This window comes from Cololabis saira, chromosome 17, assembly GCF_033807715.1.
Source record: "Cololabis saira isolate AMF1-May2022 chromosome 17, fColSai1.1, whole genome shotgun sequence".
Classification (NCBI taxonomy): Eukaryota; Metazoa; Chordata; class Actinopteri; order Beloniformes; family Belonidae; genus Cololabis; species Cololabis saira.
Window position 1 is genome coordinate 26,644,947 of NC_084603.1, and position 101,732 is coordinate 26,746,678.

The 101,732-nt window shown below is 38.7% G+C and overlaps 2 protein-coding genes across 2 annotated transcripts; one reads left to right on the forward strand and one right to left on the reverse strand.

Moving 5' to 3' along the window:
• Positions 1-11,413: 11,413 nt before the first annotated feature.
• arid5b (AT-rich interaction domain 5B) lies at positions 11,414-87,791 on the forward strand. Its single transcript, XM_061745920.1, has 10 exons — positions 11,414-11,434; positions 11,755-12,009; positions 21,520-21,754; positions 46,202-46,432; positions 68,712-68,875; positions 70,001-70,277; positions 74,463-74,515; positions 75,561-75,658; positions 83,167-83,383; positions 83,532-87,791. The coding sequence occupies exons 1-10, from the start codon at positions 11,414-11,416 to the stop codon at positions 85,539-85,541; spliced, it is 3,561 nt and encodes a 1,186-aa protein (XP_061601904.1). The 3' UTR covers positions 85,542-87,791.
• A 396-nt stretch (positions 87,792-88,187) lies between these two features.
• rtkn2 (rhotekin 2) lies at positions 88,188-98,183 on the reverse strand. The gene is made up of 12 exons (XM_061745921.1): positions 98,033-98,183; positions 95,682-95,881; positions 95,376-95,434; positions 95,172-95,225; positions 94,952-95,069; positions 94,512-94,712; positions 93,940-94,034; positions 92,945-93,051; positions 92,715-92,846; positions 92,195-92,363; positions 91,892-91,999; positions 88,188-91,548 (listed from the first exon to the last, which is right to left on the reverse strand). Exons 1-12 carry the CDS (start codon positions 98,165-98,167, stop codon positions 90,848-90,850), a joined length of 2,079 nt encoding a protein of 692 aa, XP_061601905.1. The 5' UTR covers positions 98,168-98,183; the 3' UTR covers positions 88,188-90,847.
• Between the last annotated feature and the right edge of the window lie 3,549 nt (positions 98,184-101,732).

The following is a 101,732-nucleotide window of genomic DNA, read 5'->3' on the forward strand; positions in this document are numbered from 1 at the left end:
TTCAAGCCTTTATCTCCAGTAGATTAGATTGTTGCAATGCACTTTTTGCAGGACTGACAAAGCAAGTGTTACATAAACTCCAGCTTATTCGAAATGCTGCAGCCAGAATTCTAACAAAAACCAAGAGGTATGAACACATCACTCCTGTTTTATCCTCTCTTCACTGGCTCCCTGTTAAACAAAGAGTAGATTTTGAAGTACTTCTTATTGTTTTTAAATCTATGAATGGCTTAGCTCCCTCCTACATTGCTGACATGCTCACTTAATACATACCGGACAGATCCCTTAGATCATCAAATAAGAGTCTTCTCATCATACCTAGAATCCACACTAGATCTGCTCATGGTGCTTTCAGTCACTACTACACTCTCTGGAATTCCTCTCTGCAGGAACTAAGGTCTGCTCCAACAGTGCCCTCTTTCAAAAGCAGACTAAAAACGTACCTTTTTGCACAGGCGTTTGACTAAACTCTAAATGATTGGCTGAGTGATAGCACTTTTGTTTTAATGGAATTATTGTTATTGTTGTTTTTTATTTTTCACTTGACATCCTTTTGTCTCTTTCTGTTATTGTAACCTTCTTGCTGTGAGGCAACAGTGCTAACCACTAAGCCACCGTGCTGCCCCAATATTAGGTTAATTGGTGATTCTAAATTGCCCGTAGGTGTGAGCTTGAGTGTGGTTGTGAGCATGGTTTGTGTGTTTATATGTGGCCCTGTGATGGACTGGCGACCTGCCCAGGGTGTAACCCCTGCCTCTCACCTGAAATGAGCTGGGATAGACTCCAGCAGACCCCCGTGACCCCACAAGGGATAAAGCGGGTATAGATAATGGATGGATGGATGGATGTTATTGTAACCCTGTAATTTGAGCACATTGAGTCCATGCTCGTCATGTGAAATGTGCTATATAAATAAATTTGCCTTTGCCTTTCCCTTTTTTACACACGTTTTGAGAAGCGTGCCTCTTTGAGATCTGTCATACAGCCCTCCAGTAAAATCCAGTAGCAGAAAGACATAAAGCTGAGTGGAGGAAAAGATGGGATAGACGGATAATACTTCTTTGATCAGGGCCTGTGATATCACAACACCCTGCAAATCTGTAGAGTGCATTTTACATTTGAGTTGTTATGTCTGAGTTTTTGCTTTAGCTCTCATTTTAGACACAACGATTCATCCTCATAAGCAGACAAAATGAATATTTTATTACATCCATTTTGAATGTGTTAATGTTCTTCTATACATACACTTGAAGCATGTAAAAGCATTGCAAACATTAATATTTATATATATAAAAAAGGATTTGTGTTCCTCATGCATACAAAAAAGGGAGGGTTAGTCGAAATTACTTGGAACTTTTTATCACTTAATGTAGTAAAGAGGGAAAAAAGTTGTTTTCCTTGGAATTGAAGCTGTCTTAAAAGGTTGAGATCAGAGCTCTCCCTGGGTCACAACATCTGTTTCAGGATTCATTCTCACAGTTTGTCCGGAAAACAGCGACATCAGGAAATTGTCATTTTATTTATTATCAGTCATGAATATGTCTCCATTCATATTTTGTCTGATCAAATTTTTTATGTCAAGCTGCACCGACTGTCTAAAACTATAGTACACACACACACACACACACACACACACACACACACACACACACACACACACACACACACACACACACACACACACACACACACACACACACACACACACACACACACACACATACACACACACACACACACACACACACCACCAAACAAAATCGTAGCTACACGTATCACTTTGCCCTACTTTGCTTTCAAGCTGAGTTGATTTGTGTTGAAATCAATCCGGCCAGTCAGAGCAGCGGAGAGGAAAGAGCAGAAAGGCTTGTGACCTTGGAAAGGAGACAGACTTTTCCTGTCTTTGTTCCAAATTCTCTGTCAGAATACTTTGACTTTCCTCACGTGCCTGAAATCACAATGAGAATTTCAAACAGCAGAAACATCAGAAAAGAGAAAATCCAATTCAACGTGGAAGAAGAGAGGGTGAAAAAAATACCACTAAGGTTTGGGTTTTCATGGAGTTTTATGGTGATTCACACAGAATAAAACAGAAATTTAATGTGATACTGAAACAGACATCAAACAAACTTAAAACAAGAGTGTTCTTTATTGACGACTGCAGCTCATTCTTTTTGGGAGCGAGAGAAAGTCTGTGAGTGCCGACAAGCGCTACTCTGTTCTTAAGACAGACAGTGCGGCCTAAATCATACCACTGGTTTGTGTGACGCTGCTGTTCAAGATTCAGCTCTTGGCTGTGTGGAGACAATAATGGCAGGGAAGGCCGAAGGGCTCTGGTCAGCGATCCCAGCACAGTGAGTCCCTCTATGCAGCCGCCTCAGTCACTACAGCTACCAGGCTCATGTAGAGCGCCACTGTTGTCTCTGTATAAAGCAAAGTCAGTTGGTGATTTATTGATGTAAATATCAGTAGCTGTATTCACCTTCAAATGACATGATGATGAAATTAATTGTTTTTTTTGTTTTTTTTAAAGAACTGACAACGAACATCAAATATAGACATTCAACATAGCTTGAAATAGTGAAAATGATCACCATATGGACCAATAATACTCTGGCTTCTGTTCGACCAACAGTATCATCTATATCACCTTCATGAAGGAGGTGTCTCATTCCTGACGTATTTTAAATTCCAGGAACAGCTTCTCTTTGATGTTTGAAGCAAAGTACAGTTGTTATAATTTTAAATCACTGAATTATTAATGCACAAGTGCTTTATATGCCCCGATATTCCCCTAAAAAGCAGTGATTTGGTCATATTTGCCTGTCATGGGAACGCCGCATTATCAAAGCAGTTCTCCATTATTATTTCATGATGTAACCCCGTCTTGTAGAGGAATAGGTGTCAAAAATCTTGATATAAACCCAGATGAACACAGAGCTCACCTGTTCAGAATTCTAAACTAAATATTAGAAACGGTAACACAGAGGGGGATTTGGATCATTTTTATAGCACAGGTGGACTCCTCAGAGGGAGCTTGGATGTGACAGGATGGAAACACACACAGATGGGAGTATGCTAAATCAGTGTAAAGGTTTGGTGAATCAGGATTTTTTTATTTTTCTGATATTGTAGAGTTGTCTGCTTTCTTTCCATGACTTAAGTGTTATTTTAATTTCAATTATATTATTGCTTACAAGCATCTTTTCTCAGTATAAAAGGCTTAAATAGCCTTGAACCTCCCATGTTGTTCAGCATATGTGTTAATTCATCTGGCCTTTTTATCTGTTTAGGTTTCAGGCTGACTTAACACCAGCTGTGTGGCGTGTGTGTTGTGTGTGCAGAACATCTTGATTTTTATTTCAGCTCCCTTGTCAACAGATTAGAGCGTGCACACAGAGTGCACGGCTGCAGCCCGGTGCCAGCTAGAGTTTCAACTTAAAGGCTTATTTCATGCCCCAGGAGCTCATTTGGGAATGTTCTCAGCAAAAGTCGTACCTAAAAGATTAATGGCCATCACATAGACCTCATATCAGCAACAATACACCTTTTAATGTATATTGTATATATTGCAATATACCTGTAGTTACATTGCGTAAGCAATATGTCCAAACGTTAAAACTATGTTATTGTCTGTTATGATGAGGATTTTTATTACATTTCCATAGCTGCCTTGGGTTGTTTTCAGTTGCCTTTGACTTTTCTCAAGTTTACTTTTCAAGTCATTGCAACCACAGCTTATAAAAAGAATAAACTCTGGATTTTCTGGTCATTACCAAAGGCTTTGGTGCAACCGGTGCTGCAGGAAGGCTAGTTGTGTGAATAGACTCACAACAGTTTAGTTCAGAAATACACATGCCACACTGCTAATGTGGGGCTGGTTTTGTTAGATCAGCTGTTGGCACGATGCCATGATGAGGAGACGTTTCAAGTGACACCTCTAAAGGTGTGCTTATTGTTGTTAACTAAACAGTCAGGACAAAGTACATACAAAGAATCAATAGAATACGTGAGAAATCAGACACCTTCTTTATCCTTCTTTTCAAATATATTACACTGTGTTGTAAGAAAGGCCTGTGATCTAAACTTGAGAATATGTATTTTTTGGTGCAGAAAGCCACAGCCACAGTGTAGCCTCACCCAGTCATATGCATCAAACAACTACATTTATCCTTGCTAAATTATATCTGGGCTACAATGTTATAGTGTAAATCATCCTCATGTTTAATATTGATCAACAGCTTCGTGTTATTGCTATTGTCACCCAGCAGGTGGCACTCAAACCCACCTCTTTCATAGCAACTTTGCTTTGGCAGTGGTGGGTTTACATTAGTTTAAAAGGGGCTGAAGGGCTGTGATTAAAGCCAGCAGACTTTGCTCCTGATTTGATAATTACATTTAATAAATATCTTGTTTCCGCATTTTAACACATTAAGTACACTTCAGGGGATGGAGTGCATATTTTGCAAAAGATAACTCCTTTTAAGGAGAAAATCCTCATTGCAATCCTCTTTTGTTTATTCATGTAATTTCATGGCTTCTGCACTTGGTTCATAACCATGTCAGAAATGACATAAGCGAATTGTTTCCCACATATAAGCTTTCTTTAAAGAGTGCAGATCATGGGGGAAGCAGGTGCTTAGATAGTCATACTGCTCAAGCCCTAATGCCTTGCCCCCCCTCCCCTTCATCTCAAAATTACTGTTTCAGCTCAAGGCTCTGCACAGTCACATATGTCAGGAATTTGCATGGGAGAAATTGGACTTAAATGGGTAACACATGACTCATTCTGTCTCAGCCCCGACAGCTGCAACAGGCCTAGCAGTTATTGGACAAATATGATTCGCCTCAGAACAGAGTGACTCTTCAAAGCTTTTCCAGTGTGGAATCTTTGACGTAAGCTGAAAAGTAAAGAGATATTGAAGTGGATTTAGTGTGAAACATATTGAGTTCCACTCAAACCATATTCATTTTCCTTTCCCTCCCTGGATTATTATATATTTTTTTTTATTTCTGACCTTAACCTGACAACTGTTATATACTCCTGCATTAGCAATCAAAACAAAAGACTATTATGCAGCGCTATGCTGGCCTCCGGTTGTTACTTGGATCATATTCCCTGTACAGTAAACAACCCACAGATGTTTTACATTGATATTAACAACCTTAATTTGTCCTGTGCAGAAAAAGGCCATGCATAGCGCGGGGGATTAAGTTCTCAGCCATGTATCACACACGGTACAGACAGCAGTCTCATTTAGCTTGAGTGAAGTTTACAGTGAGTGGGTTTTACATAGGTCATTAGTTTTCTCAAAATACCCCCTTGTCACCATAGCAACTTCTAGTGACTGCTAAATTGCTTTATAAAATGAGATAAATTAATAATGTTGAGAAGTGTTCTCAGGCTCTGGGCTCTTAATACGGCATTATTGTTGGTTTTTTTACAGGGTTATAAAGGGACCATTTAGCCATATTTTAAAACCTATTCTTTCTTTCTAATCTTGAATTGCCTCATTGTCCAGGTTTAAGGGATTTTCCAGATACACCGATTACCCAGAATACAACAGCATTGCACACATAAAAACCAAAGCTGTCAATATCTTGGAGACAGTCAGTATAAAATGCTGGTTACTGACTTTACTCATAGTCATATAACATATACATAACGCTTGGCTCTCAGCTCAGATTTGACGGCAACACACACAAATGATCTGATAGAAGATGTCTGCTGACATTTGTGCACATTTTATAACAATTCAGTGTTTGACAGAAGAGGCAGTGGCGATGCATAACTTAGATGGAAAATGCTGAGGTCACTCTCCTCGGTGATATCATCATCAGCAATGGTTTGACTTCTGGGTGTAATAATCTTTGTATATTGATATACAAACCACATCTTTAACGCTTAGATTGGATTCTGCATTAATGCATCCTTTAGATGAGAAGGTGACACTTTGACCTCTTTTCTTCAAAAATACAGCTTTTTTTTTCTCTCTTTCTTCAGCCACAGTGGTATTCGACCCGCTCCCTGTACTGAAAGCATCCATAACTCAGGGGCAACCGTAACTCAATCTCACAAAATGCCCTTTCAATCACTCTCATCTTTTATAGTTATACCCATCAGACATTTACATAAATACATTATTCATGGATCTAATCCTGCTTTCAGATGGGGGAGATATAAAATGTGTGTGCATGCATGTGTCTTAATGTGTATGCAGATGGCTGGGAGAATGAAGCTGCATATTTTGTTTGTAGTTTGCACATTTCTGATTCAACGGAGCACTCTCAATCGATGGGGTAAATATAAATTTGCGTGGCAATAACAACCCAAAACCCATGCTGATGTTAACACGTGTATGCACTCAAATTCACGTTGTCCTGCCACATGATTACATTTGTGTGGTGCTTAATAAAATGGCTCACTTGACATTATCAAACAATTTAGCTATGATACATGTCAGTGAATGTGAAATTGTGTTTTTCAGGCAATTAGTTCATTATCATGGCAGTCATTCAGGCTGGGCCAAACAATATTTTCCTTATGAATCATCATTGTGCAAGCATAAATATAGGATATGCAGTAGATCAGTGTCACAGCTATGAATGGATGTAGTAATTAGTTTTTAGGCTTTTTTGAAAATGTGTAACCTCAGTGCCAAAGAAATTGAAGAGATTGATGGCAGAAGCTATGACTTATTTAAAACACAATTAGGTATGGCACCCCAGATAAACAAATGTGATAGAAGACAGGAAAAAACAGAGTCGTGTAATATTTATTCAAGAGGCTACCTTCTCTGCTGAGAGCAGTAACAATCCTCACAGTTCACTGCATCGGCTGCTGCTTTGATGTTCTTAAGATATTACTGCATCACAGATATTTATGAGCTCAGTCAGTTAATATTCAGCCAAAAGTACACCGGCAGACAGCAGATAATATACACAGAAGTCATCTCAAATAGCTTCCCCACTTGCTTGTGATTGAATACAGAGAAATGTAACATGTGTAACTAATAAGATACATACATGTATCTTATTTCCTGAAGTCATCCAGCAGAAAAGGTCCATTGTTACGTGATTACAACGGCAGAAGGACACAGGTGTAAAGTTTCTATTGAAACGTGCTCTCTCTGGGACAAAGTACTTGATGGATTTTTAATGTCCCTGGGCTTTTTCACCGGTGATAGATGGAAATCTATTCTGTAATGCAATTGTGATGGTGGAACGAGAGGGAGATAGAGTTTGTTGCCCTAATTTCTCCGAAGCTCTCTTGTTTTAGTCATCTGTAGACTTTCATAATCCCCTGGCAGCATAATTAGAAATGTGAGTTCTCACATCACACGGAGAGACTTTCACTGTTGGTTAAAGGGATAACTGGCCGTGTATGTTTGTGTGTAATGTATCCCCTTACAGCCTAATGCTGCTGAACAAGCTTTCAAGATACTTCCAACTTTATTAGAGTACTATTCTATTAAAAAAGAGCTGTGAAATCTTCTTGGGAAAAAATAATACTAGTGGGAAGTTTTATTAGACTCAGGTTTGGTGTATTATATATGTTATTATATACTCAAATACTTCTGAATTCACATTTATTAGACCAGTGTTAAACTCTCAAATTCGTATAGATTCATCTAAATGTACAGTCTTGTGCAAAAGTCTTGGACACTCCTACATTTAAATGTTAAACTGATTGTATTTTTTTGCTTTTCTAGACTTGTTGACCCCTCAGAGCCCTTTACAGTGCAAGTCACATTCACCTATGCACATACTGTATATGTTCATACAGTACTCTCTAAGTGTAAATAGAACTAGATAAACTTCTTCTCTATTGTGTGGAGGCACTGGTTTTTCTATCATACACAATCACACATTATTGTGGTTCAGTGTCTTGCTCAAGGACACTTCAACATATGGAGGCCAGAAATCCGACCACCAGTTTTCAGGTTTATGGATGACGTTGCTGCCCCCTTTTTTATTTCGGAGTCACTTATTGGGATTCAGTCAATGCGTTGATGAGTTATTAGCCATTTTTGATTAATTTGTAATCTACACAAATCTACACGATTAGATGTATCTTAAAACTAGACTTGGGGTGCTTAGGACTTTTACACATTAGTCACTTTTCGTTGTTATTTTGCATCACTGATAACGTGAATCATTAGCATTCATTCTTGTTTACCACTCTAATGTTTCTTGTTTTTAGTTTTTCTTTAGAGTTAAACTCCTGAGGGGGAAATATCTGTCTCTTTTACTGTGAAATAGTTAAGTATTCATCAGCTTACTTTAATAACTCTTTATAGTTTACCAGTCTGCTCCCTGATGCTGGAGTACAGCGAGTTTATCAGCCGTCTTGTGCAGCCAGAGAACAAAAGAAAGCAGCAGTGAGTGAGGCAAACTGTACGACTGTGAGCAAAATAAACCCCCAAACAATTAGCTTAAAGAAGCCGAAGCACTCAGTAGAGATAAGAGCAACTGCCTTTCAGAGCAGCAACAAAAGCGTATTGATAGAATAGCTCCCATTGTCCATATTGACCTCTTTAATCTTATTGCTTGTTGTGTATAACCTCTGCTCAACGGATGTCCAAACAGAACTACAGAGGAAATTAATCTAAAGACTGCACTACATGGTGACTTTCTGTTGGTTATGTATAACCATTAGCTGTTTTCTTTCTTATACTACTGAAATGTCTGGAACTTTACTGCTTTTGCCCATAAAAACAATGCTGATTCTCATAATCTGCTAAAACACATACTGACACACATACACACAGTTTTGGGTGATTATATTGCTCAAATAACTAAGAAATATATATATGTATTCCTGTTTTCCTCAGGATATCATTGTCATTTGGAATGAATCTCTCTGTGGCAAATTATTGTGTCTGAATTGTTCTGACAAAAAATTCATTTGCACCATTAGGACTTGTCAACACATGGCTTGAATGGTTTTCTGTCATTTAATAGTTTTTATATTGCACTGCTGTGGTTGAAGCTGTAACCCCAGTGCTCCATTTTGAAGCTTTTCAACCACATCTGTGGCTCCCTGCTGAGGCTGCCTCATTATGTTGGATGTGGAACACTTTTATTGAGAAAAAATGTGAGCTTTTCACCACTTTACAAAGTATTGCGTAGAGGCCATTTTTCTTTCCACATTGAACATGTATTTTCTTGAAACATATTTGCCCAGCGTTTCCTCTCATTTGGTTCATTTGTGATTTCAATATCTTACAGGTGTTTTTCAAGATAGAAAGAAACCCCTCTTTTTAAAAAATATTGATTCCCTTTGTTAAGTCTTATTGGAACTAACGGTTGATGTGAAAATATGCTGCAGTCTAAGTGATTTTCAGCATTATGCGTTACACTCCATTGATTGGACTGAAGCTTTAAGATGACCAAAATACTGACATTTTTCAATTTGCTGCCTCTCTTTCAATGCCCCCTCTCATTAGTTTTCAATAAAGATTCCCCAACATGAGATCCTCATTCACATCAATATCTGCACCATAATGTTGCATTCCCACAAGGCTCTGCCTGTTGACAAGCAAACACTTGCAACTGCCAGATAAGAGCTCGAGTGGTGCCATTGATTAACCAGCGACTTCATTATGGTGACTGCCATTAACAATGCAACCCCATTGATTCAGCCAGTGAAATGGCTGTGAGAGAAATCAGGAAAGATAACACAATGAGCTGAGGTTTATATTAGATTCACTGCATGAACTCCAACTCTGCTGCAGCCACATGCCAGACAATGAGCCCCTGTATAATCCACCTTTTGCACTGTCCTCATGCTCTGAATTGGCTCTTTAAATGTCTGAATGTCACTGGACATCATTTAAGCTATTTTTTTGCATTATTTTATAGTGTCCTGCTGCTTCTTTGAATGAATGAATGAATGAATGAATGAATGAATGAATGAATGAATGAATGAATGAATGAATGAATGAATGAATGAATGAATGAATGAATGAGCGGTAAGCTATAATAAAATGGAAATTGCAATATTTTGCCCCCAGTTCCTCCGAGTGTCTGTAAATATCAGAGAGCTATTTATTTATCTGGAACAAAGACTTAAACACACATGCAAACAAAAACATGGCATTGGTGGACAGGAATACTTTAGTGGATGTTGATCAATGCCAACAAGGCTTGGCCCACTCGTTTCATTTTCACTTCAGGAAAATAAAAAAACAAAAAGCGCATTGCGTAATACTGTACTTGAAATAGCTTGTGTCAGAAGTGGGCCTGAGTCGTTGTTGCATGCTCTGGGATCCGAGTGGTAGATAAATGCAGGGCAAAGGGTGCAGGAGTGTGGGCAAACAGCGCCCCCCTGTGGACCCAGCGGGTACTTGTAACAACATGAATAATCCCACTGAGTCGATAACATGTAACCAGCTGAGATTCAAAGAGACAATAGATGTTAATATAAACCATGAAGTTTATGTAACTTGGTAGACATGACCTATAAATAACATCGCTGGAATTCCTGATTCATAGATTGATACTGTTCCCTAGATCAAATGTAATACTTCACAATTTAGAAATAATAAATAATCATTATTAGCCATTATTAGACGCTTTGATGACGTAAATCTGTTAAACATCTACCTCGCTGTCTGCACAAGGTCAGATCAGCGTTGTAACATGATGATTTACGTCTACATAATGGACTTCGCCGTCTCGTGAACTGTATCTCGTGACGCCCCGCTTTTTTGTTTTGTCCACCAAATTTTGTCTTCCGTCGCTCCAAATATTTAAAAATGCACCGTTTTAAACATTGAGAGGAAACGCGCTCGCCGCCGCGGCCACGCCGCTCCGGGCTGCAGCTCCGCGGCCCCGCGGCTCCGCGGGCTCGCCAAGAGCAATCATTTGATAGCCCTATTAACTTTCATGTAACATTGTTTCTTGAAGGTATCCACGGCAGCGCCTCAGTGTCATTACTGGGAGAAATGTGCTTTCATACTGAACGTCTTTTACACAAGTCCTGGAAGAGGCGTAGTCTCAGAGCAGCCCCTGAACGCTGAAAAATACAGAAAATTTGCTTTTAGTGGTCCAATAATTGTGCCAAAGGATGAATATTTTTTTCATATTTTATCACATTTGACTTATGATTAAAAATTCCGTATCTATTTATTGATGTGTCATAATATTTAGTGTAAACACAGTGCAGTTTTAATTAAAAACACAAATAAAACGTCAGAATTATGGAAATACAAAATCTAAATAGGCCATAGGCTGTACATTGTTTCATTTATTGTATTTCCATAAAACGATATTTTCTGCGCGTCAATTAATAACTAAAATACCATGTTTTAAACTACACTGAGATATGTCCCTTCCAGGACCTTCGGCAATCCATTCAAGCCAGCAAGTTTGGAGAGCGTGTTGAGTTTAATCAATTCATAACGTCGAGATGGAGCCGAACTCACTGAAGGTAACGTTTCTGATCATCCGTCCATTTGTTTTATTTTGTTCGGATTGCTGTCTTCTGTAAACATGTCGCTGATGCGCAAAACTTTGATACACGCTGAATTCAGAATGAACACATCTCCTTCATAGCCTGTGTTTGAATGTGAAAACAGTGAGATCATAATTATTATGTGTACATATCTGAGAAGTAACCTAATGTGGGATTTGCCAGCCGTGCGTAAATTAAACGAGAGCGGATGAGTGTGTTTATATCTGTGTTGTTTACCAATGGAGTTGATAAAGAATTCATTCGTGTGTTTATTTCTCTTTGTCTCTCATTTACAGTGGGTGGGCTCGTCATGCGGTTTACATGGACCATATATTTTCTATAAAGCCTTTAAATTTAACCAGGACGCCAAACCGAGAATTTTAGCTCTGGGAGACTTTTTCTTCGTCAGATGTAAACCCGAGGATCCTATTTGCATAGCGGAGCTTCAGCTTCTATGGGAAGAAAGGACAAGCAAGCAACTTTTATCAAGCTCCAAACTTTATTTTCTACCCGAGGATACTCCCCAGAGACGGACAGTCGCTCATGGAGAGGTAAGGAATATCAACCTCCTGATAAATAACTCTGAGTCGCTGGTGTGTGTGTGTGTGCGTGTGTTTTGTTTCAGGGTTTATTCAGTCCTGTGCATAAGGACTTTATTTAACTGCATCTTTACTGCATTAGTAGTCTCTAGTGGACGTCTTTGGTGACAGAGGCATTTATAAACGCAAGCATTAATATTGGAGAGCGTTGCACCGAGCAGTGCAAGAACTGACCTACAGCTGTATTTGCTTTTTTTTTTGCTTTTTTTTGCTTTTTTTTTTTTTTTTAACTTGAGCCTGTTTGTCTATTGTGGTGTCAACTGTGCTGAATGTGCACTTGTCCAGCTGCGCTCAATAAGGCTGCCGCTGCGCTCTATGGGGTTAATTGTGTTATAAAGGGGAAAATCCGCAAGAATCCTGCGCCTGGGCTCCGTCAAGTCATTTCTTGGTAAAAGCGTGTCAAATACTGACATATGGGGCGGAAATTGCGAAACTCTTAATGAATGCATGGGATCAAACTGCCTCAGATCATTCGGTATGATAGTTATTAGATATGTTGTAATGCAATGATGTTGAAAGAGGCAAAGCGAGTCATAAAGCGTGGCGGAGCAAAGCCAGCGCTGACACGTCTTAACAACTCTCTATACGCTTTGCATAATTTTTCCCTGTGAACATTTCCACCTAGAACAATGTGATATATTGTCAGCTCACATTTGAGGCAGTACTTAAAACGTCACCGTGTTGCACTACACAGAAAAAGGCAATAGTTATGATTGACTGTGGCCATATGTGGCGCTTGTGATCCGGTTACATCGCTGCATTGAACGGCATTTACTCTGATTATGGAGAGTTTGTGTAAGACAAATGATGTGTTGTTTTGTCTCTTGATGTGACAACAGCTCTTTAATTACTGCTTTTGATCACTTGCGGCTGCTTGGAGATTTTTCTTTTTTCTGTTGCTGTTGGGCTATATTGTTTATGGGGAAGGACAAAGCCGTGTTTGTACTTGACTCTTCCGCTGATGGTTTACTTACATTCTTTCCTCTTGAGTAATAGAGTGGCTATCACGTTTCCCTTTCATGAGAAAGGTGGCTATTTATGGTGGGACGCTTAGACAAGCTATCGTCCTTGGGAATTTTTTTTCTATAAACGGCTATTATCATCTGCCGAAGTCCCCCTGCAGCTTTTTATTGCAATCATTTAGTAATTACTTTTGAGTGCACGCATTGTCGAGTCTATAAGACCACACTTGCGCAACTACATGTCAGCTCCGCCCCTTTCCCAAAGACTTATTTGCATAGCAAAGTGCTTGCGCTCCAGTTCAGGGAGTATAGATGGAAAATATAATATTAACTACAACAAAGTCTACGCTGCAAATGCAAATTTCACTATGTTGTGGAGCACTAAATGAAAGAAATGCAATATGCATTTGTCAACAGTAAAGCCACAACATGAATCAAAGATGTATAAATGATGGATTTTTTTTTAGAGCACAGTTCTGCTAGATACCAATTTCTTTGAAGTTGCTCAGATCATAGAAATGGCCAAATGGTGAAATTGTATAATTCTGGGGATGGTGTTTTTAAGTGCTGTGTAGGTGCTTGCAAGCTGACCTCAATTAAAGGGCTCCTAAAACGTTCTGCTCTCAGAAATCAGTCTACTTACTGTATATTACTCAGTGGAAATTGCCCTGACAACTTCAAGCCAGTTTATGACCTTTACTGAGCTCATTCAGATTCTGGCTGACTTTGCCCCATAACACTAATCTGCACTGCATGAGTCAGCTAGTAGCGCTTACAGATGCAATCCATAATCCAAAAAGCAAACAAACAGCATGGGTAAACCAGTCTCGTAAAAAAAAAAAAAAAATACAGAGAGACAGGAAGAAAGAACAAAAACAACTACAGCGTTACAACTCATCTGGTGTTAAATTCTGCACCCGAGTGATACATGTGTGAAAAGGTAAACATGACACAGGAACTCATTTTTAGCTGCGCAGGGCAAGTGGGATTTATAAACTTCACATTAGCTGCTTTTCTTCTTGGACTTCAGGGTGTGAAGACAGATAAATGACTGTGAGGTAACACTGAGTTGTAAATAAGTAATTGAGTCCTGAAAGGGAGTTGAGACTGACCCTGTGACTCATGTAGCCTATGTTTATGAACTTGATAACTTACAGCTCTCAGGAAGTGTGCTGTTTTCATTAGGGTTTACTGCTTAATGAGCACTCACAGCTTCATAACACAAAGCCACAACTTGGTGTGGCGGTAGTAGTGTATGACATGTATACACGGATCAGATTGTTGTAATATTTTCACACGACACAAAAATGAGAAGCATTGTCTGAGTGGTGACATATAAACAGCTTGTGGTTAGTTGCTCCCTTTCTCTTTGCCTCGTATCTAGTAGATGGTTATTATCTTAAGCCTGAAGCCATTGTCCTCCAAATACCTAAAGACATGACTTTTTCCAGACATCAGAACAGCTTTATATTGAACTGGCTTACCAGAATTGGATTACTGATTCACTTGTGTTTTCAGTGCTGAGTTATGATGTAATTTCCAGGTTATTTCTCTGGTATTTGTTTGCTCTTAGCTTCTCCTGTGGTGTGTTGTCATTTTCTTCTTTTCTTTTTGCTGTGCTGTGCAGTGACAAGAGGAACCAACCCGTGACCTACTGTGCTTGTTTTTCTTCTGTCACAGGGTTGGAGGTCAATTCCTTTTAAATGCAGCCAGCTTTAGAGGCAGCCAGCTTTGGCTGGAAATAAAAAATAATGATCCGCTGAATAAATGCAACTCTCAGCGGCTGTGTTTGCTGATTAGATGATAAACAGACCCAGCGTAAATTTATGAATCTATTTATACTGGGGTTAATTATTAAGTCCAAATGTGGAGGAAGCTCAATTTTTCATTGTATCTCCGTCTAACAAGCAGTGTTTACCACCACCAGTTGAGCTCAGCTTGCTCTTTAAACAGGCTTTGTGTAGAGTTGCTCACCCATTATGACAAACCCTCTATTGGGGCCTCTGCTCTATTTGTCTGCCTGCAAACTGCCACTGACTAAACAGTCACATGTGTTTTAAAGCTCATTGAGTGACACATTATTTCTTCTCACTCCAAATGGCCCGCCTCTCCTGCTGGTACTTCTCGCTGCCTGTAATACTTTCTGTTTTTGGGCTCCCCATTTCAGGAGAGAGCTGTTGTAGATAACAGCTCACCACACACGACACCCACTTATTGTATACTCTGCTCCAGGCGCTTAATTGCTTATTCTTATCTCACACTGTACATCCCACTTGACTGCAAATACAGTAAGGTGTTCTTAATGGAAATTCCCAGTCATTGAGAACATTTCTTGATCATGTTATATTAATGCTCTATTATCATCACCTCTGATTTCATCTGACCTCTCCTCTCCTCTATTCTGTCCCCATAGCTGACAAGGCTCTGGCACATACACACAGACACACTGACAAGCAGGGGACTGCAGCAGTAGGCCGGTATTGATTGCTGTGGAAAACACTTTGGCATGCATCCAGAGCCATTTCTTCAGTACATGGCAGTAGTCCATGCATGTGTTTCAGTGCTTGGAAAGCCAGCTTGTAGGGAAATTAGATTGTATTCATTTGCTGCTTCTTTGATTTTTCCTAAGGGAAAAACTCTGAATGGGTAATTTAGGCATCTGGGATCCTGGTTGAGTTAAGTGTAAGTGGTTTAGATATGTGACCAACATTTTGATGGATAAGGTCGTTTTTGTAGAACGGGCTCGAGTGTAAATGTGATACGGCAGATTCCTACGGTTATCTTTTTAGTACATCCGTACTGTTCTCTTGTCTTGGCCGGCCTGTGCATTTCACCAAATCTCCTCATTCACACAACAATGGCAGGAATTTGAAGGTGGTGAGAGTGGGGGGCATTTATTGTGCATATGTGGTGTGTGAGTATGTATGCCTCCTCCTGCCGCAGAACAAGTCATTAACTCTGAACACTGCCCTCCAGTGAATTCCTCACCATCGCTGAAAAAAGCATGTAAATTATTACCAGCTTTTTAGGATAGTGTAATTTAAAACCTTTAAAATGTAATACTCAGGACTTCAAAGGCAATAAAAAAAAAAACAGACACACACAAACATTTCTGATTTTTTTTTTCACCAACTGTTTTGTCTTTGCAGCCCAAGTAATGGTATGTTTCAGTGCCTGTTTGTCAACACGCTGGAGACTTTTAGCTCAGTTTCTTCCACTTTGTCATTGACTAACCACTTGAACAGGCAAACATTTGCCTTGATGCATGACTCCAGTGCCTCTGGCTACAGTGGATCATTATTATAACCTTTGAGGGGAGAATGCAGCCACAGATGGGAAGCTCTTACTTAATACTCCAGCCAGCCTTTTAATTCCTAACTGCAGAATCTTGGATGGTGCAGCATGCATTTAGTTACTTTTTTTTTTCTTTTCCATTTTTGTTTGCATCTGCTAAAACACAAGGATACAAAGCAGCAGTGATTCAAGGGGGCTGACACAGCTTTTTCTGCGGTGTCACCTTACATGATGGATGCCTCACCCACATTCAGAAAAGCCTTTGAAAAACTCTTCTTATCTCACTATTTCTCTTTGTCATTATAACTGCAAAAAATGCTAAGTTCATATATCACCCCCAGCTTGTGTAACAGCAATCTCTTAATGGAATCAGTGAATAAAAGATGAGTTCAGCACCCTGCTGATATGACAGCAACTTTTATGCATACATGAATATACTGCATGAATTAAATGTACAATAATTCCCACATTTTAAATGCTGCATATTTGAGTCTTTGTAGTCTTAAGGCAGTCTCAACAAAACATATTCTAATTCAATTGTCCCTGGCTTACTCCCTGGAGCTCCTTTTTAATTCCCAGATAAGTTTGTTTTGGGACACTTAAGCCAAGGTCAGTCACAGGGAGGGGAGATAGATAATGAACTCATATTGTGTTTCATACTCTCGTTCTCGCTCCTTCCTTCCTTCTCTCTACTTCTCCTCCTCAGTCTCCTCATTGTCCATGTCACCATGTCCATTACTCAATTACTAATCTCCTTTGGCCTCAGGAATTCCAGCGCTGACCTCTCCGAGGCAGCAGGCTGAAACCTTCCCAGCATGACAGGAGCCCTGTGTGTGTGTATGTGCCCAAAGTATAGAAAGACACTCACCCACCAGTAGCGAGAAAACCCTTGACTCCCAAGCTGAAAGTCTCATCTGAGCTGAGACGCTCTGCCGCAAAAACAGTGACAGTCAGGAATGTTTCTCACAGAAATCACATAGACTATTTCCAGGGTGCATTGTTTCTAATTAAACCACCACACAGAATCTGGAAATGCTGTTTTGCCACCAGTGCACCATAGCCATTCAAACGCGAATGATAGTGAAGTTAATTGCAGTGAGATAGCTGGAATCGGGCTTTGCTGAGGGAAAAAAAAGAGTTATCTACAGTTTCACAGCAGCAGTCCTTTATTTTCGCTTTATTTTCCGTCTTTTATGTGCAGTCATAGCAATAAATTCACTCAGAAATGTTTTTGGAGATATCACGCTGCTGCAGTAATAACATGAATTATTGATGGAAGGATGGAGACAGGATGTAACATTGAGCTGTTAATGTGTTACCTTGCATTTTAACTCAACCATAAAGGCTGCAGTTAATCTGTGTTTATTGATGTACACCAGGTTAAAATTATGCTAACACGTTAACATATTTAGTGTAGGATCTGGAGTGTTTAAATGGTGTTAATGCATCTGTGTAGGAAGAGTAACAGAAATGACACCCTGGCTGTTTGGTATGTTGTTGATGTGGAGTGTCACCTCTTGGCTGTGGGGTTGCAGTCCTCTGACCTATATTATCAAGTGGCCTGCTGGCTGTGTACGCCGCGTTGCTAAGCTATTAACTGTCTAACTCAGAATGACAGCACAGTGTGGACGGGCGGCATTTACAGAGGAGCAAGACCCCTGGTTTTTTAAAGCACATCTTGAAGCCCAAAATCCAGGCAGTGAGTCGCAGCCCCCTGCAGTGTTATTGAATGCTGCAGGAGTGATTCATCTTAGTCCAGTTACAGTATTGCTATTGTTGAGACAGTTAGTCACTTCATAAATCCAGGAGAATCCACATCAGCAGTAGTTTTGGGAATGGGGGTTACGTTGGTAAAAACTAATGATACATTTCATCACCATTTGTTGAGCAATTTGTTGAACCTTAACATCCAGTCAACATCTCATCTGAATGTTATTATTATTAAATAAACTCACAATTTAAAAGCTGTAGTTCTCTGAATCCAGTTCAATATTTGGTGTTCTCACCATTTTGGTTTGATACTTTTAAGTTTTGTTTGGACTGAATAGCTTCACATTCTGGAAACGCTTTCTGTTCACACTTGTCGCAGTGTGTTTTTCTCACTGCGTTTGCAAATCTGATAGGTGCAATGATGTTATTGTGATTGTTTCTTATTAAGTAGCTGGGTTGGAGGTTCTCAGAATTTTCTTTTTTTTTTTTACACAGAAACACAACACATTTCTTACTTGTTCCTGTATGTGCACATTTCTTAACCAAATATCATGACTTATGAAAACCACAAGCCATTATTCAGCTTCCTGCTGCCGCTCACAAGCTAACTAGTGTGAAGTTCGATGGTAAAGTGAAAAAAACAAAAGTCTAAAGACATGAATTTTGTATGGTTAAAGTTAGAGATGTAGCGTGTTTTTAGAGCTGCAGCCCCCCCTCACAGACTGATTATAGTCTGGGTTGTGTTGACAGCTCCTGAATTGTGCTCACCTGTTGTGCTTTGCTCTCGAGTTAAACAAGTCCCCAAACAGGATCTGTTGACACGCTTTCAAAGGCACCGTGTCATTCAGCTGATTAATTTAAAGAGAATGGCTGTTTCGAGCTTTGATGATGCTGTTGGCGCATTGTGTGTGCTTTTAAAATCCTTGACAGATTGCTCTCAGACTCTCGGTGTATATCAGTAACTGAACATCCAGTGCATTATTTTAGGTCTGAACGGACTCAGCTGAGATATTTTGTTTCCCTTTGTGCTGTCAACAGATTGCATCAAAGTACAGTAAATAATTCCGCGTTGATACTGTGCAATGTGGTTTTTGGCTGCAGGCTAAATGCTATTTACTGTTGCTTTGCATTATTCAAATGGCCTGCTTTTCTGAGGACAGAAACAGCAGTCAGTTTTTCATTGCATGGAAAGCCAGTTACAACCACCCGCCACCACTTGACAGCTGAAGACAGCTCATTATAAGAAGACCAAAAACCCATGTTTGATGTTTCTACTTAGTGAGGGAGGCACAGCTATATCAAGCTATCCCTCGCAGGCTTTTTCTTTATAAGGAAATACTGTCTCCAACTGGTTTGGATTTGATATGCCTGCAGTTGAAGATGATGTGAGAACTGAATATGAGTAATTGTATAGACAGAGCACTCAGAGAAGAGTCTGAAAGACTGGAAAGTCATGCGTTTGTTTTGTGAATACGTTGGCGAAATAACAGAAGCACTTTGAAATAATCAAAACACGGGAAATGCAATAAAAGCAAGGCAAATCCTTGTATCTTAAGATTCAGAAAGGAAGGATTTGCAGCACAGTTTTTCTTCTGGAATTTGCAATATTGTTTATGTAGCTTTACTTTGTCCACACCCTGTGCTTACACGCGTAAATGTAACACAATGGGTGTTATTTTAACATCAATAATACTCTTGTAATAATATGTCAGTAATAGTCTGAGGGGAAATGCACACAGCCAGAGAGATGGCTGGTAAACTGGAGACAACTAAGGTAAACATCAGAGACCTAGTCAGTGTGTTTCTGCCTGTACACATCTGTCCTCCAGATTTGCCTGTTTCTGTAATAGCCATCTTGCAGCACACCACTCTGTTCTGTTGGTAACAAGCACTCCAGCCATTAGCCCTTCAAATGGAAAGACATTTAAGCGACTCTGCTCTCTCCCCACTCCGCTGGACTCCAAGTTCTCCAAGTATGAGAGTTATTAAAAGGAGCTGAATCAACTTCAGGAAAGAAAGGTTAAACCATGCAGTGAGGGAAGAAGAAGAAGAAGAAAAAAAACTGTTTAGTAAGTCTAAACATACCAAAGTACAGCGCATGGAGCCAGAGTCAACCATGCAAATCACTGCTTTTGCATTTACATTTATAGTTTCAGTTTTATCAGAAATCCACGGTTCGCAGCTCTTTGCTGTTTATTCATAAGATTCTCACTGTGACAAATTTCATTTCATCGACTGCTCTGCACTTGAAAGTGTAATCAAAGCCACTGAGTGTGACTTCAAAAGCATAAAATGTCAGCATTCACAGTGAACATCAGGAGCCTGACTTCCTAAATGCTAATCAAAAAGTCTAGGACACCTATGTCCTCACTGACATTGATTTAACTCCTGGCATTAATTCAGTTCGGCAATCATCCCCATCATCCATATTCATGGTGCTGTAATTTACTTACATAAATGTGCATCCACAGCTGTAATGCTTCTTGATGCACTTGGTAATTTAGCTGATAAATAAGGAGGGCCTATTGTTTGTCCCACTGGTTTTTATGATCATGTTTGTCCTGATTTGAATCACTTTGTACAGAAATGTTGGCCCTGATTATTCTCATCGACTTGTTTATCCCAGCACTGGAGTCAGTTTTAATATGATACGATGCAGTACTGTACTATGGCAAAATGTGTCTGTTATGACTCTGGGTATTAAAGTGAAACACTCATATATGCTATATATATGCTATCATACTGTATATACTACAGTGCATATACAGGACTGTCTCAGAAAATTAGAATATTGTGATAAAGTCCTTTATTTTCTGTAATGCAAAAATGTCATACATTCTGGATTCATTACAAATCAACTGAAATATTGCAAGCCTTTTATTATCTTAATATTGCTGATCATGGCTTACAGTTTAAGAAAACTCAAATTTCCTATCTCAAAAAATTTGAATATTCTGGGAATCCTAATCTTAAACTGTAAGCCATAATCAGCAATATTAAAATAATAAAAGGCTTGCAATATTTCAGTTGATTTGTAATGAATCCAGAATGTATGACATTTTTGTTTTTTTAAATTACATTACAGAAAATAAAGAACTTTATCACAATATTCTAATTTTCTGAGACAGTCCTGTATGCTATATATATGCTATCATATACTACAGTGCATATATGATATATGATAGCATACTGTATACCTACAATGATTGTCTTTACTTTTGGTACTTTTATTTTGAGAATATTTTAAATTCAGAACTTTTTCTTTTGCGGAAATATATTTAGACTGTGGTATTTATACTTGTACTTTAGTAAGGATCAATAATTCAGTATAGATAGCAAAAGTAAAAGCTGTGGTCTACACCTTTGAGGCCTTTTTGACATAGATTTGCTCATAAATTGCATGAAACAGCTTCAGCCTCAATGACTCTTTACCCATAAGGCATCTGCATCACGTTGACCCCTCATGTTCTTCTGGTTCTTCCCCGCCTCTTTCCAGCATGAGGTAATTGCAGTGTCTGAGAAGGTGATCGTGCGTCTGGAGGACCTTGTGAAGTGGACAGTACCAGACTTCTCAGGATGGTCCAACGGTCTGAAGGTAGAGCCTCTCAAGCCCTCCGTGCTCCGGGAGCTGGGGACCAACGGGAGGCGCGAGGCCCTCCACCGCTACAGGGAGAGCACGCTGACCAGCGGACTCAACTTCAAGGATGTCCAGAGGGAACGAGCCCAGCTAGGTGAGCGCCAACAATCTCAATTTTCATGTCATTCCACAAGGTTACTGCAGTGTTTCCATGGTTTTCTGGGCCGCACAGTTGACAGTTTGTGTATTTCTGTCTTGTGCTCAACATAAATCACTTTGTTTTTACTGTCCTCTGTTTGGTTTACAAGCTTCGTCTTGTATCACTGGAGCGATCCATCAGTTTGTTGCTGGAATTACTCCTGGTATAATGAGCTGAGAATCACTTTAATAGAGGCAGATTAGATGTATCGGCAGCTGGTTTTCCAACATATCTTACAGCCTAATAACTGTTTTCCAGGAATGGCAGCAAATACAACATTGCAAAAATCACATAACTCAGCATGCAGTGTCGCTAAATAACTGAGTCACATTAAACTACAATCTAAAGCACCTCTGATACCTTCTTATCCATCAGTTCAGGTCATAATTGTCTGTGTATCTCAGCAGCTTTTAGGATCATTGCTGTGTGCATCTAAATGGTTGTCTGGGGTATTCATCATGTACACTATGCCATTAAGTGTCAGTGAATGCTTGATTCTTGAAGCAGACTCTTGGGCTCTCTGTATAGCTTTATCCATGAATCAGGCCCAGGAATATAGCCAGATGTCTCTACGGGTGACTCATCCAATGCAAATAAGAAACTCTGGCATTTGAGCCTAATAATCAGAAAGAACATTATGTTCTCTTTGAAGCGGTTTCTCACATATTTAACTCTCCCTCACATGGCTGTGATGTAATGCCTTATGCTGATTAAAATGGTGTAATATAGCATATCAAACAAGATAAAAATACCATCATAATTACACCACCTCGTGTCAGATCACAAGTATGTACCCTGGGGATTCAAGCCGCAATTTTAACTTCATGATCTTCTGTCAATTCATTTTTAATAACTGCTTTGTTCCTGAAGCGTATCCAGACTCTGCTACAGGGATAGAAATATTTGTTTTGTTAAAGAAAAAAAGAAAGGATTTATTGATGACTATTGTAGTGTTTATTCTCTGGATCCTCCACTGTGTGTAATGCCCTTGATTACTCGAAGCTGCATGAATCTCAGCACAGAGAGGACAAGAAAATCAATAATGAATGCTTTGTTGTTACTCTAGTAATCAATATAGCGTGAATATGCTTGTGGGTATGTCTGTATGATAACTTGCTTGCATAAATAGATATGTCAGCCTGCTTTCTTGATTGGTATGATGTTCCATATAGCTGGACTTTCCATAAATGTGCAGCATTGTCTACATTTTATAGATTTAACCGTTGTCAGTGCAATAACCTGATGATAATGCTATTGTTACTGAGAGGCAGTGTGTGTGAATGCAGGGTGTGTATATGTGTGGTGTGTGTGTGTGTGTGTGCGTATGTTGCTAATGAGCAGCGCTGCCGCTAATGACTCCATCAGGCTGTTTCTAAATGCACTTGTCACTCCGATGGGACACTCCGCCAGGGAATCTGCCCACTCAGCAGAACGAGCTTAGACTCTGGCAGGGCACCAGAGAGACACACACACACACACACACACACACACACACACACACACACACACACACACACACACACACACACACACACACACACACACACACACACACACACACACACACACACACACACACACACACACACATATACATATATATACACACACACAAACAGATGCACACGTGCGACACACAGACAATCAGTGGTGTGCACTCACTTAACCATTTGTTTGTTTGTTCACGACGTCTTTGGCGTGTGTCAGTTGTTGACAGTCTGACAATGTGAGCGTGGAAGAGAGTTTTGGAGAGAGAGAGAGAGAGATCACAGATTCATCAAGGCGAATGAACGTTACGGTGTGCATGGTTTTGCATAGAAATATGAAATATGCCACTGCAATGCTGCTGACTACCCAAATGAAATATTCATACTGCAGCAGCAGCAGATCAGATAGAGAAGTAGCCTTAGAGAATCTCGTAGCCGAATGTCTGTAATTCTGTGTGATATGTTGGCTCATTCACTAAACAGATTTTTATGATACGACTGTACTCTCTCTCTGTCTCTCTCTTTCTTTCTTTGTCTTTGCTTTTGCATTGTTTTATTCTGAAGTAGCTGCCTACCGTATTATTTGAATGATGTATTTGCAGATTGTTATTCTTGGGCTGATGCGTAGCTATGTCAAAAGAATTGGATTGTTCCCCAAAACAGGATACTGCAGCAATGCCACAGGCAGCACTGGAAACCATTGTGAGCTAAAGAGCAATAAAGTGTGCCATTGTTATTGAGGGGAAACTTTTTTCTTTTTTTTTTTTATTGTGTATCCTAACTCTTCCTGGCATCCAGCCAATGTGAATGAAGTACCCCTTTTATTTGTTTGAAACATGTGGATAAATGTGTTTCAAAGCGGAATGATGATTTTTTTTTTTAGATACGTGGCACATGGGGCATATTGATTTGAACAAAAGCTCCGCTGTATTCTGTCTTCAGAACTACATGCCCGCGTAAAATAATGTCATTAATTAAAAACAAGTGACCTTTGCTGCAGTGCCGCACCATTCACAGATCTCTGAAACCTCGTAGGGCAGAGATATGATTGATGTCATAATTCAAACCGCAGCACACTCTGGGCTGTGCAACTGTTTTAGTGGCCTGCCCGGGTCTTTTCTTTGGTTTCTTTAACCAACGCAGGTGTTTATAGGATCTTAAAACATTAGGGGCTTAGCCCAATCCAACATGAACAACTGTTGCATCATTTTCAAGTGATTTAAGAGGAAAATGGGGGCGGCTGTGAAACAGTGGGCTGAGTGGTTGACTTTCAGCTGGAAAATCAGGGAATCGATGTCCAGATGGGAAAGATACTGAACCCCCCCCAATATCCCCTAATATGCTTGTCAGAGTGCGGTTATTGAGAATACTGTGTATATATTACATATAAGCAGCACAGCATGACTGTGTTTGAGTGGGTGAATAAATCATTTATTTTACAGCTTCAGAAAAAAACAAAAAGCGTTAAAAGTTACTTCATTTGCAGAGCCCATTTATCATGTTTGTTGGATTTGTTTTACAAGTAATTTGCACAGACTGGCTCGTACAACATGAAATGAAAACAAAATTAGCACGATCAGAGTTCTTATGTGGCTTTGCTGTCATTTTTATTGTTGTCGCTGTTATTGTTGGGAGTAAAACATGAGGAGAAAATTAAAGCTTTGGCTGATGATAACAAAGATTTCCATTATACGTATTTATACATAACACTGTTTTTTTATTTTCTTTAATTTATCAAGTCATGCTTCAGCAAATCCCCACGAGGGTTGTTTTGCGTGGACCTTGCATGTATCTCTGTTCTTGTGTGTATTTGCTGTGGATACTCCAGATTCTTCCCACAACCCGCAAATATGCGTGTTAGGTTGATTTTAAATTACATTTTAAATGTGAGCGTCTTTGTCTGGAGAGGCAGGTAGCACGCTGATATGAGGGCGTAGGATTAAATACGTATAGAAAACAAATGCATGGATGGATGTCTCTGAGTTATAAGTATGTTTTCTATAAATTCATCCTGGGTGATGAATTGTGTTTTGCGCTACTTATGTAATCTGTAAAGTAATTCACTTGATCAGGTAAAGCAAACTGTCCACTAAGTTTATCTTTTACTGTAGAGCTTTAGAGCCTCTTTTTACAGTTCAATCCACCAGGGATGACTTGCCAGGAAAGTTTACATTCTGCCCCTCTATCTCTCCCCAGAGGACTGGCCTGATTCTTTTCTTTCTTTTTTTTTCCTTTTTCTTTTTTTCATTGCTGCCTGCCGAAATTGGTTTCTGGTCGTATACTACAAGGCAGAGCATTTGAGAGCTGTATCTGCTGATACAGTTTGCTGGCTTGTGCCAGGAGAAAATGAAGGACAAGTTGAAGGAAAATGATAAAGACAAAAAAAGGGTTTGTGTCCAAAAATTGGCTCAATCTTTTTTTTCCTATTTATTTATTTTCTTTCTTCAGTTCATGTCTGCAGTGTCAGTGAGACGATTGTGAGCTGAGATGATGTGGGGGGATTAAATGAGGTCATAGCGTTTGGCTCCTGTATTCAAAGAACATGGATAGTGTTCATGACTCCTGCACCTCACCTTTGGTAGCGTTTATAGCTGGTTCACTCCTCAGCTCTGCAAGGATGAGGGCTTTCTGACATGATACGCAGCATCATGCACATGGAGAAAAAAGAAATCCAGTAGCATACAGAAACATTCACCCTTGCCCTTGACTTTATAAAACAAATAAAACTATAAAGTGTAAATCTGGTATTTGGTCAAATGAATTTACACTGTGTGCATCACAGAAAAAAATCAGGGTGCATAATATTATTTTTGTCAGAGAACACTTACAATAGAAATATTAATCACTTCTTATAAAAGGAAAAGTATGTTTGTCATTCAGTTCTTTCCAGTTTGCCATTTTTTTTTAGATAACATTCTTTATTTGATGCTTTCATTTGATGTCTCCAATAATGTTCAAATTCAAATTGCATTTACCGAAGTTAGAACTTCATTTGAGTGCACTCTGTTGTGAGTTTCATGCTTATAATCAAGGAATTTATTTTCTCTAACAACCTCTAATAACTGGCCTTCATTACTATGTATAGTGTATAGGATAAGTGCTTTCATTAACTTGACCCCCCCCTAATTACATCGGGAGTAATTTATGGTGCATTGTCTTGCTCAAGGGCACTTAAGCATATGAATGAATAAACTAGAAGTCCTGTGATAAATGGGTAACCTTCGCTACCAACTTATCTGTTAAATTGCATTAAAAGCAGTTTGAAAGCAGTCTCCCAGTCACATACCCCAATACTAATTGTGTACAGGATGCACTTCTCTGACGTTGCCGGTTGCACAATAAGTCCACATTATTCTCTTTAAAACTTTATCTTGGAGCTAATATAAAGCTTATGCGGTATCAGATTAGTTTTTTTCAGGGGGTTTCCTCCAGTCCTCTTAGTCTTTGTTTATAGGCGGGAACAAAAGGGCTGAATTTCATTCCTATGAAAACTCTTTTTTCCTTATCTCATACTGTCCTTTTTAAGTGCATCCTGTAAATGTGGTCGCAAAGCACCTCATTTTTAAATCGTGACATTTTTCTTCATCACACGTAAAGCCTTTTTCAAGTAACTTACTTGAGCATCTCATGTCCACTGCCTCATGAGCTATAGCTTACATCAATAGACTTTTAAGTCTAAATACTGACCTTTGTTGAGTATATTTAATTTCGTCTCATTTTGTCATTTATATTGATCGAGCTCGAGGACACAATAGACCAGCGAGGCGTGTAGCTGCATTTCAAGATTTTCCAGTCTCGTGCACTCGGGGATAAAACCATTGTATTTCCTTCTGACGCAACATCTGATCCGTGTGCCAGGCTTGGCACATAAACCCTCGTTGATATCCTGACTATATTTCAGTCGGTACATTTCAATTTGATGTGGAGGGTAGATTCTGTCCCTTCTCAAAGAGCGTTCAGAGCATCACAGAATGTTTATGCTGGTAGGAACGCGTGATAAGGGAACATACAGACACTGTCCTCTCATGGTCCATTTGTCCCAACGACAATACGGGGCAATATTTGTGACTTTGTTTTATGTTTCATCTGCAACGTGAGAAGGAGTAAGTGCCGTCTTGCAATAGATAAAGACAAAAGGGGTTTGGTGTAACAAGAGTTATGCTATGTTGTGACTGCGGTTGAATGCCATGCTTTTTGTATGGCACGCTGCTACCGGACTCCTCCGTGCGGAGAATGTGACAGATTGTATGATTTGCACTTGTTTGCTTTCCTGCCCTCAGACATATTTGCCTCCTCTTCTGCTTTTTTCTGCAGAACTAATTCCAGATACTGTCCAAAATCCCCTTTGAAGTAGTTTAATGGAGTGTTTGTATTGATTATGTGTCTTTCTCACCACTCCCGCCTTCCCTGCGATGTGCTATGCCCTTTTCTTACTATTATGGTGGATTTATGGCAGTATTGTCTTCATTATGTTCAGACCTGTTGGAGAGAGAATCACAAGCGTTTTTTTTTTTTTTGTTTTTTTTCCCCCTCTGATGCGTTCATATTATTAATTCCCCTCTGACTGTGGCCTGGCCAGAAGCCAGATAATTTTAAATCTGTAAGCATTAAAATGTGTGCCAGGGTGGAAAAATCTATTAGATGATTGAGCATGCCTCGAATTTGAATGGAAGAAAGAGAGAGAAAGACACTGTGAAAGACCACCCATGTGCTATAATGGTACACCCAGTAATCACATTTGTTTCTGTTGTTGTTGTTGGGTTTTTTTTTAAGCTATTTTCATCAATAATTTGTGTAATTTTATTTCTGGACTGTCACTTAATGTGCTTTTTGAGCTGCACGAGGGAGGGGGCTGGATGCTGCTGGATGGTTAAACAATGCGAACGGCCTCAGAGGAAATGAAGAGCTCCGTCTCTCCATTAGGGAGGTCTGAAACAACAGTTGTGTCTCTCTTCTCTCCATTAGCCAGGTCTGAAGCAACAGAGATGCTATTGATGTGACCTCTGCCAGGCATCTTAAGCAGGCAGACAGGGAGTGAGGTGCTTTCATAATACACTAGCTCATCTGCCTCTTTGACAAATTTCCTGATAGATTTATTATGGATTCACTTTTTTCTTTCTTTTTTCTTCTTTTTTTTTGTACTGATTTATTGTGTTATGAAAAGCTTCAAAACCACACGGATCACAAGGTTTTATCTGGAAACTGTGTTTTGATTGAGGAACATTTGCTTTCTTTTTCTGAACAAATTACTTGCCTGTTCCAGTAACTCTGACTCATACTTAAGCGTTACCCAACCAGGGCGCTTTTGGAGATATTTCTGTATTAGTCATTGTCAAAAACTATGCTTATTTGAAGCATTATAGCAACATTAATATTTCAGGTCGTAGTGTTTGTACTTCTCCCAGTTATGTTTCTTTCTGCATGGCAGCTTCACATTCAGCCTTCAGATAGATAGATATGGATGATTCTGTGCTGCTCACTGAGCACTCAAGACATCACAGATTGTACAGTTAATCACGCTGCATATTTCATAAGCATGCCAGTCCATCTGTTTTATGAATGCATTTAAAATTGTCCCTCTCTCTGGTCAGCCTCTTGTTTCTATTAACTCTGTGAAACAGGCTTTGGTTTTAATGCTAAATAAATAGTTTTTCTGCCCTTTTTAAGCTGTTTTTACTGTCCTATGGTTTCGATCAAGTCAATGAAAATTCATTGTACGCTCTAATTTTTTTACTTTGGAAAATTGTATAAATATATTGCAAAATTACAGCAGCAGGTCGTGGTGATTGAAAATTTCAACACTTAAAATTTAGAGGATGGAAAAATAGAAGCTTTTTCTGCGGTTGAGACCTTGTGTTTGCACGTTTCAAGTCACTACCAATCCAAAAACTCTGATATAACACAACCCTGCTGCTGGAGGGAAATCTTTCATCCAGTAAGTCATGCAGACATTCAGGGAATATTGGTATCACAAGTCCAGATCAGATATATATCCACTCTTCCCATCTTTATCTCCATCCGGCTTCACATCATAATGGTTGCTCTCCCTTGGAAGTGTGTAGCAAGGTTTGGAGGGAAATCAAGTTGTTCCATCCATCCGTCAACTTGAAGAAAGCATGTCAAATATGTTTCAATAAGACCCCAGGAAATTGCATCAACTAAAAACGAAACAAAACAAAAAGAAGCTATAATACTCCCAACAGAGCTTGATAAAGCAGACTCTAAGGAAGTATTTTAAATGTACAGGGCCTTTACAACACTTTATTATTATGTTACATAATATTTTTATTTTACAGTTAAATGTTTATCTCTAACAATTAAAAGTGAATGTAAGCCATTAAAAATTAACATTACAGTAAACAGTTGTAATGTATCAGTTCCAGACAATTTCAGATAAACAGGTCCCACCCATAACATGCTGGCACACTGAGTTCAGTGATATTGCTGGATTGATCATGATCTCTCTTATCATGTAGATCAATATAGTTACATTGGTTGTTTATTATCCAGGAAGTTTTTGAACTGGAAAGCTCAACCTGTGAGACATTCATCATCACACTGGCTTCAAGCCATAGCATAATAAAAATCTACTTTAGTACATGAGGTTTTATAATAATTATGATGATTATACTGAAACATTGATGTAAGTTTTACATAATTCTGATGGAGCATCAAAGATAAAAGATTTATATTTGATTAGATATGAACAGTCACATGTTCATAGCTACTGGAAAACCACAAGTCTTTGTTTTCCTCCTTTCATCCACACTGTGATGTAGGAATACAGGAAACTATTGCTCCACTAATGTATCGTGCAGCTCTCTTGCAAATATCTCAATGATACTAACCGTTACAAGGAAATGTATTTATTAACATAATAACTGTAATGAATCCTAATGTATATTTATGGTCGATAAAAAAAAAAGCTGGTTATTGGAAGTTTTCTGACCTTTGAAAACGGCAGTGTTGTAATATTAGACCTCTGTAACGCCTTCACAGTTAATCATTGTACATTGATTGATTGAATTGATAATTTCTCATATAAGAGCAGTCTTTGATAGCATCATCATATTTATTTCCTCATATCTGGGACAAGGACTCTTTGTTCATTTTACATTAATTAGTCGGTTGTCTTGGGAGCTGGACTGTATTATATTTAAATGTTTTCCAACCCATCAACATACACGAAAAATCAATGGATTTTCATTTATTTATGTTTTGCATTGGTCTTCCTCACAGTATTATTTAGAGCAAATGTGTTTCAGTAATCCATTTAAATGTCTGGCATGTGGGAAATGTGCTTGTTTCTCTTTATTTGGTCACAAATAGCTACTACTGGACTTGTTTAAACAGAAAATAAAGGAAAAAAGCTGCTTGAGTCTTACTAATCAGCTTAAACTGATACATTTCAGCCATAACAAGCATATTTCAGTTTTCTGCTGCTTGATACAACCTTAATACAGCTCAGTACAGAGTGTAATGTGTTTATTAGTACCAGTTATACTATTAAAATTCAAAAAATATTAATCCAAAGATATAAGTTGGCCACGTTTGTCTCCAACTGATATTTTAGGCCATGACTTTTACTTATCACAGCGCGTTTGTTACTTTTAAATGAAATTTGAACTTAATTGAATGCCTCTTCCATGACTGAAAATTATCAGCACAGACTCAGTTATTTCTGATGAAAGCACATGAACATGATTCAGATTATTGCATTATATCTTGGCCAAGTAAGTGGAAAACTGAATGTGATACCAATGTCAATAATAAAAAGATTTCCTCAGCGACTGCGCCTCTATTGTTGTTACTGTCAGTGCAATTTACTCTGATGAACGAGCCCAAACACATTTTATTAGTTTTCTCCGAATATCCAGTTAACTGTGAATGCAAATGATTCGGTTATGTATTTTAAATCCAACATAAATGCTCAGGCTTGCCCAGGCTTGTGCATGTTCAGAGTAATTGCTTGTATGTGCGTGAACATAAATACACTTAACATTCTTGCCGTTTTACGGTGTTAATAAAACATTTGTAGCGAAACCAAAGGTAAAAACTACTTTCAAAGCTTATTGGAGATCAGTTTTATCAACATCCACATCATATCTTTCATGATCTGTAAGGCAGAATATCTACTGTTGTGATCTGTATAGAGCTATACATAGCTATACACTTTCAGCCTTTTAGTAATAACAGTGTTCATTTCACAGCACAGAGGTAATGCATTTTTCCCACACTGAAAAGTGATTGCCATGGAGGCTTTGATAGATTCCAGACCTTTGGCGGGAGGTGTGTGAGTGTGTTGTGCTGCATGGTCACACATATTTCCTTGGCTACATAACTGCTCTCAATACTTTTACTCAGCCAAAGACCTACAAATGATGTCATTTGTATTTATAAAATATCTTGGTACAGATGGTGTAATATATTTTTGTATCTTTGATTTATTGACTGCCAGGGGAGTTGGACAGAGCACCCTCGCTGCAACCAGTAGATCACTGACGCTCCAGTGTACTCTCTCTCAACCTGTCAGTCTGTTTCCTTGTTATGTTGTGGCCTGAGGAGCACTTGGCAAAATGAGAGGCATTCAGCCAGTCTTGTTTTCCCCCTGATTTTCCTGTCAGCCGTAACTCAGGGAAAGCTGTTTTCTTTTTTTAATTCATCGTGTCAAAGCTTAATATGGGAAGTTAACAATAGGCTCGCTGCAGAATCAGTACATTTCGATGTAAATGCAGCTCTGAATCATCTGTGTAAAGATAATTATTCAATGTGACGAGGAACAGTTGTGTTTAATATCATGAGGAGGAGTAGTTTTGGCTTATAATACATCACAACGACCGGCGAGTTCTGTGTAAACAGCTTCCAATACATGCTTTTATGTAATTTCATATCACTGTGTCGTTAAACTGAATAGTTAAAGTCTTGTGATTTTTCAGAATCAGGGAAAAAAAAATGTCTGCAGTCATTCAAACAGTGTTGTTACTCGGTGAAATCGAAAGTATTGCAGCATGAATGACCAGTGCACATAAACTTGTTACTGCAGATAGTAGATATTCTCCATTGAGGTTCTTATCTTTCCCATGTGATGTGAGACAAGCAGCTACAAACACTATGTGCTGCATTACAGTGATTACAGCTCTGTTAGCAAAGCGGAGGATGGAGGTTTGCCACATCAGAGGTCATGTTCTGCAATCTAGAATGAATGAGTACGAAGCCAAACTGGCTGCAGTTTATCAGAAATTACCTGCTTGTTTAGTGCATCGCTTGGAAAAAGACAGCAGTCTTGTAGAAACTGTTTATGCAGGACGGAGATTGGTAACTTCAAACAAAGATCATTACTGCATATGGAGGGAAAACAATTGTCGGAGCTTGTTTTCTTTCTTTCTTTTTTGCTCTGCTGTTATAATGTGTAATCACAACTAATTGCACGGCAAAGTGTGCGAGAGGAAAATCCTGCAGACTGCATTTCTGGGGTTTGCTTTTGTGTCTTCGGCACATAAACAATGAGTCTGAACAGATGGCACTGGTTTTTAATGATATATTGCTATCTCCAAAGTGTCCCTCTAAGCCAGAGACTAAAATGTCTCCCCCTGGGGAGTGCACCGCTCTAGTTGTTATCATTCTCTGCTAATGTCACTCCTTTCTTCCCCACATTGTCAAGTCCTCCGGCTAAATAAATATAATGTAAATTGAGTATTGTGTTGGATGTAATTATTAAAAGGTTTCTAGTTGGCTTAACTTCCCAGCGTGTTTATTTAAAGCCTTCCTCCTCCATGTAGATCTGACGATAGAGGGAAAGAAGAAGTGTCTTTTATAATGACAGGAATTCACAATGCAGTCATGCAAAATCAACCCCCCCCCCTCCCTAATTTGTCCAGCATCTCCAAAATAAAAACACCCATCCCATCTTCTTTTTTATTACATGCCTGTTCCAAACACCCTGCAGAAGTGTTTTTTTTTTGTGCATCTTCTGTTTTTTCTCTTCATTCTTTTACAAAAACATATTAAATTATGTTTCCTATTACAGTACTCGCCCTGAGAAATACGTCTCAGTTGATAATGAGGAACCCTTCTTTGAGGAAACACACACAGCAACTCTGATCTAGAATGGCATGTAATTCCTTTCCTGACCCAATTTCCAATCTCTTGATAAGATGTTTTTTTTTTTTCTTCCTCTCCCTCCTTTGCTCGAACCTTCCAGCACAACTCACTCAAATGGGAACTTGTCCCATTAAAGATACATTTAAAGTCAAACATGTCATCCTTTTCACTCAGCGGGAGAGGGATATGTGAGGTTGAAAATGCTGTCTGTTACAGGCTGAGCCTAAGAAAGTCTTTACGCATTCATCTCTCACTCTGTCACTGACAACATCTGAGATCTCTGATCACAGCTGCTCAGTCGAGTTTGTGTTGGACAGAGCTGCGTGACAAATGAGAGTGGCCATCATAGCAGATAGAGTGTCATCACCTGAGTGCAACAGCTCTTATACTCATTTGAGAAGAGGGAAAGAGACACGGAGAGGCTTTTCGCTCATTTGTGTATAGTCTGAAGGCAGCTGTGCTCCGGCTACCAATGATAGTTGATTAAATTTGCTCCCTGTGGTTTTTGCACATTTTGGGTTCTTGTAGAGCAGCTTGAGTGTGTGTGTTTTTTTTTTTAAGAAACTCTTAGAATTGACTGCACTTTAAGTGGATTGACCCCCCAAAACCCAGCAGTGGTCTTTCATTAGTCAGGATGCAGCCAGGGAACAAGACAACAAACTGTGTTTAAGGATATCTCCCTCAGCACACACACAAAAAAAAACCCTGCAAAAAACTCATGTTTCTCATCTAAAGCGATAATGTGTCCTTGACTGTCGTAGTAATCACAGTTTTATGTTAAACGCCTTGTGACAGCGAGTCCGAAGAGCCGTGGCAACAAATAATTCCGTCTTAGCCACACAAAAAGCTGTTTGGAGCTTTCTGAAAGCTCATTTGTTACAAGCCCCCATTGTTTTTTGATAGTCAAAAGAACCAATTTGAGTTTTTGACTGGGAGCCCCTCTGAATAATTCCTTCATGTATTACAGGACCTATTAAATGCAAACTTTTCAATTTGGCAATCAATAAGGCAGTCAGCTTTCCCTGGCCCGCTGCCAGACACATTAGGGCTGCAAGCAATGGTTGCTAGGGAGCTGAGCCTGCTCAGGGGAAAGAATGTTTAATGTAATAGAATCACATAAATCAACGAGAGGAAAGTGCTTGTGTTGTTTTGTCTCTTCTCTTCTCTTCTCTTCTCTTCTCTTCTCTTCTCTTCTCTTCTCTTCTCTTCTCTTCTCTTCTCTTCTCTTCTCTTCTCTTCTCTTCTCTTCTCTTCTCTTCTCTTCTCTTCTCTTCTCTTCTCTTCTCTCTCTCTCCTCTTCTCTGTTTATCTTGACAACATTTAATATGGGTGTGTGTTTTTGAAAATGCAGTGTGAAAAATTGTCCCCCCCCCATCACCACCACCACCAACCCGGTCAACCACAAGAACATCTGGGCTGGAATTCAGATGAGGGAAGTTGAGTTTTCTCCATGTTTATGAATGTGTGCACAGTTCACATGAGTGCAAATACCCGTGTGTGTGTGTGTGTGTGTGTGTGTGTGCGTGTGCGTGTGTTCTTGTTTATGAATGCATAACTGTGTCCTCAATCCTTGTGCTTCACACTTGAATAAATTGAGGTGAAAATTATATAAACGTTCTCTTCGTTTTCTTTTTTTTTCTTCTTCATCACAGACCGCTGCCCCACCCTGCTGAAATGAATGAGGCACTTTAGTGCTTTACTATAATTAAGAGCAGGAGCCAGCATGCATGCATGCAGGGCTCTGTTTCTCTCTATCACTCTCCGTCTCTGTTTTTTTTCTTTTGTACAGTTTCAACACAACATTTCCTCTGGGTATTAGTGTCCTTTTGTGGGAATGTGATGCTCTTAAAAGAATTAGGCATGTGAATGTAAAAGTCATAGCGACTCCACCCATCTCATATTCTTTTTAATATCATTGCCTCCGTGCAGAGCGACAGATCTAATCAGCCTGCATTTCTGATGAAGGCGGTTGATTCACCTTCTCAGCCCCATAGCGCAGACCTGCTTTCATCAGTCATCTTTCAGCCACATTTCAAACAAAATATGGCGCCTCTTTTACCCCAGGTCCCGCCCTCTGACAAACCTGTCTCAAGCTTTTTAGCTCATATTGTAGTTTACATACTCCTTGGCTTGTCACTTAAGTACTTTTTTCCCCCTAAGCAAACAAACCTCAGACTCCTCGCTGGACAGAAATGGAAAACAGAGTTTGTTAACATCTAAGCATGCTGTTGAAATTATGAATGTTTGGAAAACACGTAGATTTATAAATTGGCAGCATAAAGGTGGAACATGCTGCTGAGAAGTTTTGGGGAAAACTTACATCGTGCAGATATCACCACTGTGAGGTTCATCAATGTGATTATTGATCTTTTTTTAGTGTTTTTTGCCCTCTATCGCCACACTTCAAGTGAATATTTTACTCTGTACTTGCTGGACGCCCCCTAAGGTTAAAAAGTTACTTGCTGACTGCCTCTGTTTGCCTTTGATGCCGAGCAGGTGGTGTGCAGTTGGTTTTCTGGAGTTTGTACTGTGCAGCGAGATGGAAATATGTGGGTCATAAAACCAAAACTGTGAGCTAAAACAAGCTCAGAGGAAGTGAGGAGTCTTTTGATGACACAATTAAACTTTTTTTGGAACATTTTTTGTTCATTTGTCACTCCAAGAGACTTAAAAAAACAACCTAATAATAATAATATTGTGAATATATTAAAATATTGTTTACTGTCACTTTAACATTTGTTTTCTTATGTTGCACTTTGGCAGCTTTTAGATGTTTATTTGATTATGGGAGATTTTACACACATTGTAAAACCCTACCTTTATGTTCTTATGGTTATTTCATTATGATAGGTTGGTTTTTAGGTGCTCACAGAAGGGCAGAGTTATTACTTGTTAGAGCACAGCTTGCAGCTGATATAATAAGCAGGGGAGAGGCGAGTAAATGTGTGACTGATTTGAAGTTGATGACGGACTGCCTCTGAGTCATTCGCAAACACAGAATGTTATTTTATGCAAATCCATTAAACAAATTTGAAATATTATTCCACTCTCACTTCCTTTAGCACAAAATAAACCGACTGTTGTGCTGTTATCGCTCCGAATTGTTTTACTCCACTACGGTGATTTATTGACGCTGCATTGACACGGTAATTAATGCAATTTTGTTTACTGCACTGACTAGGTTGTAATTAGCAAAATGTTCCAGCACATTTTGTTTTATCCGAGATAGTGTAGTCATTCACAGATTGGATAGGCAGTGAATCATGCTAATTCAGGGCGTTTATTTCATTGTTTTATGCAATTCCCTCTTTATGCCCGGCACATATTTTGGTGTCATTGGCAGATGCTGTCCCCTCTTTATATGGTCGGGTTTCAATAACATGAGACCAATAGCTGGATTGGGCGCCTGCTGCTGCTTTTATGGCTCCCTCTCAGTGTCATTGAAAAGTGAGAAAGAGAGGAGGAGGATGAATCAGAGATGTGTTATATATTATGAGAAGAGGCTAAATGGAAACAGGGTAACCTCAGAGATCAATACAGAGCGCAGAGAACGGAGCCTGCAGCGTGGAGTAAGAATACAAATCAAGAACCTCCTCCTCACTCTTGCTTTCCACCAATGTAATACCTTTTTTTTTTTTTTTTTTTTTAGCCTATCTTTAGAGCTTTCGCAGCTTTTGGACTTCTTGAAGCAGAAGCAAGGGGAGGAAAAAGTAAAATATGAAAGTGACATTATTGGCTGTGAGTTACATGGGGTACAATTTCCTGCCAACCCCGCTAAAGCAGCGGGGAGATCCAGTAAATTCCTTGGCCGAGCAGATAATGTGGAAATGTTGACAACAGCAAATTTGAGCTGAGTGAGTGATTTAAGGAGTACAGTGGGTGACAGAGAGCAAGATGATAGTGGTTTTCAGCTTTTTCCTGTTTAACTGTGACAAGAGAAATGAGCACACTTGCCTGGGAGATCTTATCACAGCCTGTGAGCATTTTGATTATTATCTCAGTTGATCATAATTGGTACAGTTTACAGTAGGCCACGTAAAGTCTGCTTTCAAATGTCAGTGGCCCCCACAATAGGACGAGTTTTAGTCACAACTTTCAAAGCCAGTGCAGAAGCCATTCAATGAAAGTGCAGGAGATCTGTGCAGTTAGCCCTTCTTTTTTTCTGGTTTGGAAATTCAATGAAATCAGCGATGTTTCATCTAATATTGCCACAGCCATTCATCCAGCAGAGCCGCTGCTTCAGCCTCAACAAATGAGTCTCATATTGCATGCAGCATTTCTTAGATTTTGATTATAATGAGTAATTTGTCATGCTGGCTATGAAAGAGAAATTCTTCCTTACACAAGATATTCTTTCTGGAGTCCTATAGTGTCAGAGCTTGTTCTCATTATTTTCACTCCTGTTTTTACACGGCACAGTTTCTTTTTTTTTACTCCATGAAATGAAGTCTCTGGAATTTCCCCCCCGGACTAATATCAGATCCACCCTGTGTTGTGAAATATAATTTAGTGCTTTCATGATCCAAAATCGGATACATGTGTTACAGCCACTAGATTGAGATCCTTATTTTTAGAGCGTCTCATGACAGTTAGTGTAGCTAATGACTTTACCAGTCTGCCGTGAACCGCCACAGTGTCACTTACAGGGTGATGCAAGAGGGCAATGTTTCCCCTTTAATGTGTCTTTAAAGCACTGCTGTTAGATTTGCACGCTCCCACACATGGATGCACGTCCCTTTTGCTTGATGCTGCAAGATACCCAACACAAACATGTTTTAGTTGTCCTCTGCTCCTTTCAGGCATTTTCATTCAGCCCTGCCAATGTGTTTGTCTTTTTTGGATTTACTTTGTTGATAATTTTTATGATTAGTCATAATAATGTGTATCTTAGTTGTGAAAGAACATCTTCATGTTTACACAGGGATTGATAAATTACTGACATTTCATTGCAAACATTGAATCAGCATGTTGTTGATGTACTTCGTGTTCTGTCATGTTTGAGTTATGGCATCACCACAAGAAATATCTTGCTGTGGATTTGGATGGGTTTATACACTTTTGAATGAATTCTTGTTGCTGCAGCACCTTTTGTGACCTTCTATCTGAGATGAACTTCAGTAGAGGAAGAAAAGTCTGAACTGCAGTAAAAGAGTTTCAGACGGTTGATGAGGAGTGTCTTCTAAATTGCTTCCTTGGGTGTGGACTTTGCACTTTGAAACTTTGGATTCCTTTTTTTTTTTTTTTTTTTTTTTTAAAGGAAAAAAATTACTTGTTGAAAGAAAGGAAACCCCAAAAGCATAACTTTGTCCTCTTTAAAAGCTGATATTTTTGACTAGCACTTGTAAGTGGTTTGTATTCCTTTAAATGCAGCGATGGGTTTGTGGAAAATTCAAAGTTTATTATATGTTTTAGACAGAACAGTCAGCTGGCAACAGCGGCTCGCTGATGAATAATTTTGAAGGATATCAAATTTTCAAAGACACACAAAAGGAGACACAGATGTTTCAAAAAAGGACAATTTAAATTTCATCATGTTTCACATTAGATCTTGCATTTGTTCATATTTATTCGCAGTTGTAGCTTGAGATGGATTTCCAGATGAATTCTTATAGGTCACGGCACCAGTAAGACACCATATTGATTCACTGCACGCTATAGTGTTCCTTAATGATCAGAAAGAGGAAAAAAAACTGCAGCATGTTTTCATAACAATGCAGGACTCAAGGAATTTAAGTCCTGAGAACATTGCTTTTCTTCGCTGTCATTCTTCTTTTTTTTTTTCGGAGGGGGGATTAACCTTAAGTGATATATATCATTATGTAGACACATATATTTTTATGCCTGGTCACGGCCTTGTTACACAAGCAATTCAATAACGGCTGGACCTGTGTTGTTGTGGTTTAAAAAAAAAAAAAGGCTAAAAATAGGAAATCTGAAGTCTGGTTTCATTTTGATTTGGAAAGTTTAAAAGTGATTCAGCTCTGATTCTTTCATCTCTGGAGCATCAGTAAGACCAACCCATTATTCTCACCTCATCGTATATGTCACATCCTGGTTACAACACTAGTGTGTGCACTTTTTGTTTCAGTATATGTGTGTTCTGAATTTTTCCACCTTGAATAAAGCTCTGCTTTGAGGCTATAGATGAATGCCAATATCACTGCCATGGCAACATCAGAGCTGATTTTAGAATAGCTTTCAGTTGTCACTTTAGTCTTTACACTTTTCATTACAAGGATCAAGTCTCTAGTATTTTTTATGACGGGTACAGTACATTCAGGTCTCTGCTGCTGATACTGACACAAAATAAAAACAATGACATAAAACTGCAGCGAACTAGGTCAAGGTCTTTTTCACTGTCTCTCTGAAATCAAAAGCAGAAAAAGCATTTCTGTGTATGGCTCCAAAACAATGCAGCAGTTCTTTATACAATATAATATCAGTGTCTTTGTTGAATCACAGTTTAAGATAAATACATTCTGTCAACTCTCAGACTAGTTTCTGGATGCAAAAGTTGTCATGTTTATCTTCCTATCTGTCTTCTACTAGCTCCCATATTTATTCTGCTTTCTAAAACAAATACAATGTACATCCAGACTCTTAAAGAACTAACTTGAGTAACAACGGGAGCACAATCTCAGTTATGATGAAGTGTGGAAATACAAAAACAGGAGATGTTGTCACAGCCAGAATCCACAAAAGTACTGTGGCAAGTTCTCCAAGATATCTGCAACAATATACCAGCCAAGTACACGGCAAAGCTCCCATATGCACTCAGGAATTAAAACGCAGCATTCTGTAAATCTTACGTGCACTGGTTTGAATAAAACTGTGGAAAAAAAGGAGCATATGCTTGTGCATCTGCTGCCTTAATGTGTATTTGGTTTAATGTTTGTCTGCAGCACCTCATTTTCCTGAGTAGATGTTGCTCCTTTCCCCCCTGTCTTTCTGACATGTTTGTGTCTAATTACACAGGAAATGTGTAATAAAAAAATAATTTTGAAGTAATTTATCAGTAATTATAGATATTTGTGAAAACATTTAAAAGTTATAGAAATTCCACTAAAGCGATTAAGGAGTGCAGAAACAGGTGCAATGAAGCAGTAACAGCTACAGAGGTGCTGTTGTGATCACGCAATTTTAATTGACATTAACTTTCTCACAAATAACTGCAATTAACAATGTAATTATCCTTTTCTATGCATTTGAAGCCACAGTTGCAGTAGGCTGAAACTGAATAGTTAATAACTCTTTAACTGTTCATATTATTTGTTTTTATTTTACTTTTGGTCAATAACATACTGCAGTAATTTGATTTTCCTTTGGGAAAGTTATAGTGTTTTTCAATTTCAGGTTCAGTTTTTCAATTTAATAACATCTGAAAAAGAGCATGGCATTAGGCTTTGGAAGTAATAAATAGACATTTATTTTGTTTTCATGTTTTTACTTGAGACTTTATAATCGCAGCATGTTGTGTTGACATCATCTAAAGATTTTACCAGTCGTCTCATTAATGCTTCTTGAAAAGCAGCTGGCAGAATATTAGAAGTTAAGCACCTCAAGATAAACAGTTTTATTAAGCGGTAATTCTCCATACAAGTCAAACTGCAGCAGAGGACTGCGTGCCACTAGATTAAGTCATTAAATAAGCAGCATGGAAACCACAAATGGTTTAAAATAAATGGGAAATAGTGGTGGATTTTTTTTTCCTTTTAAAAAAGTTTCCTCAAGCAATTTTTATACAAATAAATGGATATTATTAAAGTTATTATACAAGTTAATGGTGGCTGGCTCTAGTTATGATCTGGTGATTATATAATAGTCTTCAGAGGCCTGGTAACAGCTGGTTAATGTGGGATTGAGATGCAGTGTTGTGTCTGAGAACTGGTGAAGTCAGAGTCCACACAGAGAGAATTTTAATTAGTAAATTTACATGCAGTTGAAAAACGACAAATGATGGAAAAAATCTGCCAAAATACATGTAGAGGTGCTCTCTGTCTTTCACACTTCCTGCTCTCTTCTTTTGAACTTGAGGTTTTCTGTTATGATCAGTTCAAGTTTGTGATGAGATTATCCTGATGAGACTATCGCCCTTTCAAGACAGGAGGGTGAACCCAGTCATTTAGTGCTCATGTGGTCGATCTGCAGCCAAGACACTAAAGTGGGCACAAACTGCTGGCCTGGATGATTCATAATAATCCTCTAAAATGTTTTCAGTCTCAAATGCAGCAGTGTGTTCTGCATCAACAAGACAAAATACACCTTAATAATCACCAAAATTAATCAGGGCACACATCCAGGAATGTGACACATTTTGAAAGAGAGATGGCAGGAAACTGGAATGACAACAAAATCTAAGAGCTGTTGGCTGCTCATTCCGAGGAATTTCTCTACAGATTAGTGACGCAGATACAGTTGTCTGCTATGGAATTGTTTACTTTACAAAACCAAAACGCAAATGATTAATACACTGAAATCACTTTAGACAAAAAAAAAGTAATATATTGTTGCTGAAGTAGCAGTGAGAGTTTGATATGGGACAACGGGCAGTGGGAAGTTCCCATGTGGGAAGATCTGCCGACCCGCTGGGAGCAGGTCCCTCAGTCAACGGTGCTGACTCTTACTGACAGCTCTTCTGGTTGTCAACGGAGGAATGGGATTGTGCCTCATGCTGTCCTCATCCAGGGGCAGGATAACAGTGAGTAAGAACGCTGGACATATTTTTATCGGATTTACTTATCCAAACTGCTTCCAGTCCCTCAGCTCTGTGAACAGTTTAGTTTAATATGAAACCATGAATAAAGAGACAGGTGACAGCAGCAGCCAGTCAGCTTCAGAATGAAGAAGGCTTAATAAGCCGTTTAGCACAAATGGGTGTGGAAGTGGGTATTTATTTATCTATTTACTTTTTCTTTTTGTCTGCATATATATATTAATGGTTAATACTAAGTTTGGCAAAAACCCAAAAACCACATATATATATGCATTTTCATCTTGCGGCTGTCATGGGTTTTAAAGGTCTGTCTAAATGGCTGCATTTCCTCTTTTCTGCTGTGTTGCAAAAGTGTTTAATAAACTGGATTCTTGTCTGGAGGCGGTATATGACATCATCATTGTTATTGTGACAGTAACAGGTTACGTGACTCTTAAGGTGTTATTCATTGGAACTGAGCATTGTATAGTGCTTGATATACAGTTTAATGATGAATATTCCTCCTGGATTTACTGTAGTTGTAGAGTATTAGAATTTATTGAGCGCTTTACTGACTGAGTGGCTCTAATGTCAGCCATCCCATGAGCAGTTATGACCCTGACACTATTGTAGTTTATGAGGTCAGAAGCTTTACAGCATGTTCTGGAAATAATCTGCTATACCACAGCTGTTTGAGCAACACGCCATGCTATCGATACTACGGCACAGACAGTCAGACACATAGAAAGAGAAAACAGAAGCGAGGTTTCTTAATGTTCAGCTCCAGCCCCAACCAATTAGAAAGCTGAGATAAGGACGTCCTTTATTTTGAAAGGCAGCACAGTTAGAACTATGGACAAAGTACACTCAGTGTACATTACACGCACCAAAACACACAAGAGCAGTGACATGCATACTTTACAATGTCTTTGTACAGTTATTAATACCCCACGGCGCTCTCTGAAAATTGAATCTAATCAAGTGAAATGCTGTGAGGGTCCTCAGGAGAAAGAGCAGGTCTGACGGTGACCGCTTACAATAAAATCTGTGACATTTGGAAACAAAGCCTGCTCTATACCTCTGAGCTGTAATTGCGTATGACAAATGCCACAATCTTGCACGAATGTGTGTCTGCTGCGTAATATGCATGTGCATGTATGCACAAATATTTGAGCTTATGCATCTTGTGGGATTTGTGGCACATTTTTGCACGCGGTGCATGTGTGTTTGTGCGGTGGTTGGATGGTTTTAATCATTCTTTTGAAGTGATCTTCATATTGGAGTACAGTGGAACTAATTACACTAATTGTTTGGTATGCAGCTGCTGTAAATATGGTCTGAACGGAGTCCCTCCTGTCCTTTTCCCTCTGCACATTTCAGTGATTTTTATGAGCCTCCAGTCTCATAAAATAATGTGAAAAAAGAAATCCTAAAGAGAGAGAAAACAATGTGATTTTTAAATCTTTTAAAGCTTTTTGGTAAAGCAAAGCAAAAGGCTTCCTAGCTAGCTTGCGCTGAAATATTAACTCATCAGCACAATAAATGTCATAACCGAGCGCTTTGTAAAAGCAGACAGGATGGTGAATATTTCATATAAAACAGTATTTCAAACTGCCTGGCTGTTTCATCAACTATTGGGTTGTGTAGTCCGTTTTGTATGCAGTTATGATTTACCTATTAGTGCAGTCTCGTCGCTTGTTTTAGCCCTGCTGATGTCATGTGCAGGACCAGATTAGAAACATATTAGCATCATAGATAACCAATAGTTAGCCAGTGGATGTCTGTTAGTCTCTCTTATCTTATCTTATCTTATCTGTAATCTGGAGGGAAGGAACGAGGTTTGGTGGCAGAAGCTTCCTGGTTTCTGTTTGTAGTCTATTTGTAGTCCGGTCATGTTTGAGTGGGCTTCGCACAGGAAAACTGTCTGTATAGAGAGTAACGGAGACAGCCGGCACTGGTTGAAACACAACCACAAAACAATTCACTATAATCGGGCAGAGACTCTCAATAACAAAATGAACAGTATAGTTTCTTTTTATAAATGAATGAATAATGAAAAAAATTCTAATTTACAACACTGAACTTCATTTCATGTACTGTATCTAACTGTGTATGTGCAGTGATGTAGTACCTTAGTGTAGATTCGGGTATTTTTTTATTTTGTAATAAGCCTTAGGCCTGTTTTATAACTGTTATTTTTGTTGGCAGAAAAAAAACATTATCAGATTTAGCTGAGCAAAAAGCCCAGCCAAAGTATTTAAAGTGGAAGCACAGCTCGTTCATTTGTATTTCTTTTAAAAATACATGACTTAACTATATCCTGCTGTGTAGAAATAATTACCGAGCAGGTAATGAGTTATAGATAGCATTTCTGCTGTTGTGGGTGACAGCAGATGTGTTCAGCTAATTAAAAAGTAAAAATCGTCATTTTAATCTCCAGCAGACCTGCAGCTTTGACTTTTTGTTGGTTGTATAACACACTGCAGATAGAGATTATTGAAGTGAAGATTATATAGGATAAATGTCATGTAGACATATGATTCATAAAACTCAAATAAAGAGCTCCTTACGTTCAGATTTGGGGTAGACTTCAGTGGTTTTAGGTTCAGGCAGCAACACGTGTTATCTCTCCGACACGTTTATATGCCTTGATCCTACCTCTTTATTTTAACCCGCAATAATAAACTGTGAATTGTAAGTTTTCAACAGAGTCTCCATGGTATTTCTATATGGAGAGAATGGCAGCCGGCCAGGCGGACCACCACCTTGGCCCAGACTGAAATACCTAAACAACTATTTGACTGCCAGTAAATTTCAAACACACAATTATGCCTCCCCTGGGACGATTTGTGAAAACTGTGGTGATCCCTTCATCTTTTTGATGGGCTTCATGACCTAATACCTGAAAAACTAATAACAATCATATCAGCCTCAGATGTTTTTCACATTTAGTCCTTTCTTTTTTTTCCAGGAAGAGTCAGCTCGTGAGCATGCTAGATAAACTCTCTTATCCCCATGTTTACATTGTCATGGTGACTCTTACTTTCGGCCTTAGCTGGCGTAAGTGTAACATTAACAGTTCAGTTGTCTCTCAGGATATCCTTTTAGCTTTTATGGCAGTTTATCATGTCGGTTCAGTCTTTAATCCTTCAAATAACGGAAGGCATTTTATTCGTCAGTTAGTCGTTACACATGCAAATACTTTAGTCAAAGTGACGCACCATTGGTGGAATATTAATCACGCAAGACGTGCAGAAAGTCCAGCCTTAATGGAAACTTCACTACAACCTGATCTTTACAGCGAGGGTTGATTTTTAACCAAGATACAAAACTGATGTGTGCAGTGAAAGTCTGCACGTGTGAGTTTGGTCAGTAAGCAGGAGATACACAAACTCTCTTTCAAACACACATACAATAAAAATAACTAATAAAAACTCTGAGGAATCCCCACCTTGAAGTAGCTTGTTAAAAAAATGAAAATGTTGTCAAAAAAGCTAATGTCTTGAGGTTTTCTGGTTTTCCTTCTGCCACTGCCACAGCTATGCATGTCATGCATTTCAAACATGCAGCCTGACTGCATGTCAGTTTAATACTCATTTGTAAGGCAAACATCCGAAGGTGTCATGTCAATCGTGTGACAAGTATTTTTGAAACAAGGAAAGGATGTGAAAGCTATTTAAAGCTACAATGAAACGGCAGCGTTAGTGTGGCCCACTTCCTTAAGGAGAAGCATTTCCTCAAAATCACTGTGATGAAATATAAGTTGCGAGAAATTGAATATGTGTCGTATGTGAGAGATGTGGATCAAGATATGACCGGTTTCGGCTCAAACCAGAAAGACAAAGCACATGATGTTAATTTCAGTGTGTCTAATCTGAAGTTCTCAATCATGACAATCATGAGTGTAAGGATCACGCTCCTGACAGCACAGGAATATAATAGCAGCCAAATAATGATCCACGAGAGGGAATACTATTTAAAAAAATGGAAGAATAAATGTGTCTTTTTCTGAAACTCCTAAAGGGACACTTGAAAAAATGAATTACCCTCTTTCCCAGTTCAAAAAATAAAACTGTGTAATCCCTTTTCTGACAGTTTTTCTGTATTTTCTGTTTTTTTCAGGCCAGGAAGAGGATGGACGGAAGGTTTTAGTCCTCAGTTACCCCCAGTATTGCCGGTACCGCTCCGTTTTGGCACGGCTCCGAGAGCAACCGTCCTCTCTGCTCATAGACCACACGGTGCTGGCGCTGGGCGGCATTGCTGCGTTGGGTGGGAGCACCAGGATCCTGTACTGCCGCGACACTTTCGAACACCCCACCCTGCTGCAGAATGAGAGCATCTGTGACGAGTTTGGTGAGTGTGGCAGCTGGCGATGTGCCTGTTGATAAGTTAACACATTAACTCATTTGCAACGCCAAACAACTATTGCGGAAGACTTTTATGGCATTTTGAACTGTTATAGGTTGCCTTATTAAATTTCACCGTCGCCTACTGATCTCTGAACATAGGCAGCCTCTTAAAACTTGTTTTCATCATATGCTCCATCTCAAACTTCCAATTATGTCATTTTGGTTAGCCAGAGCGTTTGTTCAAGTCTGCTTTAAGTGGAAAATTGGCGTCATGGGGAGACTAATGTAGCTCCATTGTGTGAAAACTTAGAAAACATTCTTGAGTGCATATAAAAATTGTAAAAGGATAACGGCTTCTACGCAAATTAAAAGGCACACTGGGGTTACAAAGAAAAATACAGTCATGTAAATAAAAACAGTATCAACACAACAAAAGAACATAATGGTTGAGAAAATATTTAATTACAATTTACTGCTTCCTGACAATCACACACAATGGTGTTGAGTTGGAAATAAGTTATAGTTATTTCTCACGTCTAAGTTAAGATCCTTTACTTGTGTAAAACTAGACTGCTATAACATCTAATATCTTGTTGGACCGCTTTCAACTTCATCAAATATTCGCCGTGGTTCATTTCAGTAAGATGATGCAATGTTACCGCATTCATTTCAACCCAGAGTAGTCTTAATTTTATTCTCCAAACCTTGCATTGACGGCGGCAAAGTCGGACTGCAGCCTAGTCTTCTTCAGCACATATCAAAGAGTCTGAGTGGGGTTAAGGTCTGAACTCTGTGGTAGCCAATCCATGCGTGAAAATGGCGTCTCGTACTCCCTGAACTGTTCTTTCACACATTGAGCCTGATGAATCCTGGCATCACTTTCTTGGAAGATGTCGGTGGTGTTAGTGCAGGAATAGCGGTTGATGGTCACTCAGTGTTTGCAGGTAGTCACCTGACCTCATTTGTTGGATACATAATGTTGCTGAACTTAAACCTGACTGACTGCTGACGGCAGTCCCACATTATAAAAATGCCTCCCCAGAGTGCAGGTTAGGCTGATGGGTGTATCGCCCTCCACGTTCCTGGTGTTGCCATTCTCAGGAAAAGGTTAAATCTGGACTCAGCAGTTCACAAGACCGTTTTTGTTATTTTTATTACTCCAGACTCCAATTTCTATGCTCCCTAGCAAATTGTTACCTACTTCTTTTTTCAAGTAGTTTCACTGATAAAAGCTTTTTTAAGGCTTCATAGCTGTTAAATCTGAGCACCTTGGGTTCTCCTCACAGTCTGCATTTAAAAATGTTCTTTTCACCAACAAACATTGTTCTACTGCTGATTTTAGTTTAAATGCTAATCAGTTGCATTTTAATGTTAAATGTTAGTCACAGTCATTAAATGTTACTTTTCTTCCTTGTGTATGATTGTTCTCAACTATCCTTCCAGGTTTTCGTGGCAACCTTTCTAAACTCAACTTTCTTAGTTTCTGTGGTTTTTTCAGTTTCCTCTGTCAGTTTGATAGTCCAATAATGTAACTCTTCATAAACAGAAAAACCTCATTTCCATATTCAGAGGATGCGTTTTTAGGATTTAAAGGGTAAAAGGTGACTCTGCTTCATTTAGAATTAAATCACTCATTGCCAGCTTAAACATTACTACCAGCCGAATCAGCAGTACTTTTCCAGCGGCCTCTTTCATGCCAGATATTATGTAACCTCCATATAGTATTGTTAAAAGTCAACATAGTACTGATTATGCTCAAAAGAAAAACTATTTTATTATATTCGGGGAGAAAATTTCAATAAAAAAAAATTACAAATAAATGATTGTAAATCATTACATAGTTCTTACTCGTGCACAATGAAAAGCAGGATTTTACTGTTTTACACGGTTGAGGTAGAACTGATGTCAAATTTTTTTATGTACAGGTACCGCAACAAATCCCAAGTCACAAAAAAGGATTTATTTGATTTTTTTTTTTTTTGATCAATTGAATAATTCTTTGGTTGATTTAAAAAAATAAAATAAAAGGGTGTAGCATATCCTGGCCATATTATCCTGGCCAGCTATACTGATTCCCTTCATGTAACGTCTCATGTAACGTGCAGAGTGCACCGAACCATCGCAAAGGGATAGAGAAGGGCTTTCTGATTTGACTCAAATAAAGTGTCCAAGAGCCATTATTCAAAACACCTAAGATATTACGACTAATGACACCTTACATCAACACCTTTTTACTGCCAGAATCATTCACTGGCGTTCCTACTCCTCTGCTCAACACTTTGGATGTCTTATGTTGATGCTAGTCTCGTCATTGCCTTGCCTGTGTCAAATGCTGCATTTCTCTGATTTGGATGCGTATTCAGTGTCCAGAGGTAGTTTCTGCTGAGCTCATCAGTACTGCCCCCTGGAAATCAAAGTCAAATCCACAGGGACTGGACTAATTCTTTGTATTGAAGGGTAAAAGAATTAGCATGGATGGCCAGGGTAGACACAATGATGCCGAGCCCACTTTTACAGCCAGTTCACAGATTCATTCACAGATTTGTAATAAAATATATTAACATGTGTTCATATACTGGTTTTACAGTGTAAATGACTTCAGCAATTTAGCGAATGACTTAAGCTAATTGGTTAATTGATTGATCATTTAAGCTTTTCTTTTTTAATAAAGCCATAACATTGTGTTTTACAAGTTTTATATATGTTCAATGTAAAAATAGGAACAAGTATACTAAAATTATAGTATTTCTCTAAAAATGTAACAAAGTAGCGGTATGCAAGGAATAAAATTAACAATTAATTTCATGAAGTGTCATCTTCATAATCTTTTTCTTTTAATCTCTATAAATACACTGGGTAATTTATTTTATTTATTTATTTTATTGTATAAATCATTATTTTTTTAATATCTTGATTATGGGGATGGTGCAGAGGAAAAAACAAGCATATCTAATTAGTGTTTGATATAGTATTTGAGTAAATGGTGTTATATGCCATGGCTGGCTATTGGTATAAAGACACAGTCAGTTGAAATGTGGGGAATGTGGGCTCCATGTTTTAGTAACTTAAAAGAAAGCAAGAAAAAAGAGATACTTCAACTGATTTTAATATTTTTTTCTGACCACGTTGAAACTGTTTGTGTTTGAAAGCTGAATCGGTTGAACTGCTTTGCCTCCATAAATAAGTATTCAAAGGTTGGTTTTTTTTCAATCTGTAAAGAAACGTATCCATTCTTTTAAACCAAATTTTGAATATCCGGAAATTTGGGGATATTTGTTTTTGATCCCTTTGGGACACAAACTGAAAATAGTTTAATATACTTGGCTTGGATTTTAACTGAATAAAAATGTGAGTACTGTGTTACTTGGTATGAATAAGTCTGTGTATTTGAGTGGAGGTTGTTTCCGTGTTTATCTCCCACAGCAGACAATAATCCCTTGTGTATTCATTCTGTTTGTCCCTTTTGCCAATCTAATTTAGACTGAACATGCTTTTGATCTTTCAGAAAATTAAATCTAAGATTTAGAAGATTATTTGTAATAGTTTGAGGATATTATTTATATATATATATATATATTGTCTCTTGTTTGTTTTGTCTCCAGAGCGGTATTTGTGCTCGTGAGCAACAGTTACGGCTGTTCAAACAACCTCATCAGTCACACCTTTGAAAAGCATTCTTTATTTGGTGTGGAGTTGTGAAGTGCTGGAACATGTCTATTTGCCGTTCACTACGCCATCCCTGCTGCTCATGAATCCACACATTTTATTAAAGCAGAGCCTGCTCTGAAACAAAGAAATAATGTGATTCATCCCTCGATTTATTTCCTCTGCCTGGTAACTCGGCAGGCTCCTGTTGCGGCATCGGTGTGACATTCACAGTAACGGCTTCGCTGGTCAAAAGTCATTGTTTTACTTTTCCTGTAAATTTGCCAGGAGGTAATTACATTTTAAGAGAGCAGCATAGGTGAGAGCAGAAGGGAAAACAGTTATAGACATAGGAAAATAAGTTATGAATAGTAACGCTAACATCCTGTGGCTGCTGTTGCTCATTCTCTTGGCTCAGTGATGCCATTCCTCTGTGAGCCACATTTAAGTTAAAGGTTTATTTTCATAGCCGAAAGGAATTCTAACTTTTTTTCTTTTAACTAAGGCAGCCAGATCACTAATGTTATTCACATGAAGCCGATTCAGTTTAAAGCAGACTTTTATTTCTGCATGAATTGCTGCTCAGAGACTTGATGGTGATTTGTCTCTGAACAGCAAAGCTAAGTAAAATTGATCAGTATGGCAGGTGAAACTGCCCTCAGTGGCTTCTTAACATAGAGCGACAAGCACACACGCACACACACACACACACACACACATAATGATATGCCGAGTACAGTTCTCCCGCTATTCACAAGCTCCATAAAAGAAAGAAAGAAAAACTGCCTTGTTAAAGCAACCTTTACTAGAATGAATACCACTACTGTGGCTGCATAAGAAGCAATGCTGCACATATGTTGAATGTTAAATAGTTAAAAAGTTATCTGGGGAACAATTTCAGGACTGTTTTGTTCTTTCCTCAATGCTAATTCTGACCTTTTTGCAGTCATTCAAATCTGTGATTATAGCTGTCTATCTTGTTTAAGTTAATTTACGAAAGTGTGTCAATCTACCTCAGGGGTGCAGAAGAGGAGAGGGCTCAGGAAATAAAAAAACGAAACAACAACAACTGGTATTGCTGCGTGTCAGCAAGCCTGAAGTACAGTATTGTGTAGTAGATGAAAGGCTGCTGGTGAAATGCAGCTTATTCTTGACACAGCACTACGGTACTTGCTTGTACAGCACAATCAGGTTGAGATTTATTATTTCATAAGCAGCACATGCTGTTTTATTTGTGCATGCCTCATATTCTTCAGCTGGGTTTCTGAAGCCGGGACGCTGAAACATACACATGCTCCGGTTTCTCTATTCTTCTTAGCTTTGATTTACTCTGTGTTTGTATTGACGACGTGATGAGGACGACATAAAGCCATCTCAGCTATATTAACAGCAGTTGCAACAGATTCAGCTGCGCTTCTTCACTCATGCGCTTCATCTGACAGTCACCCTTCCTTTTGAACTATCTTGAGCAAAACTACGGTTGCTAAAGTTACCAGCTCTTTAGTCCTGTGATCCATATTCATGTTCAGGATCGCCTGTCACCTCGGCAGCTGCTCTCCTCACTGGGAACGACACAGTTTTTGTTTATAATTATAATCATGCATTCTCAGGGAACGTGGATTGATTATCCCCGTGCTACTTTGTGTCCTCACTTTTATTTCTTGCCAGGAGGAATGTAATATTACCTCTGCACAAACGTCCAACAGGAGATATAAATTGTGTTTTAGACCGCACTGGTACAAATGTTTTTTACTTATTGCATTCTCACTGACATACAGACTGAAAATCAATCTCTTATATAAGCCGAAGAATAACAAAGGTGTGACATACTGCACTTTAATAATGTTAGCATTACTGAGGCTCCAGTGCTGTGATAAAAAAGCCTGAAATAGCTTGAGTGACAAGGTTCAAGTTATTGTTGTAAGCTATCTATTAATTTGGGAGGGATACTATGCCGTGTTTGCTTCAGAGAACTACCATTTACATGGGTAGGATCAGCCAAACTGCGGTTTAAGATGATGATACATTCAAACAAGATGGCTTTTTGTTCATAAAAACACATTATGGGCAACATTCTACCCATTATTATCAGATTATCTCAGAAGGTCTGCTCTCAGACCTTCCTCTCCCCTCCTTTGCTCTACCCCATCCCCGAAACCCAACACTCCTTGTGCGCACAGCTTAAAACAACAGTATTTTGAAAGTTAGTGAGGCAATCATGTTTTTAGGAAAAGCTACCCTCCTCCTCCTCTTGCTCTCTCTCATTTGTCCTATATTCCCCAGGTCTCATTCCTTGGCACAGAAACTACATAGTTCATGCTCAGCTCAGTGTGTTTTGTTTGAAATATGTCTCACTCAGTGCTGGCTGGATTTTTTCTTCTTTTTTTTATTAAAAAGAATTTTTTTGGTGCAATCCTTTTGAATCCTTTTCAGTAATCCTCTTGAGTGGGAAGAGTATAAAAACTATTTATTGCTTGAGTATATTAACGTTGTCCAGATGCGCCAGTCACAAGCATATTTTGCTATTTTTGTGCTGAGATATGTGTGTGTGTTTCTATTTTTCATGTGTGGTTGAAGTTGTTCTTGCCTTGTGCGTATTTATGAAGGTGTTTGTACATGTCTGAGTTAGTTTCCTTTTTGTTCACAGGAGATAAAGGTTTCATTTTTGGTAACAACTGATGCAGACATGTACTGCAGAAGAGGAAATACAGGAAGGGAGGGGGGGGGGCATCTAAAAACAGCAAATATGTTAACACTTTAAGCTTGTACGTTTAGATTATATCTGGTGAGTTTGATTGGGTTGAGTCACCACATAAAACATGATGTCATTGTTTCCACAACTTGAACCCCTTCTCACTGCCCTTTAGACATGAAATCTGATTACATGAAATATTCGTATGCCATTGTCGTCCAAGTACAAACCCCTTCTGTTAATTTAATAGGCAAATTGCTGGCTAAGCTTATGTTTTTTCCTCATCTCCTGTGCAGATTTGTGTTAACCAACTGCCCATGAATATTTCATTGTCCATATGTCGTGGTATACAGAGGAGATAGAGTCGGATTTTAGAGGAGAAAAAGAGCACATGCTGTGGCTGTATGGCCAGATTTCATAATCAGGGCATGAACTGTATATAGAAATGAGATTAGCATCTGCTGCAGGGGCCATTACTGTACACATGTCATCATACATTGTCCGTAAAATAATTCAGATTAAAGAAGTGGTTGATGCATTCGGCTGTTTTCAGGTCCTGTACACAACACTTCATCAAAATATAGCCTTAATATACCCTTTCTTCCTTTTTTGTTCCATTGCCCTAATGTGCCTGGCATGCTGTGGCAGAATCAGCACCACAGTGCTCTTTTAACTGCAAGCACTTGGCTTCAGCAGCATTAGCGTGACTTCTGGGTTGAATAAGGCTCAGTCTTTCTGATTATCCCTATTATGTCATCACCAACTCAATGACTCTGCACACTTATCTTTGCATTGCTTCTTATCTATTTTTAGCAAATAGCAAAGAAATATAAATATGCATGTAGCTATAGACAATAGTTCTTTCAGAGATTATAGATTGTAGCCAGTTCAGTGATTTCTGACCAGTGCAAAGGTTTCTCAGAGAAGCAGAAAATGGATGAACAGTGGGAGAAAGGACACCCAGGTTCAGTCTTACTTCTCTTATAGGATCGTGTTATTGGACATTGTGTATTCGGTATATATAATGAGTTCTAATAAATAATATAAGGACAATCCCCTATTTAAACTGGAGACATGTTACATTGGCCATCTGATAGGCTCTGAATGCTTCTCTCGCTATATGAGATTGCAATTACATAAGGCAATAAAGGACAGTTCTCATGTTAGTGAAGATCCACATAAAATATTTATCTCTAGTGAGCTATTATGTTTCTGTGAACTAAATGAAATGAGATTGTAGGCAGGGTGTACATTAATAAGGCAGCAGTTAACAAATCATGTTAAGGTTTAACTTTATTAGATGCTATTAACTTCAGGGAAGTAAGATATTAGGAGTTCTGTGAAAATGTTGATTTCCTATCCTCAGTGCAGTCATATTCTTTTTCATTTCACCTGAGTGTATAGATTTATTTACTGAAGCCTAACATCTACTTAGTATGGGTGTTGCAACACAGTAAAATGTTAAGTCAGTATTTTACCGTCACGCCGCCATCATGAGCAGCGACAGTTTATAAATCTTTCCTTGTGACTGCATTTAAACTTTGACATTCAAGATTTTGAGAAACCAGTTTAAATCAGATCAGTCACATATTATCCTATTTTAAGTGTGTTATTCCTCAAGATTGCTGGTTTCTGCGAGAACATTGTACCGCCGTTTCAGTAAGTGGGGGATTTTTGAGGGCAGGATTAAGAGCAAACGGTATGTTGGAAAGTCTTTGAATGCACCAGGGCAGAATGATTTCTAGATGACTGCTACTTGTTATCTCAGCACCACAAGCTGATGATACTGATAGAGAACGATACAGGTGATGATCCCATAAGTAAACATGCAGCCCAGAGGAGAGATATATTTAAATCGCCTGTATGCTATCAACTACTTGGGCCTGATGTTCAAAAAAAATGTGACAGGTTATTATCCGACTTTGAGATTAAAGGAACAGCCACACTGTTGCGCAATCTGAAAAAAAAGTGATAAAATTAAGCATATAATTAATGACTTTACACTTAAGCTGAGGAGGCCAGCTTGACCTCATTTATAATGGCTTCAATGATTATTTCATTAATAAACTTCTCAAATGATTAAGTACTACTGTTGGTTGAGTTGGGTTTTAATTAGATAACATGATGCAATACAGTTTTCTCAGTGAATTCCACATTTGAGCTGTGATGAAGTTTCTGAATTTCCCTAATAAACTAAAGCGAGCAGCATGTTGCAACTTGCAGAGAGCGCGTCTGAGTCATTAGTGTAACAGTAAACGCTGCCGACATACTCCTGCCTCGGTCTGGCGCAGAAACACCTCATGAATGCAACCTTTTAGCTGAGTTTCTCAGTTAGTTATCTTTCTGCAGGTAGAGGCCTGTTGCAAGTTGTTGTTCCTGAAAAGAGCTTGTGTAACATAAGTGACGTCAGAAGTCCCTGTTCCACTGCTTGTACAGGATGGGAACAAGGTGAGGATTATGCTTTGTGTGACAGCCGTGATTGATGTTCCCTGTTTCTTTGTTTGTTTGTTTGTCTGGTTTTTTTGTTGTTGTTTTTTGTCTGTTTTGTTTTGTTTTTCCCAAAAGGATGTGGCAGCTGCTTCAGTTTACAAATGTGTCACTTATTCTTTTGAATGTTCAGTTCTTGTCATTTAAATGAGAAAAGAGAAAGCGCAGGTCCACAAAACGCTATAAATTAGCATATGAACAAGAAAGAAAATCAACAGAAAGATAAAAGTATCCAATGGCCTATTTTTTATATATATATATATATATATATATATATATATATATATATATATATATATATATATATATATATATATATATATATATATATATATATATATATACTGTACATATATGTAAGAATGGTTATTATTCATAATCACTATGGCTTTATCCTGTGTACCTTTTTCAAAATGACAACGTCCCCATGATTGGGCTCATTGGTCGACTCAATCCCATCAAGTGTAACTAGAGCGTGATCTATTAGAATACATATGTTTTATTGATGTATGGGCTTCGTGTTTATCCTTGCATTCATTTATTTATAGGTTGATGCTGTGATTTTTTTTCTTCCAGTAATGAATAGGATAAGCCTTGAAGCTTATCCACTGCTCGCTTTCATCTCTCCCTCCCTCTTTGCCTCCCTCCCTCTCTCTTTCTCTCTGTCTCTCTCTCTCCCTCTCTCTATTGCTCTCACTTCCTCCAAAAGCCAAATTGAAATACTGTATTTTTTAAAACCCCAGTCCTACTGAGTGGTTGCAGCAGATTGTCAGTACAAATGATGTGGAAGCGTTTGAAGGTTATCCCGTTTTTAGCAAATCCTTCACATTATGTAACTATGACTGTTTTACGTGTGTGTGTGTGTGTGTGTGTGTGTGTGTGTGTGTGTGTGTGTGCGTGTGTGTGTGTGTGTGTGTGTGTGTGTGTGTGTGCGTGTGTATGTGGGACAGTCCCTCTGTGTGCTCTAACATTTCTTTACAAAATTGGATTTATTTTTTAATTTCCTCTGCTGGAACAATGGCCATTAAGAGCTACTTGCCAACACTCGGGCACAGGGAAAAAGCTGAAGTGACATGTTCATTTGTCAGATATTTACAGCCTTTATTGTGTAGTGCAGTTGTTTTATTTTTGTCCTGACAGAAACGTAGCACTGTGACATATTACAGTTTAAATACACACAGAAATATATTGTTCCTTGTTGGATTTCAGCCAACACCAAACCTTTTTTTTTTCTTCTTCTTCTTTTCTACTTCTAATCACACAGCGCAAGTGTGCATGTGTCTTTAGATAAACACTGGATGATATTATTGAGTTTGTCAGGGGCAGAGGTCATCGCATTCCTCAGTGTGTGTGTCAGTCAGTGGAACTGGGTTAAGATTAAACCCAGCCTTGTCTCAAATGTGATGTGTGTTAATAAGTGCTTAACAGGCAACGCTACCATCATGAGGCAATCACATGAGGTGGATAGAAAGAAAGAAACACAGAGGAACAAGAAAGGAATTAAAAACAAGGAAATTTAAGGGATGGATTGCAGCTTCTTTTCTCCCAATAAAGCTTGTGATGGGGTTTTTTGGCTTGTAAAACATGTAACACTGTAACATAATTTCCTATTTACTTTGCAAATGGAAAGCTTGAGTCGACAGCCTTTATGAGTTTGTGCTGTGCTAAAGTACACACACTCACACCCCGGTAGAAGCACACACCCCAATGAATCCGATGAGAATGATTTCATAATCCATCGCAATAATAAACTTCTTTGAACTGTTTAATTGGCTCTTCCTGGAACGACACGGCTTCGCTTCATTTGATCTGATGAAAGAGTAATGTTGCTTCTCCCCAGGGGGAGCATGCACAACGGCGCACAAATAACGAATTAAGAACACTACCCCCCCCAACAAACGACTGCCATAATAAAGCAGGAAAATTCATATTGCAATAACATCACTTTCCTTTAAATTGCTTTCATGTTTACTTGCTTACGTATCTAATTTTCAGAGCTTGTTTTAAGTGAAAGCAATGCTGGAAGGGCAATGGATTGAGGTCACATGGAAATAGATTGCCATCTGAAAGCTCTATTGTCGTCATAAACATTTGGAAACCTTCCAGAAACAGGGTTACTTACAGTCTCTGTGTGAGATTTCTTTGAAAAGTCACACCTACTGTACACTCTTGTACTGTAATAGCCTTTAAGGCAAGTAAGGATGTTTGACTGAAAGGCATGCGGTCTACCAAAAATACTGAAGCAAGTTGTGCAAGAAAAGGAGAAAGAAATATGTCAAACTATAACTGACACAGTCATGATGGTTTAGGAAAATGTCCTCTCTCCCTGGCTGAGGAATATTAATAGTGACGGTCTGAATGGAAAGTCTGTGTACAGCAACAGTATGGTCACAGAAATGAGCTCATTACTGGCAAATGCATTATGTATGTGCACACATATGCACATTTATCTTGTTATATTACTACAGTGAAAATATTCCAGCTACATATCCATCTGCTGATTGTAACCACTAACATGCCAGAACCTGAAGGCAAGTAAATCAGCGTAAATTCAAAAACCTTAACCTCAGCTGAAGTTATCCTTAATTCAGCCCCTCCTAACGCATGCACACACACACATTCTTACATGCAAATGCAGTGCTCATAGTTCAGGGAAGAATAAAGTATGATTTTACATGATTTTATAAGGGCGAGATTAAATAGTGGGAGAATATTTTTAATGTCCTGGTAAACACACGATCGCTTGGATGTGAGCTTGTCTCCATGGCAACTCTATTCAGAGCATGCCAGGCCTAACGCTTTGACAGTTTCTCCTGATGATGATTGATAATTACTACCTGACTTGTTGTCCCTTTCTCCACAAACATATGGCAGGAGCTGCCCGCCGCTGTATATCTGCCTAAATGTTCCCTTTTTCTGATAATAGCTTTTTAATGTTGCGTTTTGTTGTGCAACACCCCCCCCCCCCCCTCCCCCCACACACACACACACACACATCCACCAACTCAAACACACACACACTTCATACGCACAAAATCACACACGCACACTCCCTACCAACCCCACCCCTTTGTAATTACATTTGCTGCCGCTCACATAGTTATTACAGAAAGGAAAGAGAAATAGATAGGAGAAGCTAGCGAGTGGGAGAAAGTCCAAATTGAGTGGAGGGGGGTGTGGGTGATTTAACATACTGTGTTTTTCTATGTGCAACTGGATTTCAATTTGACAAATTGTCAGGATTAACACAAAGAAACAGCCTTTTTACATCATAGACGGGCATTAGACTATAAACAACCAATAATAGCCTGTGTGGTGAGCTGTGGTTTAAACATGGCAACCAAAACTCTTTATTCGACATCCAAGCAGTATTTTATCATGCATTGTGTTTGCATGCATTAGGCTCATATTTAGATGCAGTTGGAACCAATGTTGTTTTATTCACAAGGGCCATAGAGGAGGAAATCAATCTATAAACATGATTTATCTACTGCACACTATAAACCAAGGCATTAGCATACCTCACTGGTAGATTTTATTAAAGGGACTGTATGCTGGAGCCTTGGACTAAAATTTCAGTCATGATCAGCATTTTAAGCCTTAGATAAACTCTGGGGAACTCCAGACTGCCATACATCCATATTCCTGTTCAGTTCTCACTAAGTTGCACCTGTCAGGATGACTAAAAGGTCAAATATTGATGCTGTTTCCTAATTATACTGCTTACCAAAATGGGAAGGATGCTTTAGAACAGTTTTAGAATTCATCCTGCATTTCCTCTTTCATCGATCCAGTTTTTTAGACTAAGACCTCTGTTTTAAGAGTTTTAAGAGAGGAACATTTACTCCTTTGTAATATCTCTACATATTCAAACTAAGCCAAATTGAAAAGCATTAGCTGTGCATCTCTAACTTTAAACATGGGAAGTTCACAGTCTGCTTGTTTACATATCTTCCCATGGTTAATGAAGACTGTGGCACACCTGCAGCAGGCGTCAGTCTGGCACTCCGTGGAAACCAAAGTCACTTCTAATACTGTGTGATTGAGGTCTGCCACAGGCTATGGCAACAGACAGGCTCTGTGAAGGAGATAATGATGCATACACACACTGCTGTCAGTCAGCCAGCTGAAGGGAATCATTTTTGAGGAAAATAAAAACAGACTATAGCCAATATAATGCGGCATTTGTACAGGAAATGATAGGATCAGGAAATAGAGTAGAACAGGATGTCAGAGTTGTTGCAGTAAAGAGAACTGAACAGATGAGAGTCTAAAAACCAGAAAATGTGAATATATTTGCATAGTATGCATCCATACAAAAAAAAAAAAAAAAAATGCAACGGTGTGCATTTGAGAGTTTATTTATAAGGGAGGAAAATTATGTTTCTCTGACGACTAGTCACCCAACCCTGCAGTGGGTTATGGGTTGAATTGTTCAAGGGGGTTGTGTCTTCCACCTCATTATGACTAGGTCAATGGGTTTGGTCGTGATGCTCATGGCATCAGAAGATGACTGTATTCCAGAATAGTCACTCAGTTATTCACAATCCAAAGACAGATGGTGGCGTTTGTTCTTTGGAAGAACGTTTCAAGGAAACCTTCTCAAGAAAGTATTTATTAATTAGCTGTTATGTTTTACCATATATTTAATGTGTACACTCTAAATCACACGGTGAGATTGTAAATGTTTACAATCGCAATGAATTAGGAAATAGACATTATAAATACTTCTGACCATGCCAAGTTGTAGTTAAGTTGTGCTTGGAAAAAGTATCTGTTATTTTCTTGTTTTCCCCACCTTTTCCCTGCTTTATGCTTCTACTAGCTGCATTAGATTCACTGTGACATATTTGGACGTGCATTTGCGGATATTTGCTGGTTTACAGACTTTTTTTTTTTCCTTCTTTTACTGTAAAGCCAAATAAATGTCCAATATCTGTGTGTGCAGACCATGTCAGTGTTGATCATCAAACATGTAATTGTTTTGACCTCACAAGTAACATTGGTATATTGTGGCTTCACTGTTGGAACTGACCAGGAGCCCAGCTGTGTCACAGTAATACACTGATTAAAAGGTGTGCAGACTCTAGTCGTGTTGTGATGGTGCAGACCAACTCTTTGGCAATGATGTTTAAATGTTGTATTGACTCTTAAGTACGACAGAGCAAAGCTACAGACAACCCACAGGGGAATTGGGCTGTCCAGAGGTTTATGTTACATTTCAATTGATCCAGGACTCTACAGATTGATGAAATTACATCTCTAATGTTAAAATCAAATTTAGAGTTATTACAGTTCATCTTTACACTCCAACAAGATATTGTGTAATGTAATTTAAAAAAAATGCCAAGTTATTATATTTTTGGGCTACAGTATATCATCCCGTTCTTCTTGGGTGGAACTATTAAATCAATTTCCCACAATTCCTACAATCCCTCTTTTATCAAGTATGAAAGGGGGATTACTTGCAGTGACAAACTCTCAGCCAATAGTTGGTGTTTTTTCAGCCAAAATACTCAGACAGAGCCACATTTTTATTTAAAGTATTGAGCACAAACTGAAGACAGATATATTTTTTTTCTTTCAGAGTCAGTATTTGATAATAGTGCATATTCTTTTTAATTGTTGCATTTAATGCTTAATGCTTTGTTTTTGCTAGATGTGAACAAAGGTCATCTTTTTTTCTAAATTTCTTCTAACGATTTCATCAGGGCATAATATGTCAGCCTGGTGTTTTCAGCTTGTTTCTCTGCATCTAAAAGAATAGGTCGTGCAGCTTTTAATGTGATTCTACCATTCAAAGATCATCAAAAACTCCATTTCACCCCCTGCTGCATTGAAATAGAGAAATCACAGTGATGCATATCTATAAAAAAAGAAATAAATATTAGAAAATAAATAAAATACCATTGATGGGTTTGGCTTTTTCCATGTGTAATTTATGTGAACTTGCTCTTTCAAGAGCAGGAGCAGATTTAATCAGGGTGCTGTGGGGTTACAAATAAAGATCTGTTTACAAGAAGCTGTTGAAGACCTGAGCATGAGTCGACTGCACCTAAGGACGCTGTTGTTTGACCTCTTTTAGTAAGAAGCTTGCCTAATCCTCCACTGTTTACTCAGGCACGTGCTCTAACAGGCTTGTATTACAGTGATTTTGTGTGTCAGGAGTCAAAAACACAAATTTCCTACGCAGGTACTCTCAGGTCCTTTCATCAAACACACCAACTCTTGAGTGCCAGTGGAAAATTAATGTCAGCTGTTGAAAACTGGCAAAAGTCAGTGTGTTTGTGTAATAAAAGTAACTAGTATCCATTGTCAAACCCAGGAAGCAGCCAAATGCATTGTTCCTCATTAAATTCAGAATAGCTCTCAGGCACTGCAGTATAAAAATATCTCCTTATGTTTTCACATTCATGGTCGAAAACGGTAATGAAAATAAGTGTGTATCTCTGCTGGGAAAGTCGCTCTGAGCTTGATTGAATACGACTGGCTCTACTCTTGGATCTTGTTGAGAAATGTTTGACAATATAATCAATAATAATCTTCTGCTGTGTATTTATAAAACATTAATTAACGTTTGTATCATCTATCAACCTACGGAGGTTCTGATGATTAATAAAAGCAGCGTACTGTGTCCACCCACACACTCTCGGGGCACATTGTGTAATTTCTGATGATTGCAGCGGTAGAGATGCTTAACGTATGACTGTACTGGTGTGTGTTTGTGCTGTGAATGCGTCTCAAATGACTTTTTGTCTCAACGTGCCACGAGTGCAGGAACAGAGGAATTGTGAGCTGGTTGTCAATAACAACTCATGACAGTGTCTGTAGTAGGCAACATAATGATGGAGTAAGAGGAGGCATACAGACATGCAGACAAAACCATTACAAAAGAAAAGCATACATTTGGTTTTGATCAGCAACATCAAGTGGTTGTTGTGCTAAAATGAAGTTTAATGAAATTCCGCCTGGTATTTTATTTATTTATTTTTTTTTGCAGACAAACAAAAACAGGATGATCACATACTTCTTCTCAATTTTGCCAGAGGTTTCATTAAAAGAAAGTCAGAATATCTCAGTGATATTGCTTGGAGTCTGTGGTTATAATTAAAGCCAACTTTGATTGATTCATGAACTTTTCTCTTTCATCTGGATTTCAATAGTTGGGTAGTAGGAGGACACTGCTGGGAGAGAGATTTAAGTGAGTCTTTCAAGCTGAAATACTAATGAATGGCTCTGAATACCCTGTGGAAATACACTCATTGTGGAAAATATGATCTACTGTTGCATGATTTATTGATAAGATACTGAGAAAATCGCAACTCAAACTCAAGTAAATGTTCTGTTTCGTGTTGAATGCTACATTATGCATCTTGTTCTGTCGTATCATTTTGTTTTGGATTTGGTTTGTACACGTTTACGGACATGATAATAGCCCTAAACGTTCTGATCTGAATAACTTGCGAGATTTATTATAAATCCACCGAGACAAGATAAAGTACTATATCGACTCAGATATAAGCGGGAGAAAGATACATCAGTCCAAACATGTTTCTCTAAAGAACTGAGTTGTGAGACTGCGGTCAGACTCACGCAATTCTTGAGCCAAATCACTTGAAATCTCCCCAACCTCTCGGCTCTTTGATGCATAGTGAAGACACGTCGCTGCCTGTCACTGCTGGCTGCAGAGTCAGTCATTGCTGCTCCTTTTTTTCTGATATTCTCTCTGGTACTGTTGCGTTGCTGCGTTTGGAGCTGCCCTTGTCACTTCATTGTGCCTCCAGTAGAGTTAAAATGTTCAGTCAAAGTGTAATAACACTACACTGATCACACATTTACCGCTCCACTGCTCAAAAGATTAAAGTCTATGCCTCAAGAGCTGCATCACTGGGTATTTTATTTCATGATTTGTTATTTATTAGTCAGAATTGATTGGTTATGTTGTTTGTGTTCTGACAGATGCTGTTACTTTTCCTTTTAAATCACATTCAGCTCTGGTTTTATTCTTCGTGACAAAACTCTGCTTCTGTTTTTCACCTGAAAAAGTTCCAGTTTTACAGGAGTATTATTTCTTCATTTAAGTGATTACTGCTTACCGAGTCTGAGCATTGTCCGTGCCAATGCTTTATGTTTTGTGATTGGCTGTAAATTTCCAGCGCTGTAACCGTGTACGTCGGACCTGAATGCACTTCTTTGTGTGCGTGTTGGCATATTCACTGCTACAGTTTCACTTACAAATCTTCCCCCCGGGGAGCATTCCTTCTCACTTGTGCAAATACATACTGACCTGTGTCTGCCCTGAGGGGATGGTCTTTGCAGGATGTTTTACAGATGAGTTTACACTGTGTTTAGTTAAATATCCTTTACATTTTCTGCCTTTTTCACCCCGTGACTCATTAGGGAGTTTCTTCAAACTGACTAAGTGGGTGTCTCTTTGAGAATTTACTTTGATTAAAGCGGAGCTTGCAATGTAACTTAAGTGGTCAATATCTCTGCGCTGGTTAACGTACTCAAAAGGTGACGGCCTGTTTATTCTGCAGATCTGGTTCTTGTTATCAGCAGGATGTTATGTCACTGTATGTGGTTTTATATGCTGCTGCCCTTTGGACCATTTTCCTCTCACATAAAACACAATTTCAGAGGGATTTTTTTGTTTATCTTTTCTCCATTTGTTTATAAAAAAAATAAAAGGGTGAGTTTTAATTTCAAAATGTTACTGTAATGCACTGTATTCTGTTCTGTCCTGAGGGACATCGCCTGCTGTTCAGACAACGCTAAGTCTTGCAACATAAATGTTACCTTTGGCTGAGAACTATGCTCGTAATTGCTGTGTGGGTGTCAGGCCTTTGGTGAATTTGCAATCAAGTGAGACAACAAAATAATATGTCAAAACATGTTTCTCCATCTTCTACTGCTTGCGCTAGTCATGCCTCGCTCATCTTCCTTCACCTCTTTGTTTAAACTTGGACCTCATTTTTGGTGAGGGGAAGTTGAGCCGTAGAATAAGGGACATGAGCGCAGACAGAAGTGGAAATGTTATTACATGAAAGTGTCGATGAGACATTCTTCAGTCATTTAGTCAGTCTCAGTTTGGGGGAGTGTTGCTGGTTCATATCTCAAAGTAGGTTTAATGGTTTCCATATTGTGTCCTGTTGCTTAGGATGTACTTGACAACCCCTAAGGGGTAAAAAAGGGGGATATTACTTATCCCTGCAGCTGCAACAGTCAAAGCAGCATTTATTTTCATGCAGTCACACTCATTTGAATTTAGTTAAATAATTATGAGGGTAAAATAGTGAGTGCATTTTTTTTCTTTTTTTGCTTTCATGTTGTTTTTCAAACCTATTTTGAAGTTTTATTGTGGCGTTTTAGTGGAGTGTCAGTGTGCTGAGCCTAAATTAAACAAGGTTAAAAGGTAAAAGATGAAGCGTGTCCTTATGTTCTTTTGTTGTCTTTCTGGGGAATATTATTATGGCATTTTTACAAAAGTTGAAACAATATCCTAAATCACTGATTTGTGAGATGCTTTGGCCCAAAATATGAGTATAAAAGCTCTCTTTTCAACCACGCCTTTACGGCTATGTTCATGGGAACTGGTTTTAGGGCATGGAGTCAACTACTTGGCTCAGCTCCCCCCACCTTTTTTGAATCACTTTGCAATTACTTTGCACTACCACTGAAGGAGTACAACAGTAAAAATGCAGCAACATCCAAAAGTAGGTGGAGATAAAGACAAAGGAGAAACTAAATACTTCCAATCTGGTCTGGATTTGTGATGTCACAGTATTTTTCAAATCTGAACTGCTCACTTCATGGTAATTTCAGGGTTTGGTTGCCCCCGCAAATAAGTGAAAATGTGTCATCTCAGAATTTTTAAGCAAGTAGTCACTCAAAACACCCAAATGTAAGCTCCCGACCAAAAAATTATAATTTTTTTCCTTCTCTAATTCCCCCCCTTAAATGTGAACTCCATGCTTGTGCCGGAGGTAAAATGACAAATTATCACTGTTAATAGGATACACCATCTATACAGATCTTTGTCTGTCCATAAATTTGTAGAACTCCTGTTCTGTAGTTGTGCTAATTTTCTACATCTGTTCCAAACCCACAATCTGATCTTCTGACCAAGTGAATTTGCCACCCTTTGATCCATGTTGCTGTGTGGGTAAAAATAGAAACCACTGCACACATCTTTAGTTGTGACTCATTATTTCAGTCATGAGTGTTGTTATGCCAAAAGTGCCAAGTGAAGGGATGAGTTGCCTGCTAATCTGCTTAAGTACATCAAAGTATTTTTAGATCCCCAAGCTTTTTATTTCAGTTTGCCAGACAAATGCAAAAACATGCACGCTATCAGCAAGATCATGTGTTCACTTAGTTTAAAGGGGATTTTTGAAACCACTTTACTGTTCATTAAGTGATCATGTACGTAGATAGTGAGCTTTATCATCTTAGACATCCATCAGCTAAATTAGCCAGTCGACTTTATATGTCTCTCTATTCCCAGCAGCCTCTCAGTCAATCAGTCCATTTTGTTGGTTCCCTGTGGCTTTACTCTGTTGAAGCATAGACCCATCAGAACCCCTTCCTGAGCTGTCTCTAATGAGTTTTTCCATTATCACTGACATCAATGAAATAGCATTACTTCTGTATTTAATTGAATCTGAGAGTGTGAAATTATTAAACAGAGCCTTCTTTAAAGCCAATAAGAGCTGAGGGCATTTGACGTCATCCAGAGAGCAAGTTGTCACTTTTATGCACCTTGCCTCTGAAGTTGTCATGACTTCCACGGCTCACGGCTCTTTGAGAAGTCATGATGGATTCACATCTAAGGGAATACCCATTACATGTCCGTATGTGTGTGTTTATGCATGTTCATATCCACTCACCATCATTACGACAGCAGTGTGTAACTGACTTTTTTGTTTGTTTGTTGGTTTTTTTGCATGCATGCACGTGCAAACGTGAGCTTTATGCTTTTGTGGCTTTCCGGAGGACCAGGCAAGAGCCCTCTGGCCACTTCAAGGCGTGTCTCGAGTCATGGTGGTGTCCCAGATAAGCAAAAAGCCCACAGACTGAGCAATAACCCACTCAATGGGATGCAAACGGTGAAGTGAAAGCTCAGTCAGTATCCATTTTTGGTGTGTGACTGTAGGGCGTCTTTTTGGCTTCTACAAAGAAGTGTCAGGCTTGCCTAAATGATCTTTTTTTCTGGTACATTGACAAATACATTAATGCCCACAGAGTGGTAAAAATACCACATCTCCCAGGGTGCTGTAAAATCATTGTCTTGTGATGTTCAGTTTGTTTTCCTGCAGACTATAAATATCTGTGTTTCCATTCGAGAAAATCAATCTGCCAGTGTTTGATTTTCTTGGTGTTATTCAAAAGCTCAGGACTCCTCCCTTCTGCACCTCTGCCATGTGAAGGACAGATCAGCATATATCTCCTGCAGCACAGAGAGAACGCACCCACTTGACCTTCAGTGCCTGTGTTTGTCCAGAAATATAAATGAATGCACCGTGTTACCTGAGTTCATCTCCATACCTATCTTTAAATTTGCTCAGTTTGTCCTCTAACACTGATTCCGTTAATCCAATCCCACACTCTCTCCTGGCACCGTGTGGCATGCAGCAGTGCCTTGCCGTAATTGCAGCATTTTCTTACGCAGCAGTATTTGACCTGATGAAAAATGTAAACAGACAGGCAGGTTACGTAACGGCGTGTAGGGTGTCACAGGGGGGTGGGGGGGTAGTGATTGGACTAAAAACAGAACTGCACTCAGAGTATGACTTCACTCAGATAAAAATCTCAAGTCAATCCAGCAAATAAATTGGTCATTTAATGTCCGTCTTATGTCATACTGCATATGTTTTCACTTTAAGGAGCACAGTATGTTATGTATGTCATCAGTTAGTCATTTTAACTGTATTTATGCTTGTTTCCATAAACATCTTTTTTTTAAAACAGAAGCCCAAGCATGACAATAGAATGACACTGTAAATGCAGTGAAATGTGGCTGGAAATACTTTGCGATTATGTCTCCTGACAAATAGTCACAAGTAAATAAATAAGCAGCAAGATTCATGTGATTTCTGAATCTTAATGAGTTGGCTAAATAAAGGCTGCAGAGTGAGCAACAAAATGAGAAAACTGTGGAGGCAAGAACACACCCAGTGCTTTCTAAGCAAAGATTACAGTGTTGAAAACTTGTTTTTTCAGTTCCAAAGAGATGACAAATGCAATGTCCTTAGAGCTTTCTCTACACTGTTTTTCCACAGCGCAGCGGTTGTGAAAATAACAACATGAACTGATAAGCTGCTGAGTTGTGAGCATTGGATCCTTTTAACTGCTCTTGATTTTATTCAGCTCTGGTGTTACTGCAACATTTTCTTGATGGAAATTCGATCCGACAAAAATAATCTTTGGCAGATAACAACCTTGGGTGAGATTTAATTGTCGTTGTGGATGCAAAGGATAATTGTTGACACTGATAAATTTGGGAGTGAACTCCGATTATTTGAAGTTTTTCTCATTTTCTTTCTGTTTCTTTCCTTTGAGCTTATCTTTGTTTGTGTTGCTGCATTCAGTCGAGGCACTCTGCCAAGAAGTTACATTACAATCGCAGGCTGACATAAACGTGGGTGTACAAAGGACTTGGAGGGTTTAAATACTTTATTGCGTGTGTAATATGAACTGAGCAATTATTTCTGCCAGCTTTTCAAACAAAGGGCTCCTATCAGGCAGGTTCATGTGTTTTTAATTAACTGCGTTGAGCTTAAAGACATGAGCAGACTAGCCAGAGAAAAACCAAAAATAGAGCTCTGACGGTCAGTTCTTCTGAAGTGCTGGAGTTTAATCTCATGTTTTAATATGAAATTAGAAGGAATTAAACAAACAAAGCAAACAGCAACTTCATGTTATACATGTTTTGGTAAGAAACAGACAAGTATGCGTAACATCTGTATTAAATGTTTCTCTCTGCAGAAACTGTGTGAAATTTCTTCCTCCTTGTGGGTTTCTCGGTCAACCGGCATCTGTCGTTTGTATTATTTTACTAACTGCTCAACTGCTTTGACGATCCTTATCTCTTGTCTAAAAAAAATACATCGGTTGGAATTTAAATGCAGTTTCTCTTTTAGGCTGAGAGGCAACTTGAGGATCATGTTTACTAGCACATTGGAGCAATTTGGCAGCCAGTTACCCCATTCAGCACGACGTTGCACTGATCCAGTTTAGAAATAATTAGCTACAGGCTAGCAGGCCTGTGAAATTCCTCTCTGTGGTTGTAAATGTTCTTGTCACAGCCTCTGTTCTCTAAAGTTCATTTTTAGCTATAAAAGCTTGCATGTGTTATTCTGCATGTGAGATCCAGTGTACTTTAGTAAAAAACGATAGATGTGACCCCCAAAGAGGTGAGAAGAGTCCTTCATTCACTGATTTTTTTTATTTCCCTCAGCTCCCAACCTAAAAGGACGGCCTCGGAAGAAGAAGCTGTCCTTCTCGCAGAGGCGGGACTCCCAGGGTCAGGCTCAGGGTCAGGGCTTGTCGGGGTCATCCCAAAGTTCAACAGCTGTGGCAGTGCAGGACCCCTCCAGCCCAGAGAGCAAAGCCACGAACAAGGTGAGATTAGATGAGTAAAAGGAATCACACCCAACAAAAGCTCACTGATTCCCAAAGGCAATTTCAGTTTGATGCACAAAACATGAGGAAAGTGATACGGTAAATGCTGTTGCTAACCAACAGCTTTCCAGGTCATCACAGTGCGCTCGCTTGCAGAGCACCGCTACTGTGTTGCAGCTTTCCAAACAATACACTGTGACCTAAACGGCAGCGGTGTAGTGCGGCATAACAAGCCGTGCACGCAGGAAAACATGTGACTCTGACTTTCCTATGTTATGCAAAAGGATGACATAATCTGAGGAAGGTGTACTACAAGTGACAGGCTGCACCTTGGGAATGTTTGGCATTTTCTGTTGTGAAATTCTTGATTGATGATCCTCGGAGATATTTGTTAATTCTATTCCTTTCTTTTTTTGGGAAAGGACGAATCTCTGAAACCGCCATGAATTTAATTTGTTTTCCTCTGACTTATTTAATCATTGTTTGATTAGTTTTGATAGCATCTGTTATAGAGCAGCACTCGCTCTTTGTGTGTTTTTATCTTCCAGCAAACACATGATAGTCTTTTAAACAAGCACGACATGATCCCACTGAAAAACAGCATGTTTATCTTCTTTTCACCAGCATTTCCATCAACACGGAGCAGCATTATGAATACAGAAGAACAACTCAGCTTCCTCTGAGATCATGTCAGTTGTGCCAGAAAACCAGTATTTCAATTTGCATGAAAAATCAATAGTTTACTGAAATATTTTTACTACTTTCCAAGCCTTTCAGTTACTATACATGTATCTTTCTCTATATATTCAAAGTAAAGGAAATATCTTTCCTAAAAGCCAACACAGCTGTTACTCCAGTGACATTGCAGAGTTAAATCAATATTAACAATTCGCTCTCAAAGCTTGAGTCAAACTTGTCTGTGGCTAATCTGTGATGACAAGAAGAGCTGCTCCATTGATAATCAATGACAGGACTCCTCTGTGGCCACTAGGAATATTTGTTTGTACTTAAACCCAAATGCATCTTATCCAAACTGTCTGACCTGGTTTGAATAACGCTCTCGTTAATGTTTCAGTCTCCCCCCCTAAATGCATCTGCTGACTGCGTGGGCTCCTGTCTTTGCAGGTCAGACCAAATTGTAAAACGGTACCCAACGGGAAAATGACCACAACAGCCAAACAAAAGGCCACCTCCCTCGCTAAGAAATCCTCCGCCGAGGAGAAGGAGCGAGGAAAGGAGAAGGAAAGGGAGGAGAGGAGTGAGAGGAGGGAGGAGAAGAAAGAGGAGGAAACATCAGAAGAGAGCCGAGCAGAGGAGCAGGCTTTCTTAGTAGCGCTCTACAAGTACATGAAAGACAGGGACACGCCCATCGAGAGGATCCCCTTCCTCGGCTTCAAACAGAGTGAGTAGCACAACTTATTCTTATTCCCTCACAAAGGAGTATTCTACTTTAGACGCAGTATAAAACTTTGTGTGGGTAGATTTTAGTGGGGTTACTTTGAAAATTCAGGTCATAACATTGCCAGTGGGGAAGGTTGGCAAGCTCAGAGAAGATAAAAAGGTAAAACACTTGAAAAAAAAATTGACTTTCAAAAAAAAAAACACACACACACCTGTAAGAACACATTTAAATGTATAAAACCTATATATCAAACGTCATATTTCAGCCCTAAAAAGAGCTTGGAGAAAAGAAACTAAAAGAAACAGATTTCAAAGTACAGTTTCAAGTGAAATTGCACCCTCAAAGCTGTACATCATGGTAAACAAGCAGGGAAAAACCCTTTGTGGATTTTAATCAGCACTTCTAACCACACGTTAACTATACTGCCCCCCTGTTGTGATCAAATGAGAAGCAAGTATCTGCTCGGTCCTAACTACGCAGCCAGACTAGGGAGAAGATGTGCAGATGGCTGGCAGTTACTGTCAGGTAATAACATAAAAGACAAAAATAAAATCTCTATAATGTCACACTTTTTAAAGAGTAAAAAAAAACCCAAACAGACACACACAATCAGTCTGTGCTAATAATAAACTAAAGGAAAAAGACTTTAGGTGGAGGAGCATTGCATCCAGCAGCTAGTAAAAAGTCTCAGGAGGCTTCCTGTCAGAGCACATTTTTCCTGGCTTTCATACAAGGAGAGAATATCTTCTCACACTTGTCAAAGGTTTTTTTTTTTGTGAAGGCCAAGAACGTCCTTTAACGGTGTTAAAAGTACATCACATGTATGGGAGACAAGTCTACCCAAGATGAAAGATCTGTAATATAGGTCAGAGGCTTAGCTTGCACTGTGAATGCACGAGGGCACAGGGGAGCAACATGCACATAAACACCATAAAGGGTGCACTCTGGTGTCTTGACACTGAAAAAGACGAGTGCCTTTTTTAAAGGGGTTTGATCTCGAGACAGGGCGCATGAGAACGCGAATCCTCATCTTGAGCTGTGGTTTTCAAATTAAACTGCTTCCTCAGTCTTCATTTAGTAGAAGGAGCTCATATTGGCGGGCTTGTCAGAAGGAACCAGTAAGGATTTAGCCATTAAGATCAGAACACAATGTGACAACTCCAGCAAATTAACAAGAGGCAGTAGAGGTGGGGGAGATGCCTTTTGAATGCATCAGTGACAGTTTACAGCCTGGTAAAACTCATCACTCTGAACTATTACATGAAGGTAAGCTGTGGTCGCCGCGACTCTGCTAACCTCACCACAGTATTTTGACAGTCCTGTCATCTTGACTGCAGACATGTTGTAGCTTAAATAGGTTGTTGTGGTTGTGGGAGATAGAGAACGAGAGAGGAGGACGCAGCGAGACAGCAGGAGAATTATATACCCAATACGCTTTACTTTTAGTTGGCATTTCTCTGTTTGAGCTCAGAATAAAGTCCAAGTCCACGCGCCAACTGTTTTACATACAGTGCATGCTTTGAATCTCAAAACCAAACACATCATAAGCAAGGCTCTCATTAAATGGTGAAATCATGCTGTTTAAACTTCGTCCTTGGCAGCAAGCACACATCAGCACATGTAAAGAGGAGAAAAAAAAGAAAAAAACATCATAATTAATACAAGCCCTCAGATGTAATCAGCACCCGTTTTCATATTCTTCCCTTTAAGCTCAGTACAAATGCATTAAAGGATCAAAGAGCTCACTTTCCTGTTATGGAAGTTAAAATTCTGTTATTTTAGTTGTATTTTAGTATTAATGGTTTTTATGAAGTTCTCTGGAGTTTGACAAAGCAACAGATGGTTGAATGATTTACCAGACTTAGCCATGCTTTGTTGGCTGGGCCAGTAAAATATCTATTTGATTTAGCTCCAATAAAGCTCCATCAGACTGAATACGAACCATGTCTGCATATACTCCTAACGTCAACGCTTACGTTTTTATGCCTCAGTAGAATGATAGCGTATGAAACATTATAGTTCAATCTGCCTCTACCTCTATTATTGGTATGTTGGTCCACTTGTTTTTCTGGTCTCTCTTAGACTGAATTTCTATTCCACCTTTGGATGAAACATGTTCGGGCATAAGGGCTTATGAGTGATTAAACAATCTGCTTTCTTTTTCCAAGTTGTTGTGTTCATTTATAAGACCAGAAATTCCCAAATACTCCTGGAAATCCTGGAAAGAAATGAAAAAAAATTGTATTTATTAATATTTGACAAATTTACTAAAACAATTAAAAAAAAAAAGAGAATTGATGTTTATTTTTCAATTAAGAAAAAAAATTAATTTTTGTTGCCATCTTTTTCATCAATTCAATTAATTTCTCTTTGGGAATAATTAATGTATTTTTGAATTTGAACCTGATTTAAATATCTGTAATGTGAGATGGATGCAGTCATAAACAATGACTTGAAGCCCAGGGGGCGACTTAAAATTGTATTTTAATAATGCAACTCACTGGTTCTCTGTTTTTGTTTACTCGTTTAATCATGTGGTTTTTATTGACTTTGCTGAAGAGCTGCTGCCTTTTTATTTAGCATTAAAAGTGAAAATAGATTCTAGATAGAGTATCAGTGGTTCATTTCTGTATCTAAACACTTGATCTGCAAGATTAGCCAGTAAGTAAGCGTGCACGTCTGAATGTGTTACACATGTGCTGCAGCTCTTGGACATCAGCATGTGATTGTGAACATCAGTTCCAATTTGTCTCCCTCTTCCAGCCTTGTTGTCTAATTGCCATGCCATCGGTGTGTCATTGAGGCTGCATTGTGTTCCTGTTTTGTCATCCTTATCTCAGTGATAATTGCCCCTGCCAAACAGAAGGGAATTAAGAAAAGAAATTACTAATGACAAGACATCTAAGAAAAGGCAGTTTCTCTCATTTCCTTTATATGTTCTGTCCCCTCCCAGTCCCGTGTGCGACTGTGGTAATTACAGTCGATGCATAACAAGCTAGTTAAATAGACCATCTTTCTTTTTCCACAGTCTGAAAGCACAATGCGCCAGCGTGCTCAGTTCAAACAGAACAACCTATCCAGCTCCCTTTGTTATTCCACCCGTGCATTGACAACGGTCGCAGAGAGGAGGGAAGGAAAAAAATCAATGCTGTCAAATGCGGAGATAGGAAAATGTCATTTTGACAAATGCAAGGCTTTGTGTACGCACAGATTGAATTTTGATGGATTTCTCCCCAGGCGAGGCCTCCTTTTCTTATTTATAGGCCTTCATATAAAAATGTTAAACAATGATGTTACAGAAAGCAAATACAAATGTCATTGGAACAAAAAGTCCCACAATGAACTTGTGGTCCTTTGTTTGTGGGAAATATTTTCTTTCAAAGAGAAGCAGTGATTTGAAGCCTTTTATAAAAGCTTACGTGGCTATTTTTAGAAGAAATACATGTTACACAAGACGTAGTGTAGTCTGATATGGCTTGTCATGGGGTATTTGCATGTAGAAATCAATGCAAATGAATTTGCATTAGTTCAAACAGAAGTTTCAGCATATTGCCAAGCGTTTGATGCTTGTAATGGTTTTCATTCATAGCTGCAGGCTGCAGCTGAGTGTTAACAAATGTCTTTTTCACACATTAAGGTGTTTGTACAGCTGCACAGTTTTTATTTGCAGCTGAGGTTCAGCTTTGTATTGGAATCCATCTATCTATCTATCTATCTATCTATCTATCTATCTATCTATCTATCTATCTATCTATCTATCTATCTATCTATCTATCTATCTATCTATCTATCTATCTATCTATCTATCTATCTATCTATCTATCTATCTATCTATCTATCTATCTATCTATCTATCTATCTATCTATCTATCTATCTATCTATCTATCTATCTATCTATCTATCTATCTGCCATAATAATAGTAATAATAGCGTATTGGACCATATAATAGTATAGTAATTAGGACTTTGGCAAAATGAGTATATAATTACTTGTAATAATGATAGAGTTTAACTTTTAATGAAGTGTTTTTACTCTCTGATATTCCTTTTTTTTCTTCACTAGGGGAATCAATCTCTTTATTTCCTTCCATCTCGTATAATGACTGTATATGACGTAACGTATTTCTGCTCTGGTCCTTTTCCCAGAGTTCCTAACTGCCTTGTTTGTCTTTTGTCTCTTACAGTCAACCTTTGGACTATGTTTCAAGCTGCTCAGAAACTTGGAGGATATGAGTTGGTAAGTATTCACATATGTGGTAATATATTCCCTCTCTTTTGTTACCACCCTCCCCCCCTTTCTCCCCTTTCTCCCCTCATTCTGTTTCTCTCCTTCAGTTATCCGCCCTCTTCTGTCCTCTGTTTGCAACTTGTCCCTCCCTCTGATGCTGTCCACTGCCTGCCTCCTTCCTTTATTCCTTAGTTTTTCTTTTCCTGCCCACCTTTTGCCCCCTTGAGGTCAGTAACTATTTTCCCAAGTAAGAAAGTATTGCTCAGAGCCACTTTTAGCAGAAATGGTGCTGTTGTTTCAAAGCCCCCTTGGTGTGGAAAACACATGTTCATCTGTTCTGCACTGGGTAGAAGGAAATTGGATAAAGCGCTCATTTTTTCCCACGTTGGAGATGAAGTGAACTGCATATACATAGTCACAAGTGGTCATAGGTACAGTGCTATGTGGAAGTGTATACACAAGCAAAGTGAGACAGAACTGAGGGTGTATGAGACATTTAACTTGGCAGGCTTACCTGCCGTGGATTCATTCACTATTCATGTGCAACATTTTTTCCAAAGTGCAGTCAGTGTTTCATGTTAAGTCATCAAGTGTATTGCTCATGCTTATTTCTTGATTAACCCACTATGTAATGTCATCCAAACAGACAGCCAGATCAGGCTGTAAACAGGATACAGCTCATATAATTGGGGCTCGTATCCTTTTAAAACCCCCATATCTGTAGCTGATTATCTCACGTTTCATGTCGAGGCTTTGTTAGCTCAGTGGCAGCTGGGATTTTTGCATTTTGTGTTGGAATCCGTCCGTTATTCCCATCTGTTCTGGGCTAAGGAGTTATAGCAGGAACAATTGACTGCATGGTGGTAACCGAGCTTATTGTGTTAGTGAGTTAGTGTTGAGAATTTAATAACTGGAACATTATGACTCAGTAACTCCCTAAGACCTTGAAATGATGCTGACCACTCTGTAGTCATCTCTGTGTAGTCGTCTGTAGTCATCTCTTTTCATTCTTTTCTTTGTCTTATCTCTTTGCTGTCTCATTCCCCCCTTACAGATCACAGTTCGCCGGCAGTGGAAGCATGTATACGATGAATTGGGTGGAAACCCAAGCAGCACGAGTGCAGCCACATGTACACGAAGACACTACGAGAGGTAAGTTGTCTTGTTCGGAAGTCTGAAAACATGACACGGTATTGTTAGTAAATGCAGCTGGAGTGAGTAAACTTCCACACAGCTCCATCCAAAAATGATTTCACAATGCTTTATTCAACACCACAAGACACATATTGATCTTATTCAAGTGAAGTCAATGCTCTTAAAACATGAAGCACAGTGCTTGGAATCACTCACCGGGGTCCTAATGCATTTGGTTGTAATTGCATTAAGAAATATGTTCCCTATTGACCTGAATCAATTCATACGACGATGAGCCGCAGTTATATTCTTTGGTTGAATTGATTAGTTGTTTGGCATGAACTAGTTCTCTCATTTGTCCCCTATTCTGTTCAACAAGCAAAGCAAAGAGGATTAAAAAGCTGAAAATCACAGCAAAGTTTTGAATTATTAAGTGACCTACTTGGATGCATATGCATATATATATATATATATATATATATATATATATATATATATATATATATATATATATATGGGTGTGTGTATAGCTTTCCACTACATTTGCATTACGAGTACACAAAGCTGCAAGCTGAAATGAAAACACCAGTTTAATGTATTCATTTAATCATTCAGTCAGATACTGCAGCATTTTGAGCCTCCACACTATAATCACTCAGATGGTATTACCAAACCAAAGCAAGCATATGGATATGATCCTGAGGGAGCTGTACGGGTATTATGCAGCGCTGCTCAAATACACACACACACACACACATACAGTATACCCAAACACACACACAAGACAGCTACTTTTCCAAGGTTAAACAAATGCCAAACACGATCTTCCCAGCAAGAGATAACCAGTTGCTCTTCAAGCAGGTCGTTCCTCTGGGCCGTCGACCCTCTCCACATCCCTCTGGCTACTGTGGGTTTATGCATCAGCACAGCTCAGGCACACACACACACACACACACACACACACACACACACACACACACACACACACACCTGTCGGTAATACAGTGAAGATGCCAACAGTGCCATATGAGGGAGCCAGGCAGTTTCAGATTGTGTCAAGATTGCATGCTGTAAGCGAATTTGCAGCGGCTGGAGTGCCTTTTCCAGGAAATTTGCAAAACCATAGGTGACTGAGAATTTTTTTTTTTTTTTTCTCTATCAGTGCATGGGGTGAATAAAGGTATATCATTGCAGAAGTCTGGGTTTATTCTCCTCTTTTAGCGTTTATAAATGACTCTGAGGCCATATGCGAATAGCTATATTGTTCATTAGACTGTAAGGTGTAAATAGGGTCGTAGGAAGGCAGGCACAGTTGGACAAATTCACATGGGACGTGCTGAGGTGTGACTGCTGCTGTGCTGGCCTTTCCCTCTCCAGCCACCGTGAAGCAGCTGAGAGAAAATAATGCTGAATCAATACAAAGCAATAATATCCACACACTGCAGTGACCACCGGGCAGACAGAGAGAAGGTGTACGAATGCAGGCTGGCGGTGCACTGATGGGATACGTGTTTGAGGGAGAGATCAGCTGAAGCTGAGAAAGTTTCCATTCAGGGGAATAATTTTAGCTGAGCCTTGGTGTTTGGGCTGCTTGGAGGGCAATTAGCTCCAATGTATTAACTCAGCAAACACGGCCATTCTCTCTGCATGATGAATGAGGCTGTTTGGAGGCTCGCTGAAGTGTGTGTTTGTTCCCCAGAGGCGTCTTTGTTTCCACCTTTAATCATTAGTCAGTGTGCTACAAAAATATTATTCAAAAGCGAGAATGTACAGTGTACAGGCTGGAACGACACCTATGTTTTGCTCCTCTCAATGAAGGATCAAGTCTGATTTGACTCAGCAGGGCAAAGTAGAGAGGAAAATAAAATTATCTAGCTAGAAGGAAAAAAGGAAACAATATTTCAGGACATAATTGCTTTCAATTAAGTGGATATTCTTGGCTGTCTTGGTGTTATTTGGGTTAAAGACCGCAAATATCCACAAGCATTCAGCTCTCATTTTAAATTATACACATTATCCCTTTACAGCTTTAATGATAAAATCACATGAAATGGTTTCCTAGGAGATTTTTTTTTTTTGTGAAAGATGGAGCCAAGGGCATAATAACTATATTTATGCTGTCCAGGAGCAGGCGGTAATCACTTGTAGAAATGGAGTTGCAGAGCTGGAATGGAACAAGAGATAACCCCAGCTAATTGTCATTTTCAAAGTTACTGTTGTTTAGTCACAGAGCGCCGTTCATTAGCGTGCAGAGAAAAATCAATGTAGAAATGTCCAAGCCAAGGTCTGCCGCTGCAGCTACAGGGAAGCTTTAATGATATTTATTTAAACCGTTTCCCGAGATTAGCTGTCAGGGCCCAGCGCTCTGAATTAAAAATGAGGTCATGAAAAAGATGGCATCAATAACCTTGAAATAGACTGCCTTTTGCTTCTGTGCTGTGCCATTTTCTCTCAGTGCCCCCCCCCCCCCAACTCTCTCCCTCCCTGCCATGCACTTCATGCTGTTTCTTTCATTATACAGGTCAGCGCCTTTTAACAGCTTCTACATATTTAATCTTCCTGGTTTCCTACGTGATCTCTTGTTACAGAAACATGCCATTCCACTATGTCTCTGTTCTTTCCTGCCCGTTACAGATTTTTAATACCTCACCATGCCTTGGCACTCTAATGTAATTGCACAACAGGGTTGGCATTGAGGTGGGAGGGGGTTTTAGAGTGAAGGGGGGAGTATCCATGGCAACAGAGAAGCAATTTAGAATAATTTGCTATTTAAAAACTGTATAGCACGTTTTGGGCAAAAGCAAGAGAGTGTAGACGAGTGGTTTTGGATGAAATAATTTCATCTTAGAAGTGTTAGATGTTTGCCAGATGTACTGTACAAAGACTCACAGGCTCGTAAAAAATATTCTCTGGCTCAGATCATGTAGATAGTTGTTCCTTTTAAGACAGATGCATGCCTGTTCCAATTTTAGTCGACTAGATGTTTTATTGATTCAGCCTTTATTCATTCCTCTTAGTATCAATATTTCTCTGCATTCACTGAAGCTGCTCTGCAGATTTAAAAATACATGGTCAGGAAACCTTGAGTGAGTCTGTACACTGGGAATAATAATAGAGTGGAGCTGAAATTTGGGTAGGAGAAAAGAGACATATTATTCTGCTACATGCTCAGAATCATGCAGTCGTCAGCATGTCTCCGCTTTGTCCTTGCTGTTTTGCAGATACATCAAATGTACTGCATTACACTTTAGCTTGCCTTTTTTTTCTCTTTTTTTCAAATGCAGCAGTCCAGATTTCAGTTATTGTGGTCTCTCATCCTAAAGCAGAAAGGCTCATCTCACTGCAGTGTGGAGGGAGTATCAGTTTCATGGAGACAAAAGGAGACAGACAGCAACAATGACAGATTTCAATAAACAAAAAGAAATGTGTCATTATTAAGGAATAAACCAGGAAAGAAAAGGGGGGTAGAGAGCTGCAAGATGAGAACATTGTTGTCTGTTGTGTTTTAGCATTCCATAACTGTAAAAACTGTCTCAACATGCTGTCCAGATCAAAAGTGTGGCCACATTCTTTGTATCTCTGTGACTCTCCCAGCAAATCTGGACCTCAGCTACAGTGGGAATGCAGCCAAAGAGCTGCGTGTTCTTTACACTGAAATAGCAGGCAGCTATTTTAACCTTTGAGAGCCAGATAGTAGCTCCATGACAAATGCTTCATTTAGCATTCAGTGATAAGGAGGTCTTTTTTTAGCAGCAATGTAACAAATCACAATATCGTGTGATTTCTTTATGTGTGGAATTTAATCAAAAGGTCTGATGTTTCTTTCCCCTTGTGGCCACAGGAATTCACACATTATATCATTGATGTGTGGCAGGCAATTCGCTGTATGGAGCTCTATTCATGTCTGCTGAGATTAATAACTAGTTCAGCGTAGCAAATTATGTTAACAACTCTGATGCTTTAGTCCGCTTTATGACAGCAGAAAAAAAACAGGTCCTGTATATTATTGGCCATTAACACTCGAGTGACTGAAAGAGTTGGGTGTTCTTTTATGCAGAATAGTACACATTTATTTTATACAGTTCGTACTCTTGGCTCACACTTGCTATGGCAAACATTTAGCAGCAGCCGCAGCCAATGAGAGCAAGCCCCTGGGGAACAGTAGAGGTCATTTTAAATCGGGTATTTTCAGGCTTGACAAAGGACTTAAGTTTTCATACATTCCTGTGCTGCCCTCCTGTTTTAACTGCATGAATGAGGGTCACCTCAAGTGGTTTGGCTTTGAGACAAAAGAGGAGCTTTGAGGCATAAATCCAAAGCAGAGGGGCCAGATACAATGTCTGTTTATCCCTCTGCTGGCATCCTGTGTCTTTCTCTACATGTAGTTTTGTTTTCTCAATGCTGTGGAGATGCTTAATGATTGCTTTTAGAATTAATAAAAATCAGACTTTTTTTTTATTAAACCTCTTTTATTTAATCTCTTTTCCTTGTAGACTTGTAAAAGTAAGTTATTTTCTTTCCTCCTTTCTACAACCCTGGGGGCTTGTCCACTAGCCCTTTAAATAGTTTCTTTTCCTTTTTTTCTATGCATGAAGGAGCTCTTGTGATCTTAACACAACACCAGCTAAAATTAATTTCAGCATGGGAGGGGAAACTGTTGAAATGGAACAGCCCGCAGCCTTTTTCCACTTATTTGGTTATTTAGGTATTTCTTGGATTCTAGCGCACTACTTGTTCCTGTAAGACAAAACTCAAATGAGAGCAGCACATTGCTGGTAAAGTCCCCTTGTTTTGCCAAGTTATCTTCTTTTTTTTCCCTTTTTTTTCATATGAGACAGCTTCTATATCTGACTTTGATTTTTAATCTACCCGCTGCATATTTTACTTGCTTGTTATCAACATGGAAAACGGCTGCTTAAACAAAAGCCAGGTGATAAATTGGCATGAGACAAAGTTAAGTATTTATTGACCTCATAAAAACGTTGCCTCTCATGCCCTGATGAAATGCTTTCCTGGAATCTGCCAGAGCAACATACGCCCCCAAGTGGCTCTTATGCTGAACTACACTTGGTTTCCTCTCTGCTAATACGTCGGTTGCCAAGTTCAACCGTTTCTCTTTGGAGGAAATTGCTACTTACAGCGCTATTGTATCACAGGCACTTATTATATACTATTACACAATCACGACCTAGTTATATGTGAGCTGCTTAAAAATTACTCCAGTCTTTCACATTGAAGTTTTTATTATCACTTTCCCTTTAAAAAGAGAAAAGAAAAAAAAAACATCAGTTTTATCTCACTCCTTTACTAAATGTAGAATAGCAGAGAGATAAATGCTCTGTAACTTCAACTATCATTTATGGCTAGATGAGCCATTAAACTCATTATATCATGTTACAGGCTATAATTTTTGATGATACTTTTTTTTTTTTTTTTTTTTTTTTAAAGCACATAATTCTGACCATGACAGGAAATTCCTGTTTTGTTTTGTTTTTTGTGTGTTTGTTGGCTTTGTTTTGTTTTTCATTTATTTTATTTATTGTCTGGCAAATGAAATGTCTTTAACTTTCCATTTAAACTATTTAAGACCACAGTAATTTTCCGGGATCAGCTCTTACATTATGCCGGTCAGAGAACCCCCCCCCCCCCCCATAACAACCTTTATTGACATTCCATAAAGTTGGCTCAGGCCAAGTCAGACATCTATTTCCCATAGATCATGCAGAGTCAACAATGTATGCTGGAATATGGTTTCTGTGACCCTTCACAAGCCCTTTGACTTGATGAAAACTGGAGATTTATATATATAATTGTATTGTTTGTGCAATAATGACTAATTATAGCAGTCCCAAGAGGCTCTTAACTTTTTATTTTAAATAAATGCTACTTAGACTTTAAAGAAGTCCCATCTTTTGATCTTTCTTGTCTTGAATGTTGTCAACATTATCTTTGCTTTCCATTAACAAGCCTTTATCCTCTTGTTCACTCCCTTTCCCTCTCTTTTTCTTTCTTCTTTTGGTCTCTTTCCCTCCTCTTTTCTTTTTCACAACCTCTTTGCTCTCCGTCTCTCCAATAAGTCACATTTAATAGTACATTTCCTTTCTTGGCCTGAGGCCTGGTGCCAGACCAGCTGTATGAAATGTAGTTTCACCGCTTTCCCTGCCAGCACTTTTGTTCAGAGGAAGAATAACAAAAAAATCCCACAGAGCCTCTTGAACTCTCTGAGGTTTCTTTTTTCTCTCTTTTGAAGAGAAGGAGAAACAGCTCTTGATTCATTGTTTGTTTTACCGCCATGCCCCTTAAAAGGAATAGCACAACCATCTCTTGTTGTTACATGAGAAGACCTTATTTTTTTCTCATGACTGAAAAAAAAGTCATGTTTCTGTTTGGCTTTCATGGATTGTTTTACTCCACAAAATCTGACAGAGGATCTGGAAAGATTTTCAGAAAAACTTATTGAAGTTTTTAGTGTTGTAGTTTTCCAGTTGTCTTGGTTTCCTCCTCCACAGTGTTTCCTATGTCTGGTCTTGTGCCAATTTCCATTTTCTTTCCTGAGCAATAAACGTCTAAAAGTTTCCCTTACTGCTTTCTTGATGTCATTATTTTACACATGGGTATTGTTATGTTATTCGGGTATTAATGTTCCCATTAGTTACAACATCAGATATGGAAAATTGACTTAAGGTCCATTTAGAGAAGAAATAACAAAAGTCTAAATTCATTTCATGTTTATTTTACCATAATATTCATTGTCATTTAGTATGGAATTAATTAAGCTTGAAAATATGCAGCCATTGCATGTGTTTTAAAACTCAAGCATATTGTCTCCATCTGAAGATACTTCATCACTGAAACTATTTTAAGGGCTTCTGTCATTAATCAGATTAGCATGTTGAAGTAGATATTACATGCAGCAGTTTCTTTAAGGCATTTTATTTCATTCCTTCCAGATATTTTCATCTTTTTTATTTCCAACCACAGTAATTTTACACACCCCCCCACACACATTCAGCTCTGTCAAGGTTAAAGTAATACCAAATGTGATCTGTCTCAGCAGGGGATAACTCATTATTCACACACACACACTCGCACTGACACACACGCACACACACACACTGGCACCAAATGGAGCCTGGATTTCCCCTAGCCTCGCTTAATTACAATAGAACTGTTAATGCTTTCCAGGTATTAAAACAAGGATCTCTTTTTAAAGCCAGGTACATAAAACACCACATGCTCACAACAAAGCCGCTGCTCATTCTGGTTTTGGTATTAGGAAATTAAAAATACTTTAGTATTTTATTTTAAATGGCGCAATAAAAATAAATCTTTCTGTGCTTTTATAAAAAAGAAAATTCACAAGGCTTTAAAATGTTTTATTCTTATGCTTTAGAACAAATTGGAGTAAAAGAATAATCACTGTTGATTGTCGCGATGATGCAAGCACAAGTAATCGCTGCCAGCACCTTTTTGATTTAGCATGACATAATTTGATCGTCCCTCCTTTTTTCTCCGTCTTTTCTCAGGCTCCTCCTTCCTTACGAAAGGAACATAAAAGGCGAGCAGGACAAGCCCCTCCCCTTGTCCAAACCCAGGAAGCAGGACGCCGGCCAAGAAAAAGCCTCACCACCCGGAGTAAAAGCCAAAGGAGTTGGGGCCAAAAAACTGAAAAGCCCTAACAATTCAAAGCTGGCGAGTAAAAAGGACAGAGTGGAGACAGCGAAAGGCCAAGAACAATCACAGGTCAGTCCCAGCTGCTCCAATCTGGTTTCAGTTTCGGTTTTTAAAAGGACTTTCTCTTCAAAATGTTTATTTTGAGTCGTTTTTTAAAATAGTTCAATGTCAATATATAGAAGTGCCTTATTTTAACCTGTCATTTTCCTGCACGCAGAACTCGAAGGTGCCAGAAGAAAATCACAAGCTTTCTGCAGCCATAAAGAAGGAGGTGTCTTTACTAGATGAACCAATTGTAATAGAGGAGGAAGAGTTACATCTTGCCCTGAAAAAGGAGGAAGCGTTGGCTGTGGAGCAGCCACCTTCGCTCTGCTCCAAAGAACCAGACTTCAGAGCCCCCCCGGTGGGTCTCCCTCCCAACATAGGGCCTGTTCCCCCAACTGAATGGAAGCAAATCAGCGAGGCCGTCCAAGCAAAACTCCCGGGTGAACAGCAAACTGAAGGGCATTTCATTCCTAAAAATCCTTATCTGCTCCATCGTTGGGACCAGAATAAATCTGCTGGGCATATCGCCCTGCCAGAGTCTTTCTCCAAGGTCAAAGACGCCAATGAAAATCATGGTGGGAGAGTTGGGAAGGTGCTGCCGATGTGTAAACCAACAGATGGACAATGCATGAATTTGAGCACAGATTCCTTCCCTGATAAAGAGGACTATGGAGTCACTAAGAAGGAGGCTGCCCAGGGCCCCGGACAAGCAGCTGCCTACTGCAAAGCCAGCCAGGGGGTCATGTCTCCTTTGGCCAAAAAGAAGCTTCTCTCCCAGGTCTGCGAGTCCAACTCCTTCTCCTTTACTCTCCAGCCTCCACCCCCCACAGTGGCATCTTCTCTGGCCATCATATCAGTGGCTGAACTAGAGAAGGACAAGAGAAAGAGTGAGGAGGAGTTGTTGGGACAGAAACTAGGGTGTTCGTTGGACAGCGTTCCTGAGGTAGCGCCTATATTCAGGCCGTCAGTCATCCAGCACGCCCAGAGCAGCAAGGCTCACCCACAAGCCAGCAGTGGTCAATCAGAGAGGAGCACTTGTGGGGAGCTGTCAGACACGTACAGCTGTCGGACAAGCCTTCACCTTCAGCCTCAAGTCAGTGCGCCATGGCAGCCCTACCTCTCCAGAACCCAAGATGCAGTGGAAAACGGTGGGGAAAAGCTACTGCAAGGCCCAGTTTCTCAGGCCAGGACCTTCACAGGTGACTGCTACTCTTCCCCCCATCTCCACAGTCTGTACCGACAAACTGAAAGTTGCCTGAGCCAAGAGAGGATGGGTGGCTTTTCCAGTGGAGAGCAAAGAGAGCACTACATCAGGGACCGAGAGGGCAGCCAGGGCTTTGTTTGTGGCAGTCTGGAGCAGGAGGGCTTGGCCTACAGATCTCACTACAGTGACAGGACTCAAACACACGGGGAGAGCAGAGAGGCCGACGATGAGCCCAGAGACTTTACTATTTCTAAACCTCTCTCTCAGAGGGTTTCTTCTTTCTCAAAGCCCCCCTTCTGTAGTCTCTCTTATCCCATCATGCACCATGGCTTAGATTCCCATCCTAAAGCATGCCGAGTTCCACCTATGACAATCTCTCCCCCGAAACAGAGCCCGGCAGATTCATCACAGCCATTTCCCAGTCCCAAAGCTTCAGGTGAATCACCCCTCACAAGCCCGATTCGACCCAGTAAGCGGAGCCTTGTGGAGCCTGAGAGCGAGGATGCCCCAGAAAGGAAAGTGCGTGTGGTGACACCAATCCATCCCGCAAGTACAATTCGCCGCAGTGACCCAGAGGAACTGAAACCAGCTGAGCCGGCTCATGCCATTCACCTCAACAATCATCTACCTGACGGTCACGCTACAACCACCTTCCCCCCACCCCATGCTGCGGCCCTCTACGCTGGCATGTACCCGCACGGTGGCCTGGTCACAGCAGGCACCCCCGATGGACTCCAGCAGCATCCAGGTCTACAGTACCTGAAAAGCCAGTCAGCTGTGTCTCCTCTCGTCCCCCCTTTAGCCTTCCACTCCATGATGCTACACCGGCAGCTGCTGGCCTCCAGCCCCAGCCCGCACCACTTCTACAGGCACCCTGGGGGGGCAGCACTGTACGGAGACCTGTTGCACCATCTCTACCCTCTTTCAACCCTCCCGCCTCCTCAGCTGTCGTCGGTACACCCCAGCACAAGACTGTAAGGGAGAGAAAAGCAAATTGTCTTTCTCCTCTGAAACTGTGTCAGCTTCTTTCTGTCTCTCTTGCTCTGGGATTGTGGCTCAGTTGACACAAAACACTGATTATAACTTTGACTAATAACAGGCTGATGAATGCATCAGTCCGTTTGGACAGAAAGTTCCATTTTCTTTCTTCTTTTTTATTTGTTCATGTTATTCCTTTGTTTATATACTTTGCACTGTTCTTTATTTGTATCACCACTTACTGTATCTTTTGTTGTTGTTGTTGCTGAGTCACCATTTGCACAATGTTCAAGCAGTTGTGCTCACAGATCAGTTTGCCACTCTCAGTAGCCATGAGACAAGTCGTTAGACTAGATGTATGAAAAGTTCAAGTGCAACAGAAGCCAATTGTTTACTGAGTCTGAGGGCTAAACTTTTGTTGTTAAAAACACTATAGGTAACATAACAACAAAGAAGAAAAAAAAGATTCTTTATATATACCTAAACATGTGTTCATCATTGCGAACAGTGTTGGACAGCTGTTTAGTGCATTATTACTCTGCAGCCGGTGGTGTTGTATGTGTTTACATGTCCACACGCTGAACTCTGTTGCCTGTTTGTGCCACAGTTAATCCACCTGGACTGCTTGGAATAGACATTAACACTCACTGTGGTGCTGCTTAATATAAATAGTTTCATTATAACATTCAGAGGTGCTGTGTATGACAGATGTACTGTAGACTGTTTTTTTTATTATTATTATTATTATTATTCTGTTCAGGTCTTTTATTCATTATGTAGTTCAGTTCAAATTCAACATAAGCAGCTAGCATTTTCAGGCCACTGACAACCCATGAATGTTTATTTGCTCCGAGATAATGAAAAGCTGGTTTAATTTTTCCTTCCCAAATTGAAAGTAATTTGACCCACAAACCCTTTGTAATGAGTAGACTGTTGAGGGTTGTATTAGTCTGTATGACCGGCATAATGAAGCAGCCGTCTGCTGTGGAATGCTAACCACAAAGACAAAGAAAAAAAGGAAAAGAAATGAAAAGAGAAGAAAATCAGCATTTCATCTTTTTGTTCTTGACTTGAAAAGTTCTTTTCTTTTTTTTTTTTTAATGAATAGACTCTTTTATTCAGCACCCTGAAAAGACTCACTGTATGATTTAATAGGAATGTTGTCACTTAGGATATTACTGCTTTGCAAATATCTGTGCCTTTTGCACTCTTGGATTAGAGTTAGCACTACACTTGTTAAGGTTTAACTTCTTCTTTCTGCTGTCACACTTGTCTCCAATGCAGTGCAGGCACACTCTAGACAAAAGAAAAATAGAAATAATAATTTAAAAAAATAACATCAAACACCGGACTTAAAGGGTAAGGCACAAAATGTTATGTTACAAAATGTAAACAGTTAAACTGTAAACTAATGTTTAGTATTTGTGCTTAAACAAACCAACTATCCCAGCAAAGCCCTTATATAAGAACCAGAAAGATTTATTGACAGATGATATTGATGCGGGGTCTGGTGCCTGTCGTCTGCAGGGCATGTGTGCTCTATATGTTTTGTAGCAGTGATGAAAAGGTACCAGACTCCATAAAGTATGCCTACTGTGCTCCTTCGCCTGAGGTGGAAACGCAACACCTGGGCTGGCTTTTTACAACCACTATAATTGCAATCCAGGATAGTTGAAATACACAGCGAACATGTCTGGTGTTCCAAAAGAATAAAAAGAAATGAAAAAGCTGTAAACATGAAAATAAAAGTTTTCCTGAGTACTTACAGACCTTTATTTCTGTTTAAGTACTGTACATTATGTAGGTAAAACTGGCATTTAGTGCTGGTTCGTGTACAGAAACATTCATACGGGATCAAATCATAGCAACCCTTCTCTCTCTCTCGTCTTATTTTCTATGTAAATACCATTGTAGATAGTACTGCGTGATTGTTATCATATAAACTGTTATAATCTGTAAATATTTAAAAAAATTGAAAAGAAAAAAACAACAGTATAAAAGATGGTTACACAATCTGTGTCCTTATTTGCTCCGTTTCATGTTAGGCTCAGAAAAAACACTATGATTTCAAAATAAGGAAACTCTTTTTGTTTCACTTTTTCCATGTTGTTTCCATTAATATGCATCCTGAAAGTGTTTTTGATACTGTAGCCATCTGTTTACCAATCACCCAGCTGGCGAGCAAAATAAAAAGACAAATAAAGACATTTTGTATGATATGACCTCCTGTATATTTAATTAAAATATTTTACTATCTATACATGTTTCCTCAGTGGTGTTTTCAAACTGCAATATTTAAATCCAGTGTGCTAATTTCAGTGTAATTGACTTTTTTCTTCCTTGAGTAAATGCAGTGTGAATGGACTTTTATTACTGTAATACCATTATCTGGCTATGAGATTCCATCCACCTTAATCTTCACAACAGGCCACGTCTGGGCTCAAAGCCAGAGAAACCTCTCTAGTATCTGCTGCAGAGGAGAAATATGCCAGTTCATGTATCTCTCCAGGATGTGAACTGAGCTGCAATAAAAGCTATGCTTTGACTTATTGCCATCCCCTGGTAAACCTTTAACATGAAAAATATTCAGCAATTCTTCCAAGCTCAGCAAAAATAAAACAGCCTCACCAGGGCAGAATGTGGTTGTTGTTTTTTATTGCAGATCAGCAATATTTAAAAATATAGAAATATAAAAAAAATACAGCTGAGTTCCAAGACAATAGACAAAGAAGAAATTGCACTTTCTGAGAAATAATAATCACAGTATTATTTTTTTATTATCATACATATCATCATTACCTTTTTAATACACACTGGTAAACAGAAATAATGTTGCACCAGCACGAGGTTAAGATATTGCTAATTACTGGTATATTGACACTTTCCCAATAAATGACAAATTACTACGACACATTAAGATGAAATCTCAGCAAAGCATACATTTTTGTGCATATAAAAATTACAAATTCCTACTGGTATTGCAGTCTTAAAAAAATACAATTAACACAACTTTAATGTATTCAATAAAAGGCTGCACATTTTTACTTATAAGATCACCCACTCTTGATATGGGCCACTTTCCTATGTGCATTTGTTACATATCACAGATTAGAGTTAGCAGAGCTACATGCTTAATTGTTTAAAGCAATTCAGAAATGTTTCTCTCATACAAGTAGTATCTGCTCCGGTTACATGTAAAAGGTAAGTGATTTCTGGATAATGTCACATCTGTTGATATTCAAGCTAAAACCGAGCACTTTTTCCATCCCTCTCAATCCTGCTCCCCAAGAGGACATATTCAACAATATTTCTGGGCTAGAATTTGCTTTCCCTGCCTTTAAGCTGACAATTGTAACTGAAAATGGCTGAAATGCTCACAAGGATGTAGGAAGTGCAACACAATTAATACATCATTCAGCACTTCATTGCCTTTAAGAAACTGGAAATGGCAGCCTCAAACCCTCTGCTGATTTTCCCAAGTGCATGCAGAAGAAAATCAAAGTAATTAATGTTATCAATGATACACAGCAAGAAAAACAAACATCTGGCACAGTGCTAATTTTCAGTTGCAACCCCTTTTGCACATTTTTTTCTCTCCCTTTCTGCCTTTCATGGCTTAAACTAAATCCCCCTGTAATCCACCTCCTCACAAATCTACATCTCTCGCCCTATATTCAACTGTATTTGGAGGGTGGAATGAGAAAAGTGGTTACTGTAGCTTTCACCATATTGCTTCATCTGGGAAGGCAATTTCAGAAAAAGCAGTGAAACCTTATGTTTTGCAGACTATGAGTAACTATGCCGACCATTCTTCAACACAATATCATTAAGTGGCTGGAATGTTTAATGGTTGGCAGTATTGAGTCTGTTCAAAACACATACACAAGGGCGTTCATTATTTAAACCACTCAAAAGAACCATTCAATTATATTCACAGGATTTATTGGCTGCAGTGTTAAAATTATGTTAGGCATATTGTGTGGCCACTAGAAAACCAAGGTCACCCTATTATTAAGACCTCTGGGGGAATTGAGAAGTCACGTTAGCATTCACAATAGCTCCTAAAAGCATGTTCCTTTTAAAATTAGTCAAAGTGGCCATAAAGTCGTCACAGTAAGTCGATTATGTCAATAGTTTCAAAAGGAATGAGTCCAATTTGGCATTGAGGATCAATTCCAATACGAACGCTTTTTCAATAGCTCTTTCAGTTCATGTTTCACCAGCTGCACAAAAAAAAAAAAAAAGGTCTTTAGATTTTAGATGGATAAAGGATGGTGGTGCTCAAGCCAGAATAAAGCTTTCAATTCATTTATGAGTTAGCTGCACATGAAAAACTGCACCAAGATGAATCAGAACAGTTTATATTGTGGTATGAGCAGTCAGCAGGAATCTGGGTTGCTGTGAAGATTGTGAGAATCCCTTTTTTTTTTAATGACTACTTATGTACCCACACAATGGACTATGAACAGTTGTTTGACATAATGAAAACATGTTTTCGTGCTGTGCTGTTGAGAGATGTATGAGGGGATTTGTGCACTCAACATGAAGTTGGAGCTGGGAAAAAAACGTCCACGAGAATAGGAAACACAGGTCTGGCTCCCTTGAAATGTAAAAGAAAAAGAAAATACACAGATCAGCACCTTCAACATCTAATTAACTTTTTCCTTTTTAAATAGCGTCTAAAAACAACTACTTACAGTTTAATGACACAGTCTACACTGATATAGTGACTATTTGGAGTGCTGTTGTGACGACAGGATGTCAAACCGTTCCCTGGGAATCATTAGTTATGACCTCTGGATCTGCATCTAAATTTAATGGGCACTTCCTTTTCCCAAGCTCCACCTGTCTTTACGATTCATGAAATTTTGAATAGTAGTTTCCCTGTACTGACAACTGAAATGAAATAGAGGTAAAGAGCTTTTAAATGTGCAGCTATGCAGATTTTTGAAACCATTATATGGATGTAGAACAGTCATTTTCTTCCATTTAAAACCATTACCCTAATCCAAGCAAACTAACTCCAGTTTTATAGCTAGTGTTGATGTATGAGCGGTATTAACATTTTACATTCAACTCCAAGCAAGAATAATTTTCCAAAATGGCAAAATGCTCCATAATTGACGGAAGAACCAGGCTTAAATATCAGAGATGATGAGCATTAGTTATCATAGCTCAGGTGCATACATTTTCATATATTATGTAATTTTAATCAATGTTATTCACTTAGTTGGAAAGTTCTGTTTTTTTTAAGTTAGTGGTAAGGAATAGCTGAATAGCCTGATGCACTATGATAAGGGTTGAAGTTATAATCCCTTGAGGTTCATTCTCTCTCTAAAAGACTTCCTCAGTTTGCTACGTGGAGCAGGAACAGGACAAGGACCATTACTGGCCCTGACAAAACCATGATCAGCTGTGGCCTCAGGGGTCTGGGTGTGGTGGTTCTGGTAATCCAGTGGCTGGAACGGAGGCTGAGCCTGTGGCTGGACATCCAGGATGCCCAGTGGAGCATTTCTTCGGCTGGAGGCTGCAGCACCTCCAGCATTGTTTCGCTGGAGTTGCTGGATGATGGCAGAAAACTTGGCATCCAGAGATGGTCTGCCTGTTTTGGACCTTGTAGCTGGACGTGAACTGCAAGCACCAGTGTTCTCCTTCTCCTGGTATGAGGGTGGAGCGTGATGAACAGAAGCTGGAAGGGGCGGTCTGGCTGGGCGAGTAGGAGGAGCGTGTGGCTTTTTATCAGATGGAGGCGGTGGAGCCCGTCGTTTCTTGTTGCTGACGGGTGTTGAGCTGGCGTTGCCATTGGGGCTTGAACACGGAGTGGAGGTTTTGCTCTGGGACTGAACACTCTTGTCCACTACCATGGAATGGGACCCATCAAACAGACTGGACCAATTAGGCGCTTCCTTCTTGTCTTGATGGCCAAGAAGGAAGCGCCCTTCTGTCTCTTCAATTTTGCTGTGAATGATATCAGTAATGCTCTCAAACCTGGGAGGTGAATTTATACCTGCAAAAAAATATAGAAAAACATTGAAATGAAGATAAATAGATGAAGCATAAATTAAATGTGATTCTTTTAGATGTTTGACGTACTTTAAACTACTAACAAAAATAATAACTCAAATAGACACAAACGCATATGTTCCAGTTTTCCAATTTGCATGTAAAAGGATTCATTTTGCACGCATCACCACTGGGATGAAAATTATTATGCATAGTCAATTTGTGGGCACTTGCACCAGACAGCATCTTCTTAATATGAATACAAATCCTGTGAAACTTTCAACATCACAGAATTACAAAGTTTCATCTAACTCGCTTCAACCACTAATTCCAATTCCTCTACTCACTGAGGTCGTTGTAAACAGAGTCAGCCTGCTTGGAGAGGAAGAGGGATGGTTTCCGTGGTGACACGACCTCAATCTTCATTACCCGGACACAGCAGTGCTGCCACTGGCCTAGTTGTAAACAAGGATAAACATGAAACATTTAAAAAAATAAATAAAAAAAGGTCATATTTGGGGGGGTTTCCCTAAGAGGATTTTTAGCTAAATTTATCTGCACTCACCTTTCTGATCCCGACTGATACACTTCTCTGTATACAATCATTAACACACCGAGAAGCATAGATGATCACACAAAAACACACTCACTCTGATCATAGAGGTGCTGATGGAGGGCATCTAGCCAGTCCTCCAGCTCGTCTCTGATTTCTGTGGTGAAGACGATGGTCTCAGATCCCTCTGGTGAAGGGTTGACGATGGACAAACTCCTGGATTTGTAGCCTGCAGAGTCTTTCTCCATCACACGGATCTGAGTTTCCTTCAGAAAAAAAAAAAAAAAACAAGTAACTCGAGTAAATTTGACATTATACAAGTTAGAACTTTAAATGTGATACACACTAAAAAGCACACTGCTGATATTGCAAGAAAAAGAAATGGTAAAGATGCAAGCAGGGTCTCAGTGAATTAAAGTGGAATTTTGCTGATATTAAGTAAAAGGCTGAACTGAGTTTTAAATCAACAATAATCAAGCTGCTGCTGTTTTTTTTTTTTATCTGCTTAAAATTCTTCTATCCAGGCACTGCAATAACAATCCTCAAGCCATAATAGAGGCAAGGATTGTCACATTTTTCTGCATTCATATCAATATGTGTAATTTATATACCTTTACCTTATTAATGGGCACATTGAGTGTTGGCTGTACTTTAGCATCAATTTCTTCTGGAGTGAAATAACAAGACAAAAAGCCACCACTCAGCACACAGTAAAGACTGCAGCAACGGCTGATCCCCTCCACACTTTGCTGAAACGCACCAAAATAAAAAAAATAGTGTAAGTATAAAATTAAATCCAATAAGAAGCAATGAAGCTCATGACGAGAGCAGTTCACACAGAACGCACCTTCTGACTCAAGTAGCCAGCCATCATGCTCCGTGTCATACAAAAAGGCTGCGCCACTAACTTGCAGCAGAGGTTGCCATACAGTGGAAGCCAGGACGAACACTCAGCTGTAAGGATAGAGATCAGCACAGGGAATGAAAAGCCAAAATACACAAGAAGTTTTAAATCATTTATCTTAATTAAATCATGTACGCTCTCATTCTCAAAACAGAATCATTAAGACTAATTCCATTCTTGACCTACATACATACACATATGTACACAGCAAGTATAACTTAAAAGGAACAGAGATTTTTATAAAACCAAGATGCAGGACAAAATTGATGGAACGTTGTGTTTCTGTGAAAGGAATCAATTTATGGAACAATCTGAACAAAGAAAACAAAGAATCCAAATCAAACATTACATTCAAAAGAACAATTAAAACCTGTATGTTAAGGAAATATAACGAAAAATGTTGAGTTTGATTGACATACCCGTAGGCGGTGGTAATTTTATTTAATGTTATTTTAATTTTATTTTAGTTGTTTTTATTCACTTAATTTTTTTTTTGTTTTTTTTAATTATTATTAATTTATGTTATTTGTGAAAGGGGCAGATCAGATAAGATTCTTCTTCTTTCTGCTCCCTTTTCATTCATAAGTTAGGAACATTTGTATTTGTGTTTGTATTAAATTGTTTTGTTATTTTGAATGAAATAAAGAATAAAATGAATGAAAATGAACATATATACCTGTACATGCATATACACACACACACACACACATGTAAATACACTGAGCAAAAAAAATCTTATTTTATCCTTTTAAATTACTCAAGCAAAAGGAAGACCAGTAATCCAAGCTTAATTATGTGCTATTTTGTTTAATTTTAGGTTTCAATTCTACTCGTGTAAAAATATTTTATCATTACTGTGGCAGCGAGTCAATTCATGAGCTGAAAGAATAATCCCTTTATAAGCTTAGATATTACATTTCTGTGCCTCTGTGTCTTACCGCCTTGGAGGACGATGAGGGAGTGCGACTGGAAGCTGCCCTCAGCCTCAGGCAGGCCCAGCCTGGTCCAGGCCAGCAGGCTGTATTTGGCTCCACTGGTATTGACAGACAGACACATACAGATTTTAGCAGGCTTCAACTTTACCACACCAACTTATTTTCTTAAAAATATATACTAAACTCTACTCCTCTAACCCTATAATGAGCTCATAACCCAAGTTTCTTCTTTGGAAATTATCTTCTTCTTTTAAAGGCCAAATGATCCCAGTGAACATGTGGTACGTATCACTTACAGATGTTCAGCTGAGAGTCTAACTTTATGCTCTAAATAGCTTTAAGTATGCTTTTCCTCTCGGACCAAAATAATTTTCATGTGGGAACATTACAAGTACAATCTTTTGGCTGTATTCATTGGCAAAAAAAGAAAAAAAAAAGTCCTTGAAAATCTAAAGTCTAAACATAAGAAATATTCAGCACTACAAATATTATTTAAATACATTTCCCAGCTGCAAAAGTTCTTAGCACAATGTCAAGATTCTAAGCAGGATTTGAGAAGATAATACAAAACATACGAAGGTACTGGGTTGTTCTGCAGGAAGGTGTCAGCGTCTGGAGTGTCCAGCAGAGAGCAGACCTTCTTTCCAGAAGTCTTTCCAAAGGAGGTACGGAGCCTCTTTGCCAATTTCTTTGGTGTTTTTGCCAAAGTGAGCTCTTCCTCCAGGGCACAGCTCCACAGCTCCACCCTCAGTTCAAACTGGGGAACTATATCTTTACTGAGGGCAAGAATTTTAATTCATACCACAAACATGTTATTAACTTTAAGCATGTTGGACAAATATTCACCAAAAGAAAAAAAAAAAAAAAAGATCAAGAAATCACTTCCCAACCCAATGATCAGTAGCCCTGTGCATGGGTGCATGTCAATGTTCACAGGGAAAATAGTATTTTTTCTGAGTCCAATTCTGCACATTAAAAATTAAAAAAAAAAAAAAATATATATATATATACTTACAATATGGTGACACCGTCAAAGCAGATGTCAGTGACGGATCTATCCACCATAACCATCTCGGTGTCAAACACCTCTGAGCCTATCTGTATCAGACAGAACATCGCCACCTGACGAGAGCCTACCAAACAAAGGAATAATTTAATCAAGAATCTCGAAATTATCATGAGACAAAGCTCAATAGATGGCCCAAATGTTAGCAGCAAAAACAAGGCAAACATACTTCCTCTGTTATTAAAGTAATCTGAATCCCTCCACATCAAAGGAAAGCGCAGGCCTACGTTAGAGGAAGAAAAGATCATTTACACAAGAGGACTTTAAGACATCCACATAATTTTTTTCTTGATATGCATCAGTTTATATTACTCATTTTACTAGTTCCTGGTCCGACAGTGTATGATTTTAAACATAAGCTGAACAATCTTACCAGACATTGCAATGGTCCCATGACAGGGCAAACGGCCATCTAGAGCAGGATCTGCAAGTCTTTAACAGAATGTTTATCATTACAACTTATCATAGCACACATCACTTTATTTGAGACAAAGCAAAAGAACTATAATTATTGATCCCAAAATAAATAGGAAAATAATTTCCCTAAGGTGTCACATCTTTATCAAAGCTGAGATATGGACGAGCATTTTCGATCTCTATATTACAATATATGAAAGAGGCTGTTCCATTATATTTAACTCACCAACAAAAAAAAACATTAACGCGATAAACCCTTTACCTTCTGACACCACCCATCATGTCGTCATCCGTTTTTTCCCTCTGCAGCTGTGCAAGATAAGCCTTGATCCTGGCATTGGAAGTGAGGAGGTTCTTGGAAGCGCTGAGAATCTGTTCTCTCTTACTGCAGGCGAGCAGCAGCTTATAGGCTCCCTCTCGCATTCGGATCTCAAAATCCAGCTTCTCCTGTATGTTAGCGTTCTTCATAGACAGAACAAACACATTAAATTTGTCAATGCCTGAATCAATCAGTTTTCAAAACATAATGATGCAGCTTAAGTTTTTAAAACAATAAGCTATAACACAGGCCAACTAAATGGGTATGGTGACTCACTTAAGTAAAGTTGCTCTTGTATGCTTTTTTTTTTTTCCACACATGGTTTGGTTTTGTGCCTCAATCGTTTTATTGAATAAACAAAAGTTTGACAAGGCAAAAAGGCAAAGTTTTTCTAGGAAAAATAGGTACTTTTAAAGATAACTTTAAGTAGTATTATATTTTATGTGATCTTTCCCCTCAAAGTTATTTCTCTCTGGAACATTGATCAATAAATGAAGGCTGTTTCTGAAGTGCTCATACCATAATGGATCAAAACTCAAAGAACATTGGTTTCCACAAACCGCACATCCCTTTTTACAATATTATACAACAATGAAAATCAAGTCTGAAATAAGAGACCTGGGAGGACAACATAAATTTGATTTCTATTGATCCAAATAGCAAATAAATGTTATTTTTGCTCTAAAAGAATCGCATCTGTATTGAGACAGAACCTCAAAAATAATCAACAGCGTACGTGAGACTCCGACTAAACCGCTTAGGAGTTCAACTTAAGAGATAATTCAATGTGCTGCAAATGTGTAGATGATCGAGGTTCTGGTGGGAAATGTGCCAAAGTTCTGGCTTCATTACATGCTGCTCATGAAATCAAAACACCATCAATGACCACAAACAATTTAAGAAGAAAAAAATCATTGATCAGTCAAAAATAAAATAAAATAAAATAAAATAGAGGCAGAAAGAACCCAATATCTTCTTTCACTTGAGAGCAACTTTTTGTGGGGAAGTGATGCATGCAGGTGAGGTGGTATCATAATGAAAACAATAAGAGATTGTGAACAGTTTTAATGAAGAAGATGCAGTATGGTAATACTGTATATAGCATGCATGGCAAGATAAAAACACAAGTAAACATCTATGCAAATAAGAAGAGAGAGAGAGAATGGAGCATGATGATTTGTGAAATATGACAATATAACCTTATTTGTACTTATATGTTTTCAGCAACTTGTGATTTTTATCATTTTACCTTCTTTTCTCATAATTTTATTTCATTTTATTTGTTATTTACTGTTGAATTGTGTCTTGCCGCTTTTAATGTTGATGTAAAGCACTTTGAATTACCTTGTGTTGAATTGTGCTATACAGGACTGTCTCAGAAAATTTGAATATTGTGATAAAGTTCTTTATGTTCTGTAATGCATTTTAAAAAAAAATGTCATAAATTCTGGATTCATTACAAATCAACTGAAATATTGCAAGCATTTTATTATTTTAATATTGCTGATTATGGTTTACATTTTAAGATTAAGATTCCCAGAATATTCTAATTTTTTGAGATAGGATATTTGAGTTTTCTTAAGCTGTATGCCATGATCAGCAATATTAAAATAATAAAAGGTTTGCAATATTTCAGTTGATTTGTAATGAATCCAGAATGTATGACATTTTTGCATTACAGAAAATAAAGGACTTTATCACAATATTCTAATTTTCTGAGACAGTCCTGTATAAATAAACTTGCCTTGCCTTATTTCATCCAAAATACAATTTTTCAAGTTTGCATTAATATTGTGTGGTCCAGATGAATGAAGAGTTATTAATTACTGCTCAGAGATTAACACACAATGTCATCAATCTCCATATCATAAATCTGCACCTGCAGCCTCCTACAGAAATGTATGAACAGATTCATATCCCCTAGTATCTGCTGGCTGTCATTCAGAAGATTTGGGCATCGTTTCACGGTTTTTGTCTGAAATACCAGGAGTCTGGTCGTTTTCAGAGCCAACAGGAGAAGCTGTTTTACTGTTTTACTGCAACAAAGCAGCACACGGACTCTCTCTCGGATAACTACTGTTGATCCAGGAATATAAAAGCCAGCGTGAGGATGAAAAACCTCAAAATTAGGCAAGAAAACCCGAGTGACCCGAGCACATGTTAATTCAGCTATTAAAGCAGAAAGTAGGCAGATATTCGCTTGTTTGCTGCACTTTGCACCCCTGCGGCGTTAATGACCTGTCACTGCGGCTCAGTGTTTACGCCAACACCGCACTCTGTCTCTATAAACATACCTCTGTTTGCTGAAATAAGGCACTCTGTCGTATTTTCTCCCGTTTAATCTCCATAGCCACTGCAGAGCCGGGCGATAACACTGGCCCGGAGCCGCCGTGTCGGTGTGGAGTTTGAAAATCCCGCTGCTCGTCCATCACGCTGCACTACAGCCGTTGAGCTGCTGCTGCTGCTCCAGTCAAGTGGGATTTATGGTTCCGCGTTACACCAACGCAGAGCCTATTGCTTAGGGTACGCGGCGACGGGCGCCGTACGCCGTACCCTACGGCGTAGGCTCTGCGTCGATTTAACGCGGAACCATAATTCAGGTGTAACCGACGCCCCTCCAACGGTCGGGGGAGGCTCGATTTGAGATACCGCACCTACCGGAAAAACAATAACATTGCTTGAAAAGCAATTAGACAAAATTAGAATGTGGAAAGCTTGTTTTATTTAAAGAGCATTTGTAATACTTCAAGCAAAACAGTGATTCATTGTATAACCTTTATAGCACTTAGACTGTGTTACTAATAATTTCAATTTCCCCCATACATTTCACTATCAAATATGAACAAACACAAACTGTTCAGATGGATTTGAATTATATTATTGTATATTTATTAATATAATAATATTACTGAATATATAGTAAAATAAAAGAGGTAAAACAAAAGAAGAGAAATAGTCAAAAGAAGCACCGCCTTCCCGGCGGCTACTGCACAGGAAATCCAGTAGCGTTACGCCAAAAGGAAAGCGTCATTACGTCATATGGAGGACAAAAACAGGAATGAGAGTTTGAATGTTGAACTTTTATTGTATTTTTTATATATATTTTAATAGCTGAGCATATCCACTGTTTTTGTTTTTCCTTTCTTTTTTAATAAAGTTATAAAAAAGAGTTCGAATGTTTTATAAAAGTTATTCCTAGTGATATCATTGAAATAATGAAATGTCACTTTGAAAAACAATAAGTAAAACTAGATCCCACCCTTTTTGTGCATGATCTATATCGAAAGTTCCAATGTACTAACAAACACATTAGAAATTACTTTAACAGCAAAAGGAAAATTTATTTTGGGCCAAAGATATACTATTTTATTAATAAATCCAAAACAAAAATTTCTAAAAAAAGGTTTTCATTTTGTCATTCTGACAGGGAAATACCACAGCCATAAGGTTAAATTCGCTAAATCTCGCCCAAGATTAAGAATTATTTTTTATCCATTTAAATGATAGATAACAAGACTGCTAGAAACTGTTAAGAGACTTCTGACCTTATTACCACACCTATATTTACTTTATTTATTTCCTGGGGTTTATTTGATTTGATTTTTTTTTATAAAAATGTACTTTTTTCACAACATACATGCCTCATAACATAAGGAAATAGTGTTGAAATTTGCACAGGCCTGCCTATTGAATATGCTTCTCGTGATCAATGTTTAATATGTCATTGTAATTTGATTGTGTATTTCATTTAAAAAAGGGAGTTTGAATGTAAATATGTTTTTTTTTATTTGACATAGATAGATAGATAGATAGATAGATAGATAGATAGATAGATAGATAGATAGATAGATAGATAGATAGATAGATAGATAGATAGATAGATAGATAGATAGATAGATAGATAGATAGATAGATAGATAGATAGATAGATAGATAGATAGATAGATAGATAGATAGATATAATACACTTATAATAATAAATGTAATAACAAAAAAGTATATGTATGTTCACAATAATGGCCTGTTTATTTCGTATTAGGTGGTAAAATACATAGACAAGGAATTTGCGGATATGTAAATTTGCCTCTTTTGACTAATCAAATAACATAGATGTGTGACTCATTGACAAATGCCCTAACTATGTGGTCTCTCGTCAGACAAGGTTATTGTAAAGGTTCAATATATTCATCCAGTGTTGCCATTTATTACAGCAACTTAATATTTTAAATACCATTCATTCACTCAATATATATTTTTTGTAAAATCCTCTGTTTTTATATGATTATTTAGCATTGTCATTCACAAGGTTTACATCCAGCTCGATTTCTGGCATCCAGTGCAGCGTTGCCAGCTGAAACCCAGGTGGTGCTACAGTAGCAGAAGACAGCGGAGCGGGACGAGCGTCCAGGAAACCCGCCCGCCCGGCCGGCTCTGGCGGACATGGCCGCTGGTTGAGTTGGAAGCATCCGCGGCTGCAAGTGTAGACGCAGGCGGTGCTGCCGAGGATGGATGCGTGAAGCTGAACACGCACACACACCTCACACCGGACGGAACCGCAGGCGCTGTCAAACTAAAAGGCGAGGCTGTGAGAATTGAATGGGGATTTATTTACAGCGTAATCCTGAGTCAGACAATCTTTTCTCAGCGGTGTCAGCATTATTACCATCTGTTGGGCATTTTCTGTGTAACTCTGCAGCCATAATCCGTGTTTTCCTGCAGATTTATTTCATAACATTCAAGAGGATCTGAACATGCAGATGATCTGTGATATAGTTCTGTCATTATGACCATGTAAGCTTAGTTTGAGTCTTTACAACCTACTTCCAAGTAAATCCCATCCCTCACCCTCCCCTCTCCATTATTATTATTTTTTCATATTTTCATGGTTACAGTCTTGCTTTTAAAGTATAATTATGTGTTATATATTTATTAGGTATGTAGCATATATATATTTATAGGGATATTTATGTAGTTTATATAGTGTATATTTATATAGATTTATATAATATTTGTATTTTCTATATATTGATATAATATTTATGTAATATTTATATTTTCTATATACTTATATGGATAATTATGTAGTAATAGACATGTTTACGTATTATTTATATAAACTATATTTATATGGATATTGTGTAGAGATAATATTAACAATAATGTAAATTCATAGAGTTATAAATGTGTAGGAACTAGGAAAACGTTTATACTTCTTCCTACTCCTTTTTTCGAACATATGTGTATATGGAGATGTTACTTTTTACTGTTTATTTATTTTTTTGTTCGAAATAAAAATTCATTCATTCATTCATTCATTCATTCATTCATTCATTCATTCATTCATTCATTCATTCATTCATTCAAAGTAAAAAAAAAAAAATCAAATCAAACAAATTAAAAAAAAGATGAGTATTTCCTCAAATGGCTTGTGTAACTGACAAGACTTTAACTAAGGATGTTTGCTAAATATTTTTGATGACATCAAAAGGTGTCAGGATGCCAACGTGTTATCAAAAAACGTGCAATTCTTTTTCTTTGATGGTGAGCACACAAAATATGTGGAGTGTAAATTGTAGGAAATTACATTTTAAAATGCCCAAAGTGTAGCCTAAATAGATGGGACTCACATCTAGAAAGATGTAGATGTTAAGGTAAAATGAAAAAAAAGGTAATTTTGAATTGAATAGCAACAGCATCTCTCAGAGATGTTTGGACCGCGCAAAGCTTATCATTTGTATGGTGATAAACCCTTTTACTTCACATGTGGAAAGTGAAGAGAACAAGTACTGGAGTTTCAGGAAAGGAGTTTTGTCTTATTTGCGTCTGATATAGGATTTGAGCTGCTCTACAATCTTGGGTCTATTCCTTTTTATGATACACCAAACTGCACTAAACGGAAGACATGGTCAGCTCAACACCTGGATTCTTCCACAACAACGACATCCTTTTGCATTGCATGGTGAATGCAGTTTAACAGCCTCCTGATGAATGATG

Excerpts from the sequence above, each read along its gene's own strand:
- arid5b (XM_061745920.1), top strand. The coding sequence starts at position 11,414 with ATGGAGCCGAACTCACTGAAG. Across the intron at positions 70,278-74,462 it reads CTTCCTCGGCTTCAAACAGA|TCAACCTTTGGACTATGTTT; the intron begins GTGAGTAGCACA and ends TGTCTCTTACAG. Across the intron at positions 83,384-83,531 it reads AAGGCCAAGAACAATCACAG|AACTCGAAGGTGCCAGAAGA; the intron begins GTCAGTCCCAGC and ends TCCTGCACGCAG.
- rtkn2 (XM_061745921.1), bottom strand. The coding sequence starts at position 98,167 with ATGGACGAGCAGCGGGATTTTCAAACTCCACACCGACACGGCGGCTCC. Across the intron at positions 95,226-95,375 it reads TGGGACCATTGCAATGTCTG|GCCTGCGCTTTCCTTTGATG; the intron begins GTAAGATTGTTC and ends CCTCTAACGTAG. Across the intron at positions 94,713-94,951 it reads TTTGACGGTGTCACCATATT|TAAAGATATAGTTCCCCAGT; the intron begins GTAAGTATATAT and ends TCTTGCCCTCAG.